Below are 105,767 nucleotides of genomic sequence, written 5' to 3' on the forward strand. Positions count from 1 at the left end.
GCGTATCTGCTCATAAGGGCACCTGCTGCAGTTGTAAGACCTTGAGTTCAACTCCAAGCCTTTTCCTAGAAGAAGTAGTACAGAGACTAGCAGGAAACAGGCAGCACTGCAGCAGGAAACAGACAGCGCTGCAGCAGGAAATGGGCAGCGCTGCAGCACGAGTGGTAGGGCAAAGTTGGGCAAGTGCAATATTATTATTCCTATTACTTATTCCTTGTGTAGACAAGGTGAAGTGTACAGAGTTACTGTAAGGGCTTGAATTGGAACTGTATGGGTCATTGTGAAAGCCACCAACTTTGGAAGATGTCCATCAGGCAGAACAGATGAGCCATCCGTGACAGCATGCATTACATATTTACAAAGTGGCAAACCCTAGACGAGCAGTGAAGCTGCAGTCTGATGTTCTGGTATTCTGTATGGTAGACAATGGCCGCAGAGGCTCTTAGGTTTTCGCACACACACAGTTTTCTTGCTTTTTGTTAGGAAGCACTTTTGCAATACAAGCCTAATACATTTATGCACTTTTGCATCGCAGGTGGCTGGTGCCACGTTTCTCCACAGGATGGCAGTCTCTAGACAGACTAAGTTGCGTCTGCTATATTGTGAAATATTACATATAAGTCACAAATATATACAGTACTATTTACGTATACACGGTACTAAGCAAAAGTTTTAGGCAAGCATGGAGAAAATGCTGGAAAATAAACATTATTTTCTAAATAGAAGTGTTAATGGTTTATTTTTATCAATTAACAAAATTAAAAGCGAGTAATCGAAACAGAAATCTAAATTAATTTGCAAAAAAAAAAAAACCCAGCAAAAACAAAATGCTGCAAAAGCGCTGCATGTGAACCTAGCCTAATGTGTTTTCATAGCACAGAACAGAACAGTACAGCTTTGATTTGGCATTTATAGCAAATTTTAACTTCATAGAAGCACCAAAACTTCACAGTTTAACAACATCTTTACATGCACAGTGGGTAGAAGTTTTCATGAAATCACATCCACTTTCCTTGGACACTAAAATGCAGAAGATTTTCTGCACAAGAAAAATTAAGAAGACAAAAAAGGAAACACTTGCGCTAGGTGTGAACATGGCCTAACTGTCCAGGCAAAGTGGATGTGAATTCATGAAAACTTCTGACCACTGTGCGTGTCCATACATCCCTCCATCCCAAACCAATTGGGACTTGCTTAAAATTTGTGAGCTGTCCCACTATCCTGGGTCATCTGGGTGTATCCTAACTTCAGCTGTATCTGCTCCTCGATAATACAGATACAGCTGAATATAATGGTGGTGCAGGAAGCCATCCGATGCCTAGTAGAACGGTCAGTCTATGTAGAGACCGAAGGCATTGCCAAGACCATTGGTGCACGTGACTGAGCTTCGGACAAGGAGCAGGACTCAGACAAGGTATGTGTGTGTAACAGAGCTGTGTGTTTGAGTGTTGATGTAGAAGAGCTGTGTGTATGTACACTGTGGAGGCATCATACTGAGTGTGGGAGCTGTTGAGGCATCATACTGTGTATAGGTTCCTGTGGGGGCATCATACTGTGTATAGGTTGCTGTGGGGCCATCGTACTGTGTGTTGGATGCTGTGGGGCCATCATACTATGCGTAGGTTGCTGTGGGGCCATCGTACTGTGTGTGGGATCCTGTGGGGGCATCATACTGTGTGTGGGTTCCTGTGGGGGCATCATACTGTGCGTAGGTTCCTGTCAGGGCATCATAATGTGTGTAGGTTCCTGTGGGGGCGTCATACTGTGTGTAGGTTCCTGTGGGGGCGTCATACTGTGTGTAGGTTCCTGTGGGGGCATCATACTGTGTGTAGGCTGCTGTGGGTCCATCATACTGTGTATGGATTCCTGTGGGGGCATTGCAGCGCCCCAGAACCCTGGTCGTTGCAGTACTGTTGCTCTGCCGCTATGGGGGGCTATGGTACGTCTGATGGCACTGAAGGAGTTCATCTGACCAGGTATCACAGACACCAATACATTTCACAGTCTGGCCTCCAGGGGGAGCTAAGGGCACTATGCATTAGGCCACTCCTCACAGTCTGGTAAAACTGGGGGTTGGATAGGAAGTTAGATCAGAAAGCTGACTGGGTTGGAACCAGGCAACACCTTGTGGCAGAGGGTGTTGTAGGGGAAGATTCAGAGGGGTCCCTGTCAGGGGTGGGATCCTGACAGAGGCCTAGCGAACAGAGAGAACGTTACGGGACCGCACCTGCACGATATAGCGGCGGTACCCTAAGAAAGGACAAGAAGCGAGGTATATTGTGCTGAGTGAGAAACGAGATCAATGCAACAAGGAGAAATACCAGTGGGAGTCGTGCTGTAAGATCGAGGCAACATCCTACTGAGGCGCGTAGCCGGTGGCCGGAACGCCGAGGAAGTATCAGGCTCCAAGCAATACTTCAAACCTATGGCAGGACAGTCAGCTATAGGCGGGCTGTCTCACACCAATCACCTATGAAGACATGGGGGGCACACTAGGAGAAGGGCGACACTAGGGTCCAGGAAGAGCTCCAAGCCTACTCGTCATACGGGTGCGTCCTAGCCATATCATCTGGGGGACGAAGAAGAACATCAGAATCCAGTTGTGAGGGAACACGAGAAACAGACACAACAGTTGTGGGGACTATCCCGTGAGCACAGCAGGGGAGGACCGCAACACACAAGCGCTAGAAGGTAGGCACAGATTTCCACCTGCAAAGGGAACTCTGGAGGTGCCATCGGACCGGCCGGACTTGCGCAGCCTGGTTAGCCGTAATCCGGACTGAGGATCCTGAAGCCTTCAGTAAAGAGGTAAAGAGACTGCAACCTGGTGTCCTCATTATTTACTGTGACCAGCACTGCACCGCACTACCACCACCATCCACACCTTTCATTGGGCGCCCCTCAGCAGGGTCACGGACCGGGTCTAGCCACCGTGACAACCCCAGAGCAGAGACCCAGAGGCCCGGTACCGGGTACCCCTCGGCCCTGCGGCAGTGGGGGCGCTGCAGCATCATACTGTGTGTATGTTCCTGTGGGGCATCATACTGTGTGTGAGTTCCTGTGGGGGCGTCATACTGTGTTTAGGTTCCTGTGGGGGCATCATACTGTGTGTATGTTCCTATGAGGCATCATACTGTGTTTAGGTTCCTGTGGGGGCATCATACTGTGTGTAGGTTCCTGTGGGGGCATCATACTGTGTGTGGGTTCCTGTGGGGTATCATACTGTGTGTATGTTCCTGTGGGGGCATCATACTGTGTTTAGGTTCCTGTGGGGGCATGATACTGTGTGTAGGTTCCTGTGGGGCGTCATACTGTGTGTATGTTCCTGTGGGGCATCATACTGTCTGTGGGTTCCTGTGGGGGCATCATACTGTGTGTGAGTTCCTGTGGGGGCGTCATACTGTGTGTGGGTAGTTCAGAGGGAATTACGAGTAATATACATACTTTATACCCCATTAGAAAGATATAGTATTGGCAACGGTTATCAGAAAAAGTCACATGATAATTTATTAATTATTTTTACTTAACAACAACTTTTGAGATGGTATTGAACAGAGACTGCAAAGTTGAGAGCAAAATGTTCCCTTTGCCAGTTCCATTTACATATGACATTCATCAGGCACTGCAGCAGACATTGATGCTCAGCGTGGGGCCGGTTCTTTTTGCATTTCTTTAAGTCTTTCTTAAACTTGTTACTGTAATGTAGATTGTAAATATACTTTCAATATATTTTCACTGTGAGACCAGAGACTTTGTCTTTCAAGGATTTGTTTTGCATATCATTGGTATGATGACATTGCAGGGTTCCTCCATTTGTTCTGCTGTAAAGCATAGATTGGCGGTAAGTTATTTTAGCATTGTCTACAGGACTATCACTTAATAGCTTCTCACTGTTTATTTTCTATTTTAGAAAGAAGACTGGCTGTCACTGATTAGTCATAAATTTATTTCCTCTTGCTACCTGGGCAAATTCTTTTTGCTCCTAGGCAATTTATCTTTGCTCTCCAGGGGCTGTGTGTGTTGATCTAGCAGAGCTGTGTGTGTGTTCATGTAGCACAATTGTGTGTGTTGATGTAGCAGAGCTGTGTATGTGTGTATGTTGAAGTAACAAAGCTCTGTGTGTATATGTACTCTGTGAGTACATCATACTGAGTGCGGTGCTTTGGAGGCATCATACTGTGCGTGGGAAAAAGTACTGTGGAAACATCGTAGCGTGTGTGGAGGAATGCACTGTGGGGGAACAATACTATATGTGGAGGTAATATATTGTGGAGACATCATACTATGTGTGTGGGGAAATATACCTTGTGGGACATAATACTGTGTGTGGGGGAATGTATCGTACGGGCAGCACGGTGGCTCAGTGGACAGCACTGCAGCGCTGGAGTCCAGGGTTCAAACCCCACCAAGGACAACATCTGCAAAGAGTTTGTATGTTCTCTCCGTGTTTGCGTGGGTTTACTCCGGGTACTCCGGTTTCCTTCCACATTCCAAAGACATACTGATAGGGAATTTAGATTGTGAGCCCCATTGGGGACAGCGATGATAATATGTGCAAACTGTAAAGCGCTGTGGAATATGTTATCGCTATATAAAAATAAAGATTATTTATTATTACTGTGTGTGGGGGAATGTACTATGGAGACATCATACTGTGTGCAGGGGAATATACTGTGTGGACATCATACTGTGTAAAGGAATGTACTATGGAGACACCATACTGTGTGTGGGGGAATATACTGTGTGGACATCATACTTTGTGGTTGAATGTACTATGGAGACATCATACTGTGTGTGGGGGAATGTACTGTGGGGACATCATACTGTGTGGGGGAATCATACTGTGTGGGGGAATATACTATGGAGACACCATACTGTGTGGGGGGAATGTACTATGGAGTCATCATACTGTGTGGGGGGGAATATACTGTGTGGACATCATACTGTGTGTAGGGAATGTACTGTGTGGACATCATACTGTGTGTGGGGGAATGTACTGTGAGGACATCATACTGTGTGTGGGGGAATGTACTATGCTGACATCATGCTGTGTGTGTGGGGGAATGTACTGTGGGGACACAATACTGTGTGTAGGGGAATGTACTGAGTGGATATTATACTATGAGTGGGGGAATGTACTGTGAGGACATCATACTGTGTGTGGGGGAATGCACTGTGGGGGCATCATACTGTGTGGGGGGAGTGTACTATGGAGACATCATACTGTGTGTGGGGGAATGTACTGTGTGGACATCATACTGTGTGGGGGGAATGTACTGTGAAGACATCATACTGTGTGAGGGGGAATGTACTGTGGGGGCATCATACTGTGTGTGGGGGAATGTACTGTGGGGACATCATACTGTGTGGGGGGGAATGTACTGTGGTGACATCATACTGTGTATGGGGGGAATGTACTGTGAGGACATCATACTGTTTTGTGGGGAAATATAATATGTGGACATCATACTATGTGTGGGAGAATGTACTGTGGGGACATCATACTGTGTGTGGGGGAATATACTGTGAGGACATCATACTGTGTGTGGGGAAATGTAATGTGTGGACATCATTCTATGTGTGGGAGAATGTAATATGTGGACATCATACTATGTGTGGGGAAATGTAATATGTGGACATCATACTGTGTGTGGGGGAATGTACTGTGGAGACATACTGTGTGTGGGAGAATGAACTATGGAGACATCATACTGTGTGTGGGGAATGTACTGTGGGGACATCATACTATGTGTGGGAGAATGATCTATGGAGACACCATACTGTGTGTGGGGGGAATGTACTGTGTGGACATTATACTGTGTGTGGGGGAATGTACTGTGGGGGACATCATACTGTGTGTGGGAGAATGATCTATGGAGACACCATACTGTGTGTGGGGGGAATGTACTGTGTGGACATTATACTGTGTGTGGGGGAATGTACTGTGGGGACATCATACTGTGTGTGGGAGAATGAACTATGGAGACATCATACTGTGTGTGTGGGGGGAATGTACTGTGGGTACATTATACTGTGTGTGGGGGAATGTACTGTGGGGACATCATACTGAGTGTGGGAGAATGAACTATGGAGACATCATACTGTGTGTGGGGGGAATGTACTGTGTGGACATTATACTGTGTGTGGGGGAATGTACTGTGTGGACATCATACTGTGTGTGGGAGAATGAACTATGGAGACATCATACTGTGTGTGGAGGGAATGTACTGTGGGTACATTATACTGTGTGTGGGGGAATGTAGTGTGGAGACATCATACTGTGCGTAGGGGGAATGTACTGTGGGTACATTATACTGTGTGTGGGGGAATGTACTGTGGGGACATCATACTATGTGTAGGAGAATGTACTATGGAGACTTCATACTGTGTGTGGGGAAATGCATTGTGGGGACATCATACTGTGTGTGGCGGAATGTGCTGTGAGGAGATCATACGGATCATTCAGCAAATAGTCTGTGTTCGGTGTTCAGGCCCGAACAGTGACCATCCAGTACAACGGCGAATATTTCTGTTTGTGTTTGCCCATCTCTACTCATATTAGTCTAATAGGCTCAACCCTGACTATAATGAAAAGTTAAATAAAGGTTAATAAAATACATAAATTAATAATTACAAAAAATACTTGTTTTCTTTGCACACTTTGCTTTATTGCTGTAAAAAAGGTATCGTTCCTATGGTCTTGTTTACCAAAAAGAATAAAGCCAACATGTCCCATATACTAGTGCATCTTGAATGTCGTAAAAGTGAAACACAAAAAAACTGAAAAAATAGCAGACACTTTTTTTCTCTTTTACACCCTGAAACTACTGTAAATGTTTTTCAGCACGATTCATTTATCCCATTTTACAACTCATCAAGAAATAAAATGCCTAAACATTGTTACATCATTCCATCAAAATCAGCGCCACATAGGTCCACTGGTTGCATCTGGTATTGCGGTCCCGTTTACATCAATGAAACAGAGTGGCAATACCAAAAACAGCCTGTTTTTTTTTAATGATGTACTTCATATATATTTTGTGCAAAACAAAAAAATAAAGCACATACTCATTAATTGGAAGCAACTTACAAGGAAGACGGAGCAGATGGCATCTTATGCTGACCGCACGCCTCTCTGACATGGGACATAAGCTTTAGAAGATGACACGTGCGGAAACACAAGCGGCTGCATTATCTGAAATACAAGTCGCAGTTTCCCGCATCGAGACACTGGTTGTGCAGAACGTTCAGTGTAGTCATAGAGAGTAGGTGTCAATAACAAGTGAAGGTGACATGACTCATCTTCCTCGTTTTTGGGCTCATTTTTATGCCGGATGCTCTCATCTTTGTTCGTTAGAAATATGTCCCGCATCCCCAAAGTTCATTACCCATCCCCAGGATCGGTGATAAATCTATGATCTTGTTTATTTTTTCCTTATAGTATTTAACTTATGTGTTATTTTTATATATTAAACTGGGAATTGATTTTAATTTTTTTTTTTTATAGTTTGAAAAACTTTTTTTTTAGCACTTTTCGTTTTATTCTTTGTTCCCATAATGGACTTGTTCTATACGTGGCAATATTAAAGTATTGCTGTTTGTAGTGAAAATCCCATTCTCTATGAAGGAACAGCAAACTATAGGGGTCTTCAGCAGATCTCCAGCTGCCACTGCAATCCATCGGTGTCCTGTAAATACGTCATGGAGGGGCAGGGAAGGGCGACCAAATCAATGCCCCAGCAAGATAGCTGCATTTAAATGCCTTTATTCGAGATTGACAGCAGTAATTAAGTGGTTAATCAGTGGAGATCTGATCGGTGCTGCCGTCACCTGCCTTGTGTGCGGGCACGGCTCCTGAGCCTGATCCACTCATTTCATTATGGTTATATAAAAGAGGTCCATTGGAACCTAGACCGGTCATGAGAACGAGGGTCCTAAAGTCTACTTTGTGAATATGATGGCAGTGCACATACATGATCACAGCTCCTTTCACCAGACCTTCCAGAGTCTAGTGGTCCACTGGGACCACTACCGATTCCATGACTCCATTTACTTATACTTGAGACTGATGAGCGTGGATGGAGTGCTGCAAATCAGGTCTGGAGAAATGCTGCAAAGAAAACAAAGCTCACCAAAGAGCTGAAGAACAGGAAGACATTCATCTGGTTGGCACAAATCGAGAGGCCTGTCAGTCCATCTGAACTTGTCCACTAATTCACTAAAGAGATATATAGGAACTACAGTATCTATCTTCAGCTTAAAGAGGGGGTGTTCAGAGGAATATGAAGGGCAGGGTTTGGTTGGGAAAGGTCTGGGAGATGGACCTCCTGCTTACATCCGGGAGCATGTGCTGGATGGGTGGTCTGAACATTATTTTTTCCTTATGGCAAAGATGAAGAGGTCTTCCTGCATCACCAATCTGTTGAGTATGGTCGCATGTATGTGGAGCGCCCCCACTGCCGCAGGGCCGAGGGGTACCCGGTACCGGGCCTCTGAGTCTCTGCTCAGGGGTTGTCACGGTGGCTAGACCCGGTTCATGACCCTGCTGAGGGGCGTCCAGTGAAAGGTGGTGGATCGATATGATAGATGATGGTAGTGATGAGGCTGTGGTGGTGCGGTGCAGTAAATGACGAGGACACCAGGTTTGCAGTCTCTTTACCTCTTTACTGAAGATCTCTGGGTCCTCAGTCCGGAATCCGGATAACCAGGCTGCGCAAGTCCGGCCGGCCCAATGGCACCTCCGGAGTTCTCCTAGCAGGTGGAAATCTGTGCCTTCCTTCTAGCGCTAGGTGTTGTGGTCCTTCCCTGCTGTGCTTACAGAAAGTCCCCACAACTGTTGTGTCTGTTTCTTAAGTTCCCTCACAACTCGATTAGATGATGTTCTGCTAATCCTCCGTCCCTCCCTGGTGTTCTGGTTGGGACGGCACCCGTTTGACGGGTAGGCTCGGAGCTCTTCCGGGACCCTAGAGTCGCCCCTCTCCACAAGTTGCCCCCCAAGACTGCATAGGTGATTTAAGTTAGACAGCCCGCCTTAGACTGACTGTCCTGCCGCTGTTTGGAGTATTGCTTGAAGCTGAATGTTATGATACTCCCTCGGCATTCCGGCCACCGGTAGTGCGCCTCAGTAGGATGTTGCTTCGGTCTTACAGCACGACTCCTACTGGTATTTCTCCTTTTGCGTGATCTCGTTTCTCACTCAGCACAATCTATCTCGCTTCTAATCCTTCCTTGGGCACCGCCGCTACCCGGAGCAGGCACGGTCCCGTTACGTTCGTTCAAGTTGCCAAGCCTCTGTCAGGATCCCACCCCCGACAGAGACCCTACTGTATCTTCCCCCACAACACCCTCTGCCACAAGGTGTTGCCTGGTTCCAACCCAGTCAGCTTTCTCCTCTAACTTCCTGCCTGACCCCCAGTTTACCCACTATGGTGGGGAGTGGCCTAATGAATAGAACCCTTAGCTCCCCCCGGAGGCCCGACTGTGAAATGTATTGGTGTCTGTGATACCTGATCAGATGAACTCCTTCAGTGCCATCAGACTCACCATAGCTCCCCGTAGTGGCGGAGCCACGGTACTGCAACGACCAGGACTCTGGGGCGCTGCACTCCCCCCTGGTTAAACACAGTACTCCGGGACTGAGAAGAAAACAACAATACAAGTTAGCAAAAAGACATACAGTTTTGTTGAGTGCAAGAACATTAAGTATACTTAAACAGAGCTTCCCTTTATGGGAGGTGAGGACACTTGAACGTTACAAACATGGTTAAATATCATAGCAACATGCTATAAATAACTTTTCTTACCCAACCGGGTATTCTACTAAGTGCAAAATTGTTGAACAATAATTTAACATTGCCTTTAAGGACATACACTCTGAATTCACTAAAGACCTTCTTATAATCACATTATAAGGTAATTTAACTTTTTTCATTCTTCTTCTTTAAATCTGCAGGACCGCCTGTCCTAACGGCACCAGACCTACTGCCTCTCCCTTCTATGCAGGACCTTCTTCCGGCGCTGCCTGGTGTGGAGCCTGGGCCTTCATACTCAGTTGGAGGAGTTGGTCGATCAGGCTCTCCATCTCGACCCGCAGAAGTTCAGTGTTGTCCGCGGAGAACGGGCTGCTGTGCTCATCCGGGTAGTTGGGGGAGATTTCCACTTCAACCCCACTGTCGGGTTCGGAGCTGCTGGCCATAGCGTCCTCCACGTGGGTCACTTCCTGGTCTTTTTCCCGCTCTCTCCTTCGTGGGCGGTGTCGTTTTCTCGGTCTCCGCCCTCCATTGAGGATTAGGAGGCGGATCTCTGCTGCTGACGGACACGTCCTCACGGTGCAGAAATATTTAGACTGGGCGGCCATGGTTTTTCGCGCTCTTCAGCTTGCCTACGCCCACTCCACGCCCCTCTTCTTCTCCGGCGCTCTCCTCAGCGCTATAATGGCGGCGGATTTTGGCGGTAAATGGCGCAGTACAGTCTTTGTAATAAAGTACAGTCCAAGCACAACAAATCACAGTTCCAAGGCACACATGACCTGATTCTTCAGGCTTAAGTAGATCCTGTTCGTGACGCCAAAATGGAGCGCCCCCACTGCCGCAGGGCCGAGGGGTACCCGGTACCGGGCCTCTGAGTCTCTGCTCTGGGGTTGTCACGGTGGCTAGACCCGGTCCGTGACCCTGCTGAGGGGCGTCCAGTGAAAGGTGGTGGATCGATATGATAGATGATGGTAGTGATGAGGCTGTGGTGGTGCGGTGCAGTAAATGACGAGGACACCAGGTTTGCAGTCTCTTTACCTCTTTACTGAAGATCTCTGGGTCCTCAGTCCGGAATCCGGATAACCAGGCTGCGCAAGTCCGGCCGGCCCAATGGCACCTCCGGAGTTCTCCTAGCAGGTGGAAATCTGTGCCTTCCTTCTAGCGCTAGGTGTTGTGGTCCTTCCCTGCTGTGCTTACAGAAAGTCCCCACAACTGTTGTGTCTGTTTCTTAAGTTCCCTCACAACTCGATTAGATGATGTTCTGCTAATCCTCCGTCCCTCCCTGGTGTTCTGGTTGGGACGGCACCCGTTTGACGGGTAGGCTCGGAGCTCTTCCGGGACCCTAGAGTCGCCCCTCTCCACAAGTTGCCCCCCAAGACTGCATAGGTGATTTAAGTTAGACAGCCCGCCTTAGACTGACTGTCCTGCCGCTGTTTGGAGTATTGCTTGAAGCTGAATGTTATGATACTCCCTCGGCGTTCCGGCCACCGGTAGTGCGCCTCAGTAGGATGTTGCTTCGGTCTTACAGCACGACTCCTACTGGTATTTCTCCTTTTGCGTCATCTCGTTTCTCACTCAGCACAATCTATCTCGCTTCTAATCCTTCCTTGGGCACCGCCGCTACCCGGAGCAGGCACGGTCCCATTACGTTCGTTCAAGTTGCCAAGCCTCTGTCAGGATCCCACCCCCGACAGAGACCCTACTGTATCTTCCCCCACAACACCCTCTGCCACAAGGTGTTGCCTGGTTCCAACCCAGTCAGCTTTCTCCTCTAACTTCCTGCCTGACCCCCAGTTTACCCACTATGGTGGGGAGTGGCCTAATGAATAGAACCCTTAGCTCCCCCCGGAGGCCCGACTGTGAAATGTATTGGTGTCTGTGATACCTGATCAGATGAACTCCTTCAGTGCCATCAGACTCACCATAGCTCCCCGTAGTGGCGGAGCCACGGTACTGCAACGACCAGGACTCTGGGGCGCTGCACATGCCCCACATCCTAGAGCATCAAGTATGGTCGCATGTATGCCCTAGCACCTAGAGCATCAAGTATGGTCGCATGTATGCCCTAGCACCTAGACCATCAAGTATGGTCGCATGTATGCCCTAGCACCTAGAGCATCAAGTATGGTCGCATGTATGCCCTAGCACCTAGAGCATCAAGTATGGTCGCATGTATGCCCTAGCACCTAGAGCATCAAGTATGGTCGCATGTATGCCCTACCTCCTAGAGCATCTCAACAACAAAAATAACATCATAAAAGGGATATGTGGCAGCTGAGCGGCTGGCGTGACCAGACCAGGTGGTATGGACCAGTTCACCATACTCTGACTATATATTAATGTGCATCCGACTACCCAGATGAGTTCCTGCCCCAAGATCAGGTTGTCACATTTTCACACTTCGTTCTGTAGAATGGCAACCGGTCTACAAAAAATGAAGTATACAAGTAAAAATCAAGAAAACCTCTGAGAGTGGAGCACAGCTTCCTGTGATGCTGATGAATCATGACTGAGACGTCGGGGGTTATGATTAAGGTACAAGTTTTAAGTGTTCACTTACTACAAGGGACATATTACAATGATTTTGGTGTGTTGAGATGAATCAGAAAAATAGAGACCAGCGATGGAAGGCTAAGTTTCGAGAGGGAAGTTGTGAGGGACCGGGTAGGATGAGTATTACTTATTTAATTTTTCTTTTAATCAGTTTATACCCTTGAAAATTCAGTTTGAATCCCTAGACAACCCCTTTTATTTACTGCAGGAAATCTATGACTTGGTTGTGGGGCTTTATTCCTTTAAGGGTTGTTAAAGGAGTTGTCCCCTATATCTTTATTTTGACAGATGTGATGACAGCTTCTCCTCCTGGACTTGTAAGTTCAGCCTTCATCACAGAGTGCACGGCTCTCCTGTCTTCATTATGGCCACCGATGGAGGAGCATGTGACCAGACCTGTCCAATTTAGAAAGCTGTTTTTCTATTGGAGGAGACTGATGGACAGGTCTGGTCACATGCTTCTCCAAAAATGACCAATTTGAGAATAGGAAATCTGTGAGGATGGCAGCTCTAACAACGAGCGCAGGAGGAGAACCTGAAACAATTTGATAGAGTACATTGATTAGCCTTTATTGTATGTTTCTGTTTATAAGCATTAGGCCGGGGTCAAAATAGACCGTAATACGGACGAGTTCTATGCGATAAAAAATCACATAGCACTCGGCCCAATGTTAATCTATGGTCCAGCTCCCATCATCCGATATTTTCTCCACCGTATTTCGGATCCGAGGGAACTCGCAGCAGGCTGCGATTGTCAGCGTATCTCGGCCGAGACTCGCCAATGCAAGTCTATGGGTGCGAGAAAAAATCGGATTACACACGGACCATGCGTGTGCATTGCGAGAAATACGCAGCGGTGTTCTATAGAAAAGCCGGTAATTCAATTGCCGGCTTTGCATTTCTCCTTCACAAACCCGACAGGATATGAGACATGGTTTACATACAGTAAACCATCTCATATCCCCTTTTTTTTTGCATATTCCACACTACTAATGTTAGTAGTGTGTATGTGCAAAATTTGGCCGCTGTAGCTGCTAAAATAAAGGGTTAAATGGCGGAAAAAAATTGGCGTGGGCTCCCGTGCAATTTTCTCCGCCAGAATGGTAAAGCCAGTGACTGAGGGCAGATATTAATAACCTAGAGAGGGTCCATGGTTATTGGCCCCCCCCCCGTGGCTAAAAACATCTGCCCCCAGCCACCCCAGAAAAGGCACATCTGGAAGATGCGCCTATTCTGGCACTTGGCCACTCTCTTCCCACTCCCGTGTAGCGGTGGGATATGGGGTAATGAAGGGTTAATGCCACCTTGCTATTGTAAGGTGACATTAAGCCAGATTAATAATGGAGAGGCGTCAATTATGACACCTATCCATTATTAATCCAATTGTTTGAAAGGGTTAAAAAACACACACACACATGATTTAAAAGTATTTTAATGAAATAAACACAGCGGTTGTTTTAATATTTTATTGCTCTCTCAATCCATTTCCAGGCCCTCGCTTGGCAAAATAATAAACGCACAAGATACATACCCTCTCTGATGAACCGTCACGTCCTACGAAGTAATCCATCTGAAGGGGTTAATTATTTTACAGGCAGGAGCCCTGCTAATGCAGCTGTGTGCTCCGTGCCTGTAATCCCCGGCGAATGAATGAAATGTAGGTCATTGACCTACATTTCCTTCAGTCGCGGTGATGCGCCCCCTGGTGGATGTCCTCATATGACCTGGAGCGTGGGAAAAAGTTCCCAGGCTGCAGTTCATGAGAACATCCACCAGAGGGCGCCTCACCGCGACTGAATGTAAGTATAGATCACTGCTTTCCTTTCAGCACCCGGGGATTACAGGCACGAGCGAGTGGTTTATCGCAGCTCGTGCCTGTAATATTAGTTAACCCCTCCAGATGGATTACCTCGTGGGACGTGACGGGTCAGCAGAAGGTATGTATATTGTGTGTTTATTGTTTTGCCAAGCGAGGGCCTGGAAATGGATTGAGAGAGCAATAAAATATTAAAACAACCGCTGTGTTTATTTCATTAAAATACTTTTTAATCATGTGTGTGTGTGTTTTTTAACCCTTTCCAACAATTGGATTAATAATGGATAGGTGTCATAATTGACGCCTCTCCATTATTAATCTGGCTTAATGTCACCTTACAATAACAAGGTGACATTAACCCTTCATTACCCCATATCCCACCGCTACAGGGAGTGGGAAGAGAGTGGCCAAGTGCCAGAATAGGCGCATCTTCCAGATGTGCCTTTTCTGGGGTGGCTGGGGGCAGATGTTTTTAGCCACGGGGGGGGCCAATAACCATGGTCCCTCTCCTGGCTATTAATATCTGCCCTCAGTCGCTGGCTTTACCATTCTGGCGGAGAAAATTGCGCGGGAGCCCACGCCAATTTTTTCCGCCATTTAACCCTTTATTTTAGCAGCTACAGCGGCCAAATTTTGCACATACACACTACTAACATTAGTAGTGTGGAATATGCAAAAAAAAAAGGGGATATGAGATGGTTTACTGTATGTAATCATGTCTCATATCCTGTCGGGTTTGGGAAGGAGAAATGAGAAGCCGGCAATTGAATTACCGGCTGTTCACATATATCGCGCTGAATGAAATATAAATACAGAATATATATATATGTGTCTCAATGACATATATATATATACTGTATATATGTTTTCCCGAACATTTGAGCACATAAATCCATTAGATGTCGGTTTTGCAAGCTTGCGAGAAAATCTCGGCATACGGATGCCATACGGATGTCACACGGATCATTTGATGCGAGGAAATCGCATCCTCGCACTGCACACGGATCACTGTTTTTGAAACATTTGTGCGATTCTCGGCCGTGGAAAACGGACCGTTTTTTTATACGTTAAGTGTGTCCCCGGCCTTAAAAGTAGAATCTTCTTAAGGAGGACCTGTCATCAGATCAAAAGTCTCTAGTTTGTTTCTCTTATTTTATCCTCGCTGTTCCCTAGTATGCATCTTTTTTTTTAATCAACCATACGGTGACAGAAATATGGGACGTTTCATTTAGTGCTAATTTTTATGGTCTTTACCAAGTGGTCATGACTCACTGGATCCTCAGGGGCGTGTCTTTAGACTGCGTTACTGCCCCACAAGCACCGCCCCTTAGTAAGAATCAGCACTGAATAAAGCGGACAATATCTCTGGAACCGTATGGCGCTTTTAAAAATAAGCAATGGAATATTCTGGGCAACAGCGGGAATATAATAAAAGTAAAAGCTGAACACTTTACCCTAGTGACAGGTCCTCTTTAGCGCTGCGTACATGACTTCATCAGGTCAGACTTTAAAGAAAACCCCTTAGGAGGAATAGGAAAAGGTGGGAGGACTATGTATTTGTAAGCCGTCCTAAAAAACGGGTGTGGGAAATGAGTTCAGCTAAAGGCTGTGTGAGCTTCTAAGAAAAGATTTAGGATTTTGTGGTTGGAATGTGAAGTAAAGATAAAAATGTATATTGTGCAGTTTCCTCCTCTGTGTGATATTTGTACTGTATGTTTAAATTTGCAAGTTTCATGCTGATTGGTCAGATTTTTTCTGTTTGCACTCCCACCAACCTACTGGTATAATTAAGGCAGCCGCCATTTTTTAGGTAGGCCATATTGTACCCTGACACGTGTCTGTGTGTCTCTTCCTTCTCTCATACAAAAACCTACTACTCTGGAAACTTTGGTTTTCGTATATATACTTATATATTACTTTATTAATATTCATATATTAGTATAGGTTCCCCAAATTGTGCCCCAAACACATTTGTTAACAACTTCCTGATTTTTCTATTCCCTGAGATTTTCTATTTTTGCTCTTTTGTTCTTTCCTTCCCCTTCTTCCAAGAGCTATATTTTTTTTTATTTTTCTTTCGACATAGCTGTATGACGGCTTGTTTTTTGCAGGACGAGTTGTACTTTTATTTTTATCTTATCATGTCATGTGCTGGATAACGGTAGAAAAAGTTCCAAATGTATCAAAATAGCTAAAAAAAAGCAATAATACAATTGTTTTTTGGGTTTTTTATTTACCATGTTCACTATACAGTAAAACCGACCTGGCAATATGATTATCTAGGTCAGAATAATTATGTAGATATAAAACATGCATTTTTTTTTAATTAAAATGCAAAAAAATTGGGGGAAATTTGTAAAAAAAAAAAAAAAAATTCACTTGTGTCACCATTTTCTGAGAGCCGTAAATTTTTCAACTTTTGGTCGATGGGCTGTGTGAGATCTTAGGGTATGTGCATAGAGCGCCCCCAGACGCAGGGCCACGGGGTACTCGGTACCGGGCCTCTCTGTCTCGATCCTGGGGTTGTCACGGTGGCTAGACCCGGTCCGTGACCCTGCTAAGGGGCATCCAATAAAAGGTGTGATGATGGTGCGTGGTGCAAGGCGCGATGAATAACGAGGACACAGGGTTGCAGTCTCTTTACCTCTTTACTGAAGGCTTCGGAATCCGCAATCCAGAGCACTGCTAACAGGGCTGGCTGAGACCGGCCGGTCCGAAGGCACATCCAGAGTTCCCTTTGCAGGTTGAAATCAGTGCCTACCTACTAGCGCCTGTGTGTTGTAGTACTTCCCTGCTGAGCACCACGGGATAGTCCTCACAACTGTTGTGTCTGTTTCTGATGTTCCTTCTCTCCGTCCCCCAGATGATATGGCTAGGACGCACCCGTATGATGGGGTAGGCCTGGAGTTATTTTATAGGGACCCTAGAGATGCCCCTCTCCCACAATTTCCTCCGTTGTCTGCTTAGGTGATTTAGGTGAGGCAGCCAACCTAACGTTAACTGCCCTGCCGTTGGTTTGAAGTAATGCTTGGAGCCCAATACTTCCTCGGTGTTCCGGCCACCGGCTACGCGCCTCAGTAGGATGTTGCTGATCTTGGGGCACGACTCCTACTGGTTCTATTCTCCTTTGTGCTGTGATCTCGTTTCTCACTTCTCCACAATAAACCTCGCTTCGTGTCCTTTCTTAAGATGCCACCGCAACGGGTGCAGGCGCGGCTCCGTAACGTTCTGTCCTTTTCGCTAGGCCACTGTCAGGATCCCACCCCTGACAGAGACCCCCCTGAATCTTCCCAGTAACTCCCTCTCTCACAGGATGTTCCCTGGGCAAAACCCAGTCAACTTCTCTCTAACTTCCTATCCAACCCCCAGTTTTACCAGATTGTGAGGAGTGGCCTAATACATAGAACCTTTTGCTCCCCCTGGTGGCCAGAGTGTGAAGTGTAATGTGTGACTGTGATACCTGGTCAGGTGAACTCCTTTAGTGCAATCAGACGTAACATCACTCCCCTTAGTGGCAGAGCGACATTACTGCAACGACCAGGACTCTGGGGCGCTGCATGCACACGTTGCGGATTCTGCTGCGGATTTTCCCGTAGCGGATTTGGAAAATCCGCAGTGCAAAACCACTGCGGTTTTCACTGCGGATTCCTCTGCGGGTTTTCAACTGCACTTTACTATTGGTGCAGGTTGAAAACCGCTGCGGAATCCGCACAAAGAAGTGACATGCTACTTCTTTTAATCCGCAGCGTTTCCGCGCAGAATTTTCCGCAGCATGTGCACTGCGGTTTTTGTTTTCCATAGGTTAATATTGTACTGTACACCGCAGCAAAAACCGCAACGTGTGCACATAGCCTAAGTTTTTGCACCCAGAGCCGATTTTTTTTTATGCCATTTTGGTATAGACACAATGTTTTGATTGTCTTTTATTGCATTTTACTGCAATGTTGCAGCGGCTGAAAAACTGTAATTTTGGCATTTTGATCTTTTTTTCTCATTACCCCGTTTACCAATCAGATTAATTTATTTAGCATTTTGATAGATTGGACTTTTACAAAGGCAGCAATACTAAATATGAGTATTTTTTTATTTCTTTGTTTTTAATGGGGGAAAAGGGGGAGATTTTAACTTTTATATATTTTTTATTTTTTTTAATACTTTTCAAAACATTTTTTTTCACTTTCTACTGTATTTGTCAGTCCCCTTAGGGGACTTGAACCTGCCATGATCCGATCGCTTGTACTGTACACAGCAATACCATAGCACTGGTATGTATAGCAAAAAATCACGGTCTCCTATGAATGCCAGCTACATGCCAGCTTTTACAGGAGTACTATCATGACAGATACAGGGGTCTTCAGCAGACCCCTGTCCATCATGGCAACCCTTTGGCAACTTTTGACCTCGTCATGGGCTCACCAATGGGTGCATAGAATGATGCGTCCCCTGCCGGCACGCATTACATGCCACTGTCACAGATGTCGCTGAAGGGTTAAAGTTGATCAACTCTTATAATAGTGATAATAATAACTTTATTAGCTCATATTGTCGCATTAGATCCGAACCCAGAATCCTCCTCCCCTTACTTTGGCATACTCTTCCTAGTCATTTACGTTGCTGCAATCTAAAACTAAATTAAAGGGGTATTCCCATCTCCAAGATCCTATCCCAATATGTAGTAGATGTAATAATAATATTATTAGCTAATTAGAAATGTAGTATAGTTTTTCTGATATGCTGTCTCTTTCTTCATTTGCAGGCATTGCAGGACCTTAGGTATCCATGGTTACGACCACTAGCAACTAGCTGTCACTATATCAGTGCTCATAACCATGGAAATCTAAGGTCCTGCAATGCCTGCACATGAGGAAAAAGACATAGCGAATCAGAAAAACTATCCTACATTTCTAATAGGAGTTATTTTCTAATATTATTATTATTACACCTACTAAGTATTGGAGACAGGAATACCCCTTTAAGCTGCAGCAAGGAAGATGTCTGGCCGGCCAAATAAATACATTTTTTTTGAATGAAGTCCAACAGAAAAGAGCAATGTTTCACTTTGTGTATTTGGTTCTTCATTACACCCATTATTTCTTCGTGTCAATCATGGGAGCGGTGGAAAAAGTAGCAAACTCTTGAATCGGTGTCAAAAAGTTTTTTTTTTCATAGATGTATTTTCAGAAGGAGTGTAAAGAATTATATCTACCATCGTTATTTGCCAAACACTTGACTAAATATTTATCTGTCACCGCAGTTTTAATATATTCCCACAGGTTAAAAAAAAAGTCCATAAATCGACAATTTACCATGCGCATAAAATAATTAAGTCTTTTAGATTCATCTCATGGGTGTAAGTGTAAACCATGGGACTTGGAATGGGATCCTGAAAGACAAAAGGTCCGACCGCAGGTTCTACAATGTTCTCAAATAGGGGGGGATGGGCGAAGAATGCAGGATCAAGTATCATGGGAAGACTATGTGGCAAACAAACATTATTAATGAAGCGTAAAAAAAGCATCAGATTAAAATTTCACTTTTATAAATGCATTTATTTTTCGGCATAATTCCATCATATATTGTAAATATTGTACGTCGTGAAAGTCCAACGCAATAGATAAAAGCAAAATCGAAAATAATAAGGGCAGTCCAAACCCTGCTCAGTGACACGGCCATTAATAGTCTCTGCTAGGAGCTATGCAGAAGCAGCAGGACAGCCAGCTATGAGAAGGAGTTACACAGATTTTACAACACAAAATGGGAGAAGATACTTTTAAAACTTGCTTCATTTTGCATTTTAATGAACAATTAAAAAATTAGTTCACATGTAAAATTGTAGGAAGAAGTCCATAATAAAATAGGTTCTTCACTACTTACGAAAGTAATCTCATGTAATGGCTAATGTTTGATGGATTAATATTGAGGATGCAGAGTGTCCATCGGCAGCTTCATCCCTTCAAGCTACTGAAAATGCACAAGAGGAAACTTGTAGAATATAGTGAAAATAGCAGGTGACTTCTTCTCTAATTTTAGTCTTTCCTATTGTCTTTTCTTCTCTATCTAGCCCAGACCGCCAAGATGACTTCTTCCTGGCATAACTTGTTTCTGAGAATTAGCAAATTTTGTCACAGCCATGTTTGGCTCCAGCATTTCTCCACCTTTTAAAACAAATTCCAGATATTAATGCCCCCCATACTGCCCCGCAAAATTATAGCATCTTTCTTAAATGCTAACCAGTATAGTGTCCCGTTCACTCCCCATACAGTAATAGTGCCCCCTTCACTCCCATACAGTAATAGTGCCCCCTTCACTCCCATACAGTAATAGTGCCCCCTTCACTCCCCATAGAGTAATAGTGCCCCTTCACACCCCATACAGTAATAGTGCCCCCTTCACTCCCCATACAGTAATAGTGCCCCCTTCACTCCCATACAGTAATAGTGCCCCCTTCACTCCCCATAGAGTAATAGTGCCCCTTCACACCCCATACAGTAATAGTGCCCCCTTCACTCCCCATACAGTAATAGTGTCCCCTTCACTCCCCATACAGTAATAGTGTCCCCTTCACTCCCCATACAGTAATAGTGCCCCCTTCACTCCCCATACAGTAATAGTGCACCCTTCACACCCCATACAGTAATAGGGCTCCTCTTAGTGTTGCAGACTGTAATAGTGGACACTTTGTACCTGCACACAGTAGAACTTTTTCTTCTGTGCTCCCACACAGTAGTAACATCCCCCTTTCAGCCTCTTTGCAGTAATAATGCCCAACATTGATCCTCGATGCAATAGTAATATTCTGCTTTCAAGCCCCATAAAATAGTAATGTCCCCTTTCAAACCTCCGTGTATTGGTAAAATTGGCCTTTCAATCCCTACACAATAGCAATATCCACCTTTGTGTCCCCACACAACAGTGTTTTTTACCTCTCTGATCCCCACACCTAAGTTGATCACCTTTAATTTGCCTTCTGTGTGCCGTTTCTTTTACAGTCCCTTCCGTCTGCTGCCCAGTGCGGGTGATGCAATGCAGTGACGTCATCATGCTGCCGGTACCGGGCCCCTGACATCCTCAGGGTGGTCCTGTTCCTTGATAGGATGAAAGCTTACAGTAACCTGTGGCTAATGAAGGCAAATGTCTGGGAGGAAATCCAACGGCTCTCCGTCTCTGCTCCATCAAACTTCTCAACTGGATCCGCAACTGGATCCGTCTGTGGTCATGAATCAGTTGAAATGAGCTTGGCAAAAGACAGATAAAAGAGCACCAATCTTCCCATCAGATTGGTCTCACTGACAGATTCTAAGTTAGCTCATTCTGCAGCCTGGAATAGACAGTGCAACATAGAGACTATAGAAGGCAAACGGTGCAAAATTCTTAATGAAACCCAGTTTCAAACATTATGTTTAAGCAAGAGATAAAAAAAGATCCCCAAATATTTCTGACAACCAGAAAATAATATATACAGTATATATTAATTATAAATAATTCTCAAAAGAAAATTCGATAGGCCGAAATGTCCAACTGCCTGGAAAACAGCTGCACGTGTTTGTTTCTGTACAGTTGGCTGAACATCTAAGAGGAAAGAAAAGAAAAAAGTCAAACAGGGTGCAAACACAGAGCAGTTCTTCCTAGAGCCCAAAAATGGTGAAAATACACTGATAGATCTGACCAGTGTAACCTAAGGATCTGTACTGATTTTAGACTCCAAGGTCTGAATTCATTTAGCAGTCTGGTCTAGGATCTGAATTATTTCAAGTCTGTGGTTTGGGGGTCTAAATTTAGGATTGCGTCTGGATATTTAACTATTTTGGGTGTTAGTATATTGGGGGTCTTTATTTTTAGGTCTGGACCCTTTGCAAAATAAACTTCCAAATAAATGTACTTTGCTCCTCTATCCACAGAGGCAGCAGATAGAAGGGAGTAATGATGGTCTCTGGTATATCGGTGCCAGAAGAAAAAATTATGGGTCTGGTCTAGGGTTTTAATTATTTTAGAAGTGTTGTTTGGGGGTCTAAATTTAGGATTATGGTCTGGAGGTTTAACTATTTTGGGACCTGGACCCTTTGCAAAATTAACATAGGGGCTTCCAAATTTGCTTTCTCCTGGATCGACAAAACCAGAGGCAGCAGATAGAAGGGAGTAAAGATGGTATCTGGTATTTCAGTGCAAGTAGGAAAAATTATGGGTCGGAACGTTTTTAAGGGTCTGGTCCTGGTTATGAGTTTAGGAGTCTGGTTTGAAGTCTGGATTTGAGGTGTGGATTAATTTTGGATCTGTATTAATCTTAGGATCAGAAGAATTTTCTTCAGGTTCTGGGTTGGGGTCTGAATTGATTTATGAAACTGGTTTTGGACCTGAATTGATATAGGGAACTGGTTTTGGGCCTGAATTGATATAGGGAACTGGTTTTGGGCCTGAATTGATATAGGGAACTGGATTTGGGTCTGATTTGATTTAGGGAACTGGTTTGGAGTCTGAATTGATTTAGGGAACTGTTTTTTGGTGTGAATTGATTTAAGGAACTAGTTTTGGGTCTGAATTGATTTGGGGAACTGGTTTTGTGTCTGAATTGATTTAGGGAACTGTTTTTTGGTGTGAATTGATTTAAGGAACTAGTTTTGGGTCTGAATTGATTTAGGGAACTGGGTTGGGGTCTGAATTGATTTAGAGAACTGTTTTTTTGGTGTGAATTGATTTAGGGAAATTATTTTTGGTCTGAATTGAATTAGGGAACTGGTTTTGGGTCTGAAATGATTTAGGGAACTAGTTTTGGGTCTGAATTGATTTAGGGAACTGGTTTTGGGTCTGAATTGATTTAGGGAACTGGCTTTGGGTCTGAATTGATTTAGGGAACTGGTTTTGTTTCTGAATTGAATTAGGGAACTGTTTTTGTTTCTGAATTGATTTAGGGAACTGGTTTTGGGTCTGAATTGATTTAGGGAATTGGTTGTGGGTCTGAATTTCATGGTGTGGTCTGGGGAGGTGTAATTTATTATGGGTGTGTAGTATGTTTGGGTATGTTTAGGGTACAGATTGACCCTTAGCAAAAGTAGCCTAGGCTTCCTAAATTATTTTTTTTTTCTATCCACAAAGCCAGAGGATATACTTCTGATCGGCCAGTCACTTACAGTAGCCAGGATGCCAACTAAGTAGGACACGTTACCATTGTGGCCAATCACCGTCTTGCACATGTCTCAAGATCGAGGTTCTGTAGCGAGAGCAGAACATGGATGACGTGTTCTACTGTTTGCATGTTTCCAGATTTCTTATTTTTTAAATATGCAACAGGGCAATTTTGCAAAAAAAAAAATAAAATGTGATAAACGTATCTCATCCTCCGGAGCATTATACCAATTTCTACATTTTGATCGGAATGGCGACTCTACTTAATGTATCGGCTTTGCATTATGTGACTTATTATGAAAACGTTTTACATCTACATTAAGTTTCTACTAACTGATACGTGACGAGAGTCGAAAAAAAAAAAAGTAAAATAGAGAATGTTAGAAGCTCGGCAAAGCGTGACCCCTCGCAGGTGCTTCCTTGCAAAACTAAAGCCCTTAGGGGCAGGGTTCAAAAACAACAAAAAATGAGAGAAAATTAAAAAAGCAAAAAGTTATTTACTTTACATAAATATTCTCTTAAATTCAAAGTTAATGTAAAGTTTATATTTTGGGAAATGGACGGCGGCGAATGGATGGAGAAGGTTACGTTTATGCACGCTGTCGTCACATCCATGGCTTCGAGAATAATAAAAAATAAAAAGGACACAGAGTAGATATTATTCTGAATCTGAACGTTTTTATTTTCAAGAAGCCACATGGGCTAAGACCGAAGAAGAAGGTTTCCTTTCATGTGCGTCTCTCGTTTGACACATTTCTTGTGGTCATGTGATGATGACATTTACAAAATCGGGCACTTGGGGTTATAAAACCCTGAAGGAAACATCCTCTCTTTTAATTGTTGAACTGCTATTAAAGGTGAAAAAAAAAGAAGTTCCAGAGTGAAAACCATCAAACAGCCAAACTGTCGACTTCAAAGAGGAAAAACCCCAACTCGCTGTCACAGAACATGCACTGGCAAAAAAGTAAGTTTTCTTTTCTAACTTTCTTTTTGTTCTAAGAAGGTTGAACATTATAAAACTTCAAATTGCAAAAAAAATTTACAAACTTTATAAAGGGGCAAAAAAAAAAAATGACAATATTATTTTAAATTTGTAAAGAGTTTTCCATTTCTGTTTCTTTAATGTGTAAATATCAAATGATGCAAATGTCCGGAATATCGAGAAAAATGTCAAATATGTAAGAAGATGGAATATAAATGTATTCAGAAACATACATGTAGAAAATAAGGAATGGTAAAAACAATGGTCCCAAAGTAAAAGCGACCCAGGAGTTCTTTGCATCTTTTTGTTTCGAGTTCTGATTGAGCAGGAAAAATACAAATGTTTCTGATCCGTCTCATTTCTCTTTATTTGTTATATATCTCATAGAGAACACACAGTAAATTCTATCCATAAAGTTTATTCAGACGCCAGTGATTTTTACCGTCCGCCAAAAAAATGGTTTTTGATCCACATGTCAGTTTTTACTATCGGAATTTCATCATTTTTTTTGCAGATGAGAAGGTTTTTTTTCAAGTTTTTCCCATAAAAAAACATGAAAATTGGACGGTACATGGACGATCTTTTATCAGACCCATAGATTTGCATTGGTGAGTTTGATCAAAAATCTGACATGTCTCCGTCTTTTGGTGCGGACCTTAAAAAAAAGCGAGTATGTAAATGGAGCGCCCCCACACCGCCGCAGGGCCGAGGGGTACCCGGAGCCGGGCCTCTGGGATCTCAGTCCTGGGGTTGTCACGGTGGCTAGACCCGGTCCGTGGCCCTGTCTGTCAGTGGGGGACGTCCGTTGCAAATAGGTGCTGTTAACGGTGGTGTAGCGGTGCAGTTGTGGGGTGCAGGTCGCGGTAAATAACGAGGACACCAGGTTGCAGTCTCTTTACCTCTTTACTGGAGATCTCTCGGTCCTCAGTCCAGAATCCGGTCCACCAGGCTGCGCAAGTCCGGCCGGTCCAATGGCACTTCCAGAGTTCTCCTCACAGGTGGAAATCAGTGCCTTCCTTCTTAGCGCTTTGTGTTGTAGTCCTTCCCTGCTGTGCTTACGGAAAGTACCCCACAACTGTTGTGTCTGTTTCTTAAGTTCCCTCACAACTCGATTAACTGATCTTCTGCTAATCTTCCGTCCCTTCCTGATGTTACAGTAAGAACGGCACCCGTTTGTCAGGTAGGCCTGGAGTTCTTCCGGGACCCTAGAGACGCCCCTCTCCCGCAAATGCCCCCCAAGACTTCATAGGTGATATGTGGTAGACAGCCCGCCTGAGACTGACTGTCCTGCCGCTGTTTGGAGTATGGCTTAAAGCTGTATATTATTCCACTCCCTCGGCGTTCCGGCCACCGGTAATGCGCCTCAGCAAGGTGCTGCCTCTTTCAACAAAACCCCTGCTGGTATTCTCCTTCTGCTTGATTTCGTTTCTCACTCAGCACAATCTATCTCGCTTCTAATCCTTTCTTAGGGCACCGCCGCTATTCTGAGCAGGCACGGTCCCGTTACGTTCTTTCAATGCCAAGCCTCTGCCAGGATCCCACCCCTGGCAGAGACCCTACTGTCTCTTCCTCCACAACACCCTCTCTCACTAGGTGTTGCTTCGTTCGATCCAGTCAGCTTTCTCTACTAACTTCCTGCCTGACCCCCAGTTTACCCACTATGGTGGGGAGTGGCCTAATGAATAGCACCCTTAGCTACCCCCGGAGGCCCAGCTGTGAAACATATTGGTGTCTGTGATACCTGATTGGAGGAACTCCTTCAGTGCCATCGAACGCACCGTGGCTCCCCTTAGTGGCGGAGCCACAGTACTGCAACGACCAGGACTCTGGGGCGCTGCATAAACAGTCTCATAGAGTATAACAGATACGAGTTTTACATGGCCAGATGTGAAAAACTGCCGTGCGAACGTGGCCTTAGGCTCGTTTTTTCATTTTTGGCAGAGATACACATCGGGAGAACTCCATGAGGATATTTATGATGAAACCCTCGACACTTATTCACGTCAGCCATTGGTCCCCATTTTAAGACAAGTTTAACACCACACTGTATAGATTTATCTACTGTATCCAGATGTTTTAAAAAAGTGTTTTTTAGATCGGTGTATACTGGATCCTATTCTGTCCATGTGTTCGCTTTTACCATCAGTTATGCAAAAAAAAAAAAAAAAAAACTAAACTAAAAAATAAAATCTTCAGTAACCACCAAGCTGCAATACCTGGGAATGGCCACTGACAGTGTATGGCGCTGTGCTGGTCCGGATCTGTGTACTTCTGCCTGCCGCAGGGTCAGTGTGGCTGCCTTCTGGTGGACTCCCAGCAATCTGGTACTGATGGCCTATCATAAGTACAAGTTGTCCTGAACAATCCCTTTAATTCCATAAGTATCTCATAATTGATCTTGTACCATCACCTGCCATATTCTGTATGTACGCTGCCTGTACTTCGCCATGTGTTCCAATACGAAGTGCTATTATAGGCAGACATGTCTACGGTATCTGTTACCGTCTTTGTGCAGATGTTGATCTGTCATCTTGGAGTTAAAATTGCCTGAAACTTCCATATCGTTGCTATCATTACTGCAGCTAGTGAGAAATATCAATGTTAAAAGCCTTGTTTTCTGCTTCTAAATGCAAATCTGGGGATACAGCACAATTCTGCACTCTGCAAATAAACTTCAGCTTATATTTGATCAGTTCTCTTAGTTTTTCAAATCTCTGCCTGCGGTCACTAAATAAGACCCTTCATGGTTCACGCCATCCAGATGCAGGAAATGTAGAAATTTTCTCCATTTACAAGAGTGATAGATTTTTTTTTGTAGTTGTGAATAACTGAATTATTTTTACCATATAAAAATAATAGTGAAAATTTGAAAAACTAAAAGTGGGGTGAAAAAAATGCAATTCTGCATTCGTTTTGCGATAAAAATGACCCGGTTACATGTTTCTCCTGGTCAGTACGATTACGTCGAAAGCCAAAGTTGTGCAGGCTTTCATTATTTTGTATTTTAGCAGGTTTTTTAAATAGTATTTCAATAAAAAAAATTATTTTCTGCTGCCAGTTTCTTAGATCCATAACCTTTAAGGGTATGGATGGGTCTTGATTTTTTGAGTGTTGAGCTGCAGTTTTTCTTAGTACCTTTTTGGGGTTCATACATTGGTTGGATCACTTTTTAATGCATTTTTAGGAGGTCAATTGATGACAAAACTACATGTATGGAGTTTTGATTTTTCTCCACGGCGTGCATCGTATGGGTCAAATAATTTTGTACATTTACATTGTGCTTTTACAAAAGAGGTGACACTAAATGCTAGCTGTGTGTGTATATATATATACAGTATGTATATGTATATATATATATACAGTATATATATGTGTTTGTTACATTTGGTGTTAGAAGTGTGGCAGCATTCCCAGGGAGTACTTGTGACTGATACAGAAGTGCTGAATGACGTAGGTGAAGGCAGATATACGTCCTAAAAGCCAGAGAGCAACATCAGACAGTATGGAGGACCTGATTAAACACCTGGTGGAAGCTCAGCAGGAGCAGAGCAACAGCAACAGCTGGCACACCAGAAGACAAGTAAGCTGCTTATGCAACAAATCCAGCAGCAGATTGATTTACTCACAGATGTGATTCATAGCATGACGACCTCAAGAACTCCAAGGTCAGATGATGATTTTTCTATCCGGAAAGCGGTAAGGAAAGCCTTGCAGATAATGACCACAGGTGATGGCTTAGAGGCCTTTTCAACCATTTTTTAAAGAGTTGCTGAGAAACTCCTGTCAGAACAGTGAGCGGCAGTCCTGGCGCCATACTTAACAGGGGAACCACAAAAGACCTATTATGATTTAGCCTTACAGGACGTCAAAGAATATGCAAAATTTAAAACTGAAATTTTGGGGTACTTAGGGGTGAAAATGTCTGTCAGAGCACAACGGTCTACCCCTGGGCTTATCACCGTGACAAATCCCCTCATTTCCAAATGTTTGATCTCCTGCACCTTGTCCAAAAGTGGTTGTAGACAGAGTCCTCTACCCCAGCGAAGATGGTAGCGTGAGTTGTAATGGACAGGCTCGTGCACTCTCTTCTGAGCCAGATGCACACTTGGGTTGCCCAGGGATTCCAGGAATGCCAATGACTTGGTTGGACTGGTCAAAAGGTATCAAGGGGTCGATGGTTCCTTTGGGAGGCAACACACTCCATGCTGTGGGGCGGAGGTTAAAAAGGGGTAGTGCACACAAAGTCCAAGGGGGCAGCAGAGGTCATGCCGAGGGTCTAATCAGAGGATGTAATTTGCTGGAGATGTCACGGCCCAGATCATTTGGCTGCCCATTGACCCCTAACCACAGAGCATGGGGCATTGGTTTTCTTTGAACGCATATCCAGCTTGCAGTGCGAACTATCTACCAGGCGAGGGGCCCCAAGCTTATCCTGTAAAAGTGAATGGTCTGCAAATGAGCGTCTTCTGCATTCCCGGGGATGCAAAAGACTATCCGGTGGACAAGTTGTACATTGAGAAAGTCCTAGGTACTGAGTCCCATGAGGTTGGCATTGTCCAGGATTTATTGTGCCCAATTATCATAGGCTTGAAATTTGTGCTGTTTTGGGACTTGTGGTAGGGGGTTAGAAATCTCAGTTGCTCGGGTAAAAGACTGGGTGGCCCTAAAGAAGTCTCACCAACCTCAGAGCCTGACAGGCTTCCCTTCTGTGTAATGGTGGGAAATGAGGAGGTAATATCCTCTGAGGCCCACATTCATGAGATTGGGATGACGAAAGAAAAGTTAGGGACTTAACTCTAAAAAAAGCATTCAATAAGGTAACCATTATAAACGGCATAGCACAAGTGTCGGGGGCTAACAACATTTTTCCCTATCTCCCTATCTCATGTTGAGTGGGGACTTATTGTACTGGGTTACTAAGGTGAAGGAGGAGATAATGGACCAATTGTTAGTATCAGAACCTTATAGAAGAGGGTGTTGGACATGGCCCATTCACAAGTCTTGGGTGGCCATGTGGGGGTGGACAAAACTCATGTAGAGGTTCCATTGGCCCAGATATCGCCAGGAAATCCTAAGATATTGCAAGTCCTGTCCCAACTGCCAGTTAATCACTCCCACCTCTCACTTCAGAAATCCCCTCTTGCCACTACCCAGCAAGGCCTGGCAAGAGAGGGACCCACTGAAACTTTGCGGTTAAGCCAGAAGGGGACATTGAAGATGTCACAGTAGCCAAGACACTGTCAAAGGCCCCAAAAATGCAATGTCTGGAATTGCTGCAGCAGAACCGGGACCTTTTGTCAGATTTACCGGGGTGTACAGATGTCATAGAACACGAGGTTCTGACAGAACCCCATGTGCGGGTGAATTCGAAGCCCTACCGAGTACCAGAGGCCTGCCGAGAACTGACCTCCAATGAAGTGGAGCATATGCTGAATCTCTTGAGTCATTGAGGAGTCTAAAAGCGGGTGGTCTTACACAATTGTCTTTGTTCCAAAACCCTATGGGAATGGAGAATCGGTATTGATTATTGGAAGCTCAACAAAGTCTCCAAGTTTGGGGCATATCCGATGCAGCATGTTAACGACCTGAGTGAGAGGCTTGGGCCAGCAAGATACATAACCACCTTGGATCTAACAAAGAGATATTTCCAAATCCCCATGTCATAAGAAGCCAAGGGGGAGATTGCTCTCTCTCTCTCGGTTGCTTCCAATATGTCCAGATGATTTTCAGACTTCATGGAGCTCCGGCCACCTTCCAGAGGGCCCGATAACCAAGATTTTCCTGAACTGGGGGGCGCTATAATATTAATTCTCAGCGCCATTAAAATGTGGCAATGAGGAATAAGTACCCTTACCTGCCACCGTCAAAAGGCGTATCAGCGGTTGTTAAGGGGTTAAACCCCACACCATACCCTGGGGTAGAGATAAGGTGGACAACCTCCCACCTGCTCTATGGTTGTCCACAAAAACCCAGCTCTTAAAATGACCGATTAACCCCTCTCAACACATAGTGTGCTGGAGCAAACTTCTGGGTTTCAAATCACTGAAGCTAATTGCCTCCGTGAAATGTATCTCCCCTCCAGCACTCTGTGTGGCATTGACCTGGTCTCTAATCTGAGCTGCTGTTAACCTGCGATTTCTGAGGCTGGTGACTCGGATAAACTTATCCTCAGAAGCAGAGGTGACTCTTGGTCTTCCTTTCCTGGGGCGGTCCTCATGTGAGCCAGTTTCTTTGTAGCGCTTGATGGTTTTTGCTACTGCACTTGGGGACACTTTCAAAGTTTTCCCAATTTTTCGGACTGACTGACGATCATTTCTTAAAGTAATGATGGCCACTCGTTTTTCTTTACTTAGCTGCTTTTTTCTTGCCATAATACAAATTCTAACAGTCTATTCAGTAGGACTATCAGCTGTGTATCCACCAGACTTCTGCACAACACAACTGATGGTCCCAACACCATTTATAAGGCAAGAAATCCCACTTATTAAACCTGGCAGGGCACATCTATGAAGTGAAAACCATTCCCATTGACTACCTCTTGAAGCTCATCAAGAGAATGCCAAGAGTGTGCAAAGCAGTCATCAAAGCAAAAGGTGGCTACTTTGAAGAACCTAGAATATAAGACATATTTTCAGTTGTTTCACACTTTTTTGTTAAGTATACTGTATAATTCCACATGTGTTAATTCATAGTTTTGATGCCTTCAGTGTGAATGTACAATTTTCATAGTCATGAAAATATAGAAAAATCTTTAAATGAGAAGGTGTGTCCAAACATTTGGTCTGTACTGTATATATAATATAACTTTTCTATTTGTTTTCAGAATGGGAGAAGCAAATGGTTATTTACATTTTTAGGATTTTGGAGGGACTATGTAACACCTGTAAATGCTGCTTTCAGTGACTGACAGCAGCAACTAACTGGTTAACGGCAGCGATCAAAGCTACTTGCTGTTAGTGCGCAGGTGCCGACTGTATAAAGCAGCTAGCATCTGCTGTGTATGGTGCAGGCTCACGTTGGGGAGCGATTAAACCCTAACCAAATGACCTTTGTACATATCACAGAGCTTTCTCACAACACTCTCCTATAGAAGTGGTGAAGTGGCTTTTGAGTGAGGTTCATTCTGTCCAAGTTGCTACAGTAAAGCTGTGAATTGCTACTAAATCTTATGATTGTTCATTCTGCGACTTCCTTGTATCTGAGTCACTGTGGCCGATGTGTCATGATGATCCGTTTTAGGCTTCTCACCGCCGTCCTGATTTGTTGAGTGATGCATTCTGTCATTTATACAAGTTCTAAAAAAATGATACACAGAACAGACTTCAAAAGTTTCACATCAACATATTGAATAACTTTTGTGACACGGTAAAATCCAAATCTATGTTAGCTCGCTGTTCCCACAGAGATACAATCAAAATATTATAATGTGTGCTAATTCACAAGGTGAAACAATCTGATTTCCACCCATATTTTCCGATGCTTGTGATTAGACATGAAAAAATAGAGAAAAGGAAATATCACAATGGTCTCCACCACGCTCAGAATTGACTTTTTTTTCCTGCAAGTTTTCTATTTAACTCCTTAACCCCTTTACCCCCAAGGGTTGTTTGCACGTTAATGACCAGGCCAATTTTTACAATTCTGACCACTGTCCCTTTATGAGGTTATAACTCTGGAACGCTTCAACGGATCCCGGTGTGATTCTGACATTGTTTTCTCGTGACATATTGTACTTCATTATAGTGGTAACATTTCTTTGATATTACCTGCGTTTATTTGTGAAAAAAAACAGAAATTTGGCAAAAAGTTTGAAAATTTCGCAATTTTCCAAATTTGAATTTTTATACAATTAAATCACAGAGATATGTCACACAAAATACTTAATAAGTAACATTTCCCACATATCTACTTTACATCAGCAAAATTTTGGAACCAAAATTTTTTTTTTGTTAGGGAGTTATAAGGGTTAAAATTGACCAGCAATTTCTCATTTTTACAACACCATTTTTTTTTAGGGACCACATCTCATTTGAAGTCATTTTGAGGGGTCTATATGATAGAAAATACCCAAGTGTGACACCATTCTAAAAACTGAACCCCTCAATGTGCTCAAAACCACATTCAAGAAGTTTATTAACCCTTCAGGTGTTTCACAGGAATTTTTGGAATGTTTAAATAAAAATGAACATTTAACTTTTTTACACAAAAAATTTACTTCAGCTCCAATTTGTTCTATTTTACAAAGGGTAACAGGAGAAAATGGACCCCAAAAGTTGTTGTACAATTTGTCTTGAGTACGCCGATACCCGATATGTGGGGTTAAACCACTATTTGGGCACATGGCAGAGCTCGGAAGCGAAGGAGCGCCATTTGACTTTTCAATGCAAAATTGACTGGAATTCAGATGGGACGCCATGTTGCGTTTGGAGAGCCCCTGATGTGACTAAACATTGAAACCCCCCACAAGAGACACCATTTTGGAAAGTAGACCCCCTAAGGAACTTATCTAGATGTGTGATGAGCACTGTGACCCATTAGGTGATTCACAGAAGTTTATAATGCAGAGCCGTAAAAATATTTTTTTTTCCCCACAAAAATTATTTTTTAGCCCCCAGTTTTGTATTTTCCCAAGGGTAACAACAGAAATTTGACTCCAAAAGTTGTAGTCCAATTTGTCCTGAGTATGCTGATACCCAATATGTGGGGGGGAACCACCGTTTGGGCACATGGCAGAGCTCGGAAGGGAAGGAGCGCCATTTGGAATGCTGTTATGGACCTGGTGGTTAGGAGCACCCGGAATGACCTGATGAGTAAACTAGTAATCGGAACAAGCTCTGGGAAGTGGGAACTCTGCTGACCGCAAACCCTACTCCTATCACACACACTAGAAATAGCCGTGGAGCGTACCTAACTCTCCCTAGACGCCTCTTCACAGCCTAAGAGCTAACTACCCCTAAAGATAGAAATAGAAGCCTAACCTTGCCTCAGAGAAATTCCCCAAAGGTAAAGGCAGCCCCCCACATATATTGACTGTGAGATAAGAGGAAAGTCACAAACACAGGAATGAAACAGGTTTTAGCAAAGGAGGCCATACTTCACTAAATAGTCAGAGGGAAGAAAAGGAAACTATGCGGTCAGCACAAAAAACTACAAAAAACCACGCAGAGTATGCAAAAAGACCCCCACACCGACTCACGGTGTGGAGGTGCAACACTGCATCCCCAGAGCTTCCATCTAGCAAGGAAATATCATGATAGCAAGCTGGACTAGAATTTAGCAGTACTAAGAAATATATTCAGGCAGCAGTAACAACAAATGAACTAGCAGGGACTTAGCTTCTGCTGGAGTAGACAGGTCCTCAGAGAAGTCCAAGAGAGATCTGAACCAATACTGAAACATTGACAGCTGGCATGAAGTAACGATCTGAGTAGAGTTAAATAGGGAAGCAAGCATAACAATAAACGAGGGCAGCTGAGAAAGCAAACCTCAGAGACCAGCAGTTCCGCTCAAAGCCACCAGAGGGAGTCCAAGAGCAGAACTAACCAAAGTACCATTCATGACCACAGGAGGGAGTCCGAGAAATGGAATTCACAACAGTACCCCCCCTTGAGGAGGGGTCACCGAACCCTCACCAGGGCCCCCAGGCCGATCAGGACGAGCCAAATGAAAGGCACGAACTAAATCGGCAGCATGGACATCTGAGGCAACAACCCAGGAATTATCCTCCTGACCATAGCCCTTCCACTTAACCAGGTACTGGAGCTTCCGTCTCGAAATACGAGAATCCAAAATTTTTTCCACCACATACTCCAACTCCCCCTCAACCAACACCGGAGCAGGAGGATCAACGGAGGGTACCATAGGCGCCACATACCTCCGCAACAACGACCTATGGAACACATTATGGATGGCAAAGGAAGCTGGAAGGACCAAACGAAATGACACAGGGTTGAGAATTTCAGAAATCTTATAAGGACCAATGAAACGAGGCTTAAACTTATGAGAAGAAACCTTCATAGGAACATAACGAGAAGATAACCAAACCAAATCCCCAACACGAAGTCGAGGACCAACACAACGACGGCGGTTAGCGAAACGTTGAGCCTTCTCCTGGGACGTCAGATTGTCCACTACATGAGTCCAAATTTGCTGCAATCTGTCCACCACAGAATCCACACCAGGACAGTCAGAAGGCTCAACCTGCCCTGAACAAAAACGAGGATGAAAACCAGAATTGCAAAAAAAAGGCGAAACCAAAGTAGCCGAACTAGCCCGATTATTAGGGCGAACTCAGCCAATGGCAAAAAGGTCACCCAATCATCCTGATCAGCAGAAACAAAGCATCTCAGATAGGCCTCCAAAGTCTGGTTGGTTCGTTCGGTTTGGCCATTTGTCTGAGGATGGAAAGCTGAAGAAAAAGACAAATCAATGCCCATCTTAGCACAAAAGGACCGCCAAAACCTAGAGGCAAACTGGGACCCTCTGTCCGACACAATGTTCTCCGGAATGCCTTGCAAACGAACCACATGCTGAAAGAATAATGGCACCAAAACAGGGGAGGAAGGTAATTTAGGCAAGGGTACCAAATGGACCATCTTAGAAAAGCGATCACAAACCACCCAGATGACAGACATTCTTTGAGAGACAGGAAGATCTGAAATAAAATCCATGGAAACATGCGTCCAATGCCTTTTCGGGACCGGCAAGGGCAAAAGCAACCCACTGGCACGAGAACAGCAGGGCTTGGCCCGAGCACAAGTCCCACAAGACTGCACAAAAGAACGCACATCCCGTGACAAGGAAGGCCACCAAAAGGACCTAGCCACCAAATCCCTGGTACCAAAAATCCCAGGATGACCAGCCAACACCGAGCAATGAACCTCAGAAATAACTCTGCTAGTCCATCTATCAGGGACAAACAGTTTCTCCGCTGGACAATGGTCAGGTCTATTAGCCTGAAACTCCTGCAGCACCCGCCGCAAATCAGGGGAGATGGCAGACAGAATTACCCCCTCTTTGAGAATACCAGCCGGCTCAGGGACTCCCGGAGAATCAGGCACAAAACTCCTAGAAAGGGCATCAGCCTTCACATTCTTAGAACCCGGAAGGTATGAAACCACAAAATCGAAACGGGAGAAAAACAGTGACCATCGAGCCTGTCTAGGATTCAACCGCTTGGCAGACTCGAGATAAGTCAAATTCTTGTGATCCGTCAAGACCACCACGCGGTGCTTGGCTCCCTCAAGCCAATGTCGCCACTCCTCGAGTGCCCACTTCATAGCCAGCAGCTCCCGATTGCCAACATCATAATTACGCTCAGCAGGCGAAAATTTTCTAGAAAAGAAGGCACATGGCTTCATCACAGAGCCATCAGAACTTCTTTGAGACAAAACAGCCCCTGCTCCAATTTCAGAAGCATCAACCTCAACCTGAAAAGGGAGCGAAACATCTGGCTGACGCAACACAGGGGCCGAAGAAAAACGACGTTTCAGCTCCTGAAAAGCCTCCACGGCCGCAGAGGACCAATTCACCACATCAGCACCTTTCTTTGTCAAATCAGTCAAAGGTTTAACCACACTAGAAAAATTAGCGATGAAGCGACGGTAAAAATTAGCAAAGCCCAGGAATTTCTGAAGACTCTTCACAGATGTAGGTTGAGTCCAATCATAAATGGCCTGAACTTTAACAGGATCCATCTCGATAGTAGAAGGGGAAAAAATGAAGCCCAAAAAGGAAACCTTCTGAACTCCGAAGAGACATTTAGACCCCTTCACAAACAAGGAATTAGCACGAAGGACCTGGAATACCATTCTGACCTGCTTCACATGAGACTCCCAATCATCTGAAAAGACCAAAATATCATCCAAATATACAATCATGAATCTATCCAGATACTTTCGGAAGATGTCATGCATAAAGGACTGAAACACAGAAGGAGAGTTAGAAAGCCCGAATGGCATCACCAGGTACTCAAAATGGCCCTCGGGCATATTAAATGCTGTTTTCCATTCATCACCCTGTTTAATACGCACAAGGTTATATGCCCCTCGAAGATCTATCTTGGTGAACCAACTAGCCCCCTTAATCCGAGCAAACAAATCAGACAGCAGAGGCAAAGGGTACTGAAATTTGACCGTGATTTTATTGAGAAGGCGGTAGTCTATACAGGGTCTCAGAGAACCATCCTTCTTGGCCACAGAAAAGAACCCTGCTCCCAACGGTGATGAAGACGGGCGAATATGCCCTTTCTCCAAGGACTCCTATATATAACTCCGCATAGCGGTGTGTTCTGGCATGGATAAATTGAAAAGTCGGCCCTTAGGAAACTTACTACCAGGGATCAAATTTATAGCACAATCACAATCCCTATGAGGGGGTAGGATACTGGATTTGGGCTCATCAAATACATCCCGGTAATCCAACAGAAACTCAGGGACATCAGAAGGAATGGATGAAGAAATTGACATCTTTGGAACATCGCCATGTACCCCTTGACAACCCCAACTAGACACAGACATTGATTTCCAATCCAATACTGGATTATGAACCTGTAGCCATGGCAAACCCAACACGACCACATCATGCAAATTATGCAACACCAGAAAGCGAATATCTTCCTGATGTGCAGGAGCCATGCACATGGTCAACTGAGTCCAGTACTGAGGTTTATTCCTGGCCAAAGGCATAGCATCAATTCCCCTTAATGGAATAGGATACTGCAAAGGCTCCAGGAAAAAAGCACAACGCCTGGCAAACTCCAAGTCCATCAAATTCAGGGCAGCGCCCGAATCCACAAATGCCATAACCGAGTAGGATGACAGAGAGCAAATCAAAGTAACAGACAAAAGAAATTTAGGCTGTACAGTAGCAATGGTGACAGACCTAGCGAACCGCTTAGTGCGCTTAGGACAATCAGAGATAGCATGAGTAGGGTCACCACAGTAATAACACAGCCGATTCTGACGTCTGTGTTCTTGCCGTTCAGTTCTGGTCAAAGTTCTATCACATTGCATAAGCTCAGGCCTCTGCTCAGAGGACACCGCAAAATGGTGCACAACTTTGCGCTCGCGCAAACACCGATCAATTTGAATGGCCAAGGACATTGATTCATTCAGACCAGCAGGCGTGGGGAAGCCCACCATAACATCCTTAAGGGCCTCAGAGAGACCCTTTCTAAAAATTGCTGCCAGGGCACACTCATTCCATTGAGTAAGCACAGACCACTTTCTAAACTTCTGACAATATACCTCCGCTTCATCCTGACCCTGACACAAAGCCAGCAAGGTTTTCTCTGCCTGATCCACTGAATTCGGTTCGTCATAAAGCAATCCAAGCGCCAGAAAAAACGCATCTACATTAAGCAATGCAGGATCTCCTGGCGCAAGGGAGAATGCCCAGTCTTGAGGGTCGCCACGTAACAAAGAAATAATAATTTTTACTTGCTGAATGGAGTCACCAGAGGAGCGGGGTTTCAAAGCAAGAAACAGTCTACAATTATTTTTGAAATTCAGAAACTTAGATCTATCCCCAGAAAACAAATCAGGAATTGGAATTCTAGGCTCTAACATCGGATTCTGAACTACATAATCTTGAATGCTTTGGACCCTTGCAGCGAGTTGATCCACACAAGAGGACAGACCTTGAATATCCATATCTACACCTGAGTCCTGAACCACCCAGAGATTAAGGGGAAAAGAGAGACAAAACACACTGCAAAGAAAAAAAAATGGGTTCAGAACTTCTCTTATCCCTCTTTTGAGATGCATTAACTCTTTGTGGGCCAGCTGTACTGTTATGGACCTGGTGGTTAGGAGCACCCGGAATGACCTGATGAGTAAACTAGTAATCGGAACAAGCTCTGGGAAGTGGGAACTCTGCTGACCGCAAACCCTACTCCTATCACACACACTAGAAATAGCCGTGGAGCGTACCTAACTCTCCCTAGACGCCTCTTCACAGCCTAAGAGCTAACTACCCCTAAAGATAGAAATAGAAGCCTAACCTTGCCTCAGAGAAATTCCCCAAAGGTAAAGGCAGCCCCCCACATATATTGACTGTGAGATAAGAGGAAAGTCACAAACACAGGAATGAAACAGGTTTTAGCAAAGGAGGCCAGACTTCACTAAATAGTCAGAGGGAAGAAAAGGAAACTATGCGGTCAGCACAAAAAACTACAAAAAACCACGCAGAGTATGCAAAAAGACCCCCACACCGACTCACGGTGTGGAGGTGCAACACTGCACCCCCAGAGCTTCCAGCTAGCAAGGAAATATCATGATAGCAAGCTGGACTAGAATTTAGCAGTACTAAGAAATATATTCAGGCAGCAGTAACAACAAATGAACTAGCAGGGATTTAGCTTCTGCTGGAGTAGACAGGTCCTCAGAGAAGTCCAAGAGAGATCTGAACCAATACTGAAACATTGACAGCTGGCATGAAGTAACGATCTGAGTAGAGTTAAATAGGGAAGCAAGCATAACAATAAATGAGGGCAGCTGAGAAAGCAAACCTCAGAGACCAGCAGTTCCGCTCAAAGCCACCAGAGGGAGTCCAAGAGCAGAACTAACCAAAGTACCATTCATGACCACAGGAGGGAGTCCGAGAAATGGAATTTACAACAGAATGCAGACTTAGATGGATTGGTCTGCAGGCGTCACGTTGCATTTGCAGAGCCCCTAATGTACCTAAACCGTAGAAACCCCCCACAAGTGACCCCATATTGGAAACTAGACCCCCCAAGGAACTTATCTAGATGTGTTGTGAGAACTTCGAACCCCCAAGTGTTCACTACAGTTTATAACGCAGAGGCGTGAAAATAAAAAATCCTTTTTTTCTCTACAAAAATTATTTTTTAGTCCCCAGTTTTGTATTTTTCCAAGGGAAACAGGAGAAATTGGACCCCAAAAGTTGTTGTCCAATTTGTCCTGAGTACGCGGATACCCAATATGTGGGGGGGAACCACCGTTTGGGCACATGGCAGAGCTCGGAAGGGAAGGAGCGCTATTTGGAATGCAGATTTAGATGGATTGGTCTGCAGGCGTCACGTTGCATTTGCAGAGCCCCTAATGTACCTAAACCGTAGAAACCCCCCACAAGTGACCCCATATTGGAAACTAGACCTCCCAAGGAACTTATCTAGATGTGTTGTGAGAACTTCGAACCCCCAAGTGTTTCGCACCAGTTTATAACGCAGAGCCGTGAAAATTAAAAATATTTTTTTTACACAAAAATTATTTTTTAGCCCCCAGTTTTGTATTTTTCCAAGAGTAACAGGAGAAATTGGACCCCAAAAGTTGTTGTTCAATGTGTCCTCAGTACGCTGATACCCCATATGTTGAGGTAAAACCCTGTTTGTGCGCATGGGAGAGCTCGGAAGGGAAGGAGCACTTTTTTACATTTTCAATGCAGAATTGGCTGGAATTGAGATCGGACGCAATGTCACATTTGGAGAGCCCCTGATGTGCCTAAACAGTGGAAACCCCCCAATTATAACTGAAACCCTAATCCAAACACACCCCTAACCCTAATCTCAACTGTAACCCTAACCACACCCCTAACCCTGACACACCCCTAACCCTAATCCCAACTGTAAATGTAATCCTAACCCTAACATTAGCCCCAACCCTAACTTTAGCCCCAACCCTAACCCTAACTGTAGCCCTAACCCTAGCCCCAACCCTAACCCTAGACCTAACCCTAACCCTAGCCCTAACCCTAACCCTAGCCCTAACCCTAGCCCTAACCCTAGCCCTAACCCTAGCCCTAGCCCTAACCCTAGCCCTAACCCTAACCCTAGCCTTAACCCTAGCCCTAACCCTAACCCTAATGTGAAAATGGAAATAAATACATTTTTAAATTTTTTTTATTTTTCGTAACTAAGGGGGTGATGAAGGGGGGATTGATTTACTATTTATAGCGGGTTTTCTAGCGGGTTTTCTAGCGGATTTTTAAGATTGGCAGCCGTCACACACTAAAAGACGCTTTTTATTGCAAAAAATGTTTTTTGCATTACCACATTTTGAGTGCTATAATTTTTCCATATTTTGGTCCACAGAGTCATGTGAGGTCTTATTTTTTGCGGGACGAGTTGACATTTTTATTAGTATCATTTTCGGGCACGTGACATTTTTTGATCGCTTTTTATTCCGATTTTTGTGAGGCAGAATGACCAAAAACCAGCTATTCATGAATTTCTTTTGGGGGGGGGGGGGGGCGCTTATACCGTTTTGCATTTGGTAAAGTGGATAAAGCAGTTTTATTCTTCTGGTCAGTACGATTACAGCGATACCTCATTTATATATTTTTTATGTTTTGGTGCTTTTATACGATAAAAACTATTTTATAGAAAAAATAATTATTTCTGCATCGCTTTATTCTGAGGACTATAACTTTTATATTTTTTTGCTGATGATGCTGTATGGTGGCTCGTTTTTTGCGGGACAAGATGACGTTTTCAGTGATACCATGGTTATTTATATCCGTCTTTTTTATCGCATGTTATTCCACTTTTTGGTCGGCGGTATGATAATAAAGCATTGTTTTTTGCCTCGTTTTTTTTTTTTTTTTTTTTTACGGTGGGACAGTTTTATAGGTCGGGTCGTTACGGACGCGGCGATACTAAATATGTGTACTTTTATTGTTTTTTTATTTTTATTTAGCTAAAGGAATGTATTTATTGGAACAATATTTTTTTGTTATTATTATTTATTTAGGAATTTATTTTTTTTTTTACACATGTAATTTTTTTTTTTTTACATTTTTACTTTGCCCCAGGAGGGGGGGGGGGGGTCATCACAGTAAAGTGACAGATCGCTGATCTGACACTTTGCTGTGCACTGTGTCAGATCAGCGATCTGACATGCACAGCAGGGAGGCTTTCCGGCGCCTGCTCTGAGCAGGCGCTGTGAAGCCACCTCCCTGCAGGACCCGGATGCAGCCCCGCGGCCATTTTGGATCCGGGGCTTGCAGGGAGGAGACGCTTGGATAAAGGGGAGCACATCGCCTTGTACCGATCGTCTCAGGGAAGCACACTGAGCCCCCTCCCTGCGCGATGCTTCCCTGTACCGCCGGAACACAGGCGATCATGTTTGATTGCAGTGTGCTGGGGGTTAATGTGCCGGGGGCGGTCCGTGACCGCTCCTGGCACATAGTGCCGGATGTCAGCTGTGATAGTCAGCTGACACCCGGCCGTGATTGGCCGCGCTCCCCCCGTGAGCGTGGCCGATCGCGCTGGACGTACTATTCTGTCCTTGGGAACTAGGGCCCATCCCACATGGATGGAATAATACATCCAATGACAGAAAGGGGTTAAAGGGAGTCTCTCAGCAGGTTTTCACTCCCCCATCTGAGAGCAGCATGATGTAGGGCCAGAGACCCCGATTCCAGCAATGTGTCACTTACTGGGCTGCTTGCTGCAGTTTCAATAAGATCACGGTTTTATCTGCTGCAGATCTAGTAGAGCCCAAATGCTGAGCTCTGTGTAACCCCGCCCCCACCATTGATTGGCAGCTTTCTGTGTACCCTGCACATGGGTAGAAAGCTGAAAATCAGTGGTGGGGGCGGGGCAAGACTCCCTGACATGTTTACTGGTAAACTTCTGATGCACACAGAATGATCTCGGCAGCATATCACTTGTTTACACAGGATGATGAGCTGCCGAGAACTATAATTTTTTTAAAGTGCTTATAAGAGCTTAAAAATCAGTTCAGTTGATGAGTGAGCATGTTCCATATTTATTGGTTGACTGATTGTTCTATTTACATTGCTCGATTATTGAGAAATGATCATCAGGAACATTTGTTCACAATAATCGGCCGGTGTGGATGCACTTTAAAGGCTTTGTCCACGTTTTGGACATTATGTCACTTAAATATATGTATTGTGGGCTAAATAAACATTCTTGCAATTGGGTTTAATTAACATTTTGCATTCTTTGGATTTTACAAGCTCTTTTAGAGAGCAATGTCATAAATGTTGAGAAAAAAGTATAGCTCACCAATAGTGCCAAATGTCATCTTATTAGGAAAGGGATGACTACTTAGGGTTCTATCACAACCAAGATACACTATATTGTTATGGCAAAAAGTATAGGAAACAAGGTAAACATTGAATGGTGTACAACATCCATCCTCGTTGACCCCCAGTGTATAACATCTGGGCCCATTGCCCACCCCTCGTGTACTACATCTGGCCCCAAAGCCCCCAGATAAATAACACCCAGCCCCATAACCCCTGGTGAACATCATCCAGCCCCTCGTCCCCAATGTGTGACCTCAACTACCGTCTGCCTTTATTAACATGTGACAGATCGGCCGGTGGAGCTGAGCCCACTGATACCAGGGCGGTCCTGTAATAGGAGCCACTGGGGTAACAAGTCCGTCCATGACATTTCTTCCCCCTGGATCTTCTCCCATCACCTGTGAGTGATATTATTGAGAAGTGGAAGGAGCCACAGCAACTCAGCCACGAAGTGGAGACCCCATAACATTACATAGACAATTGTAGCTTCTGACTTTGTGGTAACAGTCTGGCAAAGGCCCTTTTCTGCTCCTCATTACTATGCCCAGTGCACAAGGTCCATGCAGACATGGTTGGAGGAGTTTGGTGTGGAACATCATGAGCTGCCCAGACCTCAACCCTAACTAGATTGGAGACTCTGAGCCCTGCCTCTCCCCAACATCAAGGACTAACCTGGACAATGTTCTTCTGGGTGAAGGTGCAAAAATTCCCACAGATTGGATATTAGAAAAAACTTTTTGACAGTGAGGGCGATCAATGAGCGGAACAGGCTGCCACGAGAGGTGGTGAGTTCTCCTTCAATGGAAGTCTTCAAACAGAAGTTGGACATACATCTGTCTGTGATGGTATAGTGAATCCTGCATTGACACGATGATCCTGGAGGTCCCTTCCAACTCTAACATTCTATGAGTCTATGACACCTCCAAAATCTTGTAGAAATCTTCCCCAGTAGAGCAGAAGCTGTTATTTCTTCAGAGGAGCCGGATCCATATTAATGTCAATAGATGCATATTAGAAGGCCATAAAGCTCCTGTAGGTGTAATGAGCCTCCCCAACCGCACACACCACACAAAAAAAATATTTCATTGCTACAGAAATCTTCTGTCCAGCTTCCATTTGCATATTGGATCTCAAATAGATGAACATTATGGTTTGGTGTCATACTCACCTATTCAAATTACAGTATAAAATTATGTATAGATGAGAAGCTCATCACTTCTATAGATATGACTGAAAAAAATTAATCATCCAATAACCCAGAAATTCAGCCAACATCCAAAAACTTAGGACGTACACTGCTGGTGCTACAAGTAAGTGTTTTGCTATCTCGCCCCAGTTCTTAATTCATAGTTGCATTGCTGAGTATTGATAGATAATGTCCTCGATGCTGCTACTGCTTCTAGTAAGTGTTTATCTAATTCTCATGCTGGATTCACAACTACACAGCTCAGTATTGATGTATCATGTCCTTCATGCTGCTATTGCTTCTAGTAAGAGTTATCTGTCTTATCCCAGTGCTGGATTCCAGCTACACTGCTCACTGCTGTTTTATAATGCTCTCCATGCTGCTGCTAGTAAGTTTTTTTGCTATCTCACTCCAGTTTTGTCTGCACAGCTACAATGCTGAGTATTGATGTATAATGTCCTTCATGCTTCTGCTGCTTCTAATAAGTGTTTATTTAACTTACTCTGGTGCTGTATTCATAACTACACTGCTCAGTATTGATGAATCACATCCTCCTTGCTGCTATTGATTCTAGTAAGAATTTTTCTATCTCATCCCACTTTTGGATTCCATCTCTATTGCTCACTGCTGCTGTATAATGCTCTCATACTACTGGTTCTACTAGTATTTTGCTATCTCACTCCAGTTCTGTATGCACAGTTACATTGCTGAGTATTAATGCATAATTTCCTCCATGGTGCTACTGCTTTTAATACATATTTATCTCACTCCTGTGTTGGATTCACAACTACATCGCTCAATATTGATATATCATGTCGTCTATGCTGCAATTTCTTGTAGTAAGAGTTTTGCGATCTCACTCCAGCTCTGTATTCACAGCTACATAGCTCAGTAAAGCTTTTAATGACCTCTGGCCTACTGATGATTCTCTGTGTTTTAATTAGAGATAAAGGAACAGGATCAACTATTTTCTGTGTGCTTTACATTGGAGATTTAAGAAAAACGTGAAACAAATGCAGAATACATGTCATGTAATATTCAAAATAGTGATATTACCCAGGTATATATACATGAATTTGAGAAGTCACCGCAAATGACAACTATTTGTTATATGCTGCTTTATTATCCTCAAACCTGCTTGATATGTTAGTGTGATGGTACAAGTTACAGTAACAATAACATAGCCGACTTCCTACTACTGTACAGAATACAACACCACAGTAAAAATGTCACCGACTGATATAATCTGCTGATGATAGGATTCTTTCGATGTCCTCATTTAGTACACAAGTTTACCAGTTACTGTAATTTTCTGAATTGTGTGGTTAAGGTGTTTGCTAAATTCATTTCTATGTGAGTAGACACTTTTCTTTCTCCTTAAAATGATTGAGTACAGGGATTTTCAAGGATTTTTGCACTGACAGACCCTCCCTAGGTTAAGTAATCAATATGTATGGAGCAGGAGTCCCATTTATAGGTACCCAACCAATCAGCAGAAGTAAAATACAGCGCCACTCCCCAGAGGTCCACCATCTCTTCTATGCGATCAGAAACAGAGACACAGGCATCCCATCAGGAATAAAATAGGACAAAATGAGCATGGCTGCCCCTTCAGTGGAAAAACACCATCACACATTAGTAGCCTACCCGGGGGTATCCCACTATTCTTATGCAATCACTGATAAAAGTGAAGTAATGGGACAGATCTAAACTGCAACCATGTTTTGGAATATCTATCTATCTATCTATTTATCATTATTATTATTATTATTTATTATTATAGCGCCATTTATTCCATGGCACTTTACATGTAAGGAGGATATACATAATTAAAAAAAAGTACAATAATCATAGACAATACGAGTCCTGACTGGTACAGGAGGAGAGAGGACCCTGCCCGCGAGGGCTCACAATCTACAAGGGATGGTCATGCAGCGGTTTGGTCGATCGGGTGGTTACTGCAGGTTGTAGGCTTGTTGGAAGAGGTAGGTCTTCAGGTTCTTTTTGAAGGTGAGAGTCTGATATGTTGGGGTAGAGAGTAAGGGGAATGCGCAAGAGAAATCTTGTATGCCAGTTGTAGAGGAGTGAGGAGAGGAGAAGGACGTCTGGAAGAGACGTAGGGGCCGAGCAGCCACGACCCCTGCGACCCCTGTAAAGAGAGATAATGTGAGGAGTTGAATAGTGGAGGAGCTTAGAGGGAAGGAGCACAGAGGAGGAAGAGGCTCAGCAGGGGAACAGCGGAAGGACACCCTCAGAGCCAGAGCGCAGAAACCTGGGACCGGGAGCCCGAGGTCGTGTTGTTCTCCAGGACACGCGACAGAACTGGAGGGCATAGGACTGTATGTCAATTGCCCGCATCAAGTCTGAGATGAAGCAGTAACCTTAGAGCCCAGGTCATGATAGAGACCCTATAAAACGGCTCACACTGCCTATCGTACAGACAACTGTCTTAGGACAAGAGAGAGGGGACTTTGCAACCGAGCTTCAAGCGGCAGGGATCTCGCCAACTAAAATAGCGCAAGTAGGAAAGGCTTACGGACCTCACCTGGGAGAGGGATCCCCTATTGCCTCCAAGCCGGCCGGACCACAGCTACCCTGCACTTGGTACCCTGGACTGACGACTGCTACCATCAGTAAACCAGGTAAAGACTGCAAACCTGTGTCCTTGTTCTTTGCCATACCATCCACCACACCATTGGTGCCCTACACTTGGCAAGCCCTGGGGACCCCGCTTCACGTGTGGGAAGCGTCACCATCTTGCTGCATACCATCACCCCAGAGGACCCCTTTAAGCAGTCTCGGTCCCCACTGACCAAACACCACAGGTGGCGTCACGAACAATAGACTTTATTCACAATAACCCTTAAAAGACCTTTCCCCTTTAAATTGGGCACCCAGGGCCACAGACCAGGTCGCAGCCACCGTGACATCCCCTTTAAGTACCTAACCCGGTACCGAGTACCCCACAGCCCATGCTCATAAACTTTTGAGCACAACTGTATTATTCCATCCCACACCATAATCCCGGTGTTAGGACCGGTGTGACGTTCCTTCATGAAGGTCTATTCATCACCTTACACCACGGCTCTTCCAGACTGTCATGTTGCAAAGCAAGATGGCAATGTAGGCTGTAATGGAGGTCTGGCCTCATCAGCGATAAGGCCGGATTTTGTCTTGGATGCAATGATAGCCAGAGGTTGGTCATCTTACTCTCTATATGATGTAACTATATGACTTGTTGTCATTGTGGATATTGCCTCAGTAACCATAAGACCAGCACCTGGAGAACAAACAGAAACAGGGTTCAATCAGAAACGGAATCCTCACAATTCAACCCCTTAAATGCTGCGGTAAATCAGAAGTGTGGCACCTAAGTAGTTAGACAGAGGGAGAAGGCTCCCTCTGTCAGCTCATCATCAGCTGTGGCAGTAACAAATATCCCCATGGCTGCCATGCTACATATCAGAATATTGTAGAATTATTATTTTTTTACTTATTTTTATTGTCCAAACGTTGTAAAACATAAAAGAGATCAAATGTAATATCACTGTAATCATACTAACCCAAAGAATAAAGTTATCATGTCCCTTATATGTCATATGAAGTATAGAAAAAAAGAAACTCAAAAGACAAAACAAAAACCTTTCATATCGACTGTGTTTTCCACCCTCTTGTCCCAAAATATTATACACTAGATGGTGGCCAGATTCTATCGCATCGGGTATTCTAGAATATGCATGTCCACGTAGTATATTGCCCAGTGACGTAGTATATTGCCCAGCCACGTAGTATATTGCCCAGTGACGTAGTATACAGCACAGAGCCACGTAGTATATTGCACAGCGACGTAGTATACAGCCACGTAGTATATTGCCCAGTTACGTAGTATATTGCACAGCCACGTAGTATACAGCCACGTAGTATATTGCCCAGTTACGTAGTATATTGCACAGCCACGTAGTATATTGCCCAGTTACGTAGCATATTGCCCAGTTATGTAGTATATTGCACAACCACGTAGTATATTGCCCAGTTACGTAGTATATTGCACAGCCACGTAGTATATTGCCCAGTTACGTAGTATATTGCCCAGTTACGTAGTATATTGCCCAGTTACGTGGTATATTGCCCAGTTACGTAGTATACAGCACAGAGCCACGTAGTATATTGCCCAGTTACGTAGTATACAGCCACGTAGTATATTGCCCAGTTACGTAGTATATTGCACAGCCACGTAGTATATTGCCCAGTTACGTAGTATATTGCCCAGTTATGTAGTATATTGCACAACCACGTAGTATATTGCCCAGTTACGTAGTATATTGCACAGCCACGTAGTATATTGCCCAGTTACGTAGTATATTGCCCAGTTACGTAGTATATTGCCCAGTTACGTGGTATATTGCCCAGTTACGTAGTATACAGCACAGAGCCACGTAGTATATTGCCCAGTTACGTAGTATACAGCACAGAGCCACGTAGTATATTGCACAGCGACGTAGTATACAGCCACGTAGTATATTGCCCAGTTACGTAGTATATTGCACAGCCACGTAGTATATTGCCCAGTTACGTAGTATATTGCCCAGTTACGTAGTATATTGCCCAGTTACGTAGTATATTGCACAGCCACGTAGTATATTGCCCAGTTACGTAGTATATTGCCCAGTTACGTAGTATATTGCCCAGTTACGTGGTATATTGCCCAGTTACGTGGTATATTGCCCAGTTACGTAGTATACAGCACAGAGCCACGTAGTATATTGCCCAGTTACATAGTATACAGCACAGAGCCACGTAGTATATTGCCCAGTTACATAGTATACAGCACAGAGCCACGTAGTATATTGCACAGCGACGTAGTATACAGCCACGTAGTATATTGCCCAGTTACGTAGTATATTGCACAGCCACGTAGTATATTGCCCAGTTACGTAGTATATTGCCCAGTTACGTAGTATATTGCCCAGTTACGTAGTATATTGCCCAGTGACGTAGTATATTGCCCAGTTACGTAGTATATTGCCCAGTTACGTAGTATATTGCCCAGTGACGTAGTATATTGCCCAGCCACGTAGTATATTGCCCAGTTACGTAGTCTATTGCCCAGTGACGTAGTATATTGCCCAGTGCCGTAGTATACAGCACAGAGCCACGTAGTATATTGCACAGCGACGTAGTATACAGCACAGAGCCACGTAGTATATTGCCCAGCCACGTAGTATATTGCCCAGCCACGTATGTCACAGGTTAAAAATAAAAAATAAACATAGGCAGCCTCAATAGTAAAAACTTGGTCACACAGGGTTAATAGCGGCGGTAACGGAGTGAGTTACTCGCGGCATAACGCGGTCCGTTACCACTGGCATTAACCCTGTGTGAGCGGTGACTGCGGGGAGTATGGAGCGGCCGCCGGGCAGTGACTGCAGGGGGAGTAGGGAGGGACTAATCGGACTGTGGCCGTCGCTGATTGGTCGCGGCAGCCATGACAGGCAGCTGGCGAGACCAATCAGCGAATGAATATCCGTGACGGAAGTTGCCGACAGAAAGACGGAAGTACCCCTTAGACAATTATATATATAGATTTTGTTTCAACACATTGATTTTACTCCAAAATGGGAGCATGAAAATGACTTGTCCTACTCTAGGTACCAGGGTGTTAATGTGCAGATAGGGGACAGTCAGCACGTTCGGCTGCAGCTCGTACAGATCACTCTTGTTTCTCGCGTCAGTTTCCCAGGAAGCTTTACCGCCTATTCATGAAACTTTCCACACCTACACACAAAAAATACGATCCTTTAGAAGATATCGATGTGTGCTGTGAGCACTCCTGTTCTGAATACTAAGAATTGGAAAATGAAAGCGGAGCTAATAATGCGGCAAGCACAGAACGTACGGCCGAGAGCGAGTGGTCTGCTTGTTCTAGGCTTGGGTGTAGCCCCACTGATGTCATCACGACTATAACCTCACATGTAATGTCATTTCCAGATACACTTTATGGAGAAGAGTATTGAGACAGAAATCATTATCACTTATTACTATCACTGAATTCAGATATTTTCATCTGGCCCCATTGCTCCCATGTATATCAACCGGCCACTCGCCCCCACTGAATAACATCTGGCCCTATTGTCCCTGTGCATAACATCTGGCCCCATTGCCCCCGTGTATACAGTAACAACTGGCCACCTGCCCCAAGTGACTAACATCTGGCCCCATTGCCCCCTGTATATAACAACCGGCCACCCGCCCCCAGTGAATAGCATCTGGCCCCATGGCCCCCATGTATAACATTCATCCAACCGCCCCCAGTGAATAACATCTGGCCCCATTGCCCCATGTATAACATCCGGCCACTCGCTCCCAGTGACTAACATCTGGCCCCATTGCCCCCTGTATATAACAACCGGCCACCCGCCCCCCAGTGAATAGCATCTGGCCCTATTGTCGCTGTGCATAACATCTGGCTACCCACCCCCAGTGAATAACCATTAGGTCCCATTGCCCCCATATATATCAACCAGCCACTTGCCCCCAGTGAATAGCATCTGGCCCCATGGCCCACATGTATAACATCCGTCCATCCGCCCCCAGTGAATAACATCTGGCCCCATTGCCCCGTGTATAACATCCGGCCACCCGCCCCCAGTGACTAACATCTGGCCCCATTGCCCCGTGTATAACATCTGGCCACCCACCCCCAGTGACTAACATCTGGCCTCATTTTCCACCCATATATAACAACCTGCCACCCACCCCAGTGAATAACATCTGGCCCCATTGCCCCTGTGTATAATATCCGGCCACCCGCCCCCAGTGAATAACATTAGGTTCCATTGCCCCATGTGTAACTTCCGGCCACCCGCCCCCAGTGAATAACATTAGGTCCCATTGCCCCAGTGTATAACATCTGGCCACCTGCCCCCAGTAAATAACATTAGGTCCCATTGCCCCCATGTATAACTTCCAGCCACCTGCCCCCAGTGAGTAACATTAGGTCCCATTGCCACCGTGTATAACAACCTGCCACCCGCCCCCAGTGAATAAAATCTGGACCCTCTGGTAGTAACACCAACAAACACTGCGTCCCCGCCGGGAGCTTCATGGCCGAATAGCTGCATGCAGCCGTACATCACCAAGCACAATGCCGAGTGTCGGATGGAGTGGTGTAAAGCCGCCACCACTGGACTCTGGAGAAGACGTGTTCTGTGCAGTGACGGATCGCACTTCTCTATCTGCGCCTGATGGAGGAGTCTGGGTTTGGTGATTCCAGGAGGACGTTGCCCGCTGACTGCATTGTGCCCCCCCTGTACAGATGGTGGAGGAGGATAACACTAAGGGCTGTTATCAGAGGGCGGCCTCGGACCCTTAGTTCCAGTGAAGAGAAATCTTAATCTTCAGCACAAGATATTGTGGACAACTGTGGCTTTAGCTTTGTGGGAACAGTTTGGGTTTCGCCCTTTTCTGCTCCCCATGACTGAGCCCAGTGCCCGAGGTCCATACAGACATGGAGGGGGGATCATGAGCGGCCGCACAGAGACTGGATCTCAGCCACATCCAATACCTATAATGGATACTATGAGCACGGCCTCCCCCAACATCAGGGTCTGACCCCACAAATTCCCACAGACTCCTCTAAAATCCAGTAGAAATCTTCCCCAGAAGAGCGGGCGCCGTTATATCTGCAGAGGAGTGAGTCCATATTAATATCTATGCATGTAGAATGGGAGGCAGAATGTGTAGGGGCACATTTCTCCATAGAATATACAGTGACAGTTAAGAGCGGTGGTACGAGCTGAGGGTCCACGCACGCTGTTCTATACAGACTTTCATTTGGTAATGGCATAGTTGTGAATCTCCTGCACTAACATCTCCCCAATCATCACCAGCAACATACCTAAGTTTTCACTATTTTCGATAAATGTGTCCCGGTGATATTGAGGACCCCAATGTGTGCAGGGACTGATGTGAACGTTGCTAATTTTCAGAATATGTTGGCGTTATATATTGAGTAAATGACATGATACTTTTCTTATGAGAATGTTAAAATCATTTTACGGTGCACCAATACGAATACCGCAAGTCTCCCCCGTATATGCCAGCCATGCACATAGGTAGAACTTGCACATTTTGGTAAAATCAGCAAACAACCTGCAGAAATGAGTAATGGGGATCGTCCCTTGTTGAAAGTGAAAAGTATTGACATACGGATGGTGGATTGCTGCAAAACTTGGATAGTGCTGCGCTTATCTGCTTTTGTAGCAAACATGCACAATTGGTCGATCAGAGCTTGCATGTTTTGGGAGATTGAGAGCTCTTTTGTGTCTATTGACTTTTAAAGGGAACCAGTCAGTACGTTTTTATACTGTATATGGCAGTAGTAGTATGGCTGTATACATGCTTGTTCCCCAATAAAAATGACACCATTTTTGTAGAGATCTGATATGCCAGTCATGAGAAATCTAGGATTAAAGCCATATGCAAATTAGCGGCACTGGGGGCGTGTCAGTGCACTTGGATGAAACAGACACGCCTCAGTGCACTGTCAGATTTGCATTTGGCTTCTACACTAGATTTCTTAGGACAGGAACATCGGATCTTTAGAAAAAAGGTGTCATTTTTATTGAGAGACAAGCGCCTACACGGCAGTGATACAATCATACTGTATAAAAAAAAAATTACTGAACAACTCTGCCAAAAATCACCTAATATTACCTAATTCTCAAATCAATAGACTAGAAAATGTTACGCACCTGTACTGGATCTGTGCCTTACTTCCCTCACTCCGAGCCGCTAGACTCTGTTGTCCTCCACGACGGGCTTTGCAGATGGCATTGGCGTGATCCCATGTGAGCATTTGTCTGAGCCTATATAAGGCTCACCAAGACACACACCTGTGGCTCTGTATAAAGACTTCAGTGTTGCTAGACTCTGGCTTGCTCTAGACGCCATGACCTGCTCAGCTGCTGTCTGCAGTCTCCTGGACATCTTCCGTCTGTCTGCAGTTCTTTCAACTCCACCTGCCTGCCTGCGGTCTCCTGACGTTTCCCTCCTACCTGCCTGCAGTTTCCTGCACTTCACCTGTATACCTTTGTCTCCTGACATCTACTTGTCTGTGGTTTCCTGCACTCCGTGCGGTCTCCTTATGTCTTCTGCCTGCATTCAGTTCCTTGTACTTCGCCTACTTGCCTGTGGTGTCGTAGATGTCTCCCGTCTGCCAGCAGATTCCTGCCAGTGGTCTCCTGTCCCTTTTCTGTCTGTCTCACCTATCTGCTGCACCAACGCCCATGGTCTGTGTGCCCACCTGGACCTTGGGCTTGGAGGTCCACCTGGTGAGCCTAACAGAAAACAAGCTACATTCTGTTCAGCTGCTTTCCATTAGTGCACCAAGTGGATGCAAGCTCCGGTGGCCCAGATTAGGACCATTAAAGTGACCTTTGCAATCAAACAGCTCCTTTATGTCTTTAAAAAGGACAGGGTAGAAATCCTAATATTTCCCATTTTTTGATGAAGTCATCTCATTCTCCTAGTGAGAATTGCAGAAAAACCACAACCAGATGTAATATGTTTCTAAATGATCTGTCCAATAAACACAAAACATCAAGAACTGAAAGTAACATATGCAGTAGCATAACCCGCACCATCCAAACCTGCAGCCTGAAAATGTCAGAGAAGCAGAAATGAAACTACAAAATTGTACTCGGCGGCGGCTGATGTACACACTGCAGGCTTGTAAGGAGGCTGGATAGAAATGATCGACCTTACTTCTCTAATGTCGTCCATTTTATATACCATGGGGCCCTGGGTAACAATCAAACTGCAGGCAGGATTCTCTCTCTTCACATATTTAGGCAGTAGATTACAGAGGTTCTCGAGGGGGAAATAATGTATCACTAGGATAGTAGTACAACTGCTGGGACTGGCACCAATCAGCAGATAGGACATTTTTTGTCCTCTTTACAAGGACGACCACCCAAACGTCGCTCCATTTATTCTTTATGGGGCTGCCGGAAAAATCCGAATGCAATGCCTGGTGTCCCCATAGGGAATAAATGGCGTGGTGGTCAAGCGTGTGCATTGCCACTCCATTCTAACCGGTAGCACATAAATTGGCCAATTCATGTGTATCTGGTAGCCACGATAAGGCATTTCTCGTATACCCGGGACTAGCAATGCTTTTCCTCAGGGCCTGGGCCCTGATATACGAGAAATGCCTTATGCGCTAAACTTTCTCAATTTTTTATATTTCTAGTGCAGTAAGGCAATTCAATTTCATGTTTCATATTTGCAAGTTTTGGCGCTACAGTATGCTGCCTTTTTTGTTTGAGTGCATATGAGTTGGTGACTAGGTTCAGCACCTGTTCACACTTAGTCTATGCTTGGATGGGATGGTCAGTTTTCTGAAATTTTTAACCCCTTCAGCAGTGGCGTACCTAGAGTCTAATGGTCCCCAGTGTCAGATTTGGACCCCCCATACTGGTATTTATATAGAAAGTATATAGTACATTCGTAGACATTCATTACATGTGGAGAAAAGGCAGTTTAGACATGAGTATATAGGAAAGGGTTCTTTGCAGTTACAGCCTAGCCAAAGTATGGAATGCACTAACCCAAGAGGTTGTAATGACAGGTACAAGGGCACTTTCATTTAGGAAAGTGTTGAACGCTTATCTATAAGCAAATCCTAAAGAGAGTTATAAGTTGATCCAGAGAGGTTGAATGTTTTTCACTCCTTGTATCTTATTTCCCCCAATGTAACTGCATTATGTGCAGAAATTATGCGGAGGAAACCGCTTTAAGGTGAAATTGTAATAATCAGAGAACACAGAAGCGGTTGGAGCTATGTTTGTTCATTTTCTAACAAGCAGACGATTTGTTCTATATTCACATTCTTTGGGGTGAGCCAAAAATTTGAAGGACTGTACAGCAGAAAAGTCAATATTTGTTCCTGGCATTAGAACTTGGCAACAAAGTATAAAAAAAAAGTGTCAGAAATATTTACCATAGTGAATAAAGTGAAGGCAGGTAACCAGAATAAGTAAGCTGAACTCACAACCAAAACTATCTTCAGATGAAATGTAGCCACAAAATGACTACTCTGAGTCCAATCTGGTTATAAAGAGATTTTTTAGTACGTTTGTTACTAAGGATTTCATATATTGTGACAGTATAAGGTCTGTTTTAGGTGATTTTCTCAGAATAAGCTGTTGTGTGTATGTACATGAGGAATAACACAATTTCTGGCCATTATATGAACAGTATACTACATTTTCAGCAGTTTTCTCTTCTGCGGGCACCTTATCTAATTTTAAGTTGTCTTTGAGCTAGTACGTATAGACTGAAAGCTGTAATGTATCTTATGCAGCGGACACACAAACATGAGGGGTTCCTGCTCTCCTATCGCTTTGTAGTATATGTTTGGAAGCTAAAGCAGCAGCATGAGCTATATAATACAGCAGTACTGAGCGTGTAGCTGTGAATCCATAGCTGGGGTGGGATAAACACTTATTAGAAAACAGCAGTATGAAAGACATTAAGCAGCAGTACTGAGTTGTGTAGCTTTGAATTCACAGTTGGAGTAAGAAACAATTATTAAAAAGCAGCAGCATGTGAGACATTAAACAGCAGTACTGAGCAGTGTAGCTGTGAATCCAGAACTGGGATGAGATAAATACATATTAGAAAGCAGAAGCATGGGAGACATTATGCAGCAGTACTGAGTAGCATAGCTGTGAATCCAGAGCTGGGCTGAGATAAACACTTATAACTGAGCATCAGCATGGAAGATATTATGCAGCAATATTGAGCAGTGTAGCTATGAATTCACAGCTGGAATGGGAGAAAGACTTATTAGAAAACAACAGCATGGAGGGTATTATACAACAGCACTCAACAGTGTAGCTGTAAGTCCACATATAGGGTGGGATAAACACTTATGAGAAAGCAACAGCATGGAGGGTATTATACGGCAGTACTGGGCAGTGTAGCTATGAATCCACAGCAAGTGTGGGATAAACACTTATTAGAAAACAGCGGCATGCAAGACACAACTCAGCAGTACTGAGCACTATTCCTGTGAATGCACAGCTCGGGTAGGATAACCACTTATTAGAAAACAGCAGCATGGAAGATATTATGCCGCAGTACTGAGGAGTGTAGCTGTGAATCCAGAGCTGGGTGGGATAAACACTGTTCCTCTCTCTCTGGATGCTCATCCCTTCTCCTTCGTCTCACTAGATTTTAGCAGATTTTCAGAGTAAATAATGAGTTTAAGAAGCAGGAGGAGAAGTGGCTCTTAAGTGAAGAAAGAAGCCAATGCATGAGGAAAACATTAGCCATCATGTAACATGCATTTCCAAAAGACCAGTAACAGATGCATGTTTTAAATGCATGTATTATTTGGGCCTAAAAATTATTTTTGAAATTGAGTTTCACTGCATCATGCATGTATTTAATCCCCATCTGTTAAGTCTGACTATATACTGTGTTGCACTGATTTAACCAGCTTGCTGCAATACAGATCTACTGTGTAAAGTGCAGTGTAAAGCAATAAATCTTTTCTTAGTGAATAGTCTCGGTGGGTTGCGTGCTACAGCTGTGGTTGTCCTCTCATGGTGTATTTGTTCTTTGCAGGAATGTTGGGGAGGAAAGGTGTCAATCCTTTGGCTTTGTACTGTTAGAACTAACATGTTCTTTTCATCTGTAGATAAGGTGCAGATTGTAGTTCTCACTTCATTTCCTGTGACGCAGTGTGAAAATATGAATTTGTAGTTGTGCATTTTGCAAATGCATGAAAAGATCCCAAAAAGAGGCATTCATTGGCAGGCAACAGGTAGAAAGGGCACATGCCTTTGGATTATTCAATGATGCCATAGAAGTCAGATGTTGCACAACAGCAACAAGAGGAATGGAACTGGAACCATTGGAACTGATGAAGCAGAGCAGAATCATGCCACCGCTCAACCATGCAATCCAGACGTAGCAGAGTTGGGTTCTTCGTGGAACAAAAGGATTGTCTTCAAGGTGAGGAATATGGTGTTTTATTATTTTTTATTTTACAGTAGTAAATGGGTAAAAGAGGGTGGGTAGTGTTTATTTCAAATAAAAGCATTTGTGTCCTTATTTCAATTAAAGGAATTTACTCTCTGTGTGTCTTTTTTTACATTTGACTATTGGGTTAGTAATGGGGGTATCTTATAGACGCCTCTCTATTATTAACCCTGGGCTTAATGTCAGCGGCCATCAAACAGCTGTAAAATCCCAAACCTATTACCCCACTTGCCACTGCACCAGGGCAAGTGGGAAGAATGGAGACTAAGCACCAGATTAAGCCAGTCCAGGTGCAATTCGTATCCGTATTTCCATGTATAACATATGTGTGACATCCATGTGCTATCCACGTGCTGCATCAGTGTGACACGTACCCATGCCTGGGAAAAGGCAGTAAAGTTCGCGCTGGGAGCCTTTTATGGCTATTGGCCCCTTCCCAGAATATTAATACCAGCCCCCAGCTGTCTGCTTTCCCTCAGCTGGTTGGGAAAACTAAGGGGGAACCTGCAATTATTTTTTCATTTATTTATTTAATATGCACGATACACAGTTGGTGGTGCAGATTACAAGTCTCATCAGCATCGCCTGTTCTGGTTGATCGCAGGGAGACCTGGCGACGATGATGAGAGCTACATTCAGTACATGGCACCTGGGAACAACGGCACCTGTACTGCTTTTCTCAGGTGCTGGTACATGTCACAATGATAACACACAGATGTCATCCGTGTGTCATCGGTGTGAACGTGTCCGGGACATATTGCGGATTGTGCTGCCGACAAAAAAAATGGACATGTCAACGTGTTTTGCAAACGGACACACGGTCTGTCGACTCACACTGACATGTGCATAGATGCATAGATTTGAATGGGTCTAGGTATGTAAGTGTCTCCGGTACGCGTGGACACTGTCACCACACGTACCAGAGACACTGACGCGTGAAAGAGGACTAATGTGTATGGTGGCCTTAGTTTACAATAGATGCCCACCACATTATTGTCATCATGTGAGTAAGTAGGAAAAAGTATGTCTACGGCACAGCTGCCCCCCATTTCCTAGGAGAAAATGCACAATGCCCCCCAACTTGCCAGCCCACTCTAGGTAGCTGCATATCCACATAATCCAGTATTTCTGCACCTGAACATAGGTGAAACCAGGTTTATTGAGACTTGGATTTCATGGGAGATTTGGGGATAATATTCTTGGAGGGTTGGGGTATCACGCTGACACTAATGGGGCACAGCTTACACTTCTGCTGCTTTTTATACGACATTATTTCCCTTAGGAGCCCAAAACACCGTGTTCTGCCCTGTACAGCACTGCGGCGTGCAGTGTGATAACTTTTATATATCTTTTTATGATGGACGTTACATCTTTACACCTATGCCAATTTGCATCTTTAATGTTTTTGCACTGGAGGAATGTTCCATTTCCCGGATATTCGGGACTTGTGGTCTTCTGCAGGGCTGTACTCTTTGCACACAGCATTGTACTTTGCTGGAGCATTTTACCACTTCACTGACTAATTTCACGTAACCACATTTTGCATAAGTCACCTTTACTCCAAAGTAAATAACCTATGGCTCGTATACTCCCTTTACCTTCGAAGACAATAAGTAACACTCCACCTGCACATTACCTTTATATTGCCGTGCTATTTACACTTGTAACCTTGGTTTACGGAGCTTGAACTGCGATTCTACAAAAATCTGTCCGTCATTATGGTATCGTTTATTTGTTCTTTCTGTTAGCACAATTTTTTATATGAATAGTATTGAACCGCCGGAAAAGGATGCGTGTGGAAACAATGGGGGCAGGGAGAACCAAATCCATTTGAGCCTAATTTTACAGAAAAGTTTGGATCCGATTTTTTGGGTGAGTCGCTTTGGGCGCCCTTTGGCTGGATTATTGTAGAACAGGAAGGATTTTGTTGTGATGTGAAACGACATCGAATAACGACTAGTCCATACTATGAAGAGACTGCACCAGTGATTGGATAGAAGATTTGACCGGAATGGGTAGCACGGTTGGAAAATAATTGATTTGTATCGAATATATTTGATGCCAATTTGTGCGAATATTCCAAATTCACATTTTGGCAAATTTTTCATCCTTATTTAGGGGCTGGTGAAGACAAAATAATTTCATATCACGAGTATTTGAGTGATCAGACTACACAAAGCAACACGAATAAGCAGAGCTGAGTTTGGCACAGAGTCCTAGGCAGCGCTGGCACACCGGTTAGGCACAATTACCAAGTGATATAGCAGAGCAAAGTTTGTCATAAAGTCCAGGCAGAGCTAATCAATGCTGTAGCAGTGTTACCCAAACATATGGATCCAAGGGGGTAACGTTTCTCCTTGAGGAGAGTGGCATGTCCAGCCTGCCATGCCAATCCTTGTAATGCTCTTTTGGGAAATTAAATCTGAAAATTGTCTCTTCAGAGAAGATTAGAAATCTAGTGTTCTAGTCCTCTTCCTCTCTGAAGAGACAATTTTCAGATTTAATTTCCCAGAAGAGCATTACAAGGATTAAAAGTCTCCTCATTTTGAGCATGGCAGGCTTGACCTGCAACTCTTCGCAAGGAGAAATGTTACCCCTTGGATCCCGGTCAGATACCTCTCACACAGCCAAATCAGATCTTACACTTTGCACTGACGAGGGGCAGTTTCCGAAACCGTGTCTGCAAATTGAGATTATGGTTTGACTTTTATTCTAAGTCATGTGGCAAGGCTCATTAAAGGGTCGACATTGACTTTTAGGATTGCTACTTCCAATAGGTGGCATTAGAGTTGTAGTCCTCTTCGTCATTGAAGAGTCAATTTTCCCCCAAAGATATAGCATGATTAGATTTGTCACAGAGTTAAGGCAGATCTGGCCAGTGGTGTGATAGAGATACACAATGATATTTCAGAGCTAGATTTGTCACAGAATTAAGGCAGATCTAGCCAGCAATGTAGTAGAGATACACAATGATATACCAGAGCTAGATTTGTCACAGAGTTAAGGTAGATCTAGCCAGCAATGTAGTAGAGATACACAATGATATACCAGAGCTAGGTTTGTCACAGAGTTAAGGCAGATCTAGCGACAGTGTAGTAGAGAAAGCCAATGATATACCAGAGCTAGCTTTGTCACAGAGTTAAGGAGATCTAGCCAGCAGTGTAGCAGAGACAGCCAATGATATACCATAGCTAGGTTTGTCACAGAGTTAAGGGAGATCTGGCAACAGTGTAGTAGAGAAAGCTAATGATATACCAGAGCTAGGTTTCTCACAGAATTAAGGCAGATCTAGCCAGCAATGTAGTAGAGATACCCAATGATATACCAGAGCTAGCTTTGTCACAGAGTTAAGGCAGATCTAGCCAGCAATGTAGTAGAGATACCCAATGATATACCAGAGCTAGCTTTGTCACGGAGTTAAGGCAGATCTAGCCAGTAGTGTAGCAGAGATAGCCAATTATATACCAGAGCTAGATTTGTCACAGAATTTAAGCAGATCTAGCCAGCAGTGTAGCAGAGATAGCTAATGATATACCAGAGCTAGATTTGTCACAGAATTAAAGCAGATCTAGCCAGCAGTGTAGTAGAGATACCCAATGATATACCATACCAGAGCTAGGTTTGTCACAGAGTTAAGGCAGATCTGGCCAGCGAGCGGTGTATTAGAGATACCCAATGATATGGACAGTGTAGTCTGTTACCTGTGGACACATATATTTGCGTGGGAACTGGTAAACGCAAATATTTTTAATAAAGCAAAGGATTCAACATGACTTAACTAATATCGTCTTTTTTTTCTTGTAGCTGGGACTTCAGATCAGCATCTACTTCACCAAAACCGACCATACCTTGGTGTGCGGGTCAAAGAACCCGTCAAAGAACTTTTGAAAAGAAAGAGGGGGAAATTAGCAGGAACCAACTCCATAACACCCATGGTAAGGTGACTCAATATATCAATGTAACTCTTCATCCATTCCCCATTTAGGCTCTGTTATAGGCTAAGGCTACATCTTGGATCCTTTGTTTTTAGGTGCCCGCGTCTTACCAGACTCTTCCCACCTACACGTCAGTAGGTAATCATTCATAGTAATGGATTCTTTTGAATACTATAGTCATTTATACTAAATGTCAGCCTTCTGTAACTACGGTATGTCATTGTGGTTTATCACTAGTCTCGAACACAACTGAACTTCCGTACGTTGATTTGGATGCTGCAGCCTCACTACTACCTATCCAAGATGAAGGCACGTTCTACACCGGATGGATTTCTCAGCCGTCCTCCTTTCAGCCTATAACCCAGTGGACGGCGTGCCCAGAGTACATCTCACACGAAACGATCAGCTGCCCTTACACAGGGGATATGTATGTCCAGCCGATGTGTCAGGGCTACACCGTGGTGGGTCCACCTTCAGTCTTGACATACACCTCACAACCTCTGCTAACTAATTTCACAGTAAGTCAAACTTTATTTAAAGTATATTATTTGATCTATTTCACACTGCAAAAATGGGATTTAAAGGGAATGATTCCCATCTTTATAAATAGGTATAGTCAGATAGGGCTCGTAAGTACAAACACTTTTGCAATTTACTGCTTCTTAAAATTTTCAGCCGATCTTGAGCTTTTAACACTTTTGTTTTGCTTATAGCTCGTTGCCTTGGAGACAGACCACCACAGCTAGACAGCAGAACATGTGCAGTGCTTACAAGCTCTTTTCTTTGAGCTCGTAAGCAGTAATTTGAAGCCAGACAGAATCATTAGTCCTGGGCAGCTTCAGCCCAGTTACTGCGGTACTTATAATCTAGACAGCTGGGGTGGTCAGTCTCCTAGGCAACCAACTGTAAACAAAAGAAAAGTATTACTATTTCAAGAATGCTGCAAATTTTAATATGCAGTAAATTACAAAAATGCTTGTTTTTACAAACCCGAATTAACAGTTAAACAAGAAATAAATAAATAAATAGATACATAGGGATATTTTAAAAATTTGGAATTTTATGATTATAGAGATAAACATTTTAATATATTTTATGGATATTTATTTGTAAAGGATTGGAAAAGGGACTTGATTTAATTAATTGGCTTTTTAGTATTTTTTTTTATTTAAAAGCCTTTTTTTTCACTTTTTATAGTGCCCCTGAGGGACCCGCGATTACTTGAATAAAAAAAGTTCTGCAGCATTTTGTGATTAGCTACTATTAGGTGTACCAAGATGGCCGACCCAAGAACTTTCAATAGTAACCCAGCTAGAATCTTGTGTGTGGGTCAATGGGGTAACAGAGGCTCCCTAGTGGGTAAAATTGGCTCGGACAGAGCTGATGCTGATTGTGTCAGTTACAGGCGGGTGACAGCGGTGTAATGTAATCACTATCCGCTATCTCATGAGTCAGACATCGGCATCTGAAATGTCATACATGAACGTCACATTTTGGAAAGGTGGTCCCTGCTGGTATTGTAGGGATGATGTCCCATCCACTATTCATGTGACAGCTGCAGCCAATCACTGGCCTCAGCAGTCACATGGCATACATTCTAGCAGTGATTGGCTGCAGTAGTCATGTGAAGGATGGAGGTGACATCATTGGTATCTGACACCATTTTTTTTTTCATAGTCTGTTCAATGAGCATGAACTTATCACAAACTTCTTCCAAACAGACGAGGAACCCGGCTCCATGTGTCGCAACCCAGTTAGAACATGCAGAGCAGCAGGCGCCATGGACTTACTTTCCATGGCCGCAGACCATTCCGACCCTTCCCGCTGCTGCAGCACATTCGATACCGTACCAAGCCACCCCAACCACAATCCAAAGCCAACACTTTGTCCCCTTACCGGCTCCCGTTCAGGATCCTGCGCCGGAAGAACTTGACGAGTCAAGACGAGACATCAACACTCTGCCAATGGAAAATCTCCTACAGGGAGCGGAAGAAAATGATTCATATGTTCTGCACCACACTCTGTCTATCGAGGACCTATAAACCGTGAGATTCTTCTATTAGCTGATAATTAGGAATCAATTATGAGAATTCTAAAATCTACAGTTAAGGAGCTGTTCGTACCGCTGCCATTTATTACCTCTCTACGGGATGGGTGATAAGATGGGTGGGTCTGACCCCAGGGACCGCCACCAATCACTGGAGACGTCAGTGGGAAAGAGTTTTCCGCACATCTAAGGATTGATTTTGTATCTTAGACATATATTTTACTAATGTTTGATGATGTTTTATTTAATTTTCATGCCACATTCTATATTTAAATAAATCTTGAAAAGTTGTAGTTTTCTCTCCGAGCCTCACATTATATTAGATGTAGTCATCTCGTTATCATTACAGACAAGTTTATAATCACTGATAACATCTATATATATACAGTAGATAACACAGAATCCATCATGCACAATAGGTGATGTCACAGCTCACCTCCTCCTCCTGTATAATGACTGATAACACCTCTATATACAGTAGATAACACAGGATCCACCATTCACAATAGGTGATGTCACAGCTCACCTCCTCCTCCTGTACGATGACTGATAACACCTCTATATACAGCTGATAACACAGGATCCACCATTCACAATAGGTGATGTCACAGCTCACCTCCTCCCCCTGTACAATGACTGATAACACCTCTATATACAGCAGATAACACTGGATCCACCTGTCAGGACTCTGAACATTTTTTACCTTTTGTGCATTACTGCCCTTTTCCAAGATGGCGTCTTTGATCTCATGTGCACTGTGTCTTCCTGCAATAAAACTCCACCCCAGCCTTCAGTCTGTGCTAGAGTATTCTGCCTTGCATCCAGCTCCTGACCTCTGATTAATCCCTGGCTATATACCTGCTCCTGTGAACCTGTGTGGTGATCCTGCTACTCTGCTCTGAGTTCCTGCTGCATACACCAGTTTCCAGTAATCCTCCTTCATCTGCTGCTCGTGTTTACTTCCATCTGCATTTGCTGGACATCTAAGCTGTTTCTGCTCTGCAAAAACCTGAGACTGTTAACCAGGCCTAGTTGAGCTAAGATATGATTTGAACTGCCTTATAAGCTTATCTATCTGTGTTTGGACTAAGACAAGGATTTATACGTGTCAAGTATCCTCAAGAATAACTGTGCTTCATAGACTTTCTGCTTGATTGCATTTTCCTCTGAAGTTTCCTATAGACTGCTAAGCTGCGTTTAATATTTACACCAAGTGTTGTGGACTTGAGTTTCTCTCTGCACCTGTTTGAATCACCGTGTGATAATATAGACTTTACCACTTATAAAACTGTGTCCTGTAGTTGTCTTGTTCCAAGCAAAGAGTCTCCTGAGTTATCCTCTATAATTATTACACCACCATTCACAATAGGTGATGTCACAGCTCACCTCCTCCTCCTCCCGTACAATGACTGATAACACCTCTATATACTGTAGATAACACAGAATCCACAATGCACAATAGGTGATGTCACAGCTCACCTCCTCCTCCTGTACAATGACTGATAACATCTCTATATACAGCAGATAACACTAGATCCACCATTCACAATAGATGATGTCACAGCTCACCTCCTCCTCCTCCTGTACAATGACTAATAACTCCTCTATATACAGTAGATAACACAGGATCCACCATTCACAATACGTGATGTCACAGCTCACCTTCGCCTGTACAATGACTGGTAACACCTCTATATACAGCAGATAACACAGGATCCACCATTCACAATAGGCGATGTCACAGCTCACCTCCTCCTCCTCCTGTACAATGACTAATAACTCCTCTATATACAGTAGATAACACAGAATCCACCATGCACAATACGTGATGTCACAGCTCACCTTTGCCTGTACAATGACTGGTAACACCTCTATATACAGCAGATAACACAGGATCCACCATTCACAATAGGCGATGTCACAGCTCACCTCCTCCTCCTCCTGTACAATGACTAATAACACCTCTATATACAGTAGATAACACAGGATCCACCATTCACAATAGATGATGTCACAGCTCACCTCCTCCTCCTGTACAATGACTGATAACACCTCTATATACAGTAGATAACACAGGGTCCACCATTCAGTATAGGTGATGTTACAGCTCACCTCCTTCTCCTGTACAATGACTAATAACACCTCTATATACAGTAGATAACACAGGATCCACCATTCACAATAGATGATGTCAGAGCTCACCTCCTCCTCCTGTACAATGATTGATAACACCGCTATATACAGTAGATAACATAGGATCCATCATTCACAATAGGTGATGCCACAGCTCACCTCCTCCTCCTGTACAATGACTGATAACACCTCTATATACAGTAGATAACACAGGATCCACCATTCACAATAGGTGATGTCTCAGCTCACCTCCTCCTCCTGTACAATGACTGATAACACCTCTGTATACAGCAGATAACACTGGATCCACCATTCACAATAGGTGACATCACAGCTCACCTCCTCCTCCTCCTGTACAATGACTGATAACACCTCTATATACAGCAGATAACACAGGATCCACCATTCACAATAGGTGATGACACAGCTCACCTCCTCCTGTACAATGACTGATAACACCTCTATATACAGTAGATAAAACACGATCCGACTTACACAGTAGGTGATGTCACAGCTCACCTCCTCCTCCTCTACAATGACTGATAACACCTCTATATACAGTAGATAACACAGGACCCACCATTCACAATAGATTATGTCAAAGCTCACCTCCTCCTCCTGTACAATGACTGATAACACCTCTATATACAGTAGATAGTACAGGATCCACCATTCACAATAGGTGATGTCACAGCTCACCTCCTCATCCTGTACAATTACTGATAACACATCTATATACAGCAGATAACACTGGATCCACCAATCACAATAGGTGATGTCACAGCTCACCTCCTCCTCCTGTACAATGACTGATAACACCTCTATATACAGCAGATAACACTGGATCCACCATTCACAATAGGTGATGTCCCAGCTCACCTCCTCCTCCTGTACAATGACTGATAACACCTCTATATACAGCAGATAACACTGGATCCACCATTCACAATAGGTGATATCACAGCTCACCTCCTCTTCAACCTGTACAATGACTGATAACACCTCTATATACAGTAGATAACACAGGATCCACCATTCACAATAGGTGATGTCACAGCTCATCTTCTCCTCCTGTACAATGACTGGTAACACCTCTATATACATCAGATAACACAGGATCCACCATTAACAATAGATGATGTCACAGCTCACCTCCTCCTGTACAATGACTGATAACACCTCTATATACAGTAGATAAAACACGATCTGCCTTACACAGTAGGTGATGTCACAGCTCACCTCCTCCTCCTGTACAATGACTGATAACTCCTCTATATACAGTAGATAACACAGGATCCACCATTCACAATAGGTGATGTCACAGCTCACCTCCTCCTCCTGTACAATGACTGATAACACCTCTATATACAGTAGATAACACAGGATCCTTCATTCACAATAGATGATGTCACAGCTCACCTCCTCCTGTACAATGACTGATAACTCCTCTATATACAGTAGATAACACAGGATCCACCATTCACAATAGGTCATGTCACAGCTCACCTCCTCCTCCTGTACAATGACTGATAACACCTCTATATACAGCAGATAACACTGGATCCACCATTCACAATAGGTGATATCACAGCTCACCTCCTCCTCCTCCTGGACAATGACTGATAACACCTCTATATACAGCAGATAACACAGGATCCACCATTCACAATGGGTGATGTCACAGCTCACCTTCTCCTGTACAATGACTGGTAACACCTCTATATACAGCAGATAACACAGGATCCACCATTCATAATAGGTGATCTCACAGCTCACCTCCTCCTGTACAATGACTGATAACACCTCTATATACAGTAGATAAAACACGATCTGCCTTACACAGTAGGTGATGTCACAGCTCACCTCCTCCTCCTGAACAGTGACTGATAACACCTCTATATACAGTAGATAACACAGGACCCACCATTCACAATAGATTATGTCAAAGCTCACCTCCTCCTCCTGTACAATGATTGATAACACCTCTATATACAGTAGATAACACAGGATCCATCATTCACAATAAGTGATGCCACAGCTCACCTCCTCCTGTACAATGACTGATAACACCTCTATATACAGTAGATAGTACAGGATCCACCATTTACAATAGGTGATGTCACAGCTCACCTCCTCCTCCTGTACAATGACTGATAACACCTCTATATACAGCAGATAACACTGGATCCACCAATCACAATAGGTGATGTCACAGCTCACCTCCTCCTCCTGTACAATGACTGATAACACCTCTATATACAGCAGATAACACTGGATCCACCATTCACAATAGGTGATGTCACAGCTCACCTCCTCCTCCTGTACAATGACTGATAACACCTCTATATACAGCAGATAACACTGGATCCAGCATTCACAATAGGTGATATCACAGCTCACCTACTCTTCCTCCTGTACAATGACTGATAACACCTCTATATACAGTAGATAACACAGGATCCACCATTCACAATAGGTGATGTCACAGCTCACCTTCTCCTCCTGTACAATGACTGGTAACACCTCTATATACAGCAGATAACACAGGATCCACCATTCACAATAGGTGATGTCACAGCTCACCTCCTCCTGTACAATGACTGATAACACCTCTATATACAGTAGATAAAACACTATCTGCCTTACACAGTAGGTGATGTCACAGCTCCCCTCCTCCTCCTGTATAAAGACTGATAACACCTCTATATATAGTAGGTAACACAGGATCCACCATTCACAATAGGTGATGTCACAGCTCACCTCATCCTCCTGTACAATGACTGCTAACTCCTCTATATACAATAGATAACACAGGATCCACCATTCACAATAGGTGATGTCACAGCTCACCTCCTCCTCCTGTACAATGACTGATAACACCTCTATATACAGTAGATAACACAGGATCCTTCATTCACAATAGATGATGTCACAGCTCACCTCCTCCTCCGGTACAATGACTGATAACTCCTCTATATACAGTAGATAACACAGGATCCACCATTCACAATAGGTGATGTCACAGCTCACCTCCTCCTCCTCCTCAACAATGACTGATAATACCTCTATATACCGTAGATAACACAGGATCAACCATTCACAATAGGTGATGTCATAGCTCACCTCCTCCTCCTGTACAATGAGTGATAGCACCTCTATATACAGTAGATAACACAGGATCCACCATTCACAATAGGTGATGTTACAGCTTACCCCCTCCTCCTGTACAATGACTGAGTGATAACACCTCTATACAGGTCCTTCTCAAAAAATTAGCATATAGTGTTAAATTTCATTATTTACCATAATGTAATGATTACAATTAAACTTTCATATATTACACTGGTCAACAGCATTTTTGGTGCCAAAGATATTTCATCGAATTTAGGGTATTTTTGGGGTGCTGATTCTGAATATGTAATCAGTTTTGCCAGATTGGCTCAAGTTTTTGAGATTTTTGGTATGTTATTTATAGCACTTGTTGGTAAATGCGACGCATCATCTCATTAATTTCTTTGGATTAGTACTTGAACTGAGCAGTTCTCAATATAGTTTTGTGTTAATTAGTGTTCTAAAAGTTTGTTCATAGCTTGATTTTTGCACTAAATTTATGTTGTTGTCTGTTTTCCAGTGAAAAGCATGAACTCATCAAGAAGAAGTTGTCTTAACGATCCAGACTCATTCTGTTACATTTGTGGTGAATACACACTGCCAAAACATAGAAGAAACATAACAGACTTCGTAAAAAAAGTGTATTTTGCCTATTTTGGGGTTATGCTTGGTGACCAAGACAAGTTTTGGGCACCACACATAGTGTGCAAAGCATGTATCGAATTATTACGAAAATGGAGCAAAGGACAAAGAAAAAGCTTCAAATTTGGTGTTCCAATGGTGTGGAGAGAGCCAAAAAATCATCATGATGACTGTTATTTATGGTAAACACAGGTACAGGCACATCTTCACAATGAGGGACAGGCCTTCTTGCAGATTCCATGTTACTCCCATTTTCGTTTCTTATGCTTATTGAATCCTTGCACTTGCACTGCACAGAAATAACAGTCATCATGATGATTTTTTGGCTCTCTCCACACCATTGGAACACCAAATTTGAAGCTTTTTCTTTGTCCTTTGCTCCATTTTCGTAATAATTCGATACATGCTTTGCACACTATGTGTGGTGCCCAAAACTTGTCTTGGTCACCAAGCATAACCCCAAAATAGGCAAAATACACTTTTTTACGAAGTCTGTTATGTTTCTTCTATGTTTTGGCAGTGTGTATTCACCACAAATGTAATAGAATGAGTCTGGATCGTTAAGACAACTTCTTCTTGATGAGTTCATGCTTTTCACTGGAAAACAGACAACAACATAAAGTTAGTGCAAAAATCAAGCTAAGAACAAACTTTTAGAACACTAATTAACACAAAACTATATTGAGAACTGCTCAGTTCAAGTACTAATCCAAAGAAATTAATGAGATGATGCGTCGCATTTACCAACAAGTGCTATAAATAAGATACCAAAAATGTCAAAAACTTGAGCCAATCTGGCAAAACTGATAGCATATTCAGAATCAGCACCCCAAAAATACCCCAAATTCATTAAAATATTTTGGACACCAGAAATTTATTTTTTGTTGTTGACCTGTGTTATAGATTCATTATCCACCAACTGAAAGTTGTCAGGTCTTTTATTGTTTTAATACTGATGATTTTGGCCTACAACTCCTGATAACCCAAAAAACCTGTCTCAATAAATTAGCATATCAAGAAAAGGTTCTCTAAATGACCTATTACCCTAATCTTCTGAATCAACTAATTAACTCTAAACACATGCAAAAGATACCTGAGGCTTTTAAAAACTCCCTGCCTGGTTCATTACTCAAAACCCCCATCATGGGTAAAGGCCCCGTCTCACATAGCGAGATCGCTAGCGAGATCGCTGCTGAGTCACTAGTTTTGTGACGCAACAGCGACCTCAGTAGCGATCTCGCTATGTGTGACACGTACCAGCGATCAGGCCCCTGCTGTGAGATCGCTGGTCATGTCGGAATGGCCTGGACATTTTTTTGGTCGTTGAGGTCCCGCTGACATCGCTGAATCGGTGTGTGTGACACCGATCCAGCGATGTCTTCACTGGTAACCAGGGTAAACATCGGGTTACTAAGCGCAGGGCCGTGCTTAGTAACCCGATGTTTACCCTGGTTACCAGCGTAAATGTAAAAAAAAACAAACAGTACATACTCACCATCTGATGTCCGTCAGGTCCCTTGCCATCTGCTTCCTGCTCTGACTGACTGCCGGCCGGAAAGTGAGAGCAGATCACAGCAGTGACGTCACCGCTGCGCTCTGCTCTCACTGTACGGCGGCTCAGTCAGAGCAGGAAGCAGATGGCAAGGGACTTGACAGACACCGAAAGGCGAGTATGTACTGTTTGTTTTTTTTGGTAACCAGGGTAAACATCGGGTTACTAAGCGCGGCCCTGCGCTTAGTAACCCGATGTTTACCCTGGTTACCCGGGTGCTGCAGGGGGACTTCGGGATCGTTGAAGACAGTTTCAACGATGCCGAAGTCGTTCCCCTGATCGTTGGTCGCTGGAGAGAGCTGTCTGTGTGACAGCTCCCCAGCGACCACACAACGACTTACCAACGATCACGGCCAGGTCGTATCGCTGGTCGTGATCGTTGGTAAATCGCTATGTGAGACGGGTCCTTAAGACTAGCGACCTGACAGATGTCAAGAAGGCCATCATTGACACCCTCAAGCAAGAGGGTAAGACCCAGAAAGAAATTTCTCAACAAATAGGCTGTTCCCAGAGTGCTGTATCAAGGCACCTCAATGGTAAGTCTGTTGGAAGGAAACAATGTGGCAGAAAACGCTGTACAACGAGAAGAGGTGACCGGACCCTGAGGAAGATTGTGGAGAAGGACCGATTCCAGACCTTGGGGAACCTGAGGAAGCAGTGGACTGAGTCTGGTGTGGAAAGGCGTGTGCAGGAAATGGGCTACAGGTGCCGCATTCCCCAGGTAAAGCCACTTTTGAACCATAAACAGCGGCAGAAGCGCCTGACCTGGGCTACAGAGAAGCAGCACTGGACTGTTGCTAAGTGGTCCCAAGTACTTTTTTCTGATGAAAGCAAATTTTGCATGTCATTCGGAAATCAAGGTGCCAGAGTCTGGAGGAAGACTGGGGAGAAGGAAATGCCAAAATGCCTGAAGTCCAGTGTCAAGTACCCACAGTCAGTGATGGTGTGGGGTGCCATGTCAGCTGCTGGTGTTGGTCCACTGTGTTTCATCAAGGGCAGGGTCAATGCAGCTAGCTATCAGGAGATTTTGGAGCACTTCATGCTTCCATCGGCTGAAATGCTTTATGGAGATGAAGATTTCATTTTTCAGCACGACCTGGCACCTGCTCACAGTGCCAAAACCACTGGTAAATGGTTTACTGACCATGGTATTACTGTGCTCAATTGGCCAGCCAACTCTCCTGACCTGAACCCCATAGAGAATCTGTGGGATATTGTGAAGAGAAAGTTGAGAGACGCAAGACCCAACACTCTGGATGAGCTTAAGGCCGCTATTGAAGCATCCTGGGCCTCCATAACATCTCAGCAGTGTCACAGGCTGATTGCCTCCATGCCACGCCGCATTGAAGCAGTCATTTCTGCCAAAGGATTCCCGACAAAGTATTGAGTGCATAACTGAACATTATTATTTGATGGTTTTTTTGTTTGTTATTAAAAAACACTTTTATTTGATTGGACGGGTGAAATATGCTAATTTATTGAGACAGATTTTTTGGGTTATCAGGAGTTGTAGGCCAAAATCATCAGTATTAAAACAATAAAAGACCTGACAAATTTCAGTTGGCGGATAATGAATCTATAATATATGAAAGTTTAATTGTAATCATTACATTATGGTAAATAATGAAATTTAACACTATATGCTAATTTTTTGAGAAGGACCTGTATACAGTAGATAACTGTTATGATCCCAATGGCAGGGGACCTCAAAGATTACAGCAAAGTCTGCAAAACATAAATACCAGCTCATAGGGAAGTGGTAACTAGGCTGACCATATACCTGATCCTAGCGCAAACACTAACAGCAGCCGGGGAACGTGCCTACGTTGATTCTAGACGTCTCGTTCCAGCCGGAGAACTAACTACCCCTATCAGGGAAAATAAGACCTCTCCTGCCTCCAGAGAAAAGACCCCAAAGTAATACAAGCCCCCAACAAATAATAACGGTGAGGTAAGAAGAAAAGACAAACGTAAGAATGAACTAGATTTAGCAAAGAGAGGCCCACTGACTAATAGCAGAATATAGTAAGAAGACTTATATGGTCAGCAAAAAACCCTGCAAAATATCCACGCTGAATATCCAAGAACCCCCAAAACCGACTGACGGTGTGGGGGGAGAATATCAGCCCCCCCTAGAGCTTCCAGCAATAACAGGAATCACATATTGTACAAGCCGGACAAAAAAATATGAACAATGCAAATGATCAAGAGTACGAAAGCAGGACTTAGCTTATCTTGCAAAGAACCAGGACCTGAAGACAGGAGCAAACAGAAGTGAACTGATTACAACGAAGCCAGGCACTGGACTGAGAATCCAGGAAGTTTAAATAGCAACACCCCAGGCCTAACGAAGCAGGTGAGCACAAACCTGGTAAAAGACAATCCAAGTGCCAAATCACTAGTGACCACAAGAGGGAGCCAAAAAGTATAGTTCACAACAGTACCCCCCCTTTAAGGAGGGGTCGCCGAACCCTCACCAAGACCACCAGGGCGACCAGGATGAGCAGCGTGGAAGGCACGAACCAAATCGGCCGCATGAACATCAGAGACGGCCACCCAGGAATTATCCTCCTGACCATAGCCCTTCCATTTGACCAAATACTGGAGCCTCCGTCTAGAGAGACGAGAATCCAAGATCTTCTCCACCACGTACTCCAACTCGCCCTCAACCAACACCGGAGCAGGAGGCTCAACAGCAGGAACCACAGGCACAACGTACCGCCGTAACAAATACCTATGGAACACGTTGTGAATGGCAAACGACACCGGAAGATCCAAACGAAAAGAAACCGGGTTAAGAACTTCCAAAATTTTATAAGGACCAATAAAGCGAGGCTTAAACTTAGGAGAGGAAACCTTCAGAGGGACATACCGAGAAGACAACCAAACCAAATCCCCAACACGAAGTCGGGGGCCCACACCGCGGCGGCGGTTGGCAAAACGCTGAGCCTTCTCCTGTGACAACTTCAAGTTGTCCACCACATGATTCCAAATCCGCTGCAACCTATCCACCACGGAATCCACCCCAGGACAGTCAGAAGACTCAACATGACCCGAGGAGAAACGAGGATGAAAACCAGAGTTGCAGAAGAATGGCGAAAACAAAGTAGCGGAACTAGCCCGATTATTAAGGGCAAACTCCGCCAATGGCAAGAAGGTCACCCAATCATCCTGGTCCGCAGAAACAAAACATCTCAAATAAGCCTCCAGTGTCTGATTAGTTCGCTCCGTTTGACCATTAGTCTGAGGATGGAAGGCAGATGAAAACGACAAATCAATGCCCATCTTAGCACAAAAAGATCGCCAAAATCTGGACACAAACTGGGATCCTCTGTCGGACACGATATTCTCCGGAATGCCGTGCAAACGAACCACATTCTGAAAAAACAAAGGAACCAGATCGGAAGAGGAAGGCAACTTAGGCAAGGGTACCAAATGGACCATCTTGGAAAAACGATCACACACCACCCAGATGACAGACATTCCCCGAGACACCGGAAGATCAGAAATGAAATCCATGGAAATGTGCGTCCAAGGCCTCTTTGGGATGGGCAAGGGCAAAAGCAACCCGCTAGCACGAGAACAACAAGGCTTAGCCCGAGCACAAGTCCCACAGGACTGCACAAATGACCGCACATCCCGTGACAAGGAAGGCCACCAAAAGGACCTAGCCACCAAATCTCGGGTACCAAAAATTCCCGGATGCCCTGCCAACACCGAGGAATGAACCTCGGAAATGACTCTGCTGGTCCATTTATCAGGAACAAACAGTCTGTCGGGTGGACACGAGTCAGGTCTACCAGCCTGAAATCTCTGCAACACACGTCGCAAATCCGGAGATATGGCCGACACGATCACTCCCTCTTTAAGAATACCAGCTGGCTCCGAGACTCCAGGAGAGTCAGGCACAAAGCTCCTAGAGAGAGCATCAGCCTTAACATTCTTCGAACCAGGCAGGTATGAGACCACAAAGTCAAAACGAGAGAAAAACAATGACCAACGAGCCTGTCTAGGATTCAGGCGCTTAGCAGACTCGAGATACATCAGATTTTTGTGATCAGTCAAGACCACCACACGATGCTTAGCACCCTCGAGCCAATGACGCCACTCCTCAAATGCCCACTTCATGGCCAACAACTCCCGATTACCAACATCATAGTTCCGCTCAGCAGGCGAAAACTTCCTAGAGAAAAAGGCACATGGTCTCATCACAGAACAACCAGAGCCTCTCTGCGACAAAACAGCCCCAGCACCGATCTCAGAAGCATCCACTTCAACCTGAAAGGGAAGTGAGACATCAGGCTGGCACAAAACAGGCGCCGAAGTAAACCGGCGCTTCAGCTCCTGGAAGGCCTCCACGGCTGCAGGAGCCCAATTAGCCACATCAGAACCTTTCTTGGTCATATCCGTCAAAGGTTTAACAACGCTAGAAAAATTAGCGATAAAGCGACGGTAGAAATTAGCGAACCCCAAGAACTTCTGAAGACTCTTAACAGACGTGGGCTGAGTCCAATCATGAATAGCTCGGACCTTGACTGGGTCCATCTCCACGGCAGAAGGGGAGAAAATAAAACCCAAAAAGGAAACCTTCTGCACTCCAAAGAGACACTTTGAGCCCTTCACAAACAAAGCGTTATCACGCAAAACCTGAAACACCATCCTGACCTGCTTTACATGAGAATCCCAATCATCCGAGAAAACTAGAATATCATCAAGATACACAATCAAAAATTTATCCAGATACTTCCAGAAGATATCATGCATAAAGGACTGAAACACTGAAGGAGCATTAGAGAGCCCAAAGGGCATCACCAAGTATTCAAAATGACCTTCGGGCGTATTGAATGCAGTTTTCCATTCATCTCCCTGCCTAATGCGCACAAGGTTGTACGCACCACGAAGATCTATCTTGGTGAACCACTTGGCGCCCTTAATCCGAGCAAACAAGTTTGACAATAGCGGCAACGGATACTGAAACTTAACAGTGATTTTATTCAGAAGCCGATAGTCTATACAAGGTCTCAAAGACCCGTCTTTCTTGGCCACAAAAAAGAATCCCGCACCGAGAGGGGAAGAGGATGGACGAATATGCCCCTTCTCCAAAGACTCCTTGACATAAGAACGCATCGCGGCATGCTCGGGTACAGACAAATTAAATAATCGTCCCTTAGGAAATTTACTGCCAGGAATCAAATCTATAGCGCAGTCACAGTCCCTATGAGGAGGAAGAGCACTGGACCTGGACTCACTGAATACATCCTGATAGTCACACAAATACTCAGGAACTTCTGAAGGAGTAGAAGTAGCAATAGACACCGGCGAAGAATCGCAATGAATTCCCTGACAACCCCAACTTGAGACAGACATAGCCTTCCAATCCAAAACTGGATTATGGGTCTGTAACCATGGCAGACCTAAAACGACCAAATCATTCATTTTATGCAGAACAAGAAAACGAATCACCTCCCGATGTTCAGGAGTCATGCACATGGTCACTTGTGTCCAATACTGCGGTTTATTTTCCGCCAGTGGCATAGCATCAATTCCTCTGAGAGGAATCGGAACCTTTAAAGGCTCCAGGACAAAACCGCAGCGCTTGGCAAACGACAAGTCCATAAGACTCAGGGCAGCACCTGAATCCACAAATGCCATAACAGGGTAGGAAGACAATGAACAAATTAAAGTCACAGACAAAATAAATTTAGGCTGCAAATTACCAATGGTGACAGGACTGACAACCTTGGTTAGGCATTTAGAGCATGCTGATATAACATGTGTAGAATCACCACAGTAAAAACACAGCCCATTCTGACATCTATGATTTTGTCGTTCGGTTCTAGTCAGGATTCTATCGCATTGCATTGAGACAGGTGTCTGTTCAGACAACACCGCCAGAGGTTTAGCGGATTTGCGCTCCCGCAAACGCCGATCAATCTGAATAGCCAGCGCCATAGAATCATTCAGACTTGTAGGAATTGTAAAACCCACCATCACATTCTTAATGGCTTCAGAAAGGCCATTTCTGAAATTTGCGGCCAGAGCACATTCATTCCATCGAGTAAGCACGGACCATTTCCGAAATTTTTGGCAGTACACCTCAGCTTCATCCTGGCCCTGAGAGATGGCCAGTAGAGCTTTTTCTGCCTGAATTTCAAGATTAGGCTCCTCATAAAGCAATCCGAGCGCCAGAAAAAACGCATCAACATCCGCCAATGCAGGATCTCCTGGCGCCAACGAGAAAGCCCAATCCTGAGGGTCGCCACGCAAGAAGGAGATAATAATTTTAACTTGCTGAGCTGAATCTCCAGACGAACGAGGTTTCAAAGATAGAAACAATTTACAATTATTCCTAAAATTCCTAAATTTAAATCGATCTCCAGAGAACAGCTCAGGAATAGGTATCTTAGGCTCTGACATAGGACTGCTAACAACAAAATCCTGAATGCCCTGCACACGTGCAGCAAGCTGATCCACACTAGTAATCAAGGTCTGAACATTCATGTCTGCAGCAAAGCTTCAAGCCACTCAGAGATAAAGGGGAGGAAGAAAAAAAAAAAAAAACTCAGAACTTCTTTTCTTTTAATCCCACTTCAGCAATGCATTAACTATTTATTGGCCTGGCTTACTGTTATGATCCCAATGGCAGAGGACCTCAAAGATTACAGCAAAGTCTGCAAAACATAAATACCAGCTCATAGGGAAGTGGTAACTAGGCTGACCATATACCTGATCCTAGCGCAAACACTAACAGCAGCCGGGGAACGTGCCTACGTTGATTCTAGACGTCTCGTGCCAGCCGGAGAACTAACTACCCCTATCAGGGAAAATAAGACCTCTCCTGCCTCCAGAGAAAAGACCCCAAAGTAATACAAGCCCCCAACAAATAATAACGGTGAGGTAAGAAGAAAAGACAAACGTAAGAATGAACTAGATTTAGCAAAGAGAGGCCCATGACTAATAGCAGAATATAGTAAGAAGACTTATATGGTCAGCAAAAAACCCTGCAAAATATCCACGCTGAATATCCAAGAACCCCCAAACCGACTGACGGTGTGGGGGGAGAATATCAGCCCCCCTAGAGCTTCCAGCAATAACAGGAATCACATATTGTACAAGCCGGACAAAAAAATATGAACAATGCAAATGATCAAGAGTACGAAAGCAGGACTTAGCTTATCTTGCAAAGAACCAGGACCTGAAGACAGGAGCAAACAGAAGTGTACTGATTACAACGAAGCCAGGCACTGGACTGAGAATCCAGGAAGTTTAAATAGCAACACCCCAGGCCTAACGAAGCAGGTGAGCACAAACCTGGTAAAAGACAATCCAAGTGCCAAATCACTAGTGACCACAAGAGGGAGCCAAAAAGTATAGTTCACAACAGATAACACAGGATCCACCATTCACAATATGTGATGTCACAGCTCACCTTCTCCTGTACAATGACTGATAACACCTCTATATACAGTAGATAACACAGGATCCACCATTCACAATAGGTGATTTCACAGCTCACCTCCTCCTCCTGTACAATGACTGATTACACCTCTATATACAGTAGATAACACAGGATCCACCATTCACAATAGGTGATGTCACAGCTCACCTCCTCCTGTACAGTGACGGATAACACTTCTTTATACAATAAATAACACAGGATCCACCATTCACAATAGGTGATGTCACAGCTCACCTCTTCGTCTCCCTGCACGGTTAGCTCTGCACAGGTAACATAGCATGTCTAGAAAACTCTCATTTTCAGTAGGACCAATCTTTCTTGTTGCTTTTTATCATTACCATATGTTTACAGTTATGTTAAACACAAAAGAAATAAGTCCATTTCAAGTATGGAAACTATTCGCATGTAAGCCATTGTAAGAAAAAAAAATGAGGAAAAATAAAATGTTTGGAATATTTCTGATTAAAAAAAAAGTCTAATGGATTTCCTGGGCCAATACATATTTTTTCCACTATATTGAATATTAGTTATATATGTTTCTCCAGTTGCGGCTGTGATCTGGCAATAAAATACAAAGGCATAAAGAAACATACAGTGCAAAAAAACTATGCAGAATTAAAGGGGCATCAAGCCCCACATAATAATAACAACAGCAGCCTAACTTGTAGGAGAGTGGCTGGAATCGACCTTCACTCTCTTACAGGCAAAAACCTGTCATTCTCAATGATAAAGTCAGGATGAGCAATGTGGACAAGTCCTTTAAATATCTTTCTTGGTGCGCCGTGATTATTTCGGAATTCTTATTCTAATGTTGGCTTTTTGTACTAGAATCACAGTCACCATTGCTACATTCATAGCAGACATATAAAATTTTATTACAATATATTAAAATAAAATAAAATAAGGTACCTCAAAAAGGAGAGATGCAGAACAAAAGCTAGAAAAATTCACAAAAGGTGGAATTGATAATATCAATAGACAAATATTACCCCATTACACAGTAACTATTTAGTCCATACTAAATATATAATTACCAAGATGTGGATCCAAAAGGGAATAGTGTCATTCTTACATGTGTCCCTCACCCCGACGCGCGTTTCGAGCCACTTCCTTAGGGCCCCTGAGGAAAATATTCCCATTGTCAAATTCATATCTAGGATAGCTACTGTATAATGGGGTGATATTTGTCTATTGATATTATCAAACCTACCTTTTGTGAACATATGGATTTTTCTAGCTCCTCTTGTGTGTCCCTCCTTTTTTAGGTAAATTTCTGCAAAATTGTAAACCATTGCTTTGGAGCGTTGTGCGCCTACAGGACTAAGTCTATAATTCCTCCATTTTTTATGAGGCAAGGAACACCTGTAGCAACAAGGTATACAGTAACTGAATGGCGCAGTTTTGGAATGCTTACAATGCGGATATGGTATTATGTGATTTAATCTTCTTTCCTAACATCTACAGATAAGTCAAGAATGGAGCAGCGATTCATGAGTGTTATATATAGAGCTGATATCAATGGCTGCACTGTGAACAAATGCGCCGACAGGATATCTCGGCGTGCCTAGTGTAAACCACTGACAGAAGGCTCCATTGTGTGCCGGCTCCTAATATTTAGAGTCTCTCGCTCCACACCTTCAGTCTACACCGATAATAAAAGCATTTATCTCATAAAATGGGCCAGCGAGGCTGTTATCAGCCGGCACCCTCATCTGAACGCAATCACTTTGCACGGTTTACTTTGCGTAAATGAGCATTCCACAGAAAAACCTACACGTGTAGACTTTTTATAGTCATCGCCCAACCTCCATAATTGCCAACACCACAAGTGGTAGACTTGGAACATTTTAGGACTTATTATCTGTCCAAGTGTGATCCGACAAAACATTGGATCACACTCGGATTTGTTATTTCATGGGTCCGTCGTGCAGATGTCCAATTGTTTTGCTGCCCGAATTGGATCTAATATTCAGGTTGCACTCGGCCATGCAAGTCAATGAGTCATTGAAATATATCGGACTGCCCTCGGATGATACCTGAGTGTAGTCCACTTTCCACAGAATGGAGAAGAGGAAGATATTTTTTCTCACCTTCTCTTAAAATCGTATCTCACTTTGATGACACTTTATTCAGAGTTTGATCAGAATGATAATATAGAGATAATATACGTTCCTGTGACCCTAGTCTCAGTCCTGCGTTGGAAACAGCCGAAAAACGAGTGAGGCCTGTTGTGTATTCGCTTTTTGGGCTCCCCTGGTGGTTGCTGGTGGTACTGGTGACTTGTTTGCTCTTTGCTGCTTCTGTTCACCTGCTTCCATCAGCGTTTGGGAGTTTCCTATTTAGCCTTGCTCTCCAGTCATTTCCTTGCCGGTCATCATTGTAACCAGAGCCTTCGGTTGCATGTTCCTGCTACTAGTCTGCTGATCAGCTAAGTGGACTTTGTCCTTTTGATTTGTACCTTTTGTCCAGTTTGCAGTTTTTGTAATTCTCTGTAGCTGGAAGCTCTTGCGGGCTGAAATTGCCACTCCTGTGTCATGAGTTGACACAGGAGTCTTAAAGTAATTTCAGGATGGTTTTTGAAAGGGTTTTCAGTTGACCGTGAAGTCCTCTTTTGTATCCTTCTGCTATCTAGTAAGTGGACCTCTCTTTGCTAAATCTACTTTCATACTGTGTATGTCTTTTCCTCTTAATTCACCGTTATTACATGTGGGGGGCTGCTATCATCTTTTGGGGTATTTCCCTAGAGGTAAGCCAGGTCTGTTTCTTCCTCTACCAGGCGTAGTTAGTCCTCCGGCTGGCGCGTGGCATATAGGAAGCCGTAGGTATGCTCCCTGGCTACTGTTAGTTGTGTGGTAGATTTAGCTCACGGTCAACTCGAGTTTCCATCACCCGAGAGCTCGTTCGTTACTTATATGTTTCTTACGTTCCCTTGCCATTGGGAACCATGACAGTATGACCGGCCAGTGTTAAACTTATTGGCAGAAGAAAGGAGAGAAAAAAGAAGTCTGTAAATTTTTATTTTTTTTTCCCTTTTTCCTCTATGCTTGCTCCATAGTTGGATCAGTTGTATTTCAGCTTTAATTACAGCCTTTGCCTTTCTCTCCTTATAATCCTTGAATGGCTCTGAGCTCACCTGTTTAAAGATGGATCCTCAGAGTTTGGCTGCAGGTTTAAATAATCTTGCTACGAAGGTTCAAAATTTACAAGATTTTGTTATGCATACTCCTATTTCTGAACCTAAAATCCCTACACCAGAGGTGTTTTCCGGAGATAGATCTCGGTTTCTGAATTTCAAATATAATTGTAAATTATTCCTTTCTCTCAGACCTCACTCCTCAGGAGATCCTGTCCAGCAGGTTAAGATTGTAATCTCTTTGCTGCGAGGTGACCCTCAAAATTGGGCATTTTCATTGGCACCAGATTCAGATTGATCGGCGTTTGCGGGAGCGCAAACCCGTGCACCATTTGGCGGTATCTTCTGAAGAGACGCCAGAGAAAATGCAATGTGACAGAGTTATGTCCAGAAGCGAGCGGCAGAATTATAGGCGTAAAAATGGGTTATGCTTCTATTGTGGTGATTCTGCTCATGTTATATCGGCATGCTCTAAGCGTACTAGGAAGGTTGACAAGTCCATTTCAATTGGCACTTTACAGTCCAAATTTATTTTGTCTGTAACCTTGATTTGTTCATTATCAGTTATTACCGTGGATGCCTATGTGGACTCTGGCGCCGCTCTGAGTCTTATGGACTGGTCCTTTGCCAGGCGCAGTGGGTTTGATTTAGAGCCTCTGGAAGTCCCTATACCTCTGAAGGGTATTGATTCTACACCTTTGGCTTGTAATAAACCACAGTTCTGGACGCAAGTGACTATGCGTATGACTCCAGACCATCAGGAGGTGATTCGCTTCCTTGTGTTGTACAATTTACATGATGTTTTGGTGCTTGGATTACCATGGTTACAGTCTCATAACCCAGTCCTTGACTGGAAGGCTATGTCTGTGTTAAGCTGGGGATGTCGGGGGGCTCATGGGGACACTCCTATGGTGTCCATTTCGTCATCTATTCCATCTGAGATTCCGGCATTTTTGTCTGATTATCGTGATATTTTTGAAGAGCCTAAGATTGGTTCACTCCCTCCTCACAGGGATTGTGATTGCGCCATAGATCTGATTCCTGGCAGTAAATTTCCAAAGGGTCGTTTGTTTAACCTATCTGTACCTGAACATGCTGCTATGCGCGAGTATATTAAGGAGTCCCTGGAAAAGGGACATATTCGTCCTTCTTCATCACCTTTAGGAGCCGTTTTTTTCTTTGTCTCTAAAAAGGATGGCTCTCTGAGGCCTTGTATTGATTATCGTCTCCTGAATAAAATTACAGTCAAATATCAGTATCCGTTGCCTTTGCTGACTGATTTGTTTGCTCGCATAAGGGGGGCTAAGTGGTTCTCTAAGATTGATCTTCGTGGGGCGTATAATTTGGTGCGAATTAAGCAGGGGGATGAGTGGAAGACCGCATTTAATACGCCTGAGGGCCATTTTGAGTATTTGGTAATGCCTTTCGGCCTTTCTAATGCACCTTCTGTCTTTCAGTCCTTAATGCATGATATTTTCCGTGAATATTTGGATAAATTTATGATTGTGTACTTGGATGATATTTTGATTTTTTCTGATGACTGGGAGTCTCATGTTCAGCAGGTCAGGAGGGTTTTTCAGGTTTTGCGGGAGAATTCTTTGTGTGTAAAGGGTTCAAAGTGTGTTTTTGGGGTTCAAAAAATTTCATTTTTGGGGTATATTTTTTCCCCTTCTTCTATTGAGATGGACCCTGTCAAGGTTCGGGCTATTTACGACTGGACGCAGCCTACTTCTCTGAAGAGTCTCCAGAAATTCTTGGGCTTTGCTAATTTTTATCGTCGATTTATAGCTGGTTTTTCTGGCGTTACTAAACCTCTGACGGATTTGACTAAAAAGGGTGCTGATGTTGCCAATTGGTCCCCTGCTGCCGTGGAGGCCTTTCGGGAGCTTAAGCGCCGCTTTTTGTCTGCCCCTGTGTTGCGCCAGCCTGATGTTTCTCTTCCCTTTCAGGTTGAGGTCGATGCTTCCGAGATCGGAGCGGGGGCGGTTTTGTCGCAGAAAAGTTCCGACTGCTCAGTGATGAGACCTTGTGCGTTCTTTTCGCGAAAATTTTCGGCCGCCGAGTGAAACTATGATGTTGGTAATCGGGAGCTTTTGGCCATGAAGTGGGCATTTGAGGAGTGGCGTCATTGGCTTGAGGGTGCCAGACATCAGGTGGTAGTTTTGACTGATCACAAGAATTTAATTTATTTGGAGTCTGCCAGGCGCCTGAATCCTAGACAGGCACGTTGGTCGTTGTTCTTTTCCCGGTTTAATTTTGTGGTCTCGTACTTACCGGGTTCTAGGAATGTGAAAGCAGATGCTCTTTCTATGAGTTTTGAGCCTGACTCTCCTGGGAATTCTGAACCTGCTGGTGTCCTTAAGGATGGAGTGGTTTTGTCTGCTGTCTCTCCAGATTTGCGACGTGCTTTGCAAGAATTTCAGGCGGATAGACCTGATCGTTGTCCGTCTGGTAGACTGTTTGTTCCTGACGAGTGGACCACTAGAGTCATCTCGGAAGTTCATTCTTCTACTCTGGCAGGTCATCCAGGAATTTTTGGCACCAGAGATTTGGTGGCTAGATCCTTCTGGTGGCCTTCCCTGTCTCGAGATGTGCGTGTTTTTGTGCAGTCTTGCGATGTGTGTGCTCGGGCCAAGCCTTGTTGTTCTAGGGCTAGTGGGTTGTTGTTGCCCTTGCCTATTCCGAAGAGGCCTTGGACGCACATCTCTATGGACTTTATCTCGGATCTCCCTGTTTCTCAGAAGATGTCTGTCATCTGGGTGGTATGTGACCGTTTTTCTAAAATGGTTCATTTGGTGCCATTGCCTAAGTTACCTTCCTCATCTGAGTTGGTCCCTCTGTTTTTTCAAAATGTGGTTCGCTTGCATGGTATTCCGGAAAACATCGTTTCTGACAGGGGTACCCAGTTCGTGTCTAGATTTTGGCGGGCAGTCTGTGCCAGGTTGGGCATTGATTTGTCCTTTTCGTCTGCATTCCATCCTCAGACCAATGGCCAGACGGAGCGAACTAATCAAACTTTGGAGACTTATTTGAGGTGTTTTGTGTCTGCGGATCAGGATGATTGGGTTGCCTTTCTGCCGTTGGCGGAGTTTGCTCTTAATAATCGGGCTAGTTCTGCCACTTTGGTTTCTCCTTTCTTTTGCAATTCAGGGTTTCATCCGCGTTTTTCATCTGGTCAGGTTGAATCTTCGGATTGTCCTGGAGTGGATGCGGTGGTGGATCGGTTGCATCGGATTTGGGGACAAGTGGTGGATAATTTGGAATTGTCCCAGGAGAGGACTCAGCAGTTTGCTAACCGTCGTCGTCGTGTTGGTCCCCACCTTCGCGTTGGGGACTTGGTGTGGTTGTCTTCCCGTTTTGTCCCTATGAGGGTTTCTTCTCCCAAATTTAAGCCTCGGTTCATCGGTCCTTATAGGATTTTGGAGATTCTTAACCCTGTTTCCTTTCGTTTGGACCTCCCGGCATCTTTCGCTATCCATAATGTGTTCCATCGGTCGTTGTTGCGGAGATATGAGGTCCCGGTGGTTCCTTCTACTGAACCTCCTGCTCCTGTGCTGGTGGAGGGTGAATTGGAGTACGTCGTAGAGAAGATCTTGGACTCCCGTATTTCCAGACGGAGACTTCAATATCTGGTTAAATGGAAAGGCTATGGTCAGGAAGATAATTCTTGGGTAACTGCCTCTGATGTTCATGCCTCGGATTTGGTTCGTGCCTTTCATAGGGCTCATCCAGATCGCCCTGGCGGTTCTTGTGAGGGTTCGGTGCCCCCTCCTTAAGGGGAGGGTACTGTTGTGTATCCGCTTTTTGGGCTCCCCTGGTGGTTGCTGGTGGTACTGGTGACTTGTTTGCTCTTTGCTGCTTCTGTTCACCTGCTTCCATCAGTGTTTGGGAGTTTCCTATTTAGCCTTGCTCTCCAGTCATTTCCTTGCCGGTCATCATTGTAACCAGAGCCTTCGGTTGCATGTTCCTGCTACTAGTCTGCTGATCAGCTAAGTGGACTTTGTCCTTTTGTTTTGTACCTTTTGTCCAGTTTGCAGTTTTTGTAATTCTCTGTAGCTGGAAGCTCTTGCGGGCTGATATTGCCACTCCTGTGTCATGAGTTGACACAGGAGTCTTAAAGTAATTTCAGGATGGTTTTTGAAAGGGTTTTCAGTTGACCGTGAAGTCCTCTTTTGTATCCTTCTGCTATCTAGTAAGTGGACCTCTCTTTGCTAAATCTACTTTCATACTGTGTATGTCTTTTCCTCTTAATTCACCGTTATTACATGTGGGGGGCTGCTATCATCTTTTGGGGTATTTCCCTAGAGGTAAGCCAGGTCTGTTTCTTCCTCTACCAGGCGTAGTTAGTCCTCCGGCTGGCGCGTGGCATATAGGAAGCCGTAGGTATGCTCCCTGGCTACTGTTAGTTGTGTGGTAGATTTAGCTCACGGTCAACTCGAGTTTCCATCACCCGAGAGCTCGTTCGTTACTTATATGTTTCTTACGTTCCCTTGCCATTGGGAACCATGACAGAGGCCATTTACTTTTTGGGTGGGGTTGAAGGAGCATTCTCAAGTTTGGAAGTTAACCCCTTTCCATGGGAGAATAACTTTTCAATTGGTGAAGGTCCATCAGCTACTACTGGGATCCCCACCGATCCCGAGAATAAATTTCCAATTGGTGGAGGTCTGTCATGATCTCTGCAGGCAGAGATCATAGCAAGCCTATAGAGGGACAAGCTCTCGGAAGATGGAACTATACTGACCATGAACTAAGCCTGCCGCGCAACTAGAAATAGCCAGGTAGCATTTCCTATTTATTGCTAGATGCCCAGCTCTGGCCTAAGACCTAAATAGCTAGCAGAGGGAAATATAAGACCTGGCTCACCTCTAGAGAAATATTCCAAAGAAGACAGTAGGCCCCCACATATAATGACGGTGAGTTCAGATGAAACAACAAACGCAGCAGGAAAATAGTCTTAGCAAATTTGAGGTCCGCTTACTAGATAGCAGAAGACAGATAGTATACTTTCATGGTCAGCAGAAAAACACTAACAAAACACCATCCAGAGATTACCTTAAACTCTGGCATTAACTCATAACACCAGAGTAGCAATCCCTGATCAACGAGAGCTTTCCAGACACAGTAACAAAACTTCAGCTGTGAACTGGAACAAAAAGGCAAAACGAAACATGGACAAAAGTCCAACTTATCTAGTAGTTGTCAGAAGCAGGAACAAGCACTGAGAGGCATCAGATAACATTGTTGACCGGCAAGAAACCACCAGAGAAATGAGCTTAAATAGCGACACCCACTACTGATGGAAACAGGTGAAACAGGAAAGAGGATGACAAGTCCAATTCCACAAGCGGCCACCGGGGGAGCCCAGAATCCAAATTCACAACAGTACCCCCCCCTCAAGGAGGGGGCACCGAACCCTCACCAGATCCACCAGGGCGACCAGGATGAGCCCTATGGAAGGCACGAACAAGATCAGAAGCATGAACATCAGATGCATTGACCCAAGAATTATCCTCCTGGCCGTAACCCTTCCAATTGACCAGATACTGGAGTCTCCGTCTGGAAACACGAGAGTCCAAAATTTTCTCCACAACGTACTCCAACTCACCCTCAACCAACACCGGAGCAGGAGGCTCAACTGAAGGTACAACAGGTACCTCATACCTGCGCAATAACGACCGATGAAAAACGTTATGAATGGAAAAGGACGCAGGGAGGTCCAAACGGAAAGAAACAGGATTAAGAATCTCCAATATTCTATAAGGGCCGATGAACCGAGGTTTAAACTTAGGAGAAGAGACCCTCATAGGGACAAAACGAGAAGACAACCACACCAAATCTCCAACACAAAGCCGAGAACCAACACGACGATGACGGTTGGCAAAACGCTGAGTCTTCTCCTGGGACAACTTCAAATTGTCCATAACCTGCCCCCAGATGTGATGCAATCTCTCCACCACCGCATCCACTCCAGGACAATCCGAGGATTCCACCTGACCGGAGGAAAATCGAGGGTGAAACCCCGAATTACAGAAAAACGGGGACACCAAGGTGGAAGAGCTGGCCCGATTATTGAGGGCGAACTCTGCCAATGGCAAAAAAGCAACCCAATCATCCTGGTCAGCAGAGACAAAACACCTCAGATATGTCTCCAGGGTCTGATTAGTCCGCTCGGTCTGGCCATTAGTCTGAGGGTGAAAAGCAGATGAAAAAGACAAATCTATGCCCATCCTAGCACAGAATGCCCGCCAAAATCTAGACACAAATTGGGTACCTCTGTCAGAAACAATATTCTCAGGAATACCGTGCAATCGGACAACATTCTGAAAAAACAGAGGAACCAACTCAGAAGAAGAAGGCAACTTGGGCAGAGGAACCAAATGGACCATTTTAGAGAAACGGTCACAGACCACCCAGATGACAGACATCTTCTGGGAAACAGGCAGATCTGAAATAAAATCCATCGAGATGTGTGTCCAAGGCCTCTTAGGAATAGGCAAGGGCAACAGCAGTCCGCTAGCCCGAGAACTACAAGACTTGGCCCGAGCACAAATGTCACATGACTGCACAAAGACTCGCACATCTCGTGACAGGGAAGGCCACCAGAAGGATCTTGCCACCAAATCCCTGGTACCAAAAATTCCGGGATGACCTGCCAATGCAGAAGAATGTACCTCAGAGATGACTCTACTGGTCCAATCATCCGGAACAAACAGTCTATCAGGCGGACAACGATCCGGTCTATCCGCCTGAAACTCTTGCAAGGACCGCCGCAGATCAGGAGAAACGGCCGACAAAATTACTCCCTCCCTAAGGATACCTGTGGGTTCAGCATTACCAGGAGAGTCCGGGTCAAAACTCCTAGAAAGGGCATCTGCCTTAACATTCTTAGAACCCGGTAGGTATGACACCACAAAATTAAAGCGAGAAAAAAATAAAGACCAGCGCGCCTGTCTAGGATTCAGGCGCCTGGCAGTCTCAAGATAAATCAAATTTTTGTGGTCAGTCAATACCACCACCCGATGCTTAGCCCCCTCTAGCCAATGGCGCCACTCCTCAAACGCCCACTTCATGGCCAAAAGCTCCCTATTCCCAACATCATAATTCCGCTCTGCGGGCGAAAATTTGCGAGAAAAGAAGGCACAAGGCCTAATGACGGAGCAGTCGGAACCTTTCTGCGACAACACTGCCCCAGCTCCGATCTCCGAAGCGTCAACCTCAACCTGAAAAGGCAGATTCACATCAGGCTGACGTAACACAGGGGCAGAGGCAAAACGGTGCTTAAGCTCCTGAAAGGCCTCTACAGCATGAGGGGACCAATTAGCAACATCAGCGCCATGTCTGGTCAAATCAGTCAGTGGTTTAACGACATCCGAAAAACCAGCAATAAATCGGCGGTAAAAGTTGGCAAAGCCCAAAAATCTCTGAAGACCCTTAAGAGAGGAGGGCTGAGTCCAGTCACAAATAGCTTGCACCTTGACGGGATCCATCTCAATGGAAGAGGGAGAAAAAATATACCCCAAAAAGGAAATTTTCTGGACCCCAAAAACGCACTTAGACCCCTTCACACATAAAGAATTAGACCGCAGAACCTGAAAAACTCTCCTGACCTGCTGGACATGAGAGTCCCAGTCATCAGAAAAAATCAGAATATCATCCAGATATATTATCATAAATTTATCCAGAAAATCGCGGAAAATATCATGCATAAAAGACTGGAAAACTGAAGGGGCATTAGAAAGACCAAAAGGCATGACCAAATACTCAAAGTGGCCCTCGGGCGCATTAAATGCGGTCTTCCACTCATCCCCCTGCCTGATCCGCACCAAATTATACGCCCCACGAAGATCAATTTTAGAGAACCACTTAGCACCCTCTATACGAGCAAACAAATCAGTAAGCAATGGCAATGGGTATTGGTACTTAACAGTGATCTTATTCAGAAGCCGATAATCAATACATGGTCTCAAAGAGCCGTCCTTTTTTGAGACAAAGAAAAACCCAGCTCCCAAGGGAGAAGAAGATGGACGAATATGTCCCTTTTCCAAAGACTCCTTTATATATTCCCGCATAGCAGCATGTTCCGGCACAGACAGATTAAACAAACGACCCTTTGGATATTTGCAACCCGGTATCAAATCTATGGCACAATCGCACTCACGGTGCGGAGGTAACGACCCAAGCTTGGGTTCGTCAAAGACGTCTTGATAATCTGAGAGGAACTCAGGGACTTCAGAGGGAATGGACGACGAAATAGAAACCAAAGGTAAGTCCCCATGAATACCCTTACATCCCCAGCTCAACACAGACATTGCTCTCCAGTCCAAGACTGGATTGTGAGACTGCAACCATGGCAATCCCAGCACCAAATCGTCATGTAAATTATACAGCACCAGGAAACGAATAATCTCCTGGTGATCCGGATTGATACGCATGGTTACTTGTGTCCAGTATTGTGGTTTATTATTAGCCAATGGGGTGGAGTCAATCCCCTTCAGAGGAATAAGAGTCTCCAAAGGCTCTAAATCAAAACCACAACGATTGGCAAAGGACCAATCCATAAGACTCAGAGCGGCGCCAGAGTCAACATAGGCGTCCGTGGCAATGGATGACAAAGAGCAAATCAGGGTTACAGACAAAATAAACTTAGACTGAATGGTGCCAATGGAAACAGACTTATCAAGCTTCTTTGTACGCCTAGAGCATGCTGATATAACATGAGTAGAATCCCCACAATAGAAGCACAATCCATTCTTCCGTCTAAAATTCTGTCGCTCGCTCCTGGACAGAATTCTATCACACTGCATACTTTCTGGCGTCTTTTCCATAGACACCGCCAGATGGTGCACCGGTTTGCGCTCCCGCAGACGCCTATCAATCTGAATAGCCATTGTCATGGACTCATTCAGACCTGCAGGCACAGGGAACCCCACCATAACATCCTTAACGGCATCAGAGAGACCTTCTCTGAAAGTTGCCGCCAAGGCGCACTCATTCCACTGAGTAAGCACAGACCATTTACGGAATTTTTGGCAGTAAACCTCAGCTTCGTCTTGCCCCTGAGATAGTGCCATCAAAGTTTTTTCTGCCCGAAGTTCCAAATGAGGTTCCTCATAAAGCAAGCCCAAGGCCAGAAAAAACGCATCCACATCGCGCAACGCAGGATCCCCTGCTGGCAATGAGAAGGCCCAATCTTGAGGGTCACCCCTGAGCAAGGAAATCACAATCCTAACCTGCTGAGCAGGGTCTCCAGCTGAACGAGACTTCAGGGACAAATAAAGCTTACAATTATTTCGGAAATTCTGGAAGCTAGCTCTATTCCCTGTGAAGAACTCCGGCAAAGGAATTCTCGGCTCAGATACTGGAGCATGTACCACAAAATCTTGTAAATTTTGTACTTTCGTGATGAGATTATTCAAACCCGCAGTTACACTCTGAAGATCCATTATTGTCAGGTGCACACAGAGCCATACAGAGATTAGGAGGAGAGAGAGAAAAAAGACTGCAGCAAGGCAAACTGGAGGAAAAAAAAAAAAAAAAAAAACAATTCCAGCAGACTTCTTATAACTCTCCTTTCTCAACCTGGGTCTTTAACACTTTATTGGCCGGTCAAACTGTCATGATCTCTGCAGGCAGAGATCATAGCAAGCCTATAGAGGGACAAGCTCTCGGAAGATGGAACTATACTGACCATGAACTAAGCCTGCCGCGCAACTAGAAATAGCCAGGTAGCATTTCCTATTTATTGCTAGATGCCCAGCTCTGGCCTAAGACCTAAATAGCTAGCAGAGGGAAATATAAGACCTGGCTCACCTCTAGAGAAATATTCCAAAGAAGACAGTAGGCCCCCACATATAATGACGGTGAGTTCAGATGAAACAACAAACGCAGCAGGAAAATAGTCTTAGCAAATTTGAGGTCCGCTTACTAGATAGCAGAAGACAGATAGTATACTTTCATGGTCAGCAGAAAAACACTAACAAAACACCATCCAGAGATTACCTTAAACTCTGGCATTAACTCATAACACCAGAGTAGCAATCCCTGATCAACGAGAGCTTTCCAGACACAGTAACAAAACTTCAGCTGTGAACTGGAACAAAAAGGCAAAACGAAACATGGACAAAAGTCCAACTTATCTAGTAGTTGTCAGAAGCAGGAACAAGCACTGAGAGGCATCAGATAACATTGTTGACCGGCAAGAAACCACCAGAGAAATGAGCTTAAATAGCGACACCCACTACTGATGGAAACAGGTGAAACAGGAAAGAGGATGACAAGTCCAATTCCACAAGCGGCCACCGGGGGAGCCCAGAATCCAAATTCACAACAGAGGTCCAACTGCTACTACTGGGATCCCCACCGATCCCGAGAATAAATTTCCAATTGGTTGAGGTCCAACTGCTACTGCTGGGATCCCCACCAATCCTGAGAATAAATTTGCAATTGGTGGAGGTCCAACTGCTACTACTGGGATTCCCACCGATCCCGAGAATAAATTTCCAATTGGTGGAGGTCCAACTGCTACTGCTGGGATCCCCACCGATCCCGAGAATAAATTTCCAATTGGTGGAGGTCCAACTGCTACTGCTGGGATCCCCACTGATCCCAAGAATACATTTCCAATTGGTGGAGGTCCAACTGCTACTGGTGGAGGTCCAACTGCTACTGCTTGGGGTCCATCTGCTACTGCTGGGATCCCCACCGATCCTGAGAATACATTTCCAATTGGTGGAGGTCCAACTGCTACTGCTGGGATCTCCACCGTTCCTGAGAAAAAAATGTCCAATTGGTGGAGGTCCAACTGCTGCTGCTGGGATCCCCACCGATCCTGAGAACCAGGTCTCTGAAGATCCCTGTGGTTGATCATGTGCATATCTGCTCCATTCATTGGTAATGGAACCGATGGAGATTGCCGAGAGCTTGGTTAATCATTAACACTCCCATAAGAATGAGTGGAGACGGCAGTACGTACAATCGACCACCGCTCTATTTACGACGGCCCGGTTCTCAGAATCTGCGGGGATCCCAGCAGGCGGGCCCCCAGCTATCAGGAAGTTATACCCTATCCCATGGATAGATGATAACATCCAAACTTGATAATAACCCTTTAACACACATGATTTTTTGTCCCTGGCTTTGTCTGAATTTGCCGGGATTCTATCTAAAAAAAATTCAGGGTGGTTATTTGCAAATTCTGGACGGTTGGTAATTAAGGGTAACTTATTATTATCAACTTTTTAAAATAATTTTCCAAGGTTTTGGAGGGTTTTTGTTTTCCCTCTTTTTTGGCAGACCATGATTGTTAAGCCATCGTGGGGTGGTTTTATTTGGTCTTATCATGATATTTACCAGATTGTCCCTCTAGCTCAAGGTGGTTAAACACCATAAGGACCACCATAAGGACCTCCTGCACAGATGAAATTCAAGTGCCCTTATCTTTTGTTCATTTTGCCATCTGGCAGCTGCTTACTCCTCTCTCCTCATTAGAAACACATGAACACCTGATCTAAAGGTGCGGACCTCAATCTTTCCCAACTCCCTTCGACCGAGCGCTCGTGTGTCTGCAATGGTGAGAGGGGAGTAGAGAAACAAAAAGATGAGACCTGTTGAAATCCAACATACCTGACCAATTTTAACTACTCTATGCTCATTGGATATTCGGCAATCTACGTTGTATGGCCACTACAGTTGGCGTAAATCGATTTGTAGGACCCGGTCCATCGCCAGGTCTTTAATCTGTGGCTGCTGGACGGGAGTCATAAAATCCACCTCCTATTTTGACATCTCGAATCTTCTTTTGATTAGCCAGCCTGGTGGGACATCCCTGTTGTGACCATGCTTGCGAATCAAAAGTGGAGCCGTGGATGATGATCGGTCGGATTACAGACACGGCAGATGCACTGGATCCTTGGAATCAATGTGCACCTATAAGTGGTCAACAAACTCTTTGATATTGATGGCCTTTCCTTAGGATAAGTCATCAATATCACACTAGTGAGGGTCCAACAACCAACACCTACACCGACTAGCTGTTTACATGTCCCATCATGTACGGAGCTGGAACAGCACAGCTCCACGTGTAGCGGCCGTTCCTGGTACTGCAGCTTCCATCTTATTTATGTGCTAATAATGAGCAGATAGCTTTGTATGTTAAGTATATTCTCCGGAGGTTTGTAAAGGCTTCATTATCTTGGAATTTAATTAATGTTTGACTCATGTTTAACAATTTTAATTTTATTGTTTGGCAGCATTTTATATGTCAGGATAGAGGAAATTATGTTGCCTGCAGGGGTGGTGGTGATGTAACAGGTATAACCATTGCTCACATAATATTAGCTTACCGGGCTGGAGATGAGGAAGGGAAATTACAGACTTACATAAAATAACACAATAAAGCAAAAATATTCATCTTACTAGACGCCCACTACTTGCAGGCAAAACAAAAGAGTTTTGACCTCCTAATGTGGAAATCATACTCTACTGGCAAAATGAAGTTATCAAACCAGTGGTGGAACATGAAGATTGTAGACACCGGTGCAACATCTCCCCAACTATCACAAGATGGTACTGGTATGCTGACACTGGGCAGAGGGACCCTTTAGGCTTCACTAATCTTAAGTGTCCGGGTGCACCCCTGCATGAAACGTGACCATGAGTGAAAAGTAGAAAGTGTAGAGTTGTCCGTCAACCCAAATCAGTCGTCCAAGAACAGACATTGCACAACACACTTTCCGTAGCTTCCCGATGTCTTATCTGAGGGCTCGGAAATCTCTGGTTAGAAGTAAAACAAGCGGTTGTTCACTTGCGCAAATCAGGTTGTGTTATTCACCTAAAGCACGCCAGCAGTGGTTGAGCCGATCGTTTGGCCTGCAGCCATCTAAACCGACTCTCCCAACAACAGAAGCATTTATTTGGCCAAGTGCTCTTGTGTTGTCTATGAGAGTCCCGCTGTATGTGGTGGTGGTTTTTCTCTGGAAAAGCAAAAGGATCAACAGTCTGAAATCAGACATGCCAGATAATTAACTCCCCTGATGATCAATTGTCCGGGCCCCTCATATTAGAGTGTTGTCTGTACCCATTGATGCGTATAGAGGGCTTAACGACAAGTTAAGTCTAGTCTGGTTGGCTAGACTAAAGATCAACGTCAGATAATGAGCAATACTAGAAAGTGTAGAGTTATAGGAAATAATATTATTTTTGCATGAAAATATAATGAACAGTACAGCGGAGCCCGAAGGACCCCATTATAAATCAATTGTCAGATGCTGATGGTGTCCACCATACAAAGGCTCCAAGGCTGGCTTTGTGTTTCCATGGTAAAATGTAATACTGAAATGGGAAAGTCATCACTTAATACTGTTTTGGTAACATTATGATTTTACACCCCAATTTGAGGTATGGGCCACATGCACATGCACGGAGGAACATATGTAAATTTGTAGCACACTGGTCTTGGCATCTTGGCATCTTGGCACCTTCTGTTTCTTCTTTTCGACCTTGAATGTGAAACGTAAACCTGACTGTTGTGACCCATCTTCTCTAGCGATCCTCTTGGATTTTCCAGTGTACCAAATCCTGATCCTGGCAGAGCACCAATCCCCTCTGATAACTCTTTTCTGCCCCATTGCACCTCACTACCAGTTCTACCTGTTTTCCATTGCTTGACTCTCGGCCGACCTGATCACTCTCATATAATGCCGCATTCACACATCCGTGTGTCATGGACCGAGCACAGATCATGATTGATGGACCGGCCACCTGTCTACTGACCAAACTTCAAGTTTTGATCAGGAGAACCGCAGACAATCCGTGCATCATGATCCGAGCTTGGCCCGTGAACCACAGATGTGTGATGCCTCCTACACTCTAGGTATCATGTCCGTCCTCTGTTGGCTGCCAACTTTTCACACCGTGTCTGGCTCTAGTACAGTTGAACTAGCTAGGGTCACCTATGTCATGTGGCCAGGTAAGTATCTCATTTATACTTTAAAGGGGTTGTCCAGACTTAGGGTACTAGTCTGCAGTCACATGGACTGACTGAAGACTTGTACCCTGAGGCCGAACAACCCCTTTAAAAGGTATGCACAGCATTCATCACCTAACTATCACAATGTATGTTTCTCCACCCACTGAGAATGGGGTTTATCTTCACTGTGAATGGAGCTGTGCTGAGCTTGTGCAAACACTGATCCATTTACTCTAGAGGAGTATTGGTCACACATGATCACTTCACCGAACTAGGGGATAATAGGACCTCTATTTTGGGACTGGTGGGGGTCTTAGCACCCAGACCTCACTGATCGATCATACCCTAGTATAGGTCATAAAAAGTTTTGTAATATATTTGATCTGACACAAAATTGTGCTGTAGTGGTTGATGAAATTCTGCTCCCATGTTTGAGTGGTTCCTGTTGGTTACCAGAAATGAACTTTGACCATAACTTAATGGAGTGTTGTGCTATAATCAACACTAATCATCTATCCTCAGGACATATGATACATTTATGACTCCTTGGGTCCAGCTACTGAGATTTCTCTCAAAATTCCTGAAAATAGATCTAGGAAAGTTATCTGTGTGAATGGAGCCTTAGCGAGCTTGTGCGACCATCACTCCAGTGAATGGAATAGTGGTCGGACATGCTCACTACCGCTCAAGTACGGACTGGGGCAGAAATTCAGCCCTGGCATTTGAAATCACACAGGCCCACGCTGTCCCTGTCCCTGAGCACCAGATAGGCATATATTACTATATATAGAGAGGTGTTATCAGACATTGTACAGGAGGAGGATGTGAGCTGTGATGTCACCTATTGTGAATGGTGGATTCTGTGTTATCTACTGTATATAGAGGTGTTATCAGTCATTGTACAGGAGGAGGAGGTGAGCTGTGAAATCACATATTGTGAATGGTGGATCCTGTGTTATCTACTGTGTATAGAGGTGTCATCAGTCATTGTACAGGAGGAGGAGGTGAGCTGTGACATCACCTATTGTGAATGGTGGATCCTGTGTTATCTACTGTATATAGATTTGTTATCAGTCATTGTACAGGAGGAGGAGGTGAGCTGTGACATCACCTATTGTGAATGGTGGATCCTGTTATCTACTGTATATAGAGGTGTTATCAGTCATTGTACAGGAGGAGGAGGTGAGCTGGGACATCACCTATTGTAAATGGTGGATCCTGTGTTATCTACTGTATATAGAAGTGTTATCAGTCATTGTACAGGAGGAGGAGGTGAGCTGTGACATCACCTATTGTGAATCGTGGATCCTGTGTTATCTACTGTATATAGAGGTGTTATCAGTCATTGTACAGGAGGAGGAGGTGAGCTGTGAAATCACCTATTGTGAATGGTGGATCCTGTGTTATCTACTGTGTATAGAGGTGTCATCAGTCATTGTACAGGAGGAGGAGGTGAGCTGTGACATCACCTATTGTGAATGGTGGATCCTGTGTTATCTACTGTATATAGATGTGTTATCAGTCATTGTACAGGAGGAGAAGGTGAGCTGTGACATCACCTATTGTGAATGGTGGATCCTGTGTTATCTACTGTATTTAGAGGTGTTATCAGTCATTGTACAGGAGGAGGAGGTGAGCTGTGACATCACCTATTGTGAATGATGGATCCTGTGTTATCTACGGTGTATAGAGGTGTAATCAGTCATTGTACACGGAGGAGGAGATGAGCTGTGATATTACTTATTGTGAATAGTGGATCCTGTGTTATCTACTGTATATAGAGGTGTTATCAGTCATTGTACAGGAGGGGGAGGTGAGCTGTGACATCACTTACTGTGAATGGTGGATCCTGTGTTATCTACGGTGTAGTTTAAAGGTGTAATCAGTCATTGTACACGGAGGAGGAGATGAGCTGTGATATTACTTATTGTGAATAGTGGATTCTGTGTTATCTACTGTATATAGAGGTGCTATCAGTCATTGTACAGGAGAAGGAGGTGAGCTGTGACATCACCTATTTTGTATACACAGGAGTTACCTTGCATTGCAATCTTACCTATGACAATAATAAAATGTTGATATGCGAGTGGAGCGCCAAGTGGGCTTTTGGGGTACTCGGTACCCGGTCCTTCGGTTCTCAGGGGGATGTCACAGTGGCTGACCCGGTCCGTGGCCCTTGGGACGTCCATGTAAAAGGGAAAGGTCTTTAAAGGGATACCTGTGGTATTCGGTCAGGGTGACCGACGCTGCTTAGGGGTCCGCTGGGGTGATGTTATGGCAGCTAGATGTTATACCTTCCCACAGGTGAAGTATGTCCCCAGGGCTTCCCCTGTGTAGGTGATGGATGGTGAGAGGCGCAGTGAAGAACGAGGACACAAGGTTGCAGTCTCTTTACCTTTTACTGAAGGCTTCAGCATCCACAGTCCAGAGCACAGACCACAGGGCAGGCAGAGTCCGGAAGGTTTGGAGGCAAATCCAGAGTCCCCTTATCCAGGAAGAAATCAGTAGCCTTCCTCTAGCGTCTTGGTGTTGTAGTATCTTACTGCTAAGCATCTCATAAGGTCCTCACAGATGTCGTAGATGTTATGTCTCTCTCTCTGTCCCCCAGATGGATAGGACAAACCCGCATGACTGGTGGCTTGAGACTTTTTACAGGGACTCTATCATGCCCCGGCCTCTAAGCGGTGCCACCGTGCCTCCTGGGTGTAGGATCGGATCAGTAACTTGCAATTAGCTGTCCTGCTGGTCTCTGGAGCAAGGCATAAAGGACTGTTGCTCCCTCGGTGTTCCGGCTACCAGGATCCTGCGCCTCAGAAGGAGGCAGACTGTGCAGGGCAGAACTCCTTCTGGTATCCACTCCTTTTGCTATGACTTATTTCTCACCCTCTCCACAATACAGTTCTCTGTCTCCCTTTCTTAGGAACTGCCTCACGTGGGGCAGGCGCAGCTTCGTGACCTTCTGTCTAGGCCTCTGACAGGCTCCCACCCCTGTCAGGGACCAACTACCTGAGCGGAGCTCAGACAGCAACTGCCTAACTTCCTCTCCAGGCCACCAGTTTTACCTAAGTGTGAAGAGTGCCCTAATAAATAGCAGCATAGCTCCCCCTAATGGACTGGAGTATGAAATGTGTTGCATGTTTGTGTTACCTGGATTCGGTTGTCATTCTTTACCTCCAAACGTAACATCACTCCCCCCTAGAGGGAAATGACATTACTGCAACGACCAGGACCCTGGGGCGCTGCACGAGCATGAGCAACCAATTAACAGAGCCTATGTGCTATGTTGAAAATGGCAAGAATTTATTTTTTTATCTACATATTGAGATGGAAATAGCTATTTCTTGTAACTAGACAGCAGCCCCTTGCAGGCATCTGTAATGGCATTCTTATATGGCACCTGTACAGGTTACCTGGAAATATTGCATCATTTTATTAGCTGCTTTGTACGAACCCTAACTCTCATGATCTCGCATGAACAGATCCCTTTCTCTGCAGCTTTTATCTCCGTGCACAGCTTCAATTTCACTGCACATTGGCAGCGCGTTGAATAAACCTTTGGCAGGAGCTCGCAGACGCCACTTGGCAGCACTTTATACACGATCCTGCCCCGTGCATTGTTTCTAGCCGTCATAGAGCATTTGGCGGTGAGCTGATTACACATCTTACAGGTCACTGTATACATACACCCGAAAAATAGCATTCACCTCCTGCCAGGGCATCAGGTAGCCCCATGCATTTCACAAGGGAACGACATGAGAGCTCCAGCACTTCCTCTCCAGTAAAGTAATACCGCCATCCGCCTGCCAATAATAGTGTACTCTGATCTGAGAAATTAATGAGCCCGTCTTACGGATATCAAATAGTCAATACTCCCATTTGGGCACTCTATACATTGGGAATTCATGAGAAATTGAATTAATTCAGAGGTCGCACATTCTGGATACAAATCACTTGCCTCAATAATTACTGACTGCTGAATCAATGGCTAAGCCAGCCCCCTCCTCTCTCTGTGCCTCACCTGCCTTGTCAGTTTTGTTAGAAAATTACTTTTGTTGTTTTCTACTGATTAGGTTTTTTTCCTGTGTTTTTATTTTAATAGCTTTCTTTGATTTGTTAATGAACCCATATAACTATACACCTAATTTTTTTTAAGAAACGTAATAATCATATTAATATGATAATAATCATAGTCTTGCTGATTAAGAAAAAAAGAGAAAAAAAAAGTGGCTAAAAATAGACAAGAAAAATGTGCCACAAATCCAATAAAAATAAATAAAAGAAAACAAACAAAAATAAAGTAATAAAAAAGACAAATACATCTGCAATCTGTCTACAATTAGGAGAAGGGGCTCCAGTTATTAATTGTTTTACTGCACTTATTAGGAGTAAAGTGCATCTTTTTGTTTGCTCCATTTCTGGATTTAACTATTTTTTATACTATAATGAAAATTTGTATTAAAAAGATCTGATCAAGTTGAGATTTTACAATCAGATATTTTCAGCATTTTTGTATGCACATTTTATTTTTTCACTTTTCCCCCCTAGTCTTAAAAGCATTTTTTTTACAATGTTACAATTAGTGATGGTTTTTATGGACTTTTGGGGCAAATATAGATTTTTTTAAGGTGTTATGACCTACAAATAGCTCCGCTGTTTTTTAACTCTTTTTTTTTTTTACTTTTTGGTGTTAATTAGTTCTTTCTAATATTGTTTTACTTATTTTTATCATTATAGGATGGAAAATATTTTTTTTCTGGCATCTCTTTTTATGGCTTGGCACAAGGGTTATAAGAATAGGAAAAAAAAACTCGAAGCATGTTCCAGAATAGTGACTTCCCCTTATTATACCTTACCCACAAAGAGACCTAGAATGCCACACCGCAAACTTATAGAATACATAAATTGCAAAAAGGAGGAATGTAGCAGCACTCCATAGAAACCAATATATACAGGCAGCTGAGGTACTGGAAGCCACAGGCAAGCAGGCAGGTGAGGTACTGGAAGCTGCAGGCAGACAGATAGATGAGGTACTGGAAGCCGCAGGCAGACAGGTAGATGAGGTACTAGAAGCCGCAGGCAGACAGGTAGATGACGTACTGGAAGCCACAGGCACACAGGTAGGTGAGGTACTGGAAGCCGCAGGCAGATAGGTAGATGAGGTAATGGAAGCCGCAAGCAAACAGGTAAGTGAGGTACTGGAAGCCGCAGGCAGACAGATAGATGAGGTACTGGAAGCCGCAGGCAAACAGGTAGATGAGGTACTGGAAGCCGCAGGCAAACAGGTAGATGAGGTACTGGAAGCCGCAGGCAAACAGGTAGATGAGGTACTGGAAGATGCAGGCAGACAGATGATATCCTGGAGACCCCAGACAGGGAACTATGAACAGACAAACTAAAACTCTTAATGCCAAGACACAGGTACATATCTTGGTGAGCCATATATAGGCCCAGGCAGATGATCACATGGGCTCACGCCATCTGCAAAGCCCAATGTGGAGCACAACAGAGTTTAGTGGACAGGAGTGATGGTAGCAATGCCTGGATCCAGGACAGGTGCGTAACAATTTAAATTTCACCCTTACCCTTCTATAGGACCTTAAGTAAACTTTTTTCTCTAACTTTTTTTTTTCCAAATTTGACAATAAAAGCTAATTACATCTGAATTCTGTACTGGGAATGATTTATCCATTAGCAATATGGGATCATTGTATTTAATAGACGACCATGACAGATTCCTGTAAGCCACAGTTGTAGCTGCCTTTCCTTTCTTTGTCCTCGGCTTCCTCGTGCTCACGTCTTTTGGGCACTGCGGTTAATCTGACGACTCACTAGACAGATCAACTTGCATAAATATTTAATTCTGATTTCACATCATCATCGTTGAGTCAACAACTATAATTTCACATATAGCCCCATCCAAACTAAACACCTCCTTCACACGGTGTTACATTGTTGCACAATATTTCCTTTTCTCATCATATTATCCATCGTTTTGTTACTTTTCTTTTCACATAAAGATCAATATGTTGTTCCCGGTTTACATTCAGCTTCTAGAACAATAGCTCCGACGTTAATTCATTGGGTTTTAGGATATAAATGAACAAATACAAATATCTGTAATCACTTATCTGAAAGAGGATTTGTTCTGCTTTGTCAATAATCCGAGCAGAGCTTCCCACTGAGGCCGTGCCAGCCAGTCTTTACCTTTCCGATATCATGTGAAAATTCAATCAGGCCGTACTGCTGAGAATCTGGTGCACTGTTTGTACAAGTCTATGATACTTTTATCAAATTGGGCATATTTATTTTACATGCGATTTCAAGTTGTTTTTCTCCTTTCTTTAACTTTACACACAGCTCCAGTACGGTAAAAATAAAAAACAAATCAGTGACTAGCAAAATTGCCAATTACTATGATTACCCAGAATTACATTTTAGACCCAAAAGATTGCTTCAAATTGGCAGCCAAAAGGAGAAGGGCCAGGTGTTTATCTAAACAGGAAGTGGGGGAGGGTCTTTTTCTCTCTACAGGAAGTGGGGGAGGGTCTTTGTCTCTTACAGGAAGTGGATGTGAATCTTTGTCTCTTAACAGGAAGTGGGGGCGGGTCTTTGTCTCTTTACAGGAAGTAGAGGCGGGTTTTTGTCTCTCTACAGGAAGTGGATGTGGGTCTTTGTCTCTCTACAGGAAGTAGAGGCGGGTTTTTGTCTCTCTACAGGAAGTGGATGTGGGTCTTTGTATCTCTACAGGAAGTGGAGGTGGGTCTTGTCTTCACAAGAAGTGGAGGCAGGTCTTTTGCGCTACAGGAAGGGTGTGGTGGGTTTTTTTTCTTTACAGGAAGTGGGGACTGGTCTTTTTCTCTCTACAGGAAGTGGATGGTGGATCATTTTCTCTCTACAGGAAGTGGACACCTGTCTTTCCCTCTCTACAGGAAGAGGTGTGATGGGTCTTTTTTTTCTCTATAGGAAGTGGGATGGGTCTTTTTCTCACTACAGGAAGTGAATGTGGGTCTTTGTCTCTCTACAGGAAGTGGGCTGGGACTTTATTTCTCTACAGGAAGTGGGGATGATTCTTTTTCTCTCTACAGGAAGTGGAGGCAGGTATTTTTTTCTCACAGGAAGTGGGAATGGCTCTTTCTGTCTACTGGAAGGAGGCAGGCTTTTGCTCACAACAGGAAGTGGGGGTGGCTTTTTGTCTCTTTGCTCCTGCTCTTTTCGATTCACAGTCGCAGGTGCCATGCATGGCAAGAAGCAATGGAAAGGAAGTTTCATACCTATAGTGCTGGCAGAATGATAATGAAGAGGAAACACCCACTGAAAAAGAGCAGATTGCAAGTTACAATTAATGACAATCAGAACAGTTCCTGGATATATTAATAATATATTTTAATGATGTTTTAATACACATTATAATAAACTCTTGGTGTCGTTATGTTTGAGGTTTTGTGCCCAGCTGGGAGCCCTCACTATACTAATGTAATTTGCTCCTGGCATAAGGAACTTTGGAAGTGAACTACTTGGAGAATTTCCTTTTCAAGTGATAATTACAGCAGTCCATTGTTTTAAGCTGATGCCAGGTATAGTGGCCCCATAAATGGAAATCTAAAACTGTTGAAGAAAGGCTCCTTCATCAGCATCAGATGATAAGAAGTGAAGCGTTAATCTTCCAAAGCTGTTCCAAATTCCTTAAGAAAACATGGAAATTGAAGGATTCTCTGGTTACACACTCAAGTTTCAGTTTGGCCATGATAGAGAAACAAGCCGGTATGGATTATCATCCCATTTCTGAACCATGAACCATGGCACGTATTTCCGAGGTTACCTTTCCCAAAGCAATTGCCGAAGTGAATAAGACATGATGCAATCGTTATAAAATCCAAAGGTTATTTCAGGTTTTGGAAAATTCCATAAAATCCACTAAATTCATCTCTTCATGATTGACAATTTCATATTTATATAATCAGTTGTTTGGATGGCTAATTGGATAAGCTGAATGGGTTGTTCAATTTTAGGAGGGTTTCACCTGTCCACAGGATAGTTGGTAACTTGCCTATCACTAGAGATCCAACTGCTGGGACTCGTGCAATCCTGATAATGGGACTATTATTGGAGGACCATCTGATGGGACTACTGCAACCCTGAGAATGGGACTATCACTGGTGGGACCCCCGCAACCCTGATAATAGATCTATCACTGGAGGTACAACTGCTGGTCCTCGCAACCCTGATAATGGGGCTATCACTGGATGTCCAACTACTGGGACCCCCACAACCCTGAGAATGGGACTATCACTGGAGGTACAACAGCTGAGACCCTTGCAACCCTGAGAATGGGGCTATCACTGGAGATAAAACTGCTGTGACCTCCACAACCCTGTGATTGGGGCTGTCACTAGAGGTCCAACTCCCCTGAGAATGGGGCTATCACTGGCAATCCAAATGATGGGACCCCAGCAACCCTGAGAATGCAGCTATCACTGGAGGTCCAACTGATGGGACCCTCGCAACCCTGATAATGGAGCTATCACTGGAGGTCCAAATGCTGGGAACCTCACAACCCTGAGAATGGGGCTATTACTGGTGGACCAAGTGATGGGACCCCCACAACCCTGAGAATGGGGATATCACTGGAGGTCCAACTGATGGGACCCCCGCAACCCTAAGAATGGAACTGTTACTGGAGGATCAACTGATGAGACATCACAACCCTGAGAATTCAGCTATCACTGGAGGTCCAATTGATGGAACCCCCTCAACCCTGAGAATGCGGCTACCACTAGAGGTGCAACTGATGGGACCCTGCAACGATGAGAACGGGGCTATTACTGGTGGACCAACTGATGGGACCTCCGCAACCCTGAGAATGGGGATATCACTAGAGGTCCAACTGCTGGGATCCCCGCAACCTTCATAATGGGGCTATTACTGGTGGACCAACTGATGGGACCCCCGCAACCCTGAGAATGGGGATATCACTAGAGGTCCAACTACTGGAACCTCCGCAACCCTGAGAATGGGGCTATCACTGGAGATACAACTACTGGGGTCCCTGCAACTCTGATAATGGGGCTATCACTGGAGGTCCAACTACTGGGACCTCTGCAACTCTGAGAATGGGGCTATCACTGAAGATACAACTGCTGGGACTGGGAGGTGAGCTGTGACATAATCTATTGTGAATGGTGGATCCTGTGTTATCTACTGTATATAGAGGTGTTAAGAGTGATTGTACAGGAGGAGCAGGAGGTGAGCTGTGACGTCACCTATTGTGAATGGTGGATCCTGTGTTGTCTACTGTATTTAGAGGTGACATCAGTCATTGTACAGGAGGAGGTGAGCTGTGACATCACCTATAGTGAATGGTGGATCCTGTGTTGTCTACTGTATTTAGAGGTGACATCAGTCATTGTACAGGAGGAGGTGAGCTGTGACATCACCTATTGTGAATGGTGGATCCTGTGTTATCTACTATATATAGAAGTGTTATCAGTCAATGTACAGGAGGAGGTGAGCTGTGACATCACCTATAGTGAATGGTGGATCCTGTGTTATCTGTATATAGAGGTGTTATCAGTCATTATACAGGAGGAGGTGAGCTGTGATATCACCTATTGTGAATGGTGGATCCTGTGTTATCTACTTTATATAGAGGTGTTAATCGTCATTGTACAGGAGGAGGAGGTGAGCTGTGATATCACCTATTGTGAATGGTGGATCCTGTGTTATCTGTATATAGAGGTGTTATCAGTCATTATACAGGAGGAGGCGGTAAGCTGTGATATCACCTATTGTGAATGGTGGATCCTGTGTTATCTACTGTATATAGAGATGTTATCAGTCATTGTACAGGAGGAGGGGGTGAGCTGTGACATCACCTATTGAAATGGTGGATCCCATGTTGTCTATTGTATGTAGAGTTGTCAAGACTGCTGAGAAGTGATTTGTATAGGTGAGGAAGAATCAAAGCTATATAGAAAAATTCATTGTGAAGGGAGATCTTCCTTTTAAGGCCTCATTGTAGTCATTTCACCGTTTACCTCCGTTGTGCAGCGTAATCTTAGCTTTAACGGCTTTGGAATGAGTACAAGTGTTGTTCCTAATAATAATGTAACTTGAAGAACAAGTGCAACATAAGACAAGTTTGGGGTCAGCTGGTCTAAAGTGTAATCGTACACCACCCTGTCAAATATCTGAATTTTCTGTTTTTTTCTCCTTAGTCCTGTTATTATAAGCAGTGCACTCTATCATAGGAGATCATCGGTGCACCCAAGAGAGATGTACCATAACAGCAAGTTATAATATAAACTTGGCAGTGGGGAGACAGATAATTTTGGTTACGTTACCATTTACATATAAACATTGGACATGTTGAAAATCCAACATGCCCAATCCTTTTTTCACATCTGCAGCTGTAGGAGACCAAGGACACCTCATATACATCATATGTTTGTTTGGTCCAGAGGTGGGACCGACGGTCATGTAATGTGTACGGCCACCATTGGAGGGAGCACATTGCATGCTATCCATAGGCAGGGCCAGCGCCAGGTTCTCCTGGGCCCGGGTGAAAGAGTTTCAGTGGGCCCCTTTAACACATACCACAATTCATGATGCACAGATACAGTAGAGAAATATAGGTATAGTACAATGCCAAAGACTTCACTTCTTACATTACATGAGTGATTTCAATAGCTCAGAATCCAGACTGTATAGTCCTCCATACAGTATTACGGGCACCACAGTCCTCCATACAGTATTATGAGCACCATATAGTCCTCCATACAGAATAATGAGCCCCATATATTACTCCATACAGTATTATGGGCCCCACATAGGCCTCCAAACAGAATGATGGGCACCACATAGTCCTCCATACAATATTATGGGAACCTCAATCCTCCATACAATATTATGGGCACCACACAGTGCTCCATACACAATAATGAGACCCATATATTGCTCCATACAGTATTATGAGCACCACATAGTCCTCCATGCAGTTATTATGGGCACCATATAGTCCTCCACACAGTATTATAGGCACCACATAGTGCTCTATACAGAATAATGAGCCCCATATATTGCTCCATACAGTATTATGGGCACCACATAGTCCTCCACACAGTATTATGAGCACTACATAGTCCTCCATACAGCATTATGAGAACCACAAAGTCCTCCATACAGCATTATGGGCACTACATAGTCCTCCATACAGCATTATGAGCACCACATAGTTCTCCATACATCATTATGGGCACCACATAGTTCTCCATATAGTATTATAAGCACCACATAGTCCTTCATGCAGTATTAGA

The 105,767-nt window shown here is 44.2% G+C and overlaps 1 protein-coding gene across 1 annotated transcript; it reads left to right on the forward strand.

Moving 5' to 3' along the window:
• Window positions 1-23,810: 23,810 nt before the first annotated feature.
• POU2AF1 (POU class 2 homeobox associating factor 1) lies at window positions 23,811-63,740 on the forward strand. The gene is made up of 5 exons (XM_077257446.1): window positions 23,811-24,202; window positions 60,279-60,409; window positions 60,505-60,547; window positions 60,647-60,927; window positions 62,131-63,740. Exons 1-5 carry the CDS (start codon window positions 24,187-24,189, stop codon window positions 62,449-62,451), a joined length of 792 nt encoding a protein of 263 aa, XP_077113561.1. The 5' UTR covers window positions 23,811-24,186; the 3' UTR covers window positions 62,452-63,740.
• Window positions 63,741-105,767: the final 42,027 nt, after the last annotated feature.

The sequence above is a fragment of the Ranitomeya variabilis genome, chromosome 4, assembly GCF_051348905.1.
Source record: "Ranitomeya variabilis isolate aRanVar5 chromosome 4, aRanVar5.hap1, whole genome shotgun sequence".
In the NCBI taxonomy this organism is placed as follows: Eukaryota; Metazoa; Chordata; class Amphibia; order Anura; family Dendrobatidae; genus Ranitomeya; species Ranitomeya variabilis.

What these genes read in the sequence shown, in the direction of transcription:
- POU2AF1 (XM_077257446.1), top strand. An exon ending in CCAACTCCATAACACCCATG is followed by an intron (nt 60,410 to 60,504) that starts GTAAGGTGACTC and finishes CTTTGTTTTTAG; the next exon opens with GTGCCCGCGTCTTACCAGAC. An exon ending in TCCCACCTACACGTCAGTAG is followed by an intron (nt 60,548 to 60,646) that starts GTAATCATTCAT and finishes GTTTATCACTAG; the next exon opens with TCTCGAACACAACTGAACTT.